Here is a 144,179-nt window from a genome sequence, read left to right as displayed (position 1 = left end):
AATGTCAACAGGATATGTGAAGTCGGCGATGAAATCTGCTACTGCTTGACCTTTTTCGGCTGGTTTTGGTTGGTAGGAGATGTCAAACTCACCCAATGCTATCGCCCATTTGATCATTCGTCCAGACGTGTCAGGACTCTAGAGTATCTGTCGAAGAGGGTGATTGGTAAGCACGATGATGGCGTGTGCTTGGAAATAAGGGCGAAGTTTCCAAGCAGACATGACCAATGCTAGAGCTAATTTCTCAATGTTGGAGTATCGTGTCTCCGCATCTTGTAGGGCCTTGCTAGCGTAGTAGACGGGCCGTTCGACACCACTGTCCATTCGAATAAGAACAGAACTGACTGCTGAAGCCGAAACCGATAGATAGATGATGAGAGTGTCACCAACTTCTGGTTTGGAGAGCAGAGGGGCTTTACTCATGTACTCTTTGAGGTTCCTGAATGCCTTGGCACATTCCTCCGTCCATGTAATGTACTTCTTATTTCCCTTGAGTGCTTTGAAGAAAGGAGCACATCTGTCTGTGGCCTTAGAGATGAATCTGGTTAAGGCTGCCACCTTGCCAGTAAGGCTTTGGATGTCTTTTGAAGTTATTGGCTCTTTCATGTCGAGGATTGCTTTGATCTTTTCAGGGTTAGCTTCAATGCCTCGTTGGCTAATCATGAAGCCTAAGAATTTGCCAGAGCCCACGCCGAAGGCACATTTGTTGGGGTTCAACCTCATTCGATACCTCTTTAGAATGGTGAAAGTTTCAGATAGGTTGGTGATGTGTTGGTCAGCATGTTTGCTTTTGACTAGCATATCATCAACGTAAACTTCCATGTTCTTCCCAATTTGTTCGGCGAACATTGAATTGACCAGTCTCTGATAAGTTGCTCCTGCATTCTTTAGGCCGAAAGGCATGACTTTATAGCAATATAGTCCCCTGTCAGTAGTGAAGGCCGTGTGTTCTTGGTCTGAGGGGTTCATGAGGATCTGGTTGTATCCTGAATAAGCGTCCATAAAGCTCAAGAGCTCACACCCTGCCGTAGAGTCTATAAGCCTGTCAATAAGAGGAAGAGGGAAACTATCTTTCGGACACCCTTTGTTTAGGTCGGTGTAGTCAACACACATCCTCCACAAGACCTTTTGAAGCGAAAGACTTTCTTTGGTCGGATTTTTCCTAACAAGGACCACATTTGCTACCCATGTCGGGTAATTGACTTCGCGGACAAAGCCTATGCCTTTGAGTTTTTCAACTTCTGCTTTCATTGCCTCGTATCGTTCAGCGTCATAAGATCTTCGCTTCTGTCTCACCGGCTTGATCTTGGGGTCAATACTCAAACGATGACAGATGACATCGGGAGAGATGCCTGGCATGTCCTCGTATGACCAGGCGAAGACTTCAGTGTTCTCTTTCAAAAAAGATATCAATGCTAACCGAAGGGGTGGTGACAATGTGGTGCCAATATTCACCATGCGGTCTGGATGATCTCTTGAGATAGGTACCTTTTCCAACTCTTCAGCAGGTTGGGCTTGCTGGGTGAAAGAGTCATCTCGAGGATCATCGGGTTGATTGTTGCTATCAGGAAGATCCAAGTTCGCTTCATCTAGGCTGGTCTTTGTGACTTGGTCATGTACAGACAGGGTTTCCTTGGGTCCGGGCAAGTGTTGTTGCTTAACTGAAGTGTTGTAACATGATCGTGCACTAAGCTGATCTCCTCTGATGTAGCCGTTGCCATGGGGGGTTGGAAATTTCATCAATAGCATATGCGTGGATACCATAGCCTTGAGATCATTGATGCCTGTGCGCCCAAAGATGACATTGTATGCCGTTGGGCAGTCAACCACTAGGAAGTTAGTGGTAATGGTAGCCGTGTAAGGGCCTGTACCAATAGTAAAGGGTAAATGTATGCTCCCTAAGGGTTGCACGATATCACCGGAGAAGCTTATCAGAGGAGAAATCGAGCGATCGAGCAAGTGTTCAGCTACACTGAGTGCCCTGAAAGCTTCGGCAAACATGATATTGACCGAAGCCCCTGTGTCTACGAGGATTCATCGAACATCAAAGTTGGCTATGTGAGCCTCCACGATCAATGGGTCGTTATGAGGGTAGATGATGCCTCTTTCTTCCTCAGGGTAGAAACATATCGGATCCCAGTTAGGCTTTTGATACTTCCCTCCCCTGATGTCTTCCACGTGAAACACTTGGTGACCAGGCCTCAGAATTCGTTCACTGTTTTTCATGGCCCTATTGGAAGATTCAGATATGGGTGTGCCGCCGCTTATGGAATATATGACATTCACCTGGCGTTGGTTACGGTTATCCCTTTGAGGGTGAAGAAGGAATTGATCAATTTTTCCTTCTCGTGCCAAAGCTTCAATACGATCACGGAGGATGATACATTTCTCGCTATCATGGCCGTTATGCTCATGGTAGCAACAAAACATGCCCGCGTTATTCGGGGGCGTGTAATCTGGGTGCCTCGGCTTTGGCTTTGGTATCAGGTGAGCTATGCTGGGGTAAATGGCCGCGCATGTGGTATTCAAGGGCGTGTATGTCTCATACCTTGGGGTAGGGGGTATCTTGATGCGGGTTTGACCCACTGCATTGACTGCCTGGGGGCGAGCGTTATTGTGGCGATACCCTTGGTTATCGGGATAGTGTCCCTTACTCTTTTTACTGAAAGGAGAGTGGTGAGGATGGAAATCCTTCCTCTTGCCTTGAAATTGATATGTCTGTTGATTCGGTGAAGCATTATGCAAGGCATGGGGAGGTGCCACTGCTGTTTGGAAAGTCGAGGTCTTCTCATTTAGGTGAGTCTGGCTTCCACCTCCCACTTGTTGATAAAGGATGGTTGTAGGGGGTTTCTCCTGATATGTCTTTGCCTCGGCGGAGGCATGGTTATAAGCCTGCGCCATCACCTCAGAGTAAGTCTTCCAAGTATTGGCATTGATCATGTATTTAAAGAAACAATCACGTAGGCCTGCCGTGAAGGCTTTGAGGGCAGTCTTGTCGTCTGCCTCGGCACACCGGGAGTATTCATGGCTGAAGCGGCCAGCATACATACGTAATGACTCGTCTGCCTTCTGGCGGATAGTGTACAAGTCATCTGCAGAGTGCAAGCGATCGGTTTGGAAAATGTGTTGGGAAACAAATAGTTTCCTCAATTCCTCAAATGAGTCTACCGTCTCAGGTGTAAGACGACAATACCAATTTAGAGCTCCACTAGAGAGGGTGGAGGGGAAGAGAAGACATCGCTCTTCGTCGGTGTGCATCCGGTATGCCATGGTGGACTCAAAGAGGTTAAGGTGCTCAATCGGGTCCTCTTTTCCAGTATAAAGTTGCAAGCCAAGCTTTTGCTTTGTCTTTGCTTGAAGGGGGGTGTTGAGGATCCTCCTTGTAAGAGGGCCAGGCCTGGGTTGGTTCCAGTCAGGTATTTCAGCCTGACGTTCAGCCTTCAACTTATTTACTTCCTCAAGAAGTTGTAGGACAAGGGGGTCCTGAGCGGAGTTATGTGTCACTGGAGCTTTCTTTCGTAAATCTCCATCTCCTATTGGAATTAAGAAGGTTTGATCAAGGGCATGTGATTTTTCCCTGGACTCGCTGTACTGGCTTCCAGGGTATGTCTGTCGGAACACCTCTGAGTCCCCTGTACCCTCATGTCTCTCTAGGACTTGTTGCCCCTTCCCCAAATTGGTGGCCGGCTTGGGCCGTGGCAGGGGACCGAGTCTCTCAGAAATCCTTGGGTCATTAATCTTTGAGCTTATATGGATGGAATTCTCTCGACGTTGCTTCAGGAAATCCCGACAATCGCGAAAGACGGCTTTCGATCCTTCTGCCCCTTCAGCAAAGAGGTGTCTCCTTCCACTTCTCATGGTTCGGGTCGAAGCAACTGGGTTAAGAGAAGCCTCATGTTGATTATCAAATCGAGGGGTAATCTGTTCCCTATCAGGGATATCTATGTCGAATGCATGTGACCCTCCATGTTGGAGGGCACCCAGTTGATGGTTGACTTCCACGGGGGCAACAAGCTCGCGTGTCTGAGCTTGCCTAGCTTCGTGGAGTGTCTCGAAGAGCTTCTCATATTGCTCCTGGAGGACCTCATTCCTCATTGCTATCTTGTTGTTCTGAGCTTCCAACTCATCGACTTTAGCTTGAAGAAGAACTCGTTTTCCTTCCTTCTTTCGTTGTTTCGCACTATGTGCAAGGGGGGTGTCATTCTGTGTGCTGTGGCTTCCTTCGCTTCCCATGTTGGAGAGGGATGCCTGATCAAAAGAAAGTGTACGAATGATAGAAACCAGCTTGACACAGCTGAAGAGAGTAGGAATAAGTGTCGTTTCCCACAGACGGCGCCAAATGTTGATGCACAAAATCAGCGAAGACTTTGGTACAACAGAAAGTGTCAGGTTTTGTGACCTTCGCTTGGTTGCTTCGGTCACTAGTGAGGATAAGTACGTAAATGAATAGAGACAGAGAAGCAAACACAGGATGTACGTGGTTCACCCAGATTGGCTACGTCCACGGAGTAGAGGAGTTCTTATTAGTAGTGAAGGGCTTACACAAGTACAAAGGATCAAGCTCTCAATTTAGTGAGTTCTTGTGAATGATTTAACACAAATGGCATTAGGCCATATTGTGGGGGAATGACCCCTATTTATAGAAAAACTTGTAGCTTTGTCACATTGACATGTGTCATGTTATGATTGGTTCTTGATGTCGACACGTGCTGCGCTCTGATTGGCTTCTAATCTTGACACGTGTCGAGTAGTGATTGGCCTCCTGGTCGGAGGGGAACTCTTCTGGGTCCTTGACAGTATAGCGTTGGCCGGTGCTCGGTAGTTTCGGGATTGGTCAAGTATGGTACAAACAAAATGCATTTTCAAGATTAACCAAGCTTTTAATAATCCATTGACCTTAAGAGACAACACTTCCTACATAATATGGAGAATAGACAAGACTCGCAAAAAGTACGGCATAAGCCTTGAAGGAAAAGCCAACTTTGGTGTGGAACTTTGAGTGAGGCACCAATTTGAGAAATGCCAAGGTCATTTGAATGAAGGTGAAATTTTGATGAATCACCATTGATATTTTAAGAGAATTTGATACATGACCTACAAAGGGGGATCTTGAAGTGCTACATATGACATTGCATTGAAGGCTAAAATGAAGGGATTTTCCCATTTGATCATATATACTTTCTTTGAAGACATCCCTTTCACAAGACACTCTCCCATTTGAATTTTTGTTTTGATTTGGAGAGAGGACAAAAGAAGAGAATTGGCACATGGTCCAGATTATAGAGAAAGTAAAGTCACTACCACTTAATTAGGACCAAAGCAACATTAAATTAAAAAACACCACTAGATTTGGATAATTGGAAAAATGATTTTTTAGAGGCCATAAGAAAGAATTGAAAGAACCTTTGACATCACAATGAAAGATTATCCAAGGCTAATCCATATAAACTAACAATGTATGACAGATAAGAGATGCATACAAAGAGGAAAAAAAGGTTATCTAATGAGATAAATGTCTATACAAAACATGCACAGAGACTAGACAAAATATTCAACTCTTGAAAGCAAGGCTATACAACCTATTCAAATCATATCACAAAGACTAATAAACCGTCGAAGATCCTCGTACTTTTGATTATCTAGGGCTTTAGTGAATATTTCAGCTAGCAGTTTTTTAGTTGGCACAAAGGTTAAGGTAAGAATTTTACCTTTCACAATATCTCTAATGAAATGATGCCTTATATCAATATGTTTGGTTCTTGAATGTTGGACAGGATTCTTGGAAATATCAATAGAACTCATACTGTCACAATAAATAAGAAAGGTGGATTGAGAGATACCATAATCACTGAGCATTTACTTCATCCACATTAATTGAGTGCAACAGCTCTTGGTAGCCACATACTCTGCCTTGGCAGTAGACAAAGAGACACAATTTTGCTTTTTTGTTGTGCTAAGCAACCAAATTTTTCCCAATAGAGAAAGCTCCTCCAAAAGTACTCTTTCGATCATCAATGCATCTAGGCAATTGACATCTTCAATATTCTTAGGCACAATCTGGGAGACAAAGCAAACATTTGCAACTTCATCAACTAGTTGTCTTCGAGTTTTAACGCATTGGTCAACGAGACCCACAATTTCCTCAACTTGATGACCTCAACCCACTTTGGTTTATCCCTAAACACGATGCAAGAATCTTGATTTAAGCTAGATTGACTTTCTGCGTCACTTTCTAATTGCTCTCCTGACTGACCATAAACACCACCATTATCGTTCGAGGAAGGAGGGAAGAAATCAACATATTCAACATCAAGAGCAGAAGGAATAACAGAGTCATCAACTTTAACATTTATAGACTCCATGATGGTTTTTGTTCGTAGGTAGACCTTATATGCCCTGCTAGTGTAAGAGTACCCCAAGAAGATTTCTTCATCACAGTTAGTATCACACTTGGCTAGGTGTTCTCGATCTCTCATAATATAGCAAACACTTCCAAACATTCTGAAATACTTCAATATTGGCTTTTTACCTCTCCAGATTTCATAAGGAGTCGCATCAGTGCCTGGCTTGAGAAACAAACGATTTGAAATGTAGCATGCAGTATTTATGGCTTTAGCCCAAAAGTGTTTTGCCATATTCTTGCAATTTAACATCACCCTAGTCATCTCAATCAGAACACGATTTATCCTTTCAACAACCCCATTTTGTTAAGGAGTGGTATGTGTTAAAGATTCATGTTTGATGCCGTTGGTTAAGGTGAGTTCATCAAACAGACATTCTCAAATTGAGTGCCATGATTAGTTCTGATTCTGACAAGAGAATGACGATTGGTCAGAGATTCATTTAGCATTACCTTGTACACGGGGAAGAACTGTTGAAAAGTATCTTATTTTTCCCTCAAGAAACACACCCATGTATATCTGGAGTAGTCATCCACAATTACCAGAATATATTTCTTCCATCCAATAGACAATGTTTAAATTAGACCAATAAGATCCATATGCATTAATTGTAAAGGCTTGGTTGTTGCAATATCATTTAGTCTTTTGTGAGTCACTTTGATCTGCTTTCCCAATTAACAAGATCCACAAACATATGAGTCAGAAATTGAAAGATGAGGTAAGCCTTTAACAATATCACGATTAGACAATTTTTGAAGATCTTTGAAGTTAACATGACCAAGTCTTCTATGCCAAAACACACTAACATCATCAAAAGCTTTGTTGCACTTTCGGGAATAACCAACCTTTGAAGCATTAAGAATGTAACAATTGTCTCCAGATCTAGGAAGAACTAGAATATTCTTTCCATATTTGTCCATAATTCGACACATTTTCTTGGAAAAACAAACTTCATTCGCCACTTCATCACATAACTGGCTAATGCTAATGACACTCGACTTCAACCCTTCTACATAACTAAAATTCATGAGCAGAGGAAGACCTGGAATATTAACAATACCCTTTCAAGTGATTTTGGACTTATCTCCACTACCAAAAACAACGCCACCACCATTGAAGGTGAAAAAGATAGGAAGGCATCCTTGTCCCTATACATGTGACGAGAGCACCCACTGTCAAGATACCATATATTTAGTTTGGTGGCAGATAGAGCATGAAGAACAACAAGGCACCTGTTGGAGACTTTCTGAACCTAGTTGGAGTGAGGCTTCACACTTTCCATACTGGATAACCGCACAAGTTGAGCAATTCTGTTGACTTCATTGACTAGTCGATCCACTTGATTCTTCAAAGCATCATTCTTTCTAGAGTGAAGTTTCCTACACTTAGGACGAATGTGGCCCAATTCACCACAATAATGACATGTGGGAATAAATCTAGACTTCGAGCTTGGATTGACTTTAGGTGCTATAGGAAAAGATTCTCTCACAAATCTTGATTTCGTACTCGTTGAGCTTGAGCCATTTTCCACGTAACCAATGCCATTTTTGTCACCATAAAGTTTCCTAATACTTAGCATCTTGTCAATTTTTTCAGCCTCAATGGTAAGACGAATAACCCTTGTCATTTGCCTTATTTAGCTCAAGTAGCTGTTTCTGATTAGCCTCAAAATATTATTTTCTTTCAAAATATGAATTTATATCATACTTAATGCATAACTCATCATAAATCATCTCCTCATTGTCATTCAACATAAGATTATCATCACTTGGAGACATTTCCTCCATTAGAGCAACAAAAACAACAAATTTTTTCTTTATCATTTGACGACTTATCAGAATGCATAGACCCTTCACCTTCACTTTCACTCCAAGTAGCCATCATTGTTTTGTCCATTTTCTGACTTAATTCCCAGTTGTTTGGACACTCAGTAGCACGATGTCGACTACCATCACAAGAAAAGCAGAGGCCAGATTCTCTTGAGGGAGATTTGTCCTTTCTACTTGTAAATTTTCCTTGTTTTCTACCAAAAGTGAACTTTCTATGTGATTGATTTGAGTTTCTAGAGGACTTCCCATTCTTTTTTAACTCTCTTCCTTTATTGTTGAGAATCCTTCTAAATTGTTTGACAAGTAGGGCAAGATCATCTTTTGAGGTTTGTCCTCACAAGTCACTTAAACCATCATTGTTCACAACAATTTGAAGGGCCACTTCTTTTCTCTTCTTGGAGTCATTTTCATCCATATCAAGCTCCATCTCATAGGTGATGAGTTTCTTGACCAATTTTCCAAGCTTGATCTCATTTAGGTCTTGAAACTCTTGAATGGCAGCATTCTTTGCTTGAAATTTCTTGGGTAAAGATCTCAAAATATTTTGAACAATGGTTGTTTCATAAAAAAGTTTCCCTAACCCGGAGGCTTCATTTGTCAACATTTCAACATTCTCATAGAAGGCAGAGAAGGTTTAGGACTCGAGCATTCTCAAATCTTCAAATTTTGAAAGAGTTATTCCTACCATCAAAGAATGGAGGAGAGTTGCAAGATCCCGCAACATGATCATGATCCATGGTGAGATTCCACCCACTACTAGTAGCTCCCAGAGACCACTCTATGTATATCTAGAGCAAAGTTCTAATACCAATTGAAATTGGTATCAGGTGGAATAACCTGTAATTTAAAATCTATATACGTGATTGTCTGACTAGTCAACAACACTCATCAACTAAGATCATATATGTTATTTTACTCACATTAGAAATGTGTCAGTCAGCCCATATGGGCTATCTTAATCCGTGTGCCTAGATAGCTAAAAGTTAGCGTGCAAAACTGACTAGATAATTAACTTAGACAGAATGCAACACAAATAGAGATATGAGATGCACATGCATGAACAAACCTTTGATGTGAGATGAGTCACGTCCTTGAACGTTTAATTCTAGTAACAGCATCCCATAATCAGATAATGTAGTCTAGAACTAAAATGACCATGTGGTGCACAAATACAATATTTGACAAGGAAAGCCAAACACTTAAAACTAGACTTTACAACATAACATGCTAAACCTGCTTCATGGGAAACTCATTATTCAACCTTCCTACAATAAGATCCATTTGGATCTTCCTACTTTTCTACAAAAGGATCTAGGAGGACATTTGTGGATCGATTCAACCACCATGTGGACAATTTAGTTACTTTATGGTATTAGTTGACACTTCTACACGTTGGTTACACATGTGTTTGTTGTCCACGCGAAATGCTACATTATCCCAATTTTTGCATGTCGGTTGTGATTAAAGTTGAACATCCAGTATCCCATGTTCATACCCAGAAAAGTTTGGCAGAAGCATTCATTAAGGCCTTCAAATGGTTGTTATATCATTAGCCATACGTGCCAAGCTCCCGATCGCTGCTTAGGTTATGCAATATTATACCCAACTATGTTGGTCCACCTAAAGCCCGTTGCAACCAAACCTTATTCAACCCTTTAGTTGGTTACCGAATATGAGCCTTAGTTGTACAGTCTATGTGTTAATTGCACTGCCCTTACATACACAAATGGGTCCTCAAAGAATGATGGGAGTCTGTGTTAGTTATGATTCTCCTTTTATCATTCGTTACTCAAAACCTTTGACAGACAATCTCTTTACCGCTCATTTCATGGATTGTCATTTCTATGAAATAGTCTTTTCGTCGTTGGGGGAGATAAGAACGTCAATGTTCCAGAAAAATGACTCGAATTATTGTGGATGACTCTTCCTTTGTCTCATTTAGATCCACGCACCACCCAGTTTGAGACTAAAGTACGAAGTATCCTAAATCTTCAGACGTTGCTCAGAGTATATGCCATATGCTTTCACTAATCTAGCAAAAGTGAAAATATCATATATACCAGTTGCAAACGTGCCTGTAAAGATGGATGAACCAAATGTACGACGCACCTTCATCCTAGAAGGCCAGGATGCCACTGCGGCTGAACCCCGTATATTGGTAGCTAGCCAATCATCTACTCCTACCCAGATGCATGGCAGACTTATAGATTAAAGAATTCACAACCTTAGAAGAGGAAAACCACAACATATGCTAGTGAGCCTACCATGAAACCGATCATCGCCTACTCATTCTATCCAATGCATGAGGAAATTCTAGACCATAGAAGTGTCCTGAAAGAGACGAATCCACCTCCCAAGAATCGAGAGACTTCGGTATATTATGCTAGTTTGGATGATGTTTGGAATAGAAATGAGATGATAATGAACTATGTGTTTGCACGTGCAGTAGCCACTGAGATCATGTTGAGCGATGACATTGAACCACGTTCAGTTAATGAATGTAGACGAAGAATCGATTGCCTAAACTCCAAACAAGCAATCCACGTCGAACTTGAATCTCTTGCGAAACACTAGATGTTTAGGCACATAGTTCTTACATCGTCGCATGTGAAGCCCGTCGCATCGTGGAATTTTTTAAGGAAGCATAATGAGAGGAAAGAACAAGTGTGACATGAGGCATGTCTTGTGATGCAAGGCTTCTCTCAACGCCCTGGGATTGATTACGATGAAACGTATTCTCCCGTAATGGATGTGATTACGTTCCGCTACCTTATGAATTTGGTAGTTTCTTAAAAATTGGATATGCAACTAATGGACGTGGTAACTGCATATCTCTATAGGGATCTTGATATGGATATCTATTTATTACACACAAAGGTCGTTTGGTGGATATTTATTACATGTCATTATTGGTTTTTTGACACCGATAGCATATTTAGCAGACAAACTCTTTTGTTGGAGAGATTTTTCAACGTGATCGGAACACGGGGTGGTACATCATGTGTCATTATACAAATGATGAAATATGTGTGTTAAAAAGTTAATAACTTCAATATTATAAATTTCCACCACTTATATAAAAATACGTGGTGTACCACTCGTGTTCCGGTCACAATACAAAATTTCTCCTTTTGTTAGGCAATATTTCCTAGTCGACGAATACCTAATTTTTTGGGCAAACCGTCTTCAGTTGTGCGCCATTTTTTTTCCAATTCCAAACAAGATATGGTCTTGCTATCAGTCTTTTTCTCTCATCTGTGAGAGACCTTCCCTCTTTTTGAGGGCGATTCTCACCCTTTCGTGTGAGTGGTTCTCCATTGTGTTCCCGTTTGCTGTGGCTGGGATCGGTGGGTGTTCTTTTGTTTTTGCCTTGGTCTCCTTCTGTTCTCCCATCCGCTACTTCTTCCCCCTGCTTCCTGGTTTGATTTACCCTCTTCTCCTCCCACTGCTATCTCTCATCTTCCTTCCTCTAATTTCCGATCTTTGGTTAAGTTTCGCCGCGAGATGCGACTTGTTAAGTCGGTGAGCTCTGATCTGGTGCTTCCACTAGGTTGGGTGTTCCAAACACCCCCATATTCTCTTTGCTGTCTACCTTGGTTGGTAGTGTTGCTCATGGATTTCCACTCGCTTCTTTATCTTTGCTGCAAGTTCTTGGTGATCTGTGGCTGCGTTTGGACTGAAGATTGGAATTGGTTGATGGGTTTGCTGAGGTACGGCTTGGTTGGGAGATGGGCTTTGGGCGGATCGACAAGCACTGTTGTGGCAGTGTTGGTTGCGGCAATGGTTGCAGCGGTGTTTCTAGTTTTCTATTTTCTTTGGTTCAAACTTTGGGTTGGGCTTGTTTTGGTGTGTTTGGTTGGCCGTGTTTTGCTTTGTGTATCTGTTTTGGGCCTTGGTTGTAAGTTTGTGTTGTTGCAATAAATGATTCACCGTGTTTTGACATGGTGTTTTTCCCAAAAAAAAGAAAAAGAAAAAAAAAGAAAAAAGATATGTATGGTCTTAAGACCATATGCCATAAATAAAGGATAAGATAAAAGTGATATTTCGTTGTCACGTAATTCATGTATGATACGTCTCTTCTTCGTCCACAGTTTGCAGACTTGAAATAGCATATATATGAATCATTGGGTCAATGTGATCCTTGAGCTGGCGTATATATAACTTCCATAATCATTTATATCATGAATTTAAAGCTAGACTTCCATTTCTAATGAGTATCTCTAGAAAAGAAAAAGAAAAAAAAATGTAATTGAGTGAAATTTGAATGACATGTTTCAACAAGTACTCCTGTTGTTATTTATAGGGGTGGGTTCAAAAAACCGAAAACCGAAAAAAACCGAAAACCAAACCGGACCGAGGCCGAAAAAACCGAACCAAAAAAAAAACCGAACCGAAACTGTCAAACCGAACCGAACCGATATAAATATTTATTTATTTATTTTCAATATTATAAATATTTTAGTCATACAATCATAACAAAACATAACTCGTTGCCAAGTTGGTTTCTGTGAAGCTTTTCAAACTGCAAGGCATGGGTTCGAACCCTCATGCCTTTAGTATTTTAGAGAATTTTTTAAATTTTTTTTGAGAAATCTACAAAACCCTTTTAACCCTAGCCAGCCACAGCAGCCACACCTTTTATTTTTTTTCATTCTTCTCTTCTCTCTCTCGTGTTAAATTCTTTAACCCTAGGCAGCCACAGCCGCCGCAACACCCTTTAACCCAGTAACCCTCTCTCTCGGTCTTCAACTTCAATCACTCTCTGTGAGAAAATCTTCAAGACCAAGTGCGCTCAGTGCCATACCGTCGACTCGTCGAGAAAGGCACCGGTCACAAGCAGGGTAATTTCATCTTCTCTCCCTTCACTGAACCTTGTTTTTCCTTTTATTTTTTAGCTTTTGATTTCGATGATTTATTGATTTTTGTTTGGATCTGACAATTATAATCCCTTTTTTGCATTTGGTTTTTGGATTTGTGTATTTGGATATTTGTTTCAATTGTTATTTGGATTACTGATTCGATCTCTGCTACGTGTCTCTTTCGAGGTCGTTCCCGTCATCTCACGTCGTCTCGCCCCCAGCTCCGTCTACCGCAGCCCCCAACTCTACCGGAAACTAGTTGAATAATAAGTGTTTCCGTTTACTGAAGATATTGTGTAACGCAGAGTGCAAAGACGAATCTTAATGTGGAGCAAGTTTTCTTTTCGATAGCAAGAGACATAAAGCAACGGCTTGCAGATACCGACACTAGGGCTGAGGTATTTCATTTGCTTTCCTGGTTTTGTATTAAAAAGATACAATCTAAATTTATTTTTTCGAAACTCGCTTGTTCAAGGATTTGAATGACTTTGGTTTTGTTCCGGCGTTGTAGGTTTGGCTGAGTCAAATGGTTATATATACATTGAGGCAAATGGTGGTCTAAATTAGCAGAGGACTTCAGTAAGTTTGACTCCTCGTCTTGTTGATCAGTGGATGAATTTCTATATGACACAGTTATACATACAAATGTCCTTGGCCTTTTGTTTAAGTTCTAAAAGGGTAGGTGGGGGTGAAGTTGGTTGGTTCTATTATATGTTTCAGTCTGTTTGAACACTGGAAATAATGTTTTTATTGTCATAAAGGTGCAAAATTTGTGATTGTTAATTCATAAGCTGAAGGAAAATTATGTTTGTTTGTGCTCAGGGGTCGTCAAAGGCAGGAAATCGTGATTGGATATCGCGATTCATGGTCTTCACCTCTGGTGTTTGTTGGATTGCTGGTTCATGGTCGCCGGAGCTTGCTTCGAAGGCAGCAAGGGAACTAAGCAGCTAGGCAGCTAGGCTTTCAGTTTTTTTCTTTCTTTTTCGGGCTTAACCCTTGGGTTGGGTTGTTGTGCTGGCCCATTTTTTTGTTTGTGTTTAGTTGTGGGCTTTTGATATGTATGTAAGTTTAATGAAAGTTTACATTTTATAAAAAAAATAAAAAATAAAAAATAACCGAACCGGACCGAAACCGAACCGAAAAAAACCGAACCGAAAAAAAACCGAACCGAAAAAAACCGAAAAAAAATTGAACCGAACCGAACCGAACCGAAATTTCGGTTCGGTTTCGGTTTTGGCAAAAAACCGAACCGTTTCAAACCGAACCCAGCCCTAGTTATTTATGTCGAGAAATAAATTAAGAAAATCAAATAGGAGAACTGCACTTGGACTTTTAGCTCAATATCATAGATTTATTCTTTACGTTTTGAGCAGACAACCAGATCTTGAGGGGCTAAGCATCTGCCTGATGTATAGCTTATAGGCCTTTGGGCACATTCACATAAAGGAGTTCTTTAGGCACATGATATCTAACTCCTGCCACCGTGTCTTTCTCGTCTTAAGAAGGCAGGTGTCGACACTTCAGAGTCTCTTGGATGTCCCCAGGCCTTCCACCAGGGACTTTTCGTAGCTACTTGCGAAGTGTAATCTTCACCACATTGGTATATAGAACATAGTGGTCTGCCTAGTATGGCCTACGGCCTCACCTGTTAGCAACTTGCAAGGGGTAATAGCTAAGTCGAACAAGGAGATCTGGCCGCTTACTACTCAGAACTCTCGTTGTTGTAGTTTCTCTCAAACTATTTCTAACTTAGGCATCATAAACCCTTTGGCGGACACCCTCCTTTTTTCTCAAGTGTTCATCTATTAGATTAACAATGTTGCTTGTTTTATAGGTGTTATTTCGTTAATCCTGGAATTTGCATCCACAATATACATATACACTATTAATTGAAAATTGAAACTAAAACCAGATATGCTGGTCATCATATTGTTATAGCTGCTGTATTCCACAATCGGCATGCTCACATATTCAAAGGAACCCGTACACATATATGTAGTCATACAACACTATGGTTGTGATGATCACATAAAGGTTCTTTGGCATTAGTAAAAAAGGTGTATTCAATTTACCGACTATTGCCCTCATGAAAGGTGTTATAGGGTGCTCACAAGCATGTCATAACAACACTTCATAATTGTTATTTAATCATTAAAAGAAGTGATTAGTGTAATTAAGTATACTTTACCTAGGTAAAGACAATATCAAATGCACATGAAGTACGAGTTACATAAACTTGAATTTGGTCAATGGAAATTGCTCACCCACATTAATTGTGGTGTATACTCGTCACACATCTCTAAGCCTACCAAGTGTCTTCTGACTTGACTTTAGTTAAATTGCTCTTTATTAATTTTTAAAAGAATTGAAAAAGAAACTAAATATTCACAAAATCCAAAATACCCAACAGCCACCGCATCCACCCAAACCCATCTCGCCGCACCACCTATTCGCCTCCGGCCAACCCTTACTTTAGCGTTCTCTATCTCCTTCTTCCCCCCCTCCCATCTCTATCTCCTCTCATTATTTACCAAGACTCGTTTCTAATAATACTATGACCATATATTTATGACTAGTGGCACTCTAAATGACAAAGTTTATCGAACTCTCTACAATATGCGAACACTCAAACACTTTCTAAGATGCAAAATGACTCACGTTATGTCTTGTATTAACTAATTGAATAAGATCTATAACCTACCCTTTAAAACTATATCCCTTCAGCCCACCCTTCAAACTTTCTCACAACTTATTTTTTAGTAGAGCGATAGCGTTAGAAGGTTAGATAATTAGTTGTTAGGAGAAGAAAAATTGGTGAAAATTTGAACCTGCACTAGGTGCATATATAGGTATGGTTACTTTCTGCCACTGGGGTAAAACACGATCTGCCACTCTTAAAATATTATTAGTGTTGTTACTTAACTTTTATCTTTTGGGCTTATATAATTTTTTAATAATAATATATTTGTCACATAGTATTATAGTTTAGTAGTATTTATCTTGACTTGTATATGACACAACATAGGTTTGAATGTCGTGAATGACAAGTTCTATACCAATTTATTCACTCCACCACTTGGTGTAAATATATCGTTATAAAAAATATAATAAATTTACCCTAAGAGGTGGGAGATTTGGGTTACGCCACATAAATGAATTAGCCATATAATTTGGTATTGAACTTAAAATTTAAGAGACGAACTCAAAAACTCTTACATACAAATAAAAAGAAATATCACATAGACCGTAACACTTGATACTTTCAAATAAACAATACTTTCAGATAAAATATGTAAGAGGACACTTTCTTTATTATAACTCATCTTATATAAATCTGCTCATTTTCTTGAAGTTGCAAGTTGCAACTAGGATTATTTGAGAGGGAGTTTTATTCTAGATGACATTCTTGAAGATGCTGTTATGACTTTTGAATATATATTATTTTTTAATTAAGGAAACTTTCAAATAAGCTTATTTACAGATGTAGACCTATATAAATATATATAGCACGTACCCACTTTACTTACTAGTAGTACGTTACAACTACAAATAATGATTCATGTGAAGAACCTGATCGTTGATCCGTACTAAACCAATGTACCCCACATTCTCTGACAAGTTACTCAGTTTTAACATGATTTTGGGAAATCGATCTTCTTCTGATCCCTTCTATTAAATTCATCTTAACAATTAATTCGAATATTTGAAATTTAATTTAATGACTAAAAATATAGAGTCTTTTTAAAAATTATAATAACTTTAACAGTTTAATTAAATTTTAAAGATCCGAATTAATTGATTTGATGAATTTGATGGAATGAATCGGAGAGGAACCCTTTCCATGTTTTTGGGTACTACTTTCTTTTACCTAATGATGCTCCTCTATGTGATTTGACTCAATGTTTTGTATTTAAACGTAGCTAAGCTACCTGCAGCTTCAAGCCATGCACAGATCTCAATGTTTTCTATATGTGTGTGTGTGTGTGTGGGTGTCTAGAGAGAGAGAGAGAGAGAGAGAGAGAGAGAGGCTTAATTTATAAGGCAAACAGTCAATTAAGCTGTTCTTAATTCCTTAAAAACAGTAGTAATTGTCTCACAGGGAACATAACAATCTACCTCTGAGAGAGAGAGAGAGAAGCTTAATTTATAAGGCAAACAGTCAATTAAGCTGTCCTTAATTCCTTAAAAACAGTAGTAATTGTCTCACAGGGAACATAACAATCTACCTCTGTGAGTAAAATGGATCTCAAACTTAACAATGTAACCAAACCCATTTTATGTTAATGGGTTTCAAGTTAGGGTCAATAATCAAACATCTCAAAAGGGTTGAAAACAAACCTCCATTCACAACCCCCAAAAGAAAAAAAGTATAAAAAAAACCCCAACAAATTAAGGTCAAGATTGATGAAAAATGAAGAAAAAGATGTTAAAAAAAAGAGAAGCTGTAGCTATCTATAGCTAAGCTTCATCTTGGTCATCTCTTCTCCAAGAAAATCCCATACACAAATCTCTTGACCTTAAAAATATGCAGTGATATCATCTCATGAGCATCGACGATAGGGATCGAAAAACGACTTCTTCGCAAGGGATTGTGAGGCCCATGTCGTGATCGAAACCGAATTCCTCTTCGGCTTGGTGGAGGAGGCATTGGAACTGAGGATGTGTCAAAAACGAGATGGGAACAATGTACCTTGTTCTGTTCTTGCCAACGTAAACTGGGAAATGGCCTTTTGGGACATCGATGGGAAGACCATCTTCGTCGTAGCCATGTTTCTTTCCCAAGCTTGAGCATCTTTTCAGGATTTGCTTGAGCACTGCGGTTTGAGCCAGTTTGTTCGGTTTTCTGAAGCCCATTTCCTTTTTCTTTGTTTTGTGTTTTTGGTTTGTGGTGTTTGTTTTGGGTAAAGGAAATGGGGAAAAGGAAGGATAAGAGAGTGGAGTAGTCGAGAGCTGTTGGTGGTGAAGTGAGTGAAGGGTGACCGGGGTATTTATGGAGAGGGAGAGAGAGAGAGAGTGCTAGGTCATGTGGAGGGGGGAGGAAAGGACATACCACGGGTGTTTTGCGGTGTGTATGTGTGCAAGGACATGGTGGGAGCCAAGCCCATTGGGTTTGCTCTTGCATGTTGACCCTCCATATGACAACATGGACCCTCTCTTTCTCTCTCTTTCCTGATGGAAAAAATTTATATTTTGGACGAAGATATGCCATTCTCATTATGTTATAATTCTGATTTTGAGGCGAACCAATTGCAGTTGTATTATAATGTTTGAATATTAAGAACTGATGGCAAATATTAAAGAGGTTAATTTGGAATAAATTCAAGAGATCCCCAATTAAAAGAGACGTAAACAAAATATGAATAGCCAACGTAATTCGGTTAGTTGTTACTGTATTAGTGGATGAGACATATCTTAAACTAAGCAAATGAATGCATCCAAATATTAAAATCATCCACACCAAAACTCAATAGATTGAGATGGCACTCCAAAGCCAAAGAAACTCAATTCCTAATGAAAAACTTAAACACTTTGCAGTTTAGAACTTGAAAGATTCTACGGAAAAAAATTCAATATAACGAACACGAGGACAATTTTTGACAACGATCAATGCCAACTCTCAAGAGAAACTGACAAGGAATCAACTAGTGTATATCCCATGAATTTTGTGCTCATCATCATCAAAATACTCATCAGGAAAGACCTACAAATAACCTCACTAGGAAGACACTTATGGACGAGAAATATTAATTGAGTAATAGATTTGCAACAATTCATATGAAGACAAAAGAACAAGGCTAAGAAAATGGGGAGAGAGGTTGTCATCAGCCCCAATCCAGAGCTTGAGGCCGGCGACTATGAATTTTTTAGATCTAGGATTTTAATTAAGGAAGGAAAGTTCGGCTATTGGAGAGTTATAGACAAATTTTCTAAATACTAAATAATAGGAATTTACAAATGGTATGTAAATTTTCCATGAGAGTTTAAAGCTAGGAAGGTAATCCATTTTTCCTAGCCTTCAAAATAGATCAACAAAGAATCAACCGACAAAGATGTGGGTTTTTTTTTCCCTCAGTCCTTTTGCTTTCCTTTCTCTATTTTCTCTTGTGCTCAGTTGGGTGCTTCTCTTTTAAGCCTCAATGTTGAAACCCTAAATCTCCATCTCTCTCCCTCCTCTCTTTTTCTCCACCCACCAAAACCATTTCTCAGCCTCCATCTCTCTCTCCTTATCTTGGGCTGCCTTTGTTAGGCATTCCTCACTTTGTAGTGTCTTTCTATTTCAATGTATTCTGTTGAGATTTTCTATCCTTTTCTCTTTACCTAAACCCACGGACCGATAATTAGGGTACTATTCAGTACAGTCCCGTGGATGGTTTGGCCTTTTCTGATTGTTCCACAACCTTGGCTGGTGGTTCCAGATAAAACAACTCTCTCTGTCTCTCTCTCTCTCTCTCTCTCTCTCTCTCTCTCACACACACACACACAGCGAACATAGCAAACTAACATTTTTACAGAAACCCATGTGTAATTTACTGCTACTTATGCATCCTTCCATCATACTTTGGTGCCCATGCTTCCTGAGGAAGCTGATACCAAAAATCAAACAAACTCACGCCTCAAACATTTCCTTACTTTCATGATTACAATATTTAACCTTTCTTTCACGATTGTTTAATTAACTTAAACTCAACCCAGATACGTATACGTACATAAAAGTGTAGGATTGGTAATCTAACACCAGCACAAAATGACACTGATAATCCGTTAATACGATTCAAGTGGATACGTATATGTATTTGTTTATCACAGATATCAAGTAAACTCCATGTACTTATATATAGTTTCGTGTCCTACGTCCTGAACACAGATGTCTTTCTCATAAATCACAATTCAACGCCCTCTTCTAAATTGGTAGAAAGTGTTGAAGAAGACAAAGAAGGTTGAAGGCATTGATCAACATTGGTTGTAACTGAAAAGAAAAGAAGCATTGCTTTTTTGTTAAAAGTTTTTTATGTTTCCAGTTTAAACAAACTTCTAAAGTTGTACCAGCCATCTTATCTTACCTATGGTGAATATTCATTCTATCTTCTCAGATCAAGACCTTTGCCTATCGTATAGGCGTTTACCTATTTTTTCGTTGCGTTATACTCTTGACACGCTTACGAACTCATAATTGAGTTATAAAATTAATCATTGCATGGAGTTATACAAGTCACCCAACCGGCTCACTGACTCAACAAATTGCGCGTTATACAACTAAGACCATCTTCAAAGGAATGTCAAATTATAAAAATCAAATTACAATTGATGACTGATGTGGCAATCTGGAGTCTTATGTCAAATTTTGTATTTCTCTAACCGAATTGTCAAATATTATTTTATTATTTAAATAGAGCTTTAAATGATTGTAATTATTAAAAAAATGTTGAAACAAAATTTTTATTGGTTGAAATGTTAGTGGAATAAGGGACCCGCTATTAAAATGAATTAAAAATAAATTTGACATTGATGTCAAATTTGACATTAAATCACTAAACCTTCAAATCCAGTCAGCAAATAACATTTTGGTTGGAGAGACTTTTGATGTCAAATATGTACAATAAAATTTCACCTAAGATTTTGACATCTCCTTTGAAGATGCTCTAACAGATCCAAAACCTGACGAGTCATTGGCAATGGACCTAATGGTTAACATAACAGTGAAGTGCAGTGTCTTAATAACGTAGAGCTTTCTTTCTGTGGTCCTGATGAAACTAGTCCCACCAGAAAAGAAGATTTGCAATGAGACATAAATCTATTGCAAATGTACACCACTTATGCCTTCCTAGAGTCTGCATCCATTTCAGCAAAGGAACCCCTCCATGTTCGAATTCATACAGTGGTCCACAAGCTATGATTTAGTGGCCGATACGGTCATGTCCTGCATTTCTGTCTCTTCTTTTTGTGTTTTTCTCAACCCCAAACAAGTACATAATCCTTACGATCATAATTAATTATCACACTCACAAGCACCACAAAAAATGTAGGTTTACAGGGTGTAATTTTCTACCAACATAGAGCCGGTCATTAGATTTTTGAGGCTGGGGCAGCTCCAAAAAATATGCACTACATAACTCTCCAAATAACTAAAAGTATTTGTGCCAAAGACCATAAGAAAGCGGTTTTAGTTGACTAGAGACGGTGCACTCTTTGATAAGCCAACTAGTCCTTAGCTACGGTGTTTCTAGCAGACCTAGCCGAAACTCTTGGCTGAAACCGCGTTGGTGTTGTTAAGTGAATGTCGCCAAGAACGTCCTCAAACAGCTGGGTTCTTGATTTTAGAACTATTGTGGCTAAGTAAGTCGACCTGGCAATGGTGTGGCTAAGTCGACCTGTCAAAGAAAGTAACTATATATGGGGGCCAAGGTTGGAGGGTAAAATCTGTTGCAACAGGCAGCCCCAGATACAAAACATACACAGGTATCAAATTACCTACATACATGTCACCGTCTTTTGAAGAACCCCTCCCATCCCATGTTCTGTGAATGAGATTGATTGGGGGAAAAAAGAACAAACAAAAACACAGGAGAGGGACTGTAAAGGCCCGCCACCATAGACCCACCAAAAATACGGTGCCCTGCAAAGCCAATAGACATTTTATTCAAATTTTGGGGGTATATATTTTTTTCTTCTCATTTTTTCACTGATTGTGACTGTGGCTTGGTTTTGCACATGATGGCCATGTTACTCTTGTCCCCAAACTCTCCTGTAAAGACAACAATGTAAGGACCTGATGATGATCACTGAGATGAGATCATTTTCAACTGCTTCAAACAGCCCTCTCTCTCTCTCTCTCTCTCTCTCTCTCTCTCTCTCTCTTCAATTATCCAAAAAAGATTACTTCAACTGTTAACTGTATATAGTTGGAATATCTTATGAGGTATTGTCTTTTTCCACTGGCTCTCTTGCTGAAAACTTGGTAACAAAATGAGGTCATCTTGAATATTTACCAAAAGATCCCAACTATTATTCTTTTATAGGTATGGGTAGAACAAGAGGAACTAAACCAATAATGAAAATGCAGACTTCAAACGTAGCTCAGTTGGCTAAAGTAATGTGTTTCTGCTTTTGTAATTAAGTTGAATCATGTTCAGAGTAGTTTGGATCAGGTAAAAATATTGTTCGAATGGAAAAAACATAATGAACAAAGGCATTCACACCCATGTGGGTTGTAAGCAATTGCTTTGACAATGAAGCCTGAAGAGGCTACATAATGGATTTTGATGGTGGTGATGTCAGAATATATGGTCCCATGGGTTGTTCAATAAGAAGTTTAAAAATCATAAACATACTAAATAAACACATAGAAACATGATTGGTCAAAGGATATATATGAAATATGGTGTTATCCATATCCTTGTGTATTTTCAAAGTAAGGATAGGATCAGAACACTAAGCACCTGATGGTTATGCCATCAAGATTTGTAAATTGGTGATATGAATTCAATCCCATGTGCATTGCAAGGGAAATAGTAAATGGCAAACAATATAGAGATAACTGACCACATCGTTTGTAGGGCACCTCTTACATAAGATCACTATGTATTTAGCCACCACATAATCCCACGTGATGTGAGAGCTACCCTTGTTAGTCAGCCATATTGAATATCTTCTCTAGTAGAGGACAACAAAAACTTCAATATAGCTTCTGCACTATGACAATCGATACAAATAGGTGAGTGAAACCAAATCAATGTATTAAAAGGCGAATGCGTAGACAAGGTGTCCCATGGATAGCCCCACCTAGGTGTGAGGCGAAGCCTCACAGGACCTAAATTTTTTAATATATATGTTTTATATATTATATATAATTATACAGAAAATAATACTTCGTAAAATTTTAAATGGTAATATCATCCAAATCCATTATAAAATTAACCAAGCATTACAATTAATCAGTGGAACTATATATTATGTAATTAAAATGCATGGCAATATTGGTTATAATACACAAGTGAACACAACATAGAAACATTAATCACACACTGAGCATACACATATATTATATTAAAAAAAAGGAGTATTAATCAATAATTGTTGAATTATAAGTGTTGAGCTGAAAAGTTTAGAATAAGATTGTTTAAATTGGTGTATTCACTTGTGCAAAATAATGCCAAGTGTAAAGTTCTGTTTTGTAAAAGGCCATGAGTGCCATGTGTTGGTTGATCCATGTAATTAGATGGATGAGTGACTAAGATGAAATGTAGTGTATGTGTGGTCCCAAGTTTAAGGCCATCTGTTATGTAAAAAGCATGTGCTTCGTGCTCTTTCAAATACACAGAAAATATTCCTCTGCAACTTGACAGAGAGAAAAGAAACCATTCAGCTTCCTCTGTGTCTCTCTGTGTTTCTTGTTTGTTCTTCGTCCAGCTTTCTTTCTTCAGATCAAGATCTGTGAATTCATATACACTAACATGGCCTCAAAGCCAAGTTGGATTTAACCATCTGGGCGTAAATCTGTGAAGTTATTGAGCTAAATCGAAGCTCTCTTGAAGCTCCGTGAAGGTTGTGGAAAACATGTCTGGATCTGGAAGCTCGGAAGTGAGGACTCCAATTTTCTCCGGTGAGAACTACGAGTTCTGGAGAATTAAAATGGCAACAATATTCAAATCTCTTGGGTTATGGAATCTAGTAGAGAAGGGGATTACAGCCTCCAATCCGAAGAAGAAGGAAGTTGGAGAAGCATCGACGGATGATGAAGAAATGGTAGCTGCTTTGATGAAAGACGCAAAGGCTTTGGGAATCATTCAGAATGCAGTCTCGGATAAAATCTTCCCACGAATCGCCAATGCCGAGTCAGCTAAGATGGCATGGGATTTGTTGTACGGAGAATATCATGGCGGTGATCAGGTACGATCTGTGAAATTGCAGAATCTTAGAAGAGAATTTGAATATGCTAGGATGCGAGATGATGAGTCTTTATCTAGCTATCTTACACGGTTGAATGAACTAATTAATCAGATGAGAACATTTGGTGAATCTCTGTCGAATGAGAGACTTGTGCAGAAGGTTCTGATTAGTCTTAGTAAACCTTATGATTCTATCTGTTTGGTTATAGAAAACACAAAGTGTCTAGAGACTGTAGAATTGCAGGAGGTAGTTGCAATCTTGAAGAGTCAAGAACAACGGTTCGATCTACATACTGTTGATACTACTGGGAAAGCATTCTCATCTTTCTCATCTTTCTCAGTGAGTTCAAATGAGCAAAATAGGAGCGAAAGTCAATCTGGTTCATCTCAGTTCCAGAAGAATTGGAATAATAAAGGCAAGAAATGGGGTTCAAAACCCAAGTTTCAGCAGAAATTTCCTACTAATTCTGCACATAATGCACAATCAATGGGTCAGATAGGTACAAAACCACAGTGCAGGGTATGCTCTAAGTTTCACTTTGGAGAATGTAGGTATAAAGGGAAACCCAAATGCTATAACTGTGAAAAGTTTGGACACTGGGCTAGAGAGTGCACAGTAGGTAAATCAGTGCAAAAGGCAAACAGTGCTAATCAAGTTGAGGTGACAGGGAATTTGTTTTATGCAAATAGCACAATCACTGAATCAAAAGTGAATGGAGAATGGTATGTTGACAGTGGTTGTAGCAACCATATGACAGGGGATTCAAAGTTGTTGATAGACATGAAGACAAATGTGGTTGGCAAGGTTCAAATGCCCACAGGAGAACTTATGAATGTGGCAGGTTTTGGTACACTTGTGATAGACACAAGCAAAGGCAGAAAATATGTCAAGGAAGTAATGTACCTACCTGGTTTGAAGGAAAACTTGTTAAGTGTGGGTCAGATGGATGAACATGGTTACTACCTGGTATTTAGGGGAAAGATGTGTAGTATATTTGATGGTCCTTCATTGGATTGTCTGGTACTTAAAGTTGAAATGAAAAAGAACAGGTGTTATCCTTTGACACTGATACCAAATGATCAGGTTGTACTAAGAGCAAGTATTTCTAAGTCTACGTGGATATGGCACAAGAGACTAGGCCATCTGCATTTTAGAGGTCTTCAACAGCTTAAGAACAAAGAAATGGTGCATGGTCTTCCAGTTTTAGAAGAAGTGGATGAAGTTTGTGAAGGCTGTCAGTTTGGGAAACAACATAGAGAATGGTTTCCAAAGAATCAGGCATGGAGAGCAAGCAAACCTCTAGAGCTAGTGCATGTAGATCTTTGTGGTCCTATGCAAAATGATTCTCTTGCGGGTAACAAATATTTTATGCTTCTTGTAGATGACTGTACAAGAATGATGTGGGTTTATTTTCTGAAATACAAGTCAGATGCATTGATCTATTTTAGAAAATTCAAATCCATGGTGGAGTTGCAAAGTGGTTTTAAAGTAAAATGTCTGAGAAGTGACAGAGGAGGTGAATTCACATCTTGTGGATTTAACAAAATGTGTGAAAATGCAGGGATTCAAAGACAGTTTTCTATGGCTTATACTCCACAACAGAATGGAGTGGTAGAAAGGAAGAACAGAGATGTAGTTGAAATGGCAAAAGCTATGCTTCATGACAAGGGACTACCTTACTATTTATGGGCAGAATCTGTACTCACAGCTGTCTACATACTGAATAGGTGTCCTACAAGAGCTCTTGGAGAAGTAACTCCATTTGAAGCATTCAGTGGTCGAAAACCTGGAATTGCACATCTTAGAATCTTTGGATGTTTATGTTATGTACATACACTAAGTGAGTTGAGACAAAAACTAGATGCAAAGAGTGTCAAGGGCATATTTGTAGATTATGCAACCTGTGAAAAGGGGTACAGAGTGTATGAACCTCTTAGTAAAAAGCTTATACTCTCAAGGGATGTAGTGTTTGAAGAAAATGCAGCCTGGGAATGGAAGAAAACTTCTGAGAATTATGTCACTGTGTTGAATCATAATGAGTTATCTGAGATGCCTAAATGTATTTCATCAGAGACAACTCCAGCAGGAAATGACTATGCTCTGTCACCAAGTCTGGTATCTTCTCATGAATCTGTAAGTGATGTGAACAGCAGCATGAGAAAGACTCAAGCCTTTGATCACACTTCATTGAGATGGAAGAATCTAGATGATGTTCTAGCACAATGCAATCTTTGCATTATGGAACCTGAAAAATTTGAAGAGGCAGCTAAAGATGAATCATGAATGAAAGCTATGAAAGATGAATTGTCAATGATTGAGAAGAATGCAACATGGGATCTAGTGAACAGACCATGTGATAAACCTATAATTGGGGTTAAGTGGGTATTCAAGACCAAGCTTAATCTTGATGGGACAGTGCAAAAGCATAAGGCAAGGTTGGTAGCCAAGGGATATGCACAGAAACCAGGTGTGGATTACAATGAAACGTTTGCCCCTGTAGCTAGACTTGATACAATTCGGACCCTAATTGCCTTGGCAACTCAGAAAAGTTGGAAATTATATCAACTAGATGTGAAATCTGCTTTTCTGAATGGAGTACTTGAAGAAGAGGTTTATGTAGAACAACCAGATGGGTTTGTGATCAAGGGGAGTGAAGACAAGGTGTACAAGCTTCATAAAGCTTTGTATGGTCTAAAGCAGGCACCAAGGGCCTGGTATAGTGAAATTGATACATACTTTGCTCACTGTGGGTTTGTGAAAAGTCAAAGTGAAGCTACTCTTTACATCAAAGCAAGGGGAGGAGAAATTCTAATTGTTTCAATCTATGTGGATGACATAGTGTATACTGGAAATAGCACTGAGATGTTGAAGGAATTCAAGGAAGACATGATGATAAAATATGAGATGACAGATTTGGGACTTCTTCACCATTTTCTTGGTATGGGAGTTATTCAAACTCACACAAGCATCTTTATCCATCAAAGAAAATATGTTGCTTCCTTGTTGGATAAGTTTGGATTGAATGAGTGTAAATCTGTGTTCACACCTCTTGTTTCATCAGAGAAGTTATGCAAAGATGATGGTAGTGGTTCAACAAGTGAGGAACAGTATCAAAGAATTGTGGGCAGTTTGTTGTATCTCACAGCTACTCGACCAGATATAATGTATGCTGCAAGCCTTCTAGCTCGATTCATGCACTGTCCTACAAACAAACATTTTGGAACAGCCAAAAGAGTGCTTAGATACATCAAGGGAACATTAGACTATGGTCTGGAGTATGTAAAAGGAAAGAATGCAATGTTAATCGGATTTTGTGATAGTGATTGGGGAGGATCTGTTGATGACAGCAAAAGCACTTCTGGTTATGCATTTTCTTTTGACAGTGGAGTGTTCTCGTGGGCCTCTGTGAAGCAGAATTGTGTAGCACTCTCTACTGCAGAAGCAGAGTACATCAGTGCCTCTGAAGCAACTGCTCAAGCCATTTGGCTTAGATTTGTACTTGAAGATTTTGGTGAGATGCAAACTGAAGCAACTCCAGTGCACTGTGACAATACAGCTGCAATTGCAATCACTAAGAATCCATTTTTTCATCAAAAAACCAAGCACATTGACAGAAGGTATCACTTCATCAAGAATGCACTCCAGGAAGGGATAATTGATTTGGTGTACTGTCCAACAAATGAGCAGGTGGCAAACATATTCACCAAGGCTTTAACAAAGGATCGGTTCAACTATCTCAGGGAAATGCTTGGAGTGAAATCAGCTCAAAACTTAAAGGGGAGTGTTGAATTATAAGTGTTGAGCTGAAAAGTTTAGAATAAGATTGTTTAAATTGGTGTATTCACTTGTGCAAAATAATGCCAAGTGTAAAGTTCTGTTTTGTAAAAGGCCATGAGTGCCATGTGTTGGTTGATCCATGTAATTAGATGGATGAGCGACTAAGATGAAATGTAGTGTATGTGTGGTCCCAAGTTTAAGGCCATCTGTTATGTAAAAAGCATGTGGTTCGTGCTCTTTCAAATACACAGAAAATATTCCTCTGCAACTTGACAGAGAGAAAAGAAACCATTCAGCTTCCTCTGTGTCTCTCTGTGTTTCTTGTTTGTTCTTCGTCCAGCTTTCTTTCTTCAGATCAAGATCTGTGAATTCATATACACTAACAATAATCACCCTTAGCACATACGTATATTATAAATACACACACAACGTATATTATAAATACACACACACCACACACACACACACATATATATATATATTATATAATAGGATGAAAAGAAAAGAGTACAAGTATAACAATGCACGCAGACAACATACACATACAATATATATATATATATATATAAATCAGAAACTCTAGCCATAAAAATTGGGTATTTGTGGGAGTGTTGGCGACGGCGCAGTCTCTGGGTGTTGCGATGCTGTCGCTGGGGGGCTACAGCGGTGCTGTTGAAGGCTGGCGACAAGTGCTACAGAAGGCTGTCAAAGATTGGTGTCGCGGCTGTTGCCAAAGCGACTATCTGTGCCTGCACCGAAGTTTTTCTCGTAGAAACACTGTAAAGTATGGGAAATGACATTGAAGTTGACATATAGCTAGAAATGAGGTGTGCCCTATCTATGAGAAAATGAGCACTACCTACTCTATAAGAAGCCTAGATTCAGCCGGGCATATGCAACTATGAAGATAATGATTAGTTTGGACCTACCTCAGCAAACTTTGACAAGAACTCTGTGAGGGAGTGAGAGTTAAGAATGGCTCCTCATAGAACACTTAGAATTGAAAAATAAAATTGATTCAGATGATATCGTAGTTCCGAATGCACCTCAAATTTCATACCTACTATATTCTCTTCATATGTACTTTCAGATTACTAGCACAGACAAGTTGAACAATCAATAATAAGTGTCAAAGTAAACCAAAATTCTCTCTTTTCTTGGCATAAAATATATTAAAAGATACACCTTTTACGTTCCTCCTTTAAATCGTTTACCGATGGATGCCTCATTGCAAATGAACAAGACAACAAATTTACGTAAAAGAGAGATAAACAAAAAAGAAAATGAGAAGGTACAATAACTCGCCATAGCTGAGAATATACATGTAGGCACTACATTTGTGTGCCATCATGTGCATCTGCTGCGAGTAATTCGAATGTATCTACCACGGAACCAATTTGGAACTGGAATCTTCATAAATCTGCAGGATAATGTACAGTCACTGGTCGGAGACAGAATTCACTTGTTTATTCTTACCCTCTAGAAGAGTCATCTCTCTTCGGAATTTAGCAATATGAGCTTGAACCTAATACAATGGCATTTGAAACCTGAGGTTAATATAGTTCCTTGAGCATTTTCTATCACGATAAGTAATTTTGTTATCTCAACTAGAGTAACCAAGCTTATGGTATACATTACTGCCTACTAATGCATAAACATCAAATATGTTCAGATCTCTACAACATGTGATTCATCTTAATAAATCCTTACTAGTTTCAGGATTAATAACCTACTCAATTCCAACTTATTTCAGATTTCAATGGTTAATAACAATGAAATCACAAAGAAATTTGATTGTGATGAGTCAATGAACATAAAGAAACAAAATTAGGTATTTATCACAGATGCTTAGGCTGGTTCACGAATTTCAGAATAATTTAAACAACCACTATAGCAGTCGTGAGAATTACCAGTAAGAACTCATACAATTATGCAGAACTCAACAAATTAGTCTGCCCAAGGAGAATTTAAAGAAAACATATTCATTCCATTGAACGCCATACAGATATGTTTCATGGAAGATGGTTGGCTCCATTTCTAGCTGAGAGATTTGTCCCCGAGGGGGGGGGGGGGGCTTTTAACTCAATATGGCATGTTCGCACTTCAAAAAGAAACTTTGGTGGAAATTTGGCGACCGACGAGACTATTAGTCTTCTGATTAGACCAAGGGTTACAAAAAAGCAGTGCGTACTTGCCTGCCATAATTGCCAGCCTGTTTTTTTACTCTCCCTAGTAGTGTACATAAACATAGAACGATACCATGATCGAATGACTACAGATCTTTGCATACATTTTGCTCTGTTTGGAAACATGTTATCAGAATTCATTGGAAGAAGAAAGGTAGTCCTCCCTTAACTCATTTGAGAACCCAGTCAATCCATTCAACACATACTTAGGATGTGTTTGGGAAACTAAAGAATTAGTTTATAGTTAAAACAACTTAAATATGAACTAGTTTTGAATGTTATTTTAGGTCTGCCTTGGCTCTAAAGTACAATTTTGGTTCACCATTTTCTACATCTGAACCCATGGACATTACAATCCATTAACGCAAAAAGCATGCTGATTTGTTATTCATTCTGGCTGTGTTCTCAATGCATTATCAGTTCCACAGACCAGCTTACAGCATTTGAGTACCAAAGACTGTTCAATTTAAACACAGACCTACTAAACATGGCTGGCTGGTCTTTGGGGTTTACAGAGCACGCCCTAGGATTCAAACATCATACCCCTATATCTCTTGGGATATTTAAACATCTGTTAGATTAGACATTATTACACTAGTTTACACACTACATGATTGACCAGATTGAGAGCTACCGTCTATCGGCTAAATGTTTTTGATTGACGCACAACAATATCATACTCACAATTTTTCTACGAAATCGCTTTACAGCTCTTAGAACATGAAGCCGCCCTATTCATTTTCTCTAAGCATACTGGGCTCATGTTTGATGTTTTCTACACTAACGTATAATGATGATTTTAGAGTTCATAATTCTCAAATATACATCTAAAGTTGCGCTAAAGACATGACTGCAAAATATGGATAGAATTCCATTCAATACATAAATGAGAAGGGTGAAATACTTCTAATAATAATAATTATATTTATCTTTGGAGTTTGAGTGCACATAAGATTTTAGAATCCTAGACACTAATATATGCAATAAATTGCAAAAGGATTCAGCACAAAGAAATTAACTGGACAAATACATCAGTACATAATCTAAGAAACCACAGATGGTAAATTTTTTTCCACAAATACAGACTTATTGACAGCTCTTCATGATCACAAAGTTTCAAGTTCCATAAATTATATCTAGAAAATATGAGATAAAGTAATGCATACCTGCTGACGAGCTGCTGCAAGTTGTAGCAGCTCATCTGCTTCTGAAAAGTTTGTGAACCACTGGCATAGGGGATGATCTTTAGTGTCCCCTCTCTTTCTCTTACTTGCATCCTCAACTGGCACTACAAGCAATGAAAAGGAATACTTTACAATCCACAAAATGATAAAAAGAAATTACAGACACAACAGCATAAATAATTTATACCAGGTGGAGGCAAAGCAACGCCAGCAGGTAGTCTGGGAAAGACAACAGCTGGCTCATTCTGCACACGAGCTAAGAAAGCCTCTGAAGGCTCAGGGAACACAATCTCATCATATGATTCCACAACAACAGGCTTTTTAGTCGACATAGGACCGGACTCATCCTCTGGGTACAACTTCAAATGATGAAATCTGTGAAAAAGTTCAAGATCAAATTCTCCTTGCAAAGATGGGCAGGCATAGTACCAAATGTACGTTAAAATGAAAAACAGGTTGTTGGTTTTTTCTAATCAAATGTGAAATTATACCAATGCACGTAATAAATAATCAAACTCATTGTTTGAAAAATTCATCTCCCAATTAAGCATACTAGAAGGTTAAGTAAAATCTTATTTCCCCATTTCATAACTATATGGTACATTAAAGCAGGATGTGTCGCTGCAAGGGTTCTGGTGAATACTCAGATAGACAATGAACATATCGACGTTGGAAATTAAAAGACAAAGTTGCTTCGGTCAAACTAGGTTTAAATCTACTATTCCATTGTCGAGGACTTGGTACAAATGCAAAGAACATAGACAGCATCAAACACAAAATTGGATAGCCAAGTACCAAGTAAATCACGTAATTTATTATTCAAAGCAACTCACAAGTTTAATGGCTTATCACAAACATCACCGTGGAAGAAAAGCGTAATGGCAATTTCAAATTCACCCCAGCCACATTCTGACAATTCAAATGGTGGTGACTCAACCACCCTTGTGGGATTACTGAAACTGGAATGCAACTGAAAAACAGCACGTTTTATCACCACTCCAAGATCCTCATTGGTTGCCCCACGAACGTACACAGACCACTTGTGTGATTGGTACCTGGTTAAATGTCACGAACTTAACTATCATATTCCATTCCTCATGTAAGTAATTCAACAAGACAATAAAGCAATACTTACTCGTTCGCCTTCTTACCGAGCCAGAATGCAATATTGCCATACACTATCGGAACACTAATCTCAACATCTTTGGGATTCTTAAGAAAAATCTACACAAAGTTACATGAAAAGCAAAACAATGAAAAAAAAAACTACAATTTAAGTTCTAAACATAGACTCATAGTATTAGCATATGCTCAAAGCTTTTTTGACAATTTTCCGGTGATCAGAATGATGGGCAACAATCCAAAATCAAAAAACAATTTTGAAACGATTTTTTTGAATTTTTTTTTTTAAACAATGCCGACTCTCATGATCCATAACAGGGCAATCAACACATTATACAAATGAAACAATATGTGGGAAAATCAAATCAAATCAATCTCAAAACAGAGTCTTGAAGTTGAGGATCAGAACTATTTCCAAAAGCACTTCTGGGTATCTGGGTAACCTTGTTTTGGTGAATTATGAAGTGGGTGATTGTAAAATTTTGAAATTGAACAAGAAAGTTACCTTCTTTTCACTGTCTTCCGGTTTGCCCATTTTGGTGCGCAGGGATTTGGGGGAGGACCCACTTATTTCAGGTTGATCAGGACCGTGCATTTTGGCAGAGGAACCATTGTTCATGTCCTTGTAAGAATCTCTTCCTTCTGTGGTGCAATCGAGAAGGGTTTCTTCCCGCTAAGTTGCAGAGTACCCTAGCTTTTCCAGGAGGGAGTTATCCTGTACAGCGTGCATTCCAGTTATTCCGCTCTTTCACCCAATGAAGCTGGGCCGTGTGGCGCGTAGTAAGGGCATTTCAGTCGGTCCACCAATAAAAGGTTCTCCTCAAATGACGAAAATGACCATATTGAACTCACCGTAATGAGTATGTCATTTTAATCTCCATCCTCCTTTAGTAATTTTCTTCCGGCCCCGGTCCATTTAAAGTCGATTCATGTGGACCTGCCCACTTTATGTATTTATTTAATTTTTTTTTTTTAAATAACGTTTGTACAGAAGATGAATAGAGTGATTCACCACGCTCGTGTTACTTGAATCTCTAGAAAAAATTCTCTATCATTTGTCTGTTTATAATATGTTATTAGCATGATGATCTTTGCATTTTATTTTCTTTACTTTGAAATATTTCATGTAAGGATTTCACTATTCCTTCTTTGTCTCTTCATCAACTGTTGTATGCTCCCACAATGTATGTGTGGGAACATAAAAATATCCCGATCAATAAAAACACCCGATGGTACCACTTAGAAAAAATAACTACTCTATCATTGATGGAATACACAGACTGTTAGTCAAACCTTAACGCGTTAATGGGCCACATTCTCTATGAAGGCCTTAAGAGCCCACAATCAACATGCCCCAAGCTCAATTCATCACATACATTTAAAGTTGATCGCCATGTGACTATGCAGATTACCCTGATATGTAATGAGTTTACCTGTCAGTCTCTTAGCATGACAAGACTTTCCAAAACATATTCCTTGAATCTTAGAGGAACACTTTTCCATTGGTGTGCAGACCAGGTAACACTTTGCTAACAAGTTCAACGAACTTGGATGCTAGGGTTAACTCCTCAATTCTCTATAAATAGCCAAGCTAGCCACTTTATCCCAGTAATCAAGAACTCTCACCACACTCTTATCACTTCCTATAGCCTTTCTGACTTAGGCATCAAATACCCTTTGTCTAAACCTACACTAGTGTTAGCCTGACTTCGTTTTTCTCTTGTCCTCATTTGTGTAAGTTTTCAGCAATTCAATTTGCAACGAAAGTGTGCTCCCAAAACTTGGTGCTTTCATTGAGAGTTCTTGAAAAACAATTGCAAAAACAAAATTCTAAACATAAAACTTCATTCATCAGTATCTTCTTTAATTCAAAATTGGTGGAAACACGAAGATTATCGAGTAGGAACATCAAAATGGTGGTGGCACCACCACCAAGTTCGGCTCTCTATATTGCAAGGTTGGACCAATTCCATTGGCCCCACCTACGACACCTACTGTAACATCCCAAAATTTTCAATTTAGAAACCAAACACACAGGTAGGCCACAATAAAAATAATGGTTAATTATAATTCTAACTAACCACACTAAAATAAATAATCATTTTGTTTAGTTTATGGATGCATCTAACCTCCTCGTTAGACTGCTTACGTACCCTATGAATGGATCAAGTCATTTGTAGTTCACAAATTCAATTTCTAACTCATTTTTGAAAAAAATTCAAGTGACTAATAATCACTAACTAGGTTCAAACAAATGAATCACACCAAATGCATTTCAAATATGGATTCAGAATATCAAAATTAGTTTAAAAAAGCAGCATCGGCCCTCTGGCCATGCGTCGCTGTACGTGGCGGTTTCCAGCGAACGGAAACCCCAAATTCCGACGAACTTTAAAAATTACCAAATTTTAGAGGGTTGTAGATAGGGATGGGCAAATACCCATTGGTTATGGGTAACCGAGGTTATCCGCCCATTTAAATTTCATGGTTACGGTTATGGGTAATCGTTTAGATAAATAAACAATTATGGGTATAACCGTTTACCTTTGAAATTTAAATGGGTGGTTATGAGTATTAACCGCGGTTATAAACTTAAACGGTTATTAACACAAACTATGTTCCTTATCAGACAAAACTTAAATCAATGCTATTGACTATAATGCATGGTTTCTATAGTTAATATAATATAGACTCAGCACAGTTTGAGGGACTTGTAGCCGTTGGATCAAATTTTAAGAGTTCGGATCTCCGGATCCTTAGGACTTGGTGTGGGAGATCCGGCTGCGATCTTTGTCCCAGTTTGAGAATATATCATCTCACTGCATGTGTTTGGATATATGCTAGTGCAATGCAATTGAAAATTTTTAATTTGGAGAAAAGATGAACCTACTCTTGCTTTTCATCTTCTCTCTCATCAACTCCTTCGGATTATCATGTAAGCAACAAGCTATCTCTCCCTCTCTCTCTCTCTCTCTCTCTCTCTAAGATTTTTGTTTAATTCAGTTGTTCAAATTTTGGTGACAATTAATATATGATGCAGATGGGTATGATCCATTAGATCCATATGCCAACATAACATTTAGATGAGATTTTCTGCAGCAAAGTGGAACAAATATAAACATATTATATTTGTGTTGAAAAAATATGTAGACTCCTCGATTGTCAAATGACAAATTTTTCTTTTTTAATTTTCAAGTTGTTAAAAAAATATGTAGACAGATAAAAAATGGGTAAATGGTAAAAAAGAAAGGATAAACGGGTTAAAAATGGTAAATGGGTAAATGGGTACTAAACGGTTACATTTAAATGGGTACATGGTTATGGGCATGGTTAACCATTTATAAATGGTTATGGGTATGAGTATAACTGTTTAGGCAAATACTCAACGGGTAAACGGTTATGCAAATATGAGCATAAACGATTATGGATAAATAACCACGGTTAACCGCCCACCATAATCGTTGCCCATCCCTAGTTGTAAAGTTCAATGAGAGGAACAACTTTCATACCTGGGTTGAAGTCCAATTCGGCCGGGTAGTGGCCGAAAAATCCCTTGAACTGCTGGAACCCTTGATTTGGGTAGTTGTCGATTTGCCTCCAAAATAAACTTTGACGCCTCATCCAAGGCTTGGGCCTTGCTCCCAGGGTTGAAAGGAGTCTTTTGGTGGTGGTCATCGATTTGTGAATTTGGGTTAGAAAATTTGGGTTAAAAAGAGCCACCGGAAAAAGGTTAAAGCTACCGGATGCACCCGTGGGTGTATGGCTTTGATTTGTGAATTTGGGTTAGAAAATTTGAAATTTAACCCACCATAGGGATGTTGGGTTCGACGAGAGCTTTCCATAGACACCGGAATCACCTCGAATGGACGTCAGACGGAGAAGTTAGAGCCGGGTCAAGGAACGGGGTCAGGTCGGGTTGTACGGATCCAAAAGGATCTGGTGCTCCCTCACCTCCCTCCTTTCTCTCCCTTCTTCCTCTGCCAATTGGTCCTCTCCCTTCCTCCTTTTCTCTCCCACATCCTTCATTTCCCCTCTTTCTTGCTGCCACCTAGCAGGGTTCAACCCCAATTTTTTTTTTCCACAACGAAAACATCTCTAATTTCTTCGTTATAATTCTGTTTCACGAACGGTTTTCGCCTACGCACTCGTAGGATCGAACTTTATCCAAATATTACAAGAAACATGACAAAATATACGAAGGTAAAATACTTCCTCGTAAAATTACGTTTAGCCCCTAGGGCATTTTCGTCATTTCCACTTATCGATAAAATCTTCCACATAACCATATATGTTAAATTATTCAGGTTGTTACACCTACGACTCTACGTCATGCTACAAGGAACGACAAAACTCGAGCCACCGACACTGTGAAAGGAGGAGCGACTCGAGCCACCATCGTTGTTATGGTGCCATCTATCACCACCATGATACCAGTCCCATCCCCCATGAGACTAACGACAATGCCCACCGAAGCCACCTCAGCTTCCATTTTCCCCAAGGTGCGGCTCTCCTAAACATGGCTAAGGGTTTGCAAGCCCTAGCACGCTAAACCCTAGGCTTTCTTGCCCACAAGATCAAGCCCTAGTCCACGAGGAAACCCTAACCAATGCATGCCACACCTCGCTCATCCTGGTTGACCACAAAACGCTCACTAATCGACCAATCATGCAAGGATAAACCTCACGACAATCGACTGCCTCTAGGCCTCGTGATTTAACAAGACACACCAAGATTTTTGACCTCTAGGTCCAGCTAGAGAACATTCATAGCTTGACAATTCCATGCATAAGTACAAAGAAAGATTAAACTATTATCTGCACTAAGTAACCTTCTCTATATTCTAGAATGGTGTTGTTTTAATTAATTTATTTATGTATTCTTAAAAAAAGTAACGATATAAACTGACATATGTTCTGCTTGTAGAACTCCTGGATGCTTAAAGCATTTGCGAGTATAATTGTAAATTTGGATGAACCATTAATTTAGGCTTGTGTGGGCATATATCTAGTGAGGGGATGTGATCATTTGTAATGGGTGTATCTTTTATAATAAAATTTTATTCTTGGTGTTGTTGATCCTTTTTTTTCCTCTCACTTATAAAATCTTAATATATGGATTCACTATGTTTGAAACAGGAATCTAAGCACCTAACAAATTTATTTCCAATTTTGTAAATGTCACATCTCATTAGAACCCGGAGGGCTATGACTTTTATACCTAGTCTGACAACTACCTACTACTGCCGCCACTGCTCCAGCAGAGATGAACCATAGGCAGGTGAATCCGATTGACCCAGTTGGTCCTTTAGTCCCACAGGTGCAGGCATCGTCTACTTCTTCGGTGGCGCTACCTGTTAGCACCCGGCGTACTCACCAGCGTCCCCGCACTCTAGACCAGATGTCGCCATCGGGATCCATAACCGATGCCTCGGGTACACGACCAAGTATACAATCCTAATTCAATCCCTCATTCCCATGTTAACTGAATTGGGTTATTTTAGGTTCAATTTGTTAAGTTATGTCATGTAAGGATTAAAACATTGTCATCTTTCTGAACCTTTTATTAAACTGTATGTGATCATTGTGTTGGATACATATATTGTTTATGTTATTTTTAGGGTTTTGGGAAGTGTTTTAATTATAGGGGAGGTTATGCCAAAATTTTAGTAGGATTTGTTATTAGTTTTGGGTTAATGTTTTTTTTTTTTTTGTCATTTCTTTGCAGCAAGAGAAACACGCGAGGACCTTGTCGGCAATTGAAGACGGTGAATGTCACCTAGGTGACCAACGGTCGTATCACAATCGGATACACCAACGGTGGAGCAGCCTAGTACATTGGCCCCCAACATTGGGCATGTCGTGCGGACCTTTTGCCCTATGCGGTGGAAGTCTTGGAAGGCGATGCTAGAGGAGACGAAGAACATGGTGTGCAATCAATTGTTCGTAAGTAGCATCGCCTTTTTAATGCTTTTTCATGTAAAATTTATATATTTATATTTAATACTGTTTTTTATTACTAATACTTTCATATTATTTGTTACATTGCAGACAAACTACAATTTGGAGGATATGAACGAGGACATGTTGGCGCACCTCAATTGGCTCTTCTCTAAAAGCTACAAGCAGTGGAAGAGTGACCTGCACCAATATTTCCAGCAGTTTGATGGTCCGCAGGTAGCTCTCGCGGAGGGTTGCCTGAAAAAGTTCGAGGACCGACAAGAGACTTACTTTCTTGTTGCAAACCTGCAAGCTCCCTTTTTAGTTGAAAAATCTGGGCAACATTGTTTTGATTCCCATACATCTCGCAAACATTGTTCCAAAGATGGAAGGAAGACTCTAAATAGCTGAATATCTCAGCTAGCTTCCTCTCCATGGAGTTGAGAAGCCACGACATGACAAGTTAATCCTTGCATAGCCATGTCCCATATAAAGGTGATGAAATTTCAGGTGCCTAAATGATTCTATTTACATAGCCAAGCTTTGATCTTCCACCGAGAGCAAGTGAAACTGCTCGAGACCATGGAAGATAGTTGAACTCATTCAGCAAAACTGAACTGAGTCTTTGATTTGGATTAACTTCTACTTCGGTAAAATTTGAAGTGGGTGAAACACTAAAGCTTGCAGTATCAAGACTAAGAGGATTTTCCTCAACCATTTGAAACAGCAATGGAAAAACAAAGAGGTTAAAGAAGACGATATGCAGAGACAGGCCACTGTGGTCACTGCTCTGATACCATATTGATTTTCAAGGTTTGTATATTTCTCATAAACTTTACAAGAGAGAGAACAAAGCTCTTATAAAGAGCCAGAGAACATATTACAAGATAGAGGAATTTTACCACTATCCACCACATGGTTTCTGCCCTAAGAAACCGTACACACCAAGGATTGAACAAATAACAATAAACAATTAAGCAAATCCTAGATTTTAGGGAGAAATATTGACAAAAAGAAAAGTATGCTTGAACAAGAAGTGAGATGACAAGTTGGAAAGTTGTAGCCATCACTTTAACCCTTGTAGCCATCACTTTAACCTTGTAGCCATCACTTTAACCCATAACTTAGCTATAGTGATGATTACAACCCATACTTGTGACTTTGATCTATTTCAACAATCTTCTACCGTGTGACTTGACTATATACGTTTAATGTAATGTGAAAGCCGAATGTTGATATGATTATCATTATTTAAATTTAAATTAATCAGTAAATTAATTTTGTTTCAGAAAAGTGCTATATGTTCTTCAACTTCATGGATGTTGATACTGAAGATATTACTACAGGTCCAGCAAATTAAGTAGATAAATATGTCATTAGGACGTGATTTGCTGCACTACACGAATCACTCTTCCTTTGTCTATACTGTTGTATTGTATTCTAAATACTTGCCTTCTATGTCTTTACAAAGTCAATTGGTGTAATGTATATATACATACAATATGTGATAATGCAAATCATAAAGGAAATCAATCACAAATCACTACTAATAAAACAGTTTGTGCGACAAGGAAGACTTTGTCGCGCAAAGCAATTTTAGGTCGCACAAAAATTTTGGCGACGCACCAATCGTCGCTCATAATTTGTCGCACAAAGGCCATGAAAAAAAACTTGCGTGACGAATAAGTACAAATTCGCCGCGCTTATAAACAATCACTCGACGCTTTGATATTCGTCGCGCTAAAGTTATACAGACAAAGGCTTTCGTCGTACGATATAAAAGGGTACAAGTGTGCTTTGTGACAACAAATTTCTGGGGATGTCAGAAATTTGTCTCTAAAAAATTTGCGCAACGAAACTTGTAAGACGCGCGTAATTTTGCACGACAACCAATAGGCGTCGCCCAAGTGGAATTTAAAATAAATAAATAAATAAATAGAATAAAAGGAATATTAAAAGAATAATATTTCATACAAATGACAAAAAAAAAAGAAGGATTTTAATAAATAAAAAATGTACATACAAATACAAAGTTTTAAAAGAAAGCGGGAACAAAACTATGAAAAAAAAAAAGCAGAATAATCAATAGGCAAGTCGTTCTGAGGTGCTTGGTAATCTTGCTACTGGTAGGGGGTGGGGTTGGGGACGAGGTTGGAGGTCGACGGGCTTGATTGTTGTGCATGCTCGGTGTGGAAGGGCTTTGAGGGCGATGGTGCAGAAAAACTAAGGAGATGTATTCCGGAGGAACTAAGGGCTTGTACAAGCATTGACATTTGAGACTTGTATGATGTGAGCTCACTCCTCAGGCCAGCGACTTTCTGCGTCAAATTCGTAACCTGGCCCTTTAACTGTGAGGATGATGAGGCTCCACTCCCCTGCCGCCTGGCATTTCCCATCCCCGACAATATGTCCCTGGCCTCTAACCAAAGTCTGGTCCAACATCTCTGTCAAGATGTGAAACCTTGCATCCTCAGGGGGATCCACAGACTCGATCAGCATGTCCGAGGGAAGCTGGGAGGCAGACTCCAGAAGCACCGACTGACTCTTCTCCACCATAGTCGTTTGTGAAAAAAGAAAACATGGATTTTCTATTATACAAAAAATAAATGTATTAGTTGTACTACTTAAAGAACATTAAAAAAAAAAAATAAACGTTAGCAAAAATTAAAAAATGTAAAATAAAAGAAGTCGTAATTAAAAACGCACCACATAGCCCGTCTCTTGAAAATGATGTATACAGGCCTCACACCACAGATGCTTCCGTGCTTCTGAAGAAAGCTGAGAAGATAAGATTTTTCAACTCTTGGCTAGTCTTAGCTCAGACTATGAAAATCTACATAGTCACATTTTGATGAACAGTGAGCTACCTTCCTTCTCAAGTGTATGTGCCATTATTCAACATGAAGAAACTCGAAGGAAAGTGATGAATCTTGAAACCAAAAACATATTGCCTGAGTCTAGGGCATACTTTTCAAACCACAAGTTCTCGGATGATAGAAGAGACAAGGGCAAAAGGTTTGACCTGAAGTGCAAACATTGCAACTATGGTGGACACACCATTGACAAATGTTGGATTTTACATCCTGAGCTCAAGCCAAACTTCCAAAAGAACAAGGGGCTCCAGAGAAACTCACAACCATCCTTGTACAAGGCTAATCATGCAGCTTTAGCTGCTCTTCCTTCCTCAAGTGAAAGCTTTCTTGACTTTACTTCTAATCCAGTGAACTTGATCAACGAGTTTGCTGTCTATTTACAAGGGAGACAAAGAAGTGGAGATCTAGAGAATACAACTGGAACTGAAATTGAAAGCCCTATTGCCTTGCTGAGCAAATTTGTTGGGTTTCTTGCTGATTCTGATCATGGAGGCTCAAGTAAACAAATTCCAGGTATATTGAAAGCGTTCTCCACTGCTTTAAATGCTAGTCTTGTGCATGATTATTGGATAATAGACTCAGAAGCCACGTACCATATGACAAACAAATCTTCACATTTATATGACTTCGAAAAAATGAAAAACTCTTCACATGTGTCAGTAGCAAATGGTAAGGGTGTCTCAATTGTTGGAAAAGGGAAAATTAAGTTGATCTCTGATCAAATAGAGTCATCAGCCTTGTATGTTCCTTCCTTTCCATTTCATCTTTTACCAGTAGGAAAAATCACAAGACAACTAAATTGTCATGCTATTTTTTCTTCTGATCAGGTTGTCTTTCAGGACATAGTCCCCAAGAGGAAGATTGGTGAGGGTTTCTTCCTAAATGGGTTGTACTATCTTTCAAAGAATCTTTCAAAACCTAAGAGTCTTCAAGTCAGCTCAAGCCCTTCTCAGGAATAACTAATTTGGCATCATCGTCTTGCTCATCCCTCAAACCATGTTTTGTCCGTTTTGTTTCCCACAATATGTAAAGGTAATTTGGAGTGTGATACTTGTCACTTCTCCAAATCTACTAGGTTACCTTTCAATTCCTCAAGGTCTAGAGCTAGTAAATTATTTGAACTTGTTCATTCAGATATCTGGGGACCTACAATTGAATCTTTTGATGGTTATAAATACTTTGTAACCTTTGTGGATGATTATTCAAGGATTACTTGGTTGTACCTTTTAAAGTGCAAGAGTGAAGTCATGAATGTGTTTAAAGATTTTCATAAACTTGTAACAACTCATTTTGATTGTCATATTCACACCTTAAGGTCTGATAATGGCACTGAGTACATGTCAAATAACATGTCTCAATACTTAAGTTCTCATAGGATATTCCATCAAACAAGTTGTGTTGGCAATCGTCAACAAAATAGAGTGGCCGAGAGGAAAAATAGGGATTTGCTTGAAAAGACTAGAGCCTTAATGTTACATATGAATGTTCCCAAGAAGTTTTGGTCTCAAGGGGTGCTTTCTGCTACCTATTTGATCAATAGATTGCCTAGTAGGGTGTTGGATCAAAAATCTCCCTACGAAGTCTTGAAAGGAAGAAAGATTGACTTGTCTCATTTGAAATTTTTTGGTTGTACTTGTTATGTTCATGTTGCTTCAATACACCGTGACAAGCTTGACCCAAGAGCTAGCAAATGTGTTTTCTTGGGATATTCTTCAACACAAAAAGGTTACAAGTGTTACAATCCTTCTTCAAGGAAAATCATTATCTCAAGGGATGTAAAGTTTGATGAGACTACACCTTTCTTTGAACAATCAGTGGAGGGTTTAAGTCAGGGGGAGAATGCCTTCGAAATCTTCCCTTTACCAAGACCAACAACCAATGAGGAAAATATATCCATGTCCACTGACAGAGAACATGAGAATTCTCTAAGTCATGAAGAGGAAATCTTGCTAGAACCATCAATTCAGTCACCTACATCTCACTCACCTCCTGAGAACCCAGAATCATCACCTGTCTTACCTCAAGGAAGAAAAAATCCTTCTAGTAATCGTCAACCTCCTTTAAGGCTGTGGATTATGTGACTTACAATGCAATGTATCCCGTTGCTAAGTACCTTTCATACTAAAGGGTGGCACCCAAGCATGCAGCCTTTCTCAATTCCATATCTAATGCTTCTGAACCAAGAAGTTTTCAGGAGGCAATGCAGCAAGATGGGTGGAAGAAAGCTATGAATGAAGAGTTGAAAGCCTTGGATGACAATAGAACGTGGAGTGTTATCAAGTTACCACCAGGAAAAAAAGCAGTGGGAAGTAGATGGGTGTACAAAACCAAGTTCCATTCTGATGGCACCTTGGAAAGACACAAGGCTAGACTGATAGCTCGTGGTTTTACTCAAACTTTTGGGATAGATTACAAGGAGACCTTTGCTCCTGTAGCTAAAATGAACACAATTCGAGTGTTGTTATCTGTTGCAATTAACCATGCATGACCTCTATATCAAATGGATGTCAAAAATGTATTTCTGAATGGTGAACTTGAAGAAGAAGTTTACATGAAACTCCATCCTGGTCATCCTCAATCCAGTGACCCCGAGTTAGTTTGCAAACTGCACAAATCTATTTACAGATTAAAAAAATCTCCTTGTGCTTGGTATTTAAAGTTGAGCTCAGTTATTGAAGAAGTTGGCTTAAAGAGAAGCAATGCAGATTCATCTCTCTTTGTTCGAATTTGTCCCAGTGGAACTTTAGTGGTTCTTATTTATGTGGACGATCTCATTGTCACTGGTGATAATGCCAGTGAAATTGTGTTACTAAAGAACACCCTTAAGCAGAAGTTTGCCATCAAAGATCTTGGGACACTCAAATATTTCCTTGGCATTGAAATGGCAACTTCTAAGAAGGGAATGTTTTTGAATCAACGAAAGTATATTCTCGATTTGCTTCAAGAAGCTGATATGTTGGATTGCAAGCCTGCCTTTATACCCCTTGACTGCAAACACAAAATGACCATGGATGGAGAAACACTCACTGATATCAGTTACTACCAAAGGTTAGTTAGGAGACTTATTTATCTTACAATAACAAGGCCGAACATTGCCTTTGCTGTCAGCCTTGTGAGTCAATTTATGCATTCTCCAACAATGGATCATTTGCAAGTTGTTAAGAGAATATTGCGGTACTTGAAAGGTTCTGTGGGACATGGTATTTTGATGCAAAACAATGCTCACACTCAGATTCTTGGTTACACTGACGCGGACTGGGCAGGTAACCCCTTGGATCGCAAGTCAACTACTGGTTTCTGTATTTTTGTTGGAGGTAATCTAGTAAGTTGGAAAAGCAAGAAGCAAAGTGTGATTGCTCGATCAAGTGCTGAGGCCGAGTATATGGCTATGGCAACTACTGCTTGTGAATTAATCTGGCTTAAAGGCCTTCTTTCTGAGTTAGGGTTTCCTAGCTCTCAACCAATGACTCTCATGTGTGATAACCAAGCAGCCATGCATATAGCTTCTAATCCTATTTTTCATGCGAGGACCAAGCATATCGAGGTTGACTGCCATTACATCCGTGAAAGGGTTCAATCAAATATCATACAAACTCGTTACACTTCGAGTTCTTGTCAGTTTGTTGATCTCTTCACCAAGCCATTGGCGACTGCCGTGTTTCAAGGTCTTTTGTCCAAGCTTGGATCAATCAATCTCCTCGATCCAAACTTGAGGGGGAGTGTTGAAATAGATCAAAGTCACAAGTATGAGTTGTAATCATCACTATAGCTAAGTTATGGGTTAAAGTGATGGCTACAAGGTTAAAGTGATGGCTACAAGGGTTAAAGTGATGGCTAAAACTTTCCAACTTGTCATCTCACTTCTTGTTCAATCATACTTTTCTTTTTGTCAATATTTTTCCCTAAAATCTGGGATTTACTTAATTGTATATTGTTATTTGTTCAATCCTTGGTGTGTACGGTTTCTTAGGGCAGAAACCATGTGGTGGATAGTGGTAAAAGTCCTCTATCTTGTAATATGTTCTCTGGCTCTTTATAAGAGCTTTGTTCTCTCTCTTGTAAAGTTTATGAGAAATATACAAACCTTGAAAATCAATAAAGACAACTGGACTTACCTGGACAAAGTCAAGTAAAAGTGCAAAACCTAGATTTGCAAAGAACTTACAAAGTTCTTTTCTTGGACTTGTTTAGGTTTCACTTGCTTAAGTACTATCAACTTTATATAATTTTTTACGCATGTTTTTGTGGGCTCACTTTGTAATATATTTTAACGATCCAAATCGTTCATTTTTTAGAACATCATTCATAGATCATTTTTACAAAAAAAATTAGACAAATCCAAGACCATTAAGACATTATGAACAAATACGATTCTACAAAAAAACCCTAAATCCTTAATCTAACGGTCATATGATTTCAGATTTGGATGATTTACGGTAGATATGATTTTGAGAGAAGACCTAAAAGATAGATGGTTCGGATTGTTGAAAATAGTACGACGTGAGCCCCACAAAAATGTATGTAATATATTGTGTAAAAAAGGAAGTGCTATAGATCCGCCCCATATATATTTTATCTTTGAAGTCTTACAACTCGACTGTTGTCTCATAATAAAAAATAACAAGACAAATGTTTGTGTTGGACACTCACAAGAAGGTGTAGGACTCTCATTATTTTAAGGTATGGAATGAGATTAAAAAACAATGGTGAGAGTTTAAGACAAACTTATAGTGTTTTTGTTTTATGCAATTTCTTCTCTCTATTGTGAAGATTTTTATCTTAATTTTCGCTTTGTTTTTTTATTTTTTATTTTTTATTTTTAACCCAAAACCTTGTCCAAAGAGTTTTTACAAATTAGCTGAGACTGAGGCATAGGTTGATTACTTTGATTGATGATTTCAAATTCTAGCATATTTGCGTGGGATAATTTTCTTAGGGAGTCGCAAAATATTTTTAACATTAGGATTAAGTTGATTAACGTTGTGTGCTTTTAAAGGAGAATGTTTTTCCTATCAAAGCCCCCCTCTTGATTATTAATTACATTGCAACGTCAAGCCCCAGCACCTAGTCTACGCCCAAGCCCTTTTCTCTATTCGTTTTCCAAAGGAACTAAGACTGCCTCCTCTTCTTCCTGCACATCATCAAATCATAGAATGCGTTACAGTGCAGTAAGAAAATGAAATCTACAACTTGTCCGTGTGCGAGAGAAAATACTACGAACCTTTAGAAGATAAACAGATGATAGACGTACCAAGGCAGCTTAAACATGTCTTTCCACCATCCCTGCTTTGCTTTGAGCAATTTGAAACTATCTTGTCCAACCGTACAATAATTTCCGAGAAAATTGGCCTCATAACAGGTTCTGGATTCCAACATTCCTCAATCAACCTGCATGCATATCATTTTAGCATCATCAATTAAGCATTACAGTTCCCCGTTCAGATACGACGAGAAAAAGTTACCGCATGTTAATCAGTTGACCATGCGGTGACTTGTATTGAAATCAAACTTACTCTTTTACTACAGGGGGATAACTTTTTGATTTGGTCCTCAGCTGCGGTCTTTTTCCTTCCAAACACATCAGTTTCGCAGCCTCTTCCATAGGCTTGGGATCGAATGGTTGTAATCCCTCAACCATCTATGAGAAAACAAAACCACACAAAGACCAGTTATTACTTATTTCAAAATAATAAGCAGCAACGTAATTTTTTTCCACACAAGATAAAAAGAAAAAACCATCCACAAAATTCCCCCAAGCCATCGGTGTTTTAAAATATGAATTCAAAGGTCAATGTCTGCAAGAGTGCTATGTTCACAGCAAAGTGTTTATGTGTAGTGCGTAAGCTTGAGAAAGCAATGTACTGTATATTCTAGAAACCCAGGAAAGTAAACTAATTTAGAAGTGCTGAACTGACAATGAATTATACTTGATAACACGATGAAGATAGTGAAAATGAAAGGTACCTCATATAATATAAGACCGAAAGAGTATGCATCCACACTTCTGGTGAAAATTTCATCTTTGTAGATCTCAGGTGCCACATATAAACATAGAATGAAAGAGGACAAATTATAATTCTAGTCCTGATGACGAGTTTCAGATGAGTAGATATAGTATTCTTTTTGCAAAAAACAGAAATATACAATGTTTTGAGAGCAACAAGCACATCCTGTATACACTAATACGCATGTAGTACTTGTGTAGATTGATCAGCTTTTGTCTAATTAAATGATTCAAAAAGGATTCTTCTAGATTTTCCCAGAAATTAAGAACTTGCGCTCCTATAGAGTCGAAGAGAAAATTTCCTTCCCAAAGAGCATAAGTTAAGCAACAATCAGAATCCAAAAATTTTAATTATGAATATATTTCTACTCGTAAAGACCGAATAATTTTATCATAGAGTGCAGATCGTGAGAGATGAATCCAAGGCAAGAAAGTGATTCAGTTGTACAAGAGCTTACTTGAAAGGTCAGTGTCAGCCCAAGGCCGTGCTAGTTTTGCTTTGTCAGGTGAGATTTTTGACAATCTTAACAAGCCAAATCCAGCTACTTTCAGTTGACCTCCATTATCGAGCAAAATATTTCTGGCACCTCACCAAAATTTCAAATATTAATTAACCGTACATCCCAACTAGAACCATAAAAAAATATTAATAGGCAATTATTATACCAATTACATCAACTTGTGCATTTGGTTGTTTGGCTTTAAATCAGTGGATTACTGGGTCTGGTTTACATTCATGAAGATAATTCACGCCCCTGGTAACAAGAATAAGAAAAGAAAAATGTCATAAATGTGAATTGGCTGAACCTAGCTAGACAGTTAGAAGGAAGAACATGCTTGAGGTACTCATAGATATATAAACCATATGATACAATTTATGTGCTTGTCATCTGAACATAAAACTTTTATTTATTTATTTATTTTTTGCATGCTGAATTTATATTTGAATGAGGAAGTTTTTAAAAGAATAATTGGCAGAAAAACATATACATGCTTTGCAATGCCAAGAGCAAATCTTAGGGCTTTTGATAGAGATAAGCGCCCTTTCTTTTGAAGATAGCTTCCCAAGTCACCCTGAAATATCACCATCAAAGCATTGCCAAGTCATGGTTAAGATATTTAAGTGCATATGAGTGCGCGCACACACATTCAATAAATATGCAGAGAGAGAGAGAGAGAGAGAGCTTACTTCGAATGATACTCTGAAACAATCATCATCGGTATATTTTGGGTAATGGCACCAACAAATTAAACAACATTAGGATGCCAAACCTTCTCTAACAACTCCAGCTCATGTTTGAAAGCATTACTGTAGGATTTAAGGAAATATGAAGAAAGAATGCAACATAAAACCATATAAGTCTATAACATAAAAATGTGCCATCCCACACTGAACTAATGGCTCTGCAAATACCTAAGGAGCAATTCAATTTCAAACAACAAGAAGATTACATAAATTGTACTACTTTAGAAATAAGGGGTAGTACAACATCACCTAAATGGTTTTCAGGGGATGAGAGTACATACATGCTTTCAGGGTCTGTATAGCAATCCTTGTCAAGTATCTTTACAGAAACCTTCGTACCATTCCATTTAGCCACTTGATACGATCCCCGTTGAGAAAAAGGGAGAAATATATCAGCACTCTGTCTTAACAAGAAAGCACACATTAATTGTCTTGCCGATCTGCAACATTATGCACATCCTGATAGGAGTTCAATAATAGGGGACTCAGACTTCCAATTTTCCTGAGTACAAAGAAACTGCTTTCAATCACCCGAAGACTTGAGACATCATAAATACTACTACTAGACCGAAGCATACATGAACATTGAAAAGTAGAGCAGAAATCTACAAATGGTGGAGAAAAGGAGAAAAGGGACAACCTTTGTGATACCGTCACTCTTTCGAACTTGAAGCTCTAACGGATTGAGCTCATACTCTGGAACTTCTCGAGGATTCACAACAGTCATTGGTGCCTTCCTGAATTTGTAGAAAATAAAAACAAAGAGAACACAACAAATGTATTAATCTCCACCTGCAGACAGGCTAAATTTTTCAATCCGAGAGGAAGAAAGAAGCTGATCGGACGACCGGAACTTTGGCTCCACGGGATTTCAGAATATTGTAAACTTCCGTATTCCCGTAAATACTTAGCATCTGCAGCTGCCTGTCCACATTCAATTTGAAATATTCAATCTCCCACATTATAATATCACAAATACGAACCTGTAAGCATATTCTATTTACAATCATAATAATCTGATTAAAATTTGATTAATTTAAACAAACAGATTAACAGAGAGAATTAATGGAAAGGATAATTAAACTGATTCATCATCCTTGATTGAGGAGGTCCTCGACGCCTTGATTGAGGAGGTTCATGGTGGAGTCGAGATTCTCGGGGACGGAGAGATCGACGTCGTCGTCATCGTCGTGGGAAGGGCTGCGGCGGACGGGGTCGAGGGAGGACTGCCTGCCGAAGCTGAAGCGCAAGTTGTTCCTCCTGGGGTCGAGCGAGGATTGGCGGGAGAACTGGCGACTGAGGTTCCGGCGCAGCGACCCCATCGAGAACTGCCGTGATATGCCCCGCTTCAGCTGCGCCGCGATGTTCTCCATTTAATATAATCCAATGGAAGAAGTACGCGCATGCACAGCAGCTGTTATACAATTACAGATACACGATCATCTCTGTCAACTCCTCCTCCTTATTTTTGTTGGGGATCAACTTGTTACCCGTAATGCTGGTGGCGGTGGTGGGGTCGGGATCGAGAGCTTCAATGCGGGGCTCTGAGAGAGAGGTTAAGCTCTCCATTCCAATCGACGCGGTGAGAGGAGGAAATGAGGTCTCGAACGAGAGAGCGAGAGGAGAGAGAGAGATAGAGGGGGAGGAATGTCAGTGATGTAATTTTATGCCTCCGGTTTCCAGTTCCACAGACTGCCGCGGAAAAGCCGGTTTGGATGTTTTTTTTTTTTTTTTTTTTTGTTGCTTTTTTGGACGTATAAAACGCGGCAAACTTCAGTTTCTGTTATTATTTGTGTCATTATTCAAGAGCAATTACCTGTGACAAAATTACACGTAATTGCTTTTTTAATTCATTTTATTTATGGTCAGGCTGAATTTGGTTTGATTTGGGTATTGTACAGGCACAGCAGCAGATGAGAATGACATGGATTAAGCCTAAAAGAGGAATTGGCTGCCTCTAACAAAACAAGGATCAAGGAAGATCATGTCAGGCAAACCTTACTGGATCAGGCAAGATCAATCCAATTTCTCTGTGTTACAGGAAAGGCCCTCAAACAAGGTAAACTTTTGCCATGGGTGAAGAAATAAGGTGATTTTTCATTCCAACTGATCAAGTGTGTGTTTCTCATCAAGACAGTCCCGGCTCTACAAACCTATCGCAAATCAAACAATTCTAAAAGGGCAATGAATTCTGAAACGTCACATACCTTGATGCGTACATGGCATGCCTATCATTTCTCAAAGCACAGGCGATAAGCCTATGTTAGAAACAAAACCAAACTAAACATCTGCGATATTTGCAAAAACAGACATCAAGGACGAAACTTCAAATATCATTGTCTATCATCAAGTCAACTCAGTACATTGGCAAAACTGTAACAAATGCAACCTGGAATTGATTCAGGTAATCAACATCAAACCCGCTCGATACCAAATCATTAACATCAGGTAAAATGCATTACAGTTAAAGCAACTAAGCTACTTACACAGCTTAATCCAGAAAACCAACACTTTCAGTAATTTGGCCAGGGAATAAGGTATGCAAACCTTGAATATCTTCTGAAGAGTTAAACATCTAAGTGCGACTTTTATTGCCATCTGAACTCATCACAAAGCTAACTTCCACACTAGTGTCAACATAAAGTGAATGATAAAACATTACTTTCTACGCTTGTTGGGACCGGTCTTGTAACCACCCTTGGTAGGCTTTCCCCAAGGTGTTCGAGAACCCTTCCCATGAGACCCACTACTCTTGCTCTTACCCTCACCTCCACCATGAGGATGATCAACTGGATTCATTGCCACTCCTCTAACCGTTGGTCTAATGCCTCGCCACCGGTTTTGCCCAGCCTTATAGAGTTTCTTGGGCTTATTTCCATCACTTGGGACTGTACCAATAGTAGCCTGGCACTTAGCATCAATCCATTTTTCAACACCTGAAGGCAGTCTCACTAAACACCTTGAAGCAGTGGGTTCTTTCAAAATCTTTGCAAAAGTGCCTGGTGCTCGAACTAACTTGCCACCTTGGCCCGGGTTCATCTCGATGCTGTGTATTTTGGCTTGAATGTGCATATCAGCAAGAGGCATGCACCTTCCGTATTGTGAATTGATATCATAGTGAAACAACTGATTACTTGAACCAGCTACATCTGTGGAAAGTATAACAATACAAGTAAAGTTCGTTTCGGCGGCAACTAGATCAAGGCAATTAAAAGGAAAGGTTTTTCCTAGTTTTCCAGATGGCTCACGGAAAGCAACACCGCAAAATGGACACAACCATTCTCAGGATCATTGCTAAAATTAATATGGGTGTAAACTGCAAAGGTAGTTTACAGTGCAGAAGAAAGAGACGACGCCAAAGAGAAGGAAATGAAATAGCATAATATCAACATAGAAGACGATTGTTCTTTTATGGATACAACGGTTATTTTCTTATCATTGTTTTGTTTAAGACAAACAGAACATCTGTATTGTCTTCTCAAGTAGAAACATCCCAGATTCCACAAACTATGGCAAAAACATCCTTTGAAATACAACTGTTCATTCATCGAACTCTAGCCACCTACTGCCTACTGGCTCTGCCATAACTTTCTGCTTAACCCTATATAGCATTGACCTTCTAGTTGTCAGGGTATTTCTCCTAATTTTATAAACTAACAAGCTTTCCTATAGAAATTATACAGACAATAACTTCACTCAAGAATTCACTTCAAATCTGAGTAACCAATAACTGAAATCCACATTTCTTCCCCCTTTAATTTCTCAGAAACCAAACAGCAATTTGGCTTAAACCTCCAACCCAATGAACTTAACATGCAAGCTTAAACATCTTTACCAGCTCCAATCAGCTAATTTAATAGCAATTTGGCTTAAACATCCTACCCAATGAGCTTAACATGCAAGCTTAAACATCTTTACAGCTCCAATCAGCTAATTTAAAATGATCTGAAATGTGGAATAGGAAATGCAGAAATGGCATGAAAGGAAATACCGGTGGAGAGAGTGCGAGTAGGGGCGGTGACGTTGATGACGTTGGAGTGTCGTAGGAGCCTACTCAACAGGGAAGACGAAGCTGCTCCAGCTCTCCACACCGCCATTCAATACACTTCTAGGGTTTCCTCCTCGTTTCTTGTTTGTTCGCGCTGCCGAATTCAATCGGTGCTCTACGTTTTGGTTCCTGCCCAACTAAAGGGAGAGTGAGTTAAAGGTTTAGGTTATGACTAGTATGCCACTTTGTGGCACCATTGATCTTGAGAATTTTTATTTTTAATTTTCTCCAATATCTTAACACAACTATTTCAGCAAACAATATTGATCTTTGTGGCACCTTCTTACATTGCATCCTCTATGTGACAAATGTTTCTGATAGACATGCTTGCATGCATAAACATCAAAGGATAATTAAACTAAATATCAGATAACCCATCACAACTGGTTCATACTCGCAGGAAAGAAATGAAATTGCAAATCGGACAGAAGAAACAGAAAACACAAACATCCACCATAGATTTGAGCTTATAACAACACAAGAAAGTATCAAATCTATGCCTTAGCTTAACAAGATTTAATAGACAAAGCATACGACAAGCAGATTCAAACATGTTCAATTTGTAGAGGAGGATGTTGTCTTCCTAATGATATCTCTCAACTAGTATTACATGCACACTACGCAGAAAAATATCTTTAAAAGAACAAGTTAAAATGCATACCATGCTTAATCAAGACTAATACTATTGGAGCATTATCCCGAATTTTCATAAACCAATAAATGGAATAGTCATTCTACTGTTCATGGAAGTAAGATGTTTCCAGTTTTCATAATCCTGCTAAGATGTTTCTAGTTTTCTTATTAAGTAATTACTTCTACCTTTTTTATAGTGGTAAACTTATTAATCTGTAATTGCAATTGATTTGAGTTCCTTTTTATAGTGGGGATGTTATTAATCTGTTAGTATACGGGATGCACCTTGATTATGGGATTTAATAGTATACGGGATGTACAAATCCCAAATCTTTCAAGCATTTTATCAGAAAACTTTGCACACAATTCACAACAAATTGCAAATTGAATCCGAAAAATTGGAGATACACATATGAATACTAAAACATATGAATACTAACAAGCTGAGATGCAATTTGAGAGCAAAAAAGAAAACACTACTATACTCAAAGAGAGATCCTGATACATGTCAATACACCATGCCAAAAAACAAAAAGAAGAATACAAGAATCTTGATGATGAAAACATTAATGGTCTGTATGGAAATGGTATGCTATCAGTTGATGTAGAATGCATTTTTTCAATCAATTTCTACGACTCAAGTTCTACTCCTTTCGCTTATCTAGTTCCAGCCCAAACTAAAGATTTAACGGTTCAAAAACCCGAAGAATCAAAAGCTACAAAATACAGTAGAAAATTCCGTTGTGACAGTACATACTAAAACTAACTACTATATATATTTTTCCTAAAGCAGGTCATGTCCTCTGAAATTCTGAATTCAAAAGTGAAGTGCTTTTGCTCAGGACCTTTCCTTTTACTCTCCCCCTACACTACATTAGCCTAACGCCTCCTTTTTTAATACCAACAGTCTGCCAAAATCCAAAAACAACAGCATCCTCTGTCCTGCGATTTGTTAGACATAATGCAGAGACCTAATCAATGCCTGTTCTTTCTCTCGGTGACAATCGACATTAGCCTCAAAACTAAAGATTTAACCTAAGACCTAATCAATGCAAAAACAACAGACATAATCCAAGTGACAACCTAAGACCTAATCAAGCATTGTATATGTCCTAGCAAATAACAGCTGACCACAAGTCAACATATTTCACTATCAATTTAAAACAGGAAACGAAATATAATTTAAAAACAAAAAGAGAAGGAAACAACAACAACAACCCAATTCCAATCCAAAAACCAACCCAAACAAAGCAAACTCAATACTTTTAATTTCATGAGGGTAAATTAACGGCTCCAAATTACCCAAAAATGGAAATTTTAATTGGAGAATATACAAATGAACAAATGAACAAATTTTACACAAAACCCATGAACAAAAAGCAAAACCCATTATCCAAAACACAACCAAAAAAAAAAAAACCGAAAAGGGTCGGAAATAAAAAGCAGCATTAGATTACCAAAACGAAATTGTTCTCACACCCGGCCTTCTTTGGAGATGAGCCTCCATAGTCTCCCACAATACATTCACAAGTGGCTTACATCATTAAAACCCAGTTAACCGAATCGTATAAACAATCCAATTAACGAGAAAAAAACACAATATATGCCAATTAAGTCACGTAATTTAATGATCATCAAGAAATAAAGTAAGAAAATTGAGATTTGAGAGAGCAGCAGGAAAAGGGGAAAAAAAAAAAAAAAAACTAGAAACCCAAAATCTCCAATCCAATCACACCGAGAAAGCATAATTTGCACAACAAAAGCACAATCGCAGTTGAAATTATCAAACAAAAATCAACTAATTCCGAATTAATTCGAAGCTGTTCTGAAGAGACCACCTAAAATCAAGCTCAAGTAAAATCTGAGAAAAAATAGACGAATCTAATCTGCAGAAACGAAAAGTAATCGAAATGAAAGAAGAGGTGGAAGGGAATCGGAGCTTACCAGAGAGAGTGGTGGAGTTCAGTTTGAGGGAAGAAGATGAGGGAGATAACCGGGGCCAGAACGAAGGAGCACAGCGATCTCTCAGTCTCACAGAGCAACGGCGTGCTAGAGAGAGTGAGTTGCGAGCAACCTGAGGGTTTTGGATTAGGACTACTGAAATTACACAAAAGTCCTTACTAAGGGCTGTTAACGAGTTTCGCGGATTCATCCAAACTGACCCGTTAAGGCGCAGAAAGTTCCAACCAGCTGTAAGTTTATACATGAGTGTACAATGGGTTGATCCAACTCAACCCGACTTAATGAGTGTACAACGAGCCATGTTAGCTCAAATATATACATGATGTACAACAGGTTGATAAGTGAAATAAATAAATGAGGGTACAAAGGGTTGACCCAACTTATCAGGACTCGTTTAAAACCAACTCATCAAGCGCTTTCAGTTATTTGAAAACAATTCAAATTCACACGTAGCCGTTCTTGAAATTGTACAAGGCATGGAATGGAATCTTATGATATCATATGCATGTAGAGACAAATAACCTTCCGAGTATTAATGCAACCATTTCTCAACAAAATTTAACATCTGACCAAGGATAAAGGAAAATACAACAAAATCCCACAAATCTTGTAATCATGGTGGTTGCTCATCACACCACTTATGTCCTCTCGCTGATCAATCAGATCGGAGGGGAAAAAAATATGGAATTATAACAAAACGTGGAAAGAATTTACGTGTTTCTTCCTAGCATAAGAGGACGACTCAAGATTACATGACTACACTACATCTCCTTCGATTCTTCAACTCAACATCCTCAACTCTAGATATTGCTCAGCCACTCCACAGATTAGGCATCTAATCGGCGTAACAAACAGTCTGCCAGATTGAAAGTAAAAGAGAGGTGAGCAGGGATAATCTTAGAGCACAAGCATTTTGAATCTGATCAAACTCAGTGTGAAGCAACATCCAATAAATGCCATAGTTTAACAGCAGTCATTACCTCTATGTTACGGATTTAGCTGGCCTTGCCTTTGTACTCGTATTATCCAATCAACATAACCTCTGCTTCCACCCATCTGCTCCTCAAGCAAGGGCTTCCACCCATCTGCTCCTCAAGCAAGATTGGCAAGCATAAGATGCCCTTCTCGGGGCTGCTCACCTTGTCTTACAGAAACTAAAACAAAAAGCTGATACGACCATACAACTACAACACAGCTTTTGGCCAAATACTAGAAGTAACAGATTTTCTTGCAGTCTTCAAAACCACTCTACCATGCATTTCGGGTAGAAACCAGTTTCCGCTGCAACAGAAGCAAGCCCTTGTAATTCTTTCCAAACCTTACACTGCTCATAAAACACCGAGCATGCAAGAGAAGTGCATTTGATGCCGCTTTCTACAACCCAGTCGCCACCACCACAATGTCGACAGATCTGCCAGAGAGAAGTGATATCCGTAAATGCAAATTTCAATCATATATCAAACAATGTAATAATTCTATTGAAGGATACAAAAAGCAAAGGTTCTAAGAAAGAACGAAAAATTGGAGAGGTTAAGTGTCGTAAATGAAAAAAAAAAAAAAAAAAAAAAAAAAAAAAAAAAAAACTGATCAGAGCACTTACAGCATCAAGCTGATGCATCTCTCTCTCCAGTTTCAAAGTTCTTCCAATCACAGCTACAGTAGCACAACTTTTGTTTTCAGAACATTAATTGCATAGATGGGCTGATCCCTGGACCAACTCACCGCACAAGATACAATGCCTCGAAAGATAGTAATAATCAATTCTGGTTCAGTGTGGATTGGAAGCATAAAAGGGGCGTTTACCAAAGGCTTCTCCGGCTGGCCGGGGCATATCTGAAAACCACTCGTTCAAGTCAGCCCCAAGAAGCCCAAACACTCGCTGCAAAGCTGGGATTATCTGTTTATGGATGTAATAAAGATCATTTAATCTGTATGGTGAATCAATAGCCAAGAGATTCAATGGATCCACGACCACGTCAACCAGACGAACCCCAGGCTCCCCATGGATCACAATGTAAGGTATTCGCTCTGTATAATGGGGTTCTGCCCTAGGGTCAGTTTTCATAGCTTTTGTGGCAACAACTGCAGCTGGTGGAAGTGACGAAATAGAACTTGCCCGACAGGTGCCTAGGCAAACTTCCTTTGCAAATACAAAATCCTGAAGAGACACCCTTCCTGATATGATTCGCTTCCACTGACGCTGTAAGTATGTTTTGACCTACGCACAAAAACAACAGTGATCACCACCCAACCATGAAAAATAAAGTCAGCAAAACAATATTTCAGGCAAAATGCTCCAGCAAATACAAGATAGCCATGAAACTAAAGAAGTAACATGGGAGCATGGATTGACTTGCAATCAATGGATATCTCACCACAAAGAATATTTCTATTTTATTAGGCATCTTGTTCTTTTTCCTTTTTGGCCTTGATTCTTATCAAACCAGTTGAAATATAATAAGAAAAGAAATTCATGACGCATGCGCTTGTACCTCATACATGTCCCGATGTTCAAAGAAAAGTCTCAAAGACTGCTCTATTGTCTTGGCAACAGCCGCACATGTATCCCTACGGACTGTCTCAATACCTTTAGCATCAAAAATAGGTTCGATCTGTTCAGGGCTTTCATAACTATAACCAACATAACACTTCTTAGTAAGGAGGAAGTACTGGCTGTAAACTTTTTCCATCTTCAAAGCAACTGGATTTGGATTCATAGCACTAATTTCAGATACAATCTCGCGTCCAATCTTAAAAGAATCTTCAATAGTGCGTCCTTTTAGGAGGACAAACATGGTACAAACATAAGGCCAGTTAATTTTCCCATCTCAGCACACATAAAAGAGAAAGAACTGGTACAAAAATCTCCATTGACCCAGAAGCAATCACACAAATAGACCAAATCACACCAAACTAAACTCATGATGTGTCATGATGCATAATCAAGAAAAATTGATTGTAATTTTCATCTAATTCATCATAAGAAATTGACTGATACCTGTCTGTGTTGCCATAAATAACTTTTTCCTTCCACTTGTCATGTGCATTTACGTATGAAATAGCCTTTTCCAGTGTACTACGGCCACATTAAACAATAATGTCTGCAATCTCGGCACAAGGCATGCGGCCACTAAACCCAGCAGCAGTATAGCCATACACGTTTGATATCAACTTCAGAGCAAGTTGTGTTGCATTAAAAATCTGGAAAAGAATGTGATGCCTTGTAAAAATGATAAATTCAACCTTTACGAACTTAAAAGAGCACAATCCATGGAAAAAAGGAATTCCAAAATGTCACAACTTGCTGTATCTTTGAGAATCCATTCTTTCAAAAAGCACTAATGAAGTTGTAAATTTGCATCATATTTTGAGGCTCCCTTGATAAATTATGGACCCACAACATGTTCAACCGAAAGACATTTGTCGCTTCTCATTCAACAACACATTTCAACTGAACCACATCCACACCAGACATGCATTCCAAGGAAGGATGACAAAATTAATAACAGAATATAAATCAAAGCTTTGAAACTTTGCCGATTGAATAAAACTTCTTTCGTTTATCTTGGTATAGGTCACAAGATCAAACATTGGAATTCAGAAGATACGAATCAGTTAACAATTGAAGCATACACATACATTGTAAGGGACAATATCCATATATCAAACAACTAGTGCGGAGAACTAAGAGGAACCACACAAACTTTGTATTCTATAACGTAATGTACCCTGTGAAGAACTTGCTGTGAAGCAGACAGCTTTTTCATAGCTTGTTTAACCATTATTCTCGTTGACAATATTTCATCTAACAAACGGGGTAATACACCTTTGCGAACCTGTATCACATGATTCACAGCAAGAACTGGAAGTTACTCTCTCCTCCCTCTTCTGAGTGCATGATCAACTCGTAATGCATGCTCCATATGATTGCATTAAATCTGTAAAACAGAAACAAATACGAAAAGAATACCTTCTTGGGGACATACATGACACCATTTGGAGTAAGCAGAATCTGATCTTTTAAAATATGAAGGTCATGGGGATCTGGTGAAAACGAACTGACTCCTAGTGTATTTGCCTCTGAAGGTACAACTTTTCCAAGGCGTGTAGAATAGCAAAGGTTGTATGCAATAATCATTGACGGATAAAGAGACTGAAAAAATCCAATACGACAACTGCATCTGCATAAAGACCAGACTCTGGTTCCATGACAAGAGGTAAGTACTCCATCGCTGGTTGAGAAGCAACCTACATAAGATCAATCATCACAGTCATCAAATGGTCTAATATATCATCCACGGCTACATGAGAATCTAATGCAACGATAGAAAAATGCAATCCACCAGCAGGCATCATTAGGAGGGAAATGAAAGAGTAAAAGATAACTTGTAAGAACCTGTTTACTGCCAGGGGATATGGCAACATAGTTTTGTGCATGGGCTAGTCTCAGAAACATGGATTCAACACGGTATTGTGAACCTCTAGAGAGAACTGAAAAAAAAGTCAATGCCAAAGACACGTGCAAGTTCTGATGTTCGATTTATCTGCAAAAGCAGTGATGATGAACTTAATAAAAAGGCAGTGGAATAGAAAAATATAAAAGAGAGTAAACATTACTCTGACGAATTATCAGCTCAACAAAGCTAATCAGATACACATTTATTAAGAAGACTAATCAGGTAAGCATAAAATAAAAAGTTTAATCTCAAAAGACCAAATGGAAGAACTATTGGGACGATTGAAATACTTTAATCATGCCCAAATGGAAAGAAAGGACAGAGAAATTATATAAGAATAGGCTAATCTAACCAATGAAATGCAGGCTTCAAAAAAAAGGCACCTATAAAGCAACCTCTTAATATCATTACTCAATTCTCATAGATATGAAACACACATACAAGCGCACAGAGAGGAAGCAAGCTAGAAATTAATTACCAAAGCAAGAGGTTACCATACCATGTCTAACTGATTCATTATTTCAAGGCTCAGCTTCGCTCTCTCATTTACATATTCAATACATCGATATCTGGCTTGTCCAGGGCCACTTGAAAACCATTTTGCCAGTACTTTATTAGAAATATATGGGACTTTTCGCCTCAACACAGCTAGAGCAACAGCCTCAACTGTGTACATATTGAGCTTGACTTCACCACAGATCAGCCGCCATATATTAAGGATAATTCTGCCACAAACATTGACACCGCTGGCATGAGTTCTTCCCCATTCATCCTCAATTACTGGATCTTCTCTTACAACTGAATTGGCAATGACTGCCTCAGGAATTATTTTATCTTGTATTGCCTTCTCCAAAATTTCTAAATCTTCAGCCTCCATCTTGGATTCGGATGGTGCCCGAGATATTTTGTTGAGTAAACCTATACCAAGATGTGGAGCCCTTTCTGCCAAAAAGCCAAGAGAACCACTTTGTATATCTCAACCCATCAAAACATCTGGGTCCAATGAGCACACAATTTTCGTAAAATGATCAAATAAGTACTTCTCCTCATAAAAAAATAACACCTTGCAGCCAGAAATTCCATCAAGACTCCTGCAAAAGAAACACACAATAAGCTACTATAAAATGCCAGCCAACGCTACCTAGAAAATGGCATTGATATGTATATCTTCATTGTTCTTAAATATTACAAAAGATTTTATAATGTTCCAGTTATTTAAGCATATTGCCCGAAAAATTTAAGGCCACAAATTCCACCATATATAAAACATCCAAATTGTAACTATCAAATGAAACAACCATTACAAATATCCCAACCAGGAAGATGCACCATCATACTCATTGTCGGAGAAAGATCCGGAGAAAGATAAGGTTATTTAAATTTCAGTATAAATATAAGATTTTACCTCTGAGAACCTTCAGCTTTACTGAGCAAAAGCACATGAACTTCAACAATAGGATCGCTATCATTCTGAATAGCGAGAGAGATAAAATTGATGGCATCAAACCGAGGATCAGGTCGAAGATCTCCTCTTGATTCTGCTTGAACCTGTCACCAATGTTGCATTCAAGTTGTATCAATGCAAATGCTAATAAATATTTGAGCAAGTGAAAGTTTCAAGAAAACTTAATATACAAAATTTAATCACAACATTGTTATGAACGTTTATACTTAAAGCAACAAAAATTATTGTTGACAATAGTACAACCCACTAAACCTAAAACATTGAAACAAATCATTCCAAAAAAATCATCGTGATTTTCTAAATCCAATAGAGCAAGAAAAATAAAAGTAGACACAAATACTGCTATCTGTTTTGATAAGATGAGACTACTACTTTGTATACCTCTATGCTTAACAATGTCAGCTGTTGGCCTCCGCCAACACTTGCAGGGTCCCTGAATCCAATTTGATTTAAGAGGAGTGGGCTTTGATCTCCCATCTGGGCCAGAAATCTGAGAATTATCTTGTGCGCATTCGGAGTTTAGTTGAACTTTAACAGCATCTCCTTCTCTTTGACCTATTCCCGTCCTGTCAGTGCAGAAATGGTTCCTTTCTTCTTCATGATTTTCATGATTCTCTTGAGGTCCTTGGGGCAGAGTAGGTGGAACATCATCTACAACCACATCCAGGTGAACTTTAGTCCCAATCATTAAGCAAAGAACTCTGTAAACTAGTAAGACTCCCAGAAGACTGTAGAAAATGTTTACACATGAGAAAACATTTGTACTTTCTAAAGTCTAATATCTTTCAAGAAAAGAAATAATTTATCATTTTCAGATTCACAGATTGATAATGGCACATTGCTATCAAAAGTAGCACCTAGAAGTCCATAATCATAATTTAGAGCTAAAAAGTTCCAATATGTAATAGCCTCGATCTACAAAATTCTAGCAAATACCTTTTTCATCACTTGACAACCATCTATTCACCTTTTCGGCAGACGGGGGTGAAGTTGCAGGTGTTAACAAATACAAGTAATAGTCATCGGTTTGATAGTGAGTAGGGACACCCATAACAGATTCTTCATGAGAGCTAGATTCACTTCTAACACACTTGTTCTGAATTTCTGTCTCGTCTGGGAAATCTCCCACAAAGAAGGGGAAATAGTCATCCGTAGCTCTTCCTTGAATAGAAAACATAGGCTGGTCAGCAATAATTTCTAGCAAGCACTACAATATGACATCAGAACCAAACCAAATCAACAGAATAATTCCTAAAACCTAAGCATGATGAATAAACCAACTTAATGTCAGAGACAGAATCAATGGTAACAATATTAAAGGATGCAAAGCACAAGGCATTTATGCAAATATCATAAGTCAATATTTAAAAGTTTTCAACTTCAACTCTTTGAAAAACATATTTCTTAACCAAATGCTAGTAATACCATCATATAAAGATGAAGCGTCTTTAGATGCCCTGTCCTTCCAATGGAACAGGAGGTTTCTTGTGGAATGTCATTCCAATTACGTCCTCATCATCTGGACAGATGAACTCAGGCGGTGAGTGCCTGAGCTCAGATGAAACAGAGTCCCTACCCAGTTTTTGGACACCAGACCTCTCATTGTTTAGAACAGCACTGACAGTTGTGGCATTTGCACCCATGGGATTCTCAAAAGACATTTCATATACTCCAACCTTGGAAGATAAGCTTTCAAAGCCACTTTCAACGTAACCATCTCCATCAGCCACTTCATGTTCAGCAGACCAAATCTTACTGTTCAATCACCCACTTCCCACACGCAACAATAGCTCATGGGTACCACAGATAACTTTGCCAAAGTTCTCTGCCAAAGTTGAGCACGTGAAGCTTGCAGCTCCCACTACATCGCTCTGACCAAGAAGGGTAAAAGAATAGCAAAGAAACAGCACTAACAAAGTTTAGACCCATAAATTTTGAAGGTCTAGCTACCATATTATTACCCACAAGGGTAAAGGAACAGTACCACTGCTGGATAATTGGAAAGTCCATGTATGTCAACCTCTGTGCTTCGTGGCAAGGTAGACTAGCAAACATGCCCAACCTTTACTCACATTCGAGAAAACACTCCCAATAAGATTGCTTGCTCCAAAATCGAAGAGGCACCGTCCTCCGAATCTAAAGAGCCAGACTCCTAACATGACTACTTTCTTAAAAATCGAAGAGCGGGTAAAGGAACAGTACCATTGCTGGATAATTGGAAAGTCCCTGTGTGTCAACCTCTGTGCTTCGTGGCAAGGTAGACTAGCAAACATGCCCAACCTTTACTCACATTCGAGAAAACACTCCCAACAAGATTGCTTGCTCCAAAATCGAAGAGGCACCACCCTCCGAATCTCAAGAGCCACTCTCCCAACATGATTACTTTCTCAAAAATCGAAGAGACACTGCTCCCCGAATCTCGAGAGCCAGACCCCCAGCATGATTGCTTTCTCAAAAATCGGTGAGGCACCGTTCTCCGAATCAATCGAAGAGGCGCTCGCTTTCTCAAAAGCTGGGCTGCTCAGAGACCACGAGGGCCGATCTCAGAAATCGAAGAGGCACCTACTTTTCTAGCCTTGTCAGCACCTGTCACACGCACACTCAGCTTTGCAGAAATTATGGGCATTTTGTCGAAGACTTCTGGTGAAGTAGAAAGCACATGAATCTTACTGTTCAATCACCCACTTCCCACACGCAACAATAACTCATGGGTACCACAGATCACTTTGCCAAAGTTCTCTGCCAAAGTTGAGCACGTGAAGCTTGCAGCTCCCACTACATCGCTCTGACCAAGAAAGGTAAAAGAATAGCAAAGAAACAGCACTAACAAAGTTTAGACACATAAATTTTGAAGGTCTAGCTACCATATTATTACCCACAAGGGTAAAGGAACAGTACCACTGCTGGATAATTGGAAAGTCCCTGTGTGTCAACCTCTGTGCTTCGTGGCAAGGTAGACTAGCAAACATGCCCAACCTTTACTCACATTCGAGAAAACAGTCCCAACAAGATTGCTTGCTCCAAAATCGAAGAGGCACCGTCTTCCGAATCTCGAGAGCCAGACTCCCAACATGACTACTTTCTCAAAATCGAAGAGAGGGTAAAGGAACAGTACCATTGCTGGATAATTGGAAAGTCCCTGTGTGTCAACCTTTGTGCTTCGTGGCAAGGTAGACTAGCAAACATGTCCAACCTTTACTCACATTCGAGACAACACTCCCAACAAGATTGCTTGCTCCAAAATCGAAGAGGCACCGCCTTCCGAATCTCGAGAGCCAGACTCCCAACATGATTACTTCCTCAAAAATCGAAGAGACACTGCTCTCCGAATCTCGAGAGTCAGACCCCCAGCATGATTGCTTTCTCAAAAATCGAAGAGGCATCGTTCTCCGAATCTCGAGAGCCAGATACCACAGACCACTTTTTCAAAGTGCTCTGACAGAGTTAAAACATGTGAAACTGGCAGCTCCCACTACCGTGCTATGACCAAGCAGGGTAAAGGAATAGCATTACTACTTGTTGTTAGGGAGACTCCTATATATGTCGACCTCCATCCCCAACGGACAGGCAGACCTGCAAAAATGCTCAACCCTTCATCATATCTGAGAGGGCACTCCCAACAAAGCCTTTCGAAATATTCAGCTTTCTTTCCCCCCGATAATACCTCTGCAAACAAGCTATACTAGAGCAAGAATATCTCATATCATCAGGGTTAAAAGCAAGAGTATCTCATATCATGCTTTTTCCCTGTTTTTTCTTTTGGCCTTGTTTTTACCTGCAAGACAAGGAGAAAGAGAGCAATCAGTCAGTACTTGGAATCAAGCTTCCAGCCAGGAATTGACTGCCTGGAACCCCTTACCTGATTACTTACCTGGCATTGCTCTCGAGTACTCATCTTCATCATCTTATGTTTCCAGGGAAGATTCCGCATATGCTTGAGGAACAGATAGGGCAAGTGCGAAGGATACAAGGAAGCATGTGGAGACAAGCGTAACAGCACACGTGCCGATACATCCATTACTTTGTCAAAAGCAAAAGTATCCCATATCAGCAGGGTGGAACGTACTCTAGATTTGATGGACTTGTTTTGACCCTCAAATTCTTCAGTCGGCCTTATACTCTGGAGGAAACCAGAAAACCCTCCAGCTCAGTTCAAGAATAAGCCTGTGGAAAGTTACTTCTTCAAAAGCAAAAGTATCTCATATCATCTCTTCTCATTTTTCTTCTCTTTATCCTTCATGCTGCTGCAAGATGGGGAGAAGGTGAACAATCAGTCGGAGCTCTGATTGCTTACCTTGTCTGTCACCTCTTTCAGCAGACCCCCTAGCTCGGCGACTTGGGGGACTCCTACTACATGGTTTGTATCGCGCTTGACCAAGCCTGAAACTACAAGTAAGCTTCAAGTGAAATTGATACATTACCTTGTGCATCTCCACCAGTTAAAGATACCACCCCTGGATGGAGGAAGAGTACTTCCAGAGAAGATGCCACATCTACCTATGAGACAGATAAGGCAAGTCAAGACGACACCACACTCCGATACTTAGAAGTTTCGTGATTACGAGATCATTATCCCACAATATTTCCTAATGTCATTTGTACTAAATCATTCACTCGTACTCACTAAAGGAGAGCTTGAACCTATGTACTTGTGTAAACCCTTCACAATTAATGAGAACTCTTCTATTCCGTGGGCGTAGCCAATCTGGGTGAACCACGTACATCTTGTGTTTGCTTTCCTATCTCTATCCATTTATATACTTATCCACACTAATGACCGGAGCAATCTAGCGAAGATCACAAAAAGCGACCGTTTTCGTTACCTAGGATCTATCTTGCAAGAGAACGGAGAATTAGATGGAGATCTCAACCATAGAATACGAGCTGGATGGAAAGAGTGCATCCGGCGTGTTGTGTGACCGTCGTAGGCCACTGAAGCTCAAGGGAAAATTTTATAGGACGGCAATAAGGCCAGCGATGTTGTATGGCAGAGAATGTTGGGTGGTGAAGCATCAACACGTACACAAAATGGGTGTAGCGGAGATGAGGATGCTTCGTGGGATGTGTGGGCACACGAGAAAGGATAAGATTGGGAATGAGGATATCCGAGGTAAAGTAGGAGTAGCCGAAATTGTAGGAAAGATGAGAGAAAATCGGCTCTGGTGATTTGGACATGTGCAAAGAAGGCCGACTGACGCTCCGGTTCGAAGATGTGACTACGGGACAGAGGTTCAGGGCTGAAGGGGTAGAGGAAGACTTAGGAAAACTTTGGAAGAGACTCTAAGAAAAGACTTAGAGTACTTGGATCTAACCGAGGGCATGACACAAAACCGAGCGCAATGGCGTTCTAGGATTCATATAGCCGACCCCACTTAGTGGGAAAAGGCTTTGTTGTTGTTGTTGTTGTTGTTGTATAGCTTCCTGACTGTTGGTCAGCTAATGATAGCCTGAAGTTAGAAGACTCTTGAGGCTTCCTGTCAAGCTCATCAGCACCTGACACTTGAAAATCTAAACGCTTTGCACAGAGAAGTGTGCCTTCGTTTTCCTCCCTCCGACTAGTTTCAGGTGGCTCAACCCGGTAAAATCACTTTCTCCTCATCAAGTCCCTCACAGAGCATCTTGTCAACTTACCGCTGTCTTTTGCATCACAAGCTCCAGTGCCTGCACGTTTTCCCACTTCATTTTCAGAAGAAGAACTTGTACCATTAGGGTCCTTTGTTTCTATGCGTAAACTGGCATGTTCCCCTTCTGTCTTCATCTTTGAGGTCTCAGAGAAAGGTAAAGAGCCCCATAATTTTTTCCTTTTGTGCTTATGATTGAAGCTGGAGCTAGCATCTTGCACCTGATGGCTGGAGGTCCTAAATTCACTCTTCCCCTCTATTTCAGAAAAGCTTCCAACTGATCCATCAAAAGGAGTTGAGAAATCGTCATCCCCACAACCATCCACCTGAGGAATCACATGCTCAGATGAACTTTTTGAAGAATTCTTTTGATCTGAAGGGCAAGAAGCTCTTTCTTGTGATCTCTCAAAGTCAACCATATCACCAACCGAATCAAGTACGTCCTGACACTCCTTTAGGGATTCAGTCTCATAATCCACATTAGCTTTGTTCAGAACATTGTCAATGGTTGTTGCCAGCAACAAGGGACTAAGAATTGTTTCACAAACAAATTCATCATCAGAGTTTATATCATCACCGGCCTGAGAAGTGGCAAGCCATCTAAGAAGACCCAGTGCTTCACTATCTGCAACTTGAGAGAAAACATATGATTCCTATCAATGCCAAGACACAAAATATATCAGTAATAGGTTCCATAAAAGGAAAAGCAATAAACTAGCCAAGCCCCTGTAAATTCACAGGGCCAAGAAAAGAATTTCCCAAGAGTGAAAAATCTGCATCTGCGATGAAAGAGATAAATAATCAGGATTTTTATACCTTCATGTTTATTGTCTGGATTACCTGTGATGCTGGAAGTTCCTTATTCGATAGTAGTTTGGCATTTCGAACACTATCTTTAATAGAATCTTGTGTTGGCAGAGATCCAATTATTTCCCAATCAATAAGATTATCAGTTTGGGGTCCAGCAAAATTTCCTTCATCTTTTCGAGATGCCATCTGCTCCACAGACCTTACATCTTTCCTTAATTGATTTCGACACAGAGAACTTTCAGCTTCACTGTGAACTTTCACAAGCTTGTTATCAAATCCAAGACCAACTAAGAGAGTTTTCAAAGCATCTTCAGGAAGTGGTTTGGCAGGATCAGGTGGTATTGCTGCCTCATGTATTCCAGTCCTTTCACACTCCTAAGGACCAAAAAGAAAGGAACAAATGTAAGATGCATAACGATAAATTAAATATAGCAACTGACTGAGACGAAGGCAAACCTCCAAAATTGGTATAAGTGACTGAACCATCTTCACATTTGAACAGGCTTGTGAGAGGGAAGTTTACATCTTAAGCTGCTGATTAAGAGGCAAACCTTCAAAATTGGTAGAAGTGACTGAACCATCTTCACATCTGAACAGGTTTGTGAGAGGGAAGTATACATCTTAAGCTGCTGATTAAGAATCTCTGTGAAACCATCAAGTGGTAAAGATTTGACCAGCTAAAGAGAAGTGATGAAGAAAGATAACGCAATCTCTGTGGCATAACTGAGAATAAAAAACGAACCATCTACAGTAGAATCGCCCTCAAGTTCACAAATACTTTGACGTTTAATGCAGTTAATGCCTGGATCTGAGGAACCTTCAAATTCAACAGGAGAATTCCATGTCCAGTCAACTGGAATTGTGGAAGATATCCAAACGGGTGAACCCAAAGACAGATGGCCATGTATGTCTGCCACATATGAAAATCCAAAACATCATACAAGAACATTATTCAACCAAAGTTACAATCATGCTCATCAAATCCTGGCCAAAAGCATAAACACCAACAATGTCAATTCAAACATATGAAATGCAGAAAAGAGATAAAGTTGACCTGCAAAACAGCAGACGTGCAAGTCGTTTTATCTATGACCTGACTAGGCTGTCCATTGTAAACAGACCTTCTATGGACAAAAACATCTGGTATTGGATGATGGAATTTAATCTTTGATACATGTAGATGACCCATCCCATACAAGTTGTAGTCAACCTACCAAAAAGGATATCAATTTATCAGTGAGGATGCAAGGACAGTGGCACATTTTGTGTGGTTACATATGTTAAACTTTGGGAGCACTTAGTCCTCTAGCAACCAAATGCTAACATGTACAATTTTATGAACTGAAAATCAAAGCTAAATTAATAAGCAGGAAGTTATATACCATAAATTGAAGAATGAAGGGAATGTGAGATTCATGAGGCTGTAAGCATTTATCAAAAACTGAGCTTCCCTGAAAACTGATGATAAGAATGATAAATCATGCATTCACTCAGTCAACTTTATAATACAAGCTAAATCAAGACCAAAAAATAATGTGATTCACAAACAAACATCCATGATCATCAAATTTCATTTAAATCTAAAGAAGGTCAATAAAAGCTCATCGAAAATCTGATTGAGAAATTTGCACAAGGGTTATGATCAGAAGTAAGAGGCTCATTTCCATACAGAATGTGAAATCTTGCAAGAATCAGTTTTAAGGCCCACAAGAAATCAATATCTTCGGTTGACAAAAGATTTTACAGAAGTGCACATGCTACAAAAGAAATAGTTTGAACAAGTTTAACACTTGGAAATATAAAACAAATAAAAAGACAGAATCAGAAGTATCTAATCAATAACAACTACAATAAGAATGCACAACCCCCAATGAAATGCTTCCACTTAAAAAATGTCCAGGATAATAAAAAACCGCAATGTTTACTACTTTATAAACTATAAAATTAGAATTGATAGCACTTAAAGAGAACTTCACATCAAAGAATCAATAACCACAACGAATGGGGAAGAAATCTCTAACACATCAGCCGTCAAAATACATCTCAAACAGACAAGAGACATCATGAAGATAGTACCAGAAGAAGACTTGCAGCACGAGAGACATCATGGGGATAGTAGCTTAGTTTCTTGTTAAGGTGTTCAATTGTAAACTCCTAGACTACTAAGGATATATATCCATAGAAACAAGATTAGGATACAGGTATATCTTCAAAAACATCTCCGATGAGTGGTAACCATAAAGCTTCCTGCCTGGACAAGGCTGCAACCATGTACATGTTGTCGCCTTGAACCAGCATTGCCTTTGAGCTGTAAGTGTTCACACCAAACACATTAAAACTGTATTTTCAGTACCACACATGTGAAGCAAGGGAACCGTAAACCAGATAACACGCACTGCATAAAAGTGTACTTGATTTGATTCAATGAGGCATACCTTCAAAGCTTTCTTTATAGCAAGAGCTACATCATGTGCGTATGAATCACCTGTGACGTCAAACAAACGAGAAAATAATATATTTCTGTATCAAATCAGGCTTCAAACGACATGCTAAAAGCATAACTACAGAGGAGGTCAAACTTAACAAACCCTAAACTTCACATAAGAATAGATACAAATGTATATTCTCCTAAAAAATGAGCTTTATAAAAAAAACCTCCAGCAGGGCATCTCATATCTTCTTAATAACAGAAGGTAGCATAACACAGTAAGTAAAAATAATACCGACCCAGAAAAGCATTCTACTTTTTGGTGCTGGCCTAGTTCTAAACACACTATACACCTTTCTGGTGCAGCTGAATCGGGATATCAGCGCATGGCACATATAAGTACGGTAGTGCCTGCACATTATAAAAGATATTAATTTGCCCGAAGAAATAAGCGTCAAAAAGGCAAAGTAGCAGCACAACTATATGGTAACATGTATCCCGTCGAACAATATGCAAAATTAACGTGGCAATTTATGATCTGAAGATAATAAATAAAGCTATCCAAACTCTTCAATTTGCGTACCCGAAATCAGGGAAAGAAACACCAAAAAAATTATACTTAAAAATAAAGAAATAAGCAACAATCTTACTGTATGAATGTACAAGCAAGTCTTCTGACCAGCCGGCGTGGCGCCGAATATTCTTATAACTGGCACCTCTTTCACCTTCCCACCTTCAAAAATAATTGAATTGAACCACAATTAACAACGAATTCACACAAAGATTGCAATATTCAATGAACTACCAATTTCTCTAATTTGAAGATTAAACCCTTAATCATCAGTTTTTTTTGCACAAATTGTTAACGAAAAGCAGTGAAATTGAAATCTATTTTCCAAAAATTGAAGAAATTGAAGTCCAAGTTCAATGAAACTCAGAGTGAAAGAGGCTATGAGCTTAACCAAGCAAACGGCGTCGTTTCTGCTGGGAAAATCATACCTTGAAAGCTACTGTAAGAGATATCGAGACCTGGGATCGGCGGCGCCATGTAGTAGTCGACGGAGACGATCCGTACGCTGAAAACGTCAGCCGCCACCGGATTTCTTCAAAATTACGGAAATAAACCCGCCAGCAGAAGCGCAAGGAATCAGGAAGGATGGTTATTTAGTGATTTCGTGGAGTTTTTGACTGAGGATTTAGAAATTGGGGAGCTTTCATTCCTGAAATGCGAAGAGGAAGAAGAAGCATCAATTTTTGGCGCAGGAAGTCGGCGGTTATGTTTGAAAATCAACTGTTTTTGTAGTTCTGTTATCCGACATGGTTTTTTGGCTAGGGGTCTGCTATCTACTCCGACACGACACACGGAAACAACAATTTCGGATCAATACGATAACTTATCGGATCATTATTAAGTGATTCGTTAAGAACCCATTAATAACGGGTTCTTAACAGGTATACACGCAAGTAACAAGTGGGTAACTCATTTCGACCCGTTAAAAAAAATTATTTTGATAATTTAAAGTTTAAATACTAAAAGATTTATTATAAAATACAATAGTCATATTAATATATACAATATATTCTATATTAAATATATAGTTTTGTATTATTATTCTATATAAGTTTTAAAAAAATTTAGTAATTATTTATTTTTATTATGAGAGTTACTTAGGATAAATTTTACTTAACATGTTGTTGTCCAAAATTAAAATAAACTAATATAGTATTTGTATAGGCAAGAACTAAGAAGACATACATACAAATATGAAAAATGTGAAAGAATATATAAACACTCGTGAATCATCATTATTCTTCCATGAGTAGATAATGGTCACACTTACATTATTGTTTAGATTTTTAAAATCCTCCAAAACTTCATGAATTATGTTTTTTATTTGAGGGAAAAATTAATAATAATTATTGTAGAAGTATAAAAAAATGTAAAAAAAATATACAATCACTCATAGTGACAAACTTTACAACTTTCATGAAGAGGTCAGCTTCGAAATTCAACACTATAATTCATAAACCTTAAATTTATATTTAACCGTCGATTACCATTTACGCTTAATTCTTCTTATTGAATTTCATTTAAATTTTTTTTTTTTAAACATGATCATCTGGCGGATGTAAGAAGATGAACGGTTCAGATCTTTGATATCACGTTTCGATATTTACGATTAACTGAAATATGAGTCGATGTCATATAGTTTGTAGAAACTTTATAAACTTCAAGCAATATTTTCACTAACTGTAAAACTCTGAATATAATATCAACGATCCAAACCGTTCATCTTCCTGCATCCTCTAATAGATCAAGTTTTCAAAATGGAAAATCTGGAAAAAAAAAAAAAAAAAACAAAACAAAATTTGATGAGAACAATGAAGTGTAAATGTAAACAACAACCAACGGTTAAATTTTGATCTATGATTTATATGATTATAGTTGAGAATTTCAAAGTTAAGCTCTTCATGAAAGTTGTAAAGTTTGTCATTACAAGCATTTATATATTTTTTTCTATATTCTTTTACACTTCTACATTAATTAAAAAACTATTAAAGACTTTTGGTAAGTGAAACTATACTTAAAAGAAAATTGCGTTTTTATGTTTTGGATATGACAATATGGTATGTATATACTTATTTAGTATTATGTTTTTCAATTGATTATTTTATTGGTTTAAAATATATTTTCCTTAATGAGTAACGGGTCGGGTCATATTATCTGTTAATATTATCGGGTCGATTTCGGGTCGGGTCATTTTACCCGTTTATTTTAACAGGTGTTACACGACATGACTCGTTAAGATATCGAGTATAACACGAAAACGACACGAACACGGAAAAATGACACGAATGTCAGGTCTACTATCCACACACCATTTTTTACTTCTCACACACCCTTGTTAATTTCTGTCTGCTGATCTTCTTCAATTCATCTGATCCGACGATCAAAAACAAAAAAAGTGTGGAAGAAGTAAAAAGGGTGTGGAAGAAGTAAAAAGGGGTGTATGGATATCACACCCCTTTTGGCTAAAGATAACGCTACCAAATTTTTTCAATCAAATGATATAGTTGCTTATTTTTTATGAAAAATATATGATTTTGTTATAACATTATGAGCCATTCAATGTGTGGATGGCCAACCTACTACATCTCATTCATCCCACTCTACATGTCATTCCACTAGGAGCTGTCACTGCTTACTTTTGGTGCTCCTGCTTTGCCTATAAATCAAAAGAGATACAAAGAGAATAAAGAGAATAAAAGAACATAAGAGAAAAGCCAGAAGGCTCATGTCAAAGAGAGGAAAAAGAGGAGAGAATAGAGAGATTTATATTTGTAATCTTATTATTCAAGATTATAAATAAAAGCATCACTATTGCTCCGAGGACGTACTCCAGTCACACTAACTGTAGAGGAACCTCGTAAATTTTGTGCCTTGTTTATTTATTCCATTACACACACCGCTGATTTTACAACACGTTATTAGCACAAGAAGCTCTCGTGTCAGTGGAAAGCACAACGCCACAAATCATGTTCACACCTATCACCTGGAATATCACAGATAAGAAAATCTTTTCATTTCATCTTAAAATCTTTGTACTACTGATTTTCCTGAAGCAAATATATATATGTTGTTGTATAACTGTATATCATTCTTTGTAGAAGTAAAAGAGTACATACTCAAAATTCGTAGAGAATCTGACAGCCATGTAAACAACCTAAGAACTTCAACTTGCAGAACTCGGATTGAAATATTTTCTTCTTCAAAGTTATTCGTCCACCCAGTACCTACAACATATCAAATTTTCAGAAAATTCCAAAGGTGAAATCATCGTAGATGCCTGAAATGCCAAACCAGTTTCCAATTTCGGCAGAAAATTGGACAAGCACCTTATGAGTACCAAAACTCTATATCAGTAGCTCAGATCGAAATTGTTTCTTCACGAAAGTTGTTCGGTATCCTCTTATCCATATCATATTAAAATTTGAGCTAAATCTAACGGTTTGATCTTCTCATAAGTTGCAGACTCTCTTGACTCCAAAACTTATGGAAACCGTTTTGACTTTTTCAAAACTCACGGAGGAGGAACACCAATTGGAACTTATTGTTACTATTATTTCTTGAGTAACCAAAATGACTTCAGAACTGTGAAATAAAAATAAAAATAAAAGGAATCAAACAAAAGAAAGTGGTAGACCAAGAAAAAGGAAAAAACAAAAGATGAAGACTTAATCATTGCATTTTCTGTTTTGGCATATTTATGTGCATGATGTTGGTTTAAAGCCCTATCACAAGTTCTGTTTATTTACAATGGGTAGAATTATTACCCTTTGCTTTAAAACTTTGATATTTATGTGAATGGTGCTGAATCAAAGCCCTTATCACAAGCTTTATTTACTTAAAAACAATTTATTTACCATGGTTGGAATTACTGCCTATTGCTTTAATTTATTTATTGTACTTCTTTTGTTACGATGAGTACATACTTGACCCAAAATTTCTTGATCAGATCAGAACCTGAAGTTTCTTGATCCTCATCACATAAAATGATTAGACCCGAAGTTCCATCATGCAAAAAGATTAGGAATGAAGTCCCTATATCCTCAAGATTGGACATGAAGTTCCTTGATGAATACCTTAAGTTTGAAGAGCCGAAGTGCCACAACTTAATTGTAATAAAGACCATGAGAATCCTAATCCATAGGCTATTAAATAAGGACTAGAAGTTCATTGATTTATGTAAATGATGATATAATGCATATTTGTTGGAGAGTTTACATCTCAAAGTTTTGATGATTATTGCATGTCATTGGGCATTGATGTTGAACACCATGTTCCTCATGTTCAGACTTAAAATGATTTAGCAGAAGCATTTATTAAGCAGATGAAATTGATTACCCGCACCCTGCTCATGAAAAAGAAATTGCAAAATGGGGACATATCATTTTACATAATTCATTATTAAGTTCGGTTGAGACCAGTTGCCAACCATTAATATTTCTCAGTACAACTTGTGTTTAGGCACCAGCCAAACATTACACATTTACGAGTTTTTTGTTATGTTATCTATGTGCCTATTGCACTGTCATAACATACTAAAATAAGACATCGATACAAATTGGGAATTTATGTTGAATTTGATTCACCATCTATCATTCAATATTTAGAACCCTTGACTGAGGATATACTTACCGCATGATTTGCAGATTATGATTTTGATAAATGAGTTATCTGTTGCACGCCTGAAGCGTGGCAAACTTTCAAACTCAAAATGTTCAGTCATTCGAAAGAAGAATATGGCACTACAGAATTATTGCATTCCCGAAGCATAACTGTTGCATGTCAGAAACATGACAGTCGCCGCATGGATACAGTCTTAGAAAAGACAATCCGCGGACATGGGAATGTTGATGTCTCATGCATGAAGCATGATAGACGTATAGGTTCCAAATAACTCAACTCCCAAAAGTGGAGATTAAAATCCAAGCTTTATAACGCTCCAGAGGAGATTATGATCCACATTCTCTAAATTATGACTATCCTGGAAGAGATAGTATAATGCCTTTGAAGAGGCAATGGATATCCAAAGAAATGAAAAGTTTTTATGCATGCGCATGCACATGAGAATATGGGATCACTGATTGATGATAACCAATGGTAATTTTGATTTTTACAAGTAACTACTAAATTCATCAATGAGCTGTATTGATATTGAGTCACGTTCTTTTGTTCGTCGACGAAAGGAAATATTATTTGCCAAAAATAGAGAAAGACAATTCCATTACAATCTTGTAAGAACGTGGAAAAATGGACCTATATATATGTATATAATACAAATATCCAAAAGATGTTGAACCAAATGAGGTTACATATAGGTATTTGTAATACAGTGAAATACACTCACATGATATGACACAAGGTTACTAATTGAAACTTGAAATTATACTCTTGTAAATAAGTTCATATGAATGGAGAATTATATACGAAGGGTTGTGAGTCGCCCACATCATATCTCCATAAGTAAATCCCTCAAGTATACATGGGAGCAAATTGCTTTATATAAATTCCAAAGGAAAATGTGTCATGAAGTGTAGAAAATCCCTGAAGGATTCAAATTGCTTAAAGAAAGCCCTGGAAAGGTAAAACATAAAATATGTACTCAATACCAATGGATGGTATAAATTGCCTTAGTGAGTACTATCATTATGATATTGTTGTAACATACTAAAATCTCTTGCAAGAGTTGATAATATTAGGTTGAGACTCTTGAAGAATCTAAAAAGTTTATAAAGTGTTGAGAGAAATATTGTCTCGAGCTGTAGATCGAATAATATGCCAATACGAATTTTATCCATGATGTTTATGATATTAAAGAATCTTATGGATTGAAGATCATGAGTTGAACACTCAAGTGGTTATTAATATTTACACACTAAGAAAAATCATTCATCCTCGTGAGGGAGAAGATGAATTGATATTTGGTTCAGAAGTACCACATCTTAGTGAAGTATATGCTTTATTGTATTTGACACAATACATTGAATGAAATAAAGCTTATCGATTAATATCTCCGAGAAATTATAGACATGTACATGAGTTAAAATGAACAAACAGGAGGGAACCTTCACAAAGGTTGCTCCTGTGAAGCCTCAGTACTCGGAAGTACCCCAGAAAGGAGAGGCACCAGAGGTTGATTATTTGGAGCCTCAGTACTTGGTGAAGCTCTAGACGGTTGAAACAATAGGTGTCTTTGGAATAAAGACTTGAACCCCTGATTGTCATTTTGAGTCCGACCTTCGGATTCTAGTAGTTGGTCGAGCTTTCTTTTCATGCTCGTTGAGTAATTATTTGCAAGCATGTGTAACACTCTATTCTCGTGCTTGAGACCTCTAATCTCTTGTTTAAGACTTGCCACCTCAGCCATCAATGATTCAACTTGGTGAGTTCGAGCAAGTAGGCGTTGGCCTATATTAGAAACAAAGCCCGCACACTGAATACTGAGAGCCAAGGAGTTTTGAACGGCCAACTCATCAGACCGGTTTGAAAGGATTCTGTTAGCCTTGGGAGTGAAGATTCCTAGCTACCAATATAGCGGTTAGGTCATTCTTCATCACAGAGTCCCCAACTATAAGAGGACCATTTGAAGATAAGAAAGATGGGCACCATATATTATCCTGATGCGGCTCGCCTGCATTAGTCCTAAGGCTCAAATCTAAGTAATTGTTAGATGGGCAAGCCATTTTCAGAAATTGATGAAAGAAAAAGGTTGGATATAGTGAAATCTTAGAAATACAGCAGAGACAATTTTCACAAGTGGGAAATCTTCAACGTGTGCAAATTTGAATACAATCAATACCTCTATGAAAGAAGAGGCAACAGAGCCACTTGTTCAAAGATCAAGAGATGCACAACTCTCTGAATTTCAAAAGCCAGATTTTCCTGAATAAAGTTTGTTGACATTTTTCAAACGCAATCTCAGCTTTTTTGGATATCGCATGCAACTTTGTCAAAGATCTCTGACAAGGTTGAAAACTTGTAAATCTTACTATTCCAATGGATATCGCGTGCAACTTTGTCAAAGATCTCTGACAAGGTTGAAAACGTGTAAATCTTACTATTCCAACTACAACACTATTGCTGACAAGCGTGGATGACAAAGCCACATCCACACCACTACCTGCTATTGGGGAAATCCCTATATATGTCGACCTTCTTCCTCCATGGCAAGGCACACATCCAAAACTCCTAACTCTCTCTCATTGCGCGAAAATGCATCTGCAACCAAACCTCTCAACATACTCAGTTTTCTTTCTCTTCGAGAATACCTCTTCAAAACAAGTCATACCAAAGCAAGAGTATCTCATATCATCAGGGACGAGAGTAAGAGTATCTCATATCATGCAATCTCCCTGTCCTTTCCTTTGTCCTTGTTCTTACCTGTCAGACAAGGATAAAGAAAGCAATCAGTCAGAACCTGCAATCAACCTTCTGGTAAGGAACCTATTGCCTGGAAACTTTCTTGATTGCTTACCTAGTATTGCTCTCGAGTAACCATCTTCAACTGTTGATGGAGCTGGGTCTCCAGTCACCAAGAAGTGATGAACCATTCAAATGCAAGGGTTGCATTCCACTCATGCATCAGGGGACAAATACTACAAGAGAAGATGCCACACATGCATGGGGGAAAACCAGGGAAAATACCACTTATGCAAGGGGAACAGATAAGGCAAGTGAAAATGATTCATTGAAGCATGTGGAGATAAGCGCAACAAACACGTGCTGATTCATCCCCGACAAAGCCGAATATCACTTGTCACGTGAAGCTCCTCATAGTCCAATTTCATTCAAGATCAAGCCTTGAAGGTCTTTGAAGAAATCATAAGTCCAATTCAAGATCAAGTGTCCACCACCCTTAAATCAAATTCCACTCCATATAAAATGAGTAAATTCAGACCTTTGATGCAAGTCTAGCAGAAAGCCCTCCAGCCCAGTTCAAGAAATAGCCTGTGGAAAGTCAACAAGTATAACAGATGTGTTACTACTTATCAGGAGGAGCATCCAAAAACAGATCAAGGTTTTAACGAGTCAATCGAAGACTTATGGCCATCCAAGGGAGAGTGTGATATTTTGAGCCATTCAATGTGTGGATGGCCAAACCACTACATCCCACTCATCCCACTCTACATGTCCTTCCACTAGGAGTCGCCACTGCTTGCTTTTGGTGCTCTTGCTTTGCCTATAAATCAAAGGAGATAAGAAGAGAATAAAGAGAAGAAAAGAACGGAAGAGAGAAGCCAGAAGGCTCATGGCAGAGAGAGGAAAAACAGAGGAGAGAATAGAGAGTTATCTTTGTAATCTTATTATTCCAGATTATAAATAAAAGCATCACTACTGCCCCAAGGATGTACTCCATTCACACTGATTGTAGAGGAACTTCGTAAATTTTGTGTCTTGTTTATTTATTCCACTGCACATACCGCCAATTTTACAATAGATTTCTTATTCATTATTAGTGACATTATTTGGTTTACAAATTAGTTTAAAATTTCGCTCTTCATTACTCTTTTGCAATAAAATGAATTGAATTTTTTTTTTCTTCATTTGGTAAAGAAATTGATTTTCATGGTTATGGCGTTTATGGCTCGTTTAAAAGTATTTTTAAAATTACTGAAAACTCTTTTGGTGAAATTATATTGATATCAATCATTAACAAAGATGCAAAATAACTGGTAGGTTTGGACACGCAGTGGACTGCTAGAACTGTTTGTTCATATCCTCGAATGGATTCAGTAAGTATTACTCCTACTACTGCCGACCACAATTTCTTGAATTCTTTCCTAGATCCCCATCAACGTAGCATCATTTTGTAACTGAAACCATTTACTTTAGAAAAAATCATTTGATTTGGAAACATTTAGATATCTATATTTGTCGAACAAATGGACAATTGATGTAACAAGTGATACACTATTATTTTTTTTCATTGATTCATATATGACTTAATGATCTTAGAATTGCATTAGCTTTAGATGATGATAAAGAAAATCAACGAATCCGATTACAACGTAATCCTAGAGATATTTAAGTAAAGATTTATGCCTTGGCATACAAGTAAGCTAACTTATCGTACGTGTAACAATCACAACTAGGACTAGAAAAAAAAGAAAAAGAAACTAGGACTAGAAAACCTAACCCTAGAGGGAAAGAGAATCCTAACCGGATTCACTCCCTTTAATCAGAGCAGTATTGTCCGAAAAGGAGGTCATATGACACAGTTTCTGAAACCCTTTTCGTCTATTGAAAATTCAAAAAACGGCTTGTAGCTGAAGTTAAGAGTACCGAATTCAATATTCGTATTTCTAAACTTATTCTTACAAACAAAAAGAATTACATATAAGATGAGTAAAATACAATATAGAAAAAAAAAAGAAGAGAAGATTTAAATGTTGATACTGGTGGGAATTCCCTTGTTAGTAAGTCCAGGTTCACTAGAGGGATACAGCAAAGTGCAAGGGATCTTCGCCGGTCCTAACCGGTTTTTCAATCTCTCATCCTTATTCATCTTTTCAATTTTGGCCTCAATTGCTTCCAACTTCTTTTTAAAATCCTCAGAAGCCTGCCGTATGTCTGCATCCGTTGTCCACTCCGCGGCGCACACTGTCTGAGATAGAGCTCATCAGCCGGGTGCCTTGACAAGATTTCCATCGTGGCCATTCCAAGAAGTGTCGGCAGCTGAGGTGCAAACGTTTTCAAGAATGCCTTGTCAGGGTTTGTTCTCAGCTCCTCATATATACTCTGGAGTGCCTTGTTCTGGCATGAACCGCCGGCTTATGGTTGGGCGATTTGGGACGAATCCACCAATCGAGTATTGACCGTAGTTGATTGTTGCACGATGGGCTGAAGCATTATGTATGATAGTTGTGCATGATTCTATCAGCTCGTCACGAGTCTGCATTTTAGGCCACCAGGGTTCATCTTTCTTGTCTCCGTGGCCTACCTTGCGGAGTTCCTTCCATCAGGATTGGAGCCGTTTGATCATTTTTGTAATAGAAGGAGCAATAGTCTTTAACCCATGTTTTAATTGCAAACCATAATTCTAATAACTGATATAACAGAAAGGGGTATTATTCTAATTAGGGTATTATTGTAATTAGGTTATATGACTATATAAGGGATTGTTTAGCTATCATTTCTTTAAGTTCTTTTATATACATTTTCTCCATTTTAATCAATACAATCTTTCTGGTTTTTCTCTCTATCATCTTCATCTTTCTTTGTACCAATTCTTCATCTTTTACAATGTAGTTAATATGGTATCAGAGCCACCAAGGCTCACGCCGGATCTTGGTGGTCGATTCCTCTTTTCTCATTACTTTCTATCTTTCTTCCTTATTTTTTTTTGTTTACGCTTATTTGATTAGTGTTTAGTGTTTAGTTTTTGGGGTTTTTCCTCTAGGTTTCAAGCGCCTTCATTTCATCGCCGAGAGGAGCCAGAGCAGCCAGGCATGGAGTTGGAGGCTCTCCGCATGGCCTATGACGAAATCAAGAAGGGGGAGAACATCCAGTTGCACAGAGAGGTCGTGCAGAAGATCTCTGAGACTAATCTTGAAGAACTTCAAGAAATTCCCAATTCTGGGAATGAAAAGCTCGTATCTTTGGATTTCATTTCTGGGATCTTGATCCAAGCATTTCCATAGAGAACATGAATCAAGAACCTAATTTTTCATCTGGGTTTCCCTGGAAGTGACACAGAGCTGCTTGATCTCCGACTCGGAGAGCTGAACCTGCTTTCCCAAAGCCCAGAACATGCGTCGTTTTAGGCGGCCGAGGCTCCTCGGGCGATCGCTCGTCCTCCGGCTCTTAAATATCGGAAAGCGGATCGTTCGCATTGCCGATTCGACTCAGTCTCTTCGGAAAGTGGATCGTTCGCGTTGCCGATTTGACTCCCTCCTCTCGCAAGCTCTCTCCTCTGGCCGCGCTTCCTTACACGTCGTCGATACCTGTGACAGCATCCATACCTCATGCAAGCTCCCCCATCTTCTCTATGACCAAGATATTGACGATGATAGCTACCGACCTTCGAAGAGGGCAAGGGCAGATTTCAGAATGTCAATTAGAGTGTTGGATTCTTCAGGTGTTGTTATTTCTTTAATTTGAAGATTATAGTCAATTTTTGATATCTGGGTTGCTAAATTCTCAAGATATTGAAGTGGGATATTTCTGATTGATCTGGGATATATGTGTTGATTTGGGTGTTTGTGTTCATCTGCATATATTGTATTGGATATGTTGATGTGAAGAAATACGAAGTTTTGTAGTCAAGAAAGTGTCAATCTTTCAAGACAGTGTTATTCTTTCTACATCAACAATGTGTGGGAGTTTCTGCGATTCTGATGATCTGGTGAAGACATTGGGTGTTTGGTGATCTGAAACGCTGATTTCTTGAAGTTGTGGTCTTTGATGTACTTTCAAGGTTTAATTAAAGTGAAGCTGTGGTCTTGATGTGTTGATCTCTGCAAGTATTAGTTTTCTTGTCAATTTAAAGAAGAAAGTGTCATTCTTTCTATGAATCTTGGAGTTTCATTCTCCTAAGTTGCAGTATGATTTGTGTTCATGGAGTGTCAGTCTCCTTATTTGGTATTTTTAGTAGAAGTGTGAGATTTGTGTTGTGCTTTGGAGTGTCATTCTCCTTAGCTGATTTGGTTTCTTGGAGTGTCATTCTCCTTTGTAGATTTAGTTTGTTGGAGTGTCATTCTCCGTGGTAGTTTAGTTTCTTGGGAGTGTCATTCTCCTTGGTAGATTTAGTTTCTTGGCAGTGTCAACTATGGATTCTCAGTTCCCCGTCGAAAACTTGTTGGATATGTTCAGACCAAGACCAGATTAATATGACAGTTTGGGACTTCATTCTTCCTGCACTTCCTACTGTTTGTGGCATATCTGATATTGTAATTGAAGATCGTTGTGGTGTTGAACATGGCACTGATGAGTGGTATGAGACACTGGATCAGCATTTTAAGTGGCTTCTTCAATACAAAATCAGTTCATATTTTTGCAAATTTCAGAGATGCTCACGGAAGAATAGGGCTTCACTGGGCGTCCTATTTTGGAGGAGAGGAAACTGTCATTACGTTACTTCGATTGGGCGCCGCTGCATCTTTCCCAGATCAATCTCACGTGGCTAGTTCAAACTTCACTTGGATACTCCAGAGTTCAGTTTGAGGGGGGAGTAATAACTGATATAACAAAAAGGGGTATTATTGTAATTAGGGTATTATTTTAATTAGGTTATATGACTATATAAGGGATTGTTTAGCTATCATTTCTTTAAGTTCTTTTGTATACATTTTCTCCATTTTAATCAATACAATCTTTCTGGTTTTTCTCTCTATCATCTTCATCTTTCTTTGTACCAATTCTTCATCTTTTACAATGTAGTTAATATTCAAGCCCGTCTGCAGCATATGGATAGTCCTCCATCAGTAAACGCACGCCGTGTGACATGCTTGAATCTTCAACCGCCATTCCTCTGAACATAGAAAATGGAACATACTTTCAATTGCCATCGATCGTAGATGAAAAATGTACTTAAAAAAATGCTACTAACCAAGATATTACCTTTTGATCAGATCCATGGGGAGTGCTTGATCAGGAAAACTCCAGTCCTTGTCCATTGCTGACGACCATTCCATCGAAAACTTTGAAGCAAAGATTATTTCCTCTATTACTCTCACGAAAATGAGGATGCAGAAGTTTATTAATCGGGTGAAGCACGCTCAACTGCCTATTTGCGGCTATCACAAATGCCTCAGTCACTGCATGAGCTCTCAACCTGCAACAAACATGAACATAAATTTAAAATTTTACGAATTTATGTTGCTATTGCAAATCCTACGACTTTTGTTTTTCTGTTATTTCTTTGAAAGGGTTATACCAGTGGCTGAAAAGCTGATGACAGCCGGAGTCATTTACAAGTGCATAAGCTTTAGCAAGTTGCCAAATGGACCTCTCGATGCCTTGGCTAGACGGAGTATAGACTTTGCTAATGCAGTTAATGTTGGTTATTTATTTTATTTTCTTAAATATTTAAAACTTTATTTATTATTATTTTAAATAATGAATATGAAGAGTCATATCAATTAGAGAAGTCATGTCTTTTACCAAAGGTTATATAGAGTTTTATAAATAGGAAACCCCTCAGACGTTAATAAAATATTCAAATGTCTTCCTTCTCTTCCTACTACAGTACTCATATATAATCTTTATTATCTTCCTACTCATCTTGATCATCAATATGCAATTGATCACTACTTGGCAACCCGTCTACCGTAATCGTGCTTATGGATTAGACACTCTGTGAAATTCAAAGGTTGTATCTTGGAGTTGTAGATAGCCATTATAACCAGCATGTAGGGAGGCGTCTAGGGCTTTAGGACAGTGACAACACGCGTCTCTTGATATCACAGGCCAGATCATTCTTTACCTTTTCCTTTTTCCTGCTTTATTTATTGATATATGTGTTTGATGCATTTGGATATTATCTAATTGATTGAATTTACATGTATATTATGATCATAATCATTTATATTATCCAACAACTAAAACCGTAAAACGTATGATAATATAATTGCAAATTTACAATCCATTTCACTGTTCCATTATAGGCGTCACTGCCATTGGAGTAATTTTATTCATATCTATTTTACAATCCAAAAATCTACGCAAGGCAAAGACGTATAACAATTACTATATCAAACCCAGCCGTATAGCGTAACTTGGGTTCTTTATTCACTAATGTGGTTGCAAAGAAACAATATATAGTTAATACTGTGTATATTGCATATTTGAATCTCTACATCTTTTCTTTCTCCGTAAATGTTATCACTACAGTCGCAATTTTTTTAAAGAATGCGTTGTTAATTGGTAGACACGATTCGTTTACCTATATGCATATCTACAAACGCAGAATAATTTTATGGATTTGTTTACTGTGCATTTTATAAACACCTTACTTGTTTAATTTTCCAATTTGCATTTGTATGGCTTGAATTCTATGAGGAAATAATGTATATATTTGTATAGCACACAATAACCAATTGATGTGATTGCTTCTTCTTTCAACGATCTCCTGAAAATAGGTTTTCAATTTTAATTCTTGTTACGATTATGTGTGTTTGCAGACATTGTTTGTGCACAATCTCATTATTCTTCGAATAAAAACCGAATATGTGTGAGTCTGCATATATAATTTTGTCTTGAAACAAATTAAATGTGCATTGTGTATTGGGAAAAAAAAAAAAATAGAAACTGAACAAATGTCACTTAAATATCTCATTCTTGAAATTGCAGTATAAAACTAGACCTGTTTGCTAATGACCGAAAGTTCTGTTTTAGTTTGATTGCACCTTATCATATTCTTGCAGAGTATAATTTACAAATGCATAAAAGGGTAAATGTAGTTTGACCTAGAAACTAAATTTTGTTTTCATTTGGCAATTGAAATATCATTTCATCAATCATGTACATGCATAGCTACTTTATGCATGTTGTCTCGACATTGTTGAGGCAAAGAGAACAAATTTCATTGTTAAGTAGTTGTCAAAATTTTAAATAAGATTGTTGGCATATGAGTTGTTATGCATTTTGTGATTTAACTTATAATTCTAGATTATTGACATTGTGTTTGCATAAGAATTTCTTACTGGAAAACTAATGAATTATTTGATTATTTAATATCTGTGTGTATCGATAATTCTCTCTAGAAGAGAAGCGGCATTATTCGATTTGATCTTTTCTCTTAATGACTGTCACATTACGTTACTTGCATTTGCATATTATTTATTTTCATAGATTACATGTGAAATTATTGAGATTTTTAGCATGAGACAAAATGGTGAACACGTTAAACTTCTATGCAGGTACGTGTAGTTACTCTACGGTTGATGTTCATATTTATATATATGGCTGTGAGATTTAGCGTGAGATTGAATCTGGTGTCAATTATAAAATAGTTATGTGTGTATACTATTTTGTACTTAATGTTGAAGCATACTGTGGAAATATAGATTACTGTTTGATGCTCTCTTGGTTATTTAACAGTATTTCCTAATTTTTTTTTAAATGTCATTGCTCACTAGAACAAAGAAATAATATTGAACTTTTCTTCAATGTACGTATAATTACTCTTACTTTTAATATCTTATAAATAATGAAATTGATTTGAAATTCTCATGAAATTAATTTTCTAATATGCACCATAATGTGGGGGTATGTTTCATTGCTTGTGCCCATGTTTATTCTAGTGAAGCTATGAATGATTATGTGCCTTAAACAGTTTATGCGTGAAATTATGACTAAAATGCTTTTTAGCTTGCAGTTAGTTATAACATGCAGGTTTAAGAGCGCTGATGAGCAAATATATGACCAGAAAACTTATTTATGCCTTGTGAAGGCAATCATAATTAATAAAATGACTTGTTAGTCATTTATCTACACGCCTTGGGGAGGCTAAATGCAAAATTGTCGAGGGGGATGTGCTTAAGCCCGTAAGGGAGTCACCTAGGAAGGAAACCCAACTTCTGTGATTGGAGATCCCATGAAGGAAGTTCAATGTGGTAGAAACAATCCACATTGCATGACTCATTATAGCACTCATATTGTAATGAAGATATCCATGAGATATTCTTCCGCTCATCCCTATGACATTAGTGCAATTTTATGTGACGTTAGGAAGGGTATTAACCCTGAATGAGTTTTGAGGCGGGCAATCTCTCACAAGGTACTTGACACACCCGACCTAGATCGAGGCATGTTGGCCGTCACGTGGGAGTGACGTAACCATGTGCACAGTGCGGAAGCAATAAAGATATAAAGGAAATACGAAGGAATAAATACCAAATTACTAGCAGTACTAGCTAAGATAGAGTGTTAGTGCGAGATTAAATGTGAATTACACAACCATAGCATAAATATTCTAGATGCAGTCAAGTAGGACAAGTACTAATTATACAACACCCACGGGTGATCCTACATTTATGATGTTTTGTTAGAACCCCCGTCGAAATCCTCGTGATCCACCAAAGCACTTCTACTTAAAACCTAGAGGGGCGCAAAACAAAAAGTGTGAGTGGGCAAAAACAAAGCGTTTCAAAATCATTTCATTTCTCAAAAGTTCTAACCCCTCGCGGTGAAACCTGTATTATTTCCCAGAAAATAATAATAATAATAAGCTTTATCAGAAATCATACTCAAGATGAAAATCCATAGAAGTATACCATGCCAAAGTATCTCATTGCAATGCTATAAGTAATCTAGGCAAAATATATCAATGTCAAATATCGCATCAGCCAAATCCCTCTGACTCAATCTGCACGGCTGAGTATATAGCTCATAACCAATCTCAATCATATCAAAATCAAATCAAATCAAATCCTGCACACGAGTCGGAACCACCTAAAGTGGTATGTACGACAGGACTAGGTGTAATATAAATATGCTCTAGTGCTACGATCACGTGAAAGCTGTGCGAATAATCGCGGGTCACCTACGAGTCGAAACCACCTAAAGTGGTCTGTATGACAAGCCTGTGCACCTAACTTGGATCCAAGGTGAGCATATGGTGCGGGAGGTGAACATATGGTGCGGGAGGTGAACATCACGTGAAGGACTGTGCTCTAACTCTGGGGGGAACACTAACACCTAGGTGCAGGTTTATGAGCTCTTAATACATCACATCATATCTCACATAACTGAAGCAATCTCATACCTTTAATTATGAACTTACTTGGCACTTACCTGTGCGTCCGTAGCACCAATCATAATTATATGCAACTACTAATGCATAATAAAATAAACCGATACTTTGCATGGCATTTCAAAAACATATAATCATTTAGATTCATTTTCTGGGAAAAAATCTCAAGTATATAGGTATATACCGAAAACCAAAAGCCCACTCACTGATATGTCGAAGGGTCGTAACCCTCGAGCCTCAGTTGATGGCGTTCGTCTTCAGGATAGGTCTCACCTATATGCGAAATAACTGAATAAACGTTATTTAAAGCACATATACAAAACTAGGAAATAACTTCTCATACATTGCTCAAATGGGGTATTTGAGTATACCACCATGATCTACTCAACCTCAGGAACATCCCCAAATTTTTAGAAAAATTTTCCGACCACCCATGCGCCGGCCAAGGCACGGCCAGACACGCCCCTACACGCGGCCAAACCTTAACTGAGACTTAACTGCCGTTAGGAATATTCCGTTAAAACCTTAACAGAAATTAACAGCGTTACCTGATGCCGTTAGAATATTCCGTCAGACTTGACGGAATATTCCCCTTCTTCTTCCTTGGATCGCCGGGATCGTCGCTGGCGCTAGTTTCTGGAAAAACAATCAAACATTCATATCTTCGATTCTTAACCAAAATTCACAAAATTTATACCAATTTGAAGCTTAGGATGAGAGGAACAAAACCTTACCACTTTGGGGGACCAAAAACATCAATCACAACCATCACCACCATTCGGATCTTAAGCTTGCAAGGAGTCCAAAAACATCAATCACAACCTCGATCTATGAAGTTTGAAAGGGTTTTGAGGGTTGTCCGTACAGGTTGTATGGAAATGGCAAGAAATCCGAGAGAGGGAGGAAAGAGAGTGTACACGTGAATGGTGTGTGTATGTGTGAGGGTGTGGTCCAACTTTGGGCTACTAACAACCACAAAACCATAAATTTTAAGTTCCAAAAACTTAGGAACTAATTAGATTAGTCTAACACCCAAACTCAAACCACAACATTACACTATGTACTCAACATCCAAGGGTATTCTAGTCAATTCACACCATCGAAAAAAATATATTTCGGGATGGGTTGTCACAGTACTTGTCACATGTACTCTTGGAGAACTCACCTAAATAAGAGTAGTTGTGAGGCCGCAACTGTGAGGATTGGGTTGCTCTCTAATAACTCTCATGAGAATCAAAATTAAGCGCATGACCATAAATAGCGCTAACTCGTGCCAAGTTTTTTATTGATACCATGTATGTTACATTTAGTACTTTGGTCAAAAGGGATCTAGTTCAAGACATAGTTCACTATGATTCCTTTAGATGAAAGTTGTTAACACTAAGTGTAGGTTCAGGTCCAAAACACACCTACATCCATTGCATGGTATACAAGTTGCCCAAATTTCTTCCATTCATATATATATATATATATGTATTTACATCTTCTACACTTCTGTGGAGTTTTGAAACTTGTGGGGGATTGTTGGTTATTTATTTTATTTTTTCTTAAAGATTCAAAACATTATTTATTATTATTTTAAATAATAAATATGAAGAGTCATATTAATTAGAGAAGTCATGTCTTTTACCAAAGGTTATATAGAGTTTTATAAATAGGGAACTCCTCAAACGTTAATAAAATATTCAAATGTCTTCCTTCTCTTCCTACTACAGTACTCATCTATAATCCTTATTATCTTCTTACTCATCTTGATCATCAATAGGCAATTGATCACTATTTGGCAGCCCGTCTACCGTAATTGTGCTTATGGATTAGACACTCTGTGAGATTTAAGAGTTGTATCTTGGAGTTGTAAATAGCCATTATAACCGGCATATAGGGAGGCGTCTAGGGCTTTAGGACAGTGACAACACACGTCTCTTGATATCACAGGCCAGATCATTCTTTACCTTTTCATTTTTACTGCTTTATTTATTGATATATGTGTTTGATGCATTTGGGTATTATCTAATTGATTGAATTTACATGTGTATTATGATCATAATCATTTATATTATCCAACAGTCAAACTGATCTCCATCCGGATGTGGCAAGCTGAGTTCACTAGCTATTGGCTTCAAAGTCCCATCATTGTTCAAGAAAATGAGTGTTCTGTTTGTGTATGTTTTGGTGGAAGTTGTGTTTATCCGCCTCAGGTACGGCATCCATGCATCGTGGTGGTCTAATATGAATAGCTACTTGTTCTTGATTGCCTCACCTATGTTGAGTCCATTTAAGTTATGTTATTTATGTTCTTTGGTTATTTGACTTGTTTGATCCCCGTATGCTTTTTGGTCTAGCTTGCTAGCCGGTGGAAATTCCTGTATGCAGAAATTCTAGCGATTAGGGATGAACAATTGAGAAAAAAAAAACAAATGTATACAACATAATAGATCACGAAAGCTAAGATTACTTGGAGACGACATATTGTAATAGGATTTACTCCTGCCAGCAGTTCTCTTGCAAATTCTAGCATAGGGATAAACTGGACCCTAGAGCTAACAAATGCATTTTTCTCAGTTATTCATCTACTCAAAAAGGCTACAAGTGCTATAGTCATGAGTTAAAAAAGGTTGTAGTATCAAAGGATGTACGATTTGATGAAACTAACTCCTATTACAACAAGCTGTCTGATGATCAGTCACAGGGGGAGTTATTTCTTGAGTTTCTTCCCTTGCCAAGGGCTGAAGAACCATATCTTAAGATACAACAACTTAGTGTACCTTCTTCTGCTAATAGTGTCCCTTTCAGTGGACACAACACTGACCATCAAACACATAATTAAGAGTTTCACAAAATGAAGCCAGAAGCATCGACAGAAGAGGCTCCATAGGTTCAAGGCAAACATAATCCAGTACGTGCTAGGCACCCTCCTACAAGGCTCTAAGACTATGTGACTTATATGGCCAAGCATCCAATCAGCGGTTTCATGTCATACCAGGATGTATCACCTTTTTATGCTGCCTATTTGAATACAATCACAAGCCACTACGAGCCTCAAAGTTTTCAAGAAGCAAGCTGTCAAGAAGTGTGGGAAAATGCCATGAATGAAGAGCTTCAAGCTTTTACCAACCACAAGACTTGGAGTGTTATTAGACTTCCAGAAGGAAAAAGGGCAGTTGGTAGTAAATGGATATATAAGATCAAATTTCACTCGGATGGATCCATTGAAAGACACAAAGCTAGGTTGGTAGCTAGAGGATTCACTCAAACCTATATCGTGGATTGCAAGGAAATATTTGCACTTGTTGCAAAGATGAACACCATAAGGTTTTGTTGTCTATTGCTGTCAATAAGGAATGGCCACTATACCAAATGGATGTGAAGAATGCATTTTTGCACTGTGATCTTGACGATGAGGTTTACATGAAGTTACCACCGGGACATCCTTAAAGCCGTGAACCTAGCTTGGTTTGTAGGTTGCACAAATCCATTTATGTATTAAAGCAATCCCCCAGAGCTTGGTACGCTAAGCTTAGTTCAGTTCTTGAAGGGGCAGGATTCCAAAGAAGCAATGCAAATTCATCCATGTTTATTCGAACAGGAGTTGCTGGAAAACTTGTAGTGTTAATTTATGTTGATGATTTAATCATCACTGGAGACAATGCTGATGAAATTTCAAATCTCAAGATCTCACTTCATCATAAGTTTTCTATCAAAGATCTTGGAGTGCTGCAATATTTCCTTGGAATAGAAATGGCCTCATCAAATAAAGGGTTATTTCTCAACCTTCTCAAGGAATCAAACATGAAGGATGCCAAGCCAGTTCAAACTCCTCTCAACAGCAAGCTTAAGCTTAGCTAGGAAAGCAAGCCACTGCCCAATGTGGGTTACTATCAACGGCTTGTTGGTAAGTACATTTATTTAACTATCACAAGGCAGAATATTACATTTGCAGTGAGTCTAGCTAGCCAATTCATACACTATCCTACCATGGAACACTTTCATCTTGTCAAGAGAGTCATTCGTTATCTCAAAAGATCAATTGGAAGAGGAATTCTCATGAGGAAAAATGATCACACTCAAGTTATAGGTTATTGCGATGCTGATTGGGTAGGAAATGAAATAGATCGAAAGTCTACCACAGGCTATCGTACGTTTGTTGGAGGCAATCTTGTAACATGGAAGAGTAAGAAACAAAGTGTCATCGCAAGATCAAGTGATGAAGCTGAGTATCGATCTATGGCATCCATTGCATGTGAATTAATATGGCTTAAAGGTCTTTTGGTTGATTTGGGATTTCATACAAGGCAATCTATGTCACTGTTCTATGACAATCAAGCTGCAATGCACATAGCATCTAATCTAGTATTCCACGAAAGAACGAAGCACATCGAGGTTGATTGCCACTATGTTCGGGCTTAAGTACAAACTTAAGTGATTGAAACTCTCTACACAAGGAGTGCTGATTAGTTGGCAGACATTTCAACCAAACCCTTACCCACAAAAAAATGTTCTAATGCCTCATATCCAAGCTTGGTTCCATCAACCTTTTGGACCCAGCTTGAGGGGGAGTATTGAAAGTCCTTTGGTTAATAAGGGTTACTGGGTAAATTGGTTGTTCGACCACTTCCTGTTCTTTTTCCTTTAGATACTAAGCTCTATCCTTTTTGTTCTCTAGTGGTTATTAGCTTGTAGTTGTCTCTTGTATCTAGGTCTCTCTTATAAAGATTTTTCCATAATCTTTTCATACATGTCAACTTCTTGTTTTATGGAGCTGCACATTGTTAGGTTCCCTAGGCCTTTTAGGCGTCAATCAAGGATGATCAGTGTGTTGATCACTCATTCCTCTATATATCTTGTAACCTTGGGGCATTGTCCCTTATGAATCAATATACAAACAGTCACTTAAAAGTCAACATCCTTCTCACCCTGATTAATCAATTAGTAATCTATATATATAAAGGGAGATCCCCAATTTGGTGAAGCATTCAGAAATGCCAAGAATATCCCTATGTTTCCTTCACAATCAAAATCCAAAAAAACCTAAAAAGGAGGACAAACTGGTAAAAAACCATCACTGAAAAAAGATAAAGTATCACAACCGTAGAGGTTTGCATTAGAACCACAACGTGGGATTCAACCACCCTCCACGTTTTGCAAGATACCAACTTGATCAAAAGCGTCCACTCCCTGACCTTCCATCCTCTCATTCTCTTCCAACAAGCTCATTAGTCTCTCTCTTCACTCTCTCTCGCTCTCTCTAAAATCCAAAGTTGACAAGAAACTGACAACATGTTTGTGAATGCAGGGAAGAGGAATTCTCGGAATTTAGTTTTGCGCGGCAAAGTGTGGGCTTTGAGAGCGAGTCCTACAGTTTCGGGTTTCTGACGATTTCGGATATCCACACAATCTATTGGGAGCAGTCTGGAAATCCAGACGGCCATGTGAGTTATGATTCTTCGTCCTAATAAATGACTTAGTTTTTGCATTTGTTTACTATATAGTGTGATTCTTTAGTTATTAAAGATTCCAATTTTTAGAAAACGGGCATTTAAAATCCTATCGAAGTAGTAGGATTTGGAAGTGAACTCTACTTGAGAAGTAATTCGTTGTGTTCAAATTTCATTGGGTAAGTTCAGTTTCATATTCATTTCAATAGTTTATTTGTAACCGTGCATAAATCAAGGAGAAGAGAACGAGGGGAGGGAGAAACAGAGATACAGATTGACGAAGACTCTTCCTCTACATTGACTAATTCTTATCGCAGGTAACTTTCAATCTTGATTCTCCATTTTCTATGTATTCCTTCCAACATTTGTCCACTATTCACCAAATTCTTTTTAATTTTCTTCTGTTTTCATGCATGATTGTTGATTATTTGCTTTTGAGTGAAAAACTGGATTTGTTTCTTCTCCATGTAAGTGCCCGTTGGTGAGTTTCTTATGCTTACAAGGAAACTCTTGGCTCTGGGGAGTTTTTTTTTATATTAATCCATTTTCCGATTATTTATCGGGCTTTTTCCATTAGGTTTTCAAATCATTTGCTTTCGGTGCAGGCAGTCGAGATAAATGTGATATGGTGTATGTGTGAGTGAGACATTGTAAGGAATGATAAAAAAGTGGGAAGCAGAAAAAATGAGGAAACAAATTAGAATGTGAAGAAGGAGAAACCGTTATATGCAGTTGTCATAAGTCTCCCAGATTTCAAACTGTATCTGAAGCATATATTAAATTGACGCCATCGTGCAACTTGACACGAGGAGAAGATGAACATGGCATCAGATTTCAAACCGCTATGGGCAGTTGCCATTTGATTCCACATTTAATTGACCACCAGTCTCTCAGGTATTTGCTTCCACCCTTTTCTTCTCTTTTGTCTTTTTGGCATTTGATTTCTATCTCCCTTTTTATCCTGCGTTTTAATTTCAGATTTTTGGGATAGTTTCTATTTATCCATTATTTTCCCCAATCTTTTTCCTGTTTATTCCTGTACAAAGTCCATTGCTGGAAGGCGAATCATCATATGGCCATTTTTAAAGGTAACGCCTCAAAATCTATTGCTTAATTTATATTTTTCTTCAGGTTAAAGTTTGTTTGATCGTTTTTCTGCAGTTTTCTCTCCTTTTGCAGAAAATCGAAGCCATCGTTTACGTATTATGTTTACACTTTTGGTTTCTCCAATATTCTCTCTTATTATATCCACAAAGTGAATTGTCAGATAATTTAGAACGAAAGAACAAAGAAAGAAGGAAGACATGAAAGCCTTCATGTTAGTTTTCCTTTACAGAAAGACCCATTTCACTCGCCGTGATCAACAACTGCAGCTTCTTGAAGCAGCCCTTCACTCAGCATAAACGACAAGTGTGGCTTCTTTAGCAGTAAGTTTATTAGTCTCTTTCCAAATCAAATTCACTGCCATTAATTAACCATTTCTCATTAATCATTCATTTATGATCATATTGATGCTATTTGATTATTTATAAATCTGCCAAATACGATATATAGCATACAGTTGTGCTATGTATCTCTAATTTGGTTTCCATGCAAGAAAATAATATCATATTTGCATATCACTGTATTAGTTTACAAAGTGTTTGTGAAAACGTCTCAAAGTGATAGAACAAATTTATTAATTGGGATTAATGTCACATATTTGTATGTTTTGATTTCTGGTTTGCTTAATTATCTAATAATTTTAATTTGTATTAGATTAATTGGGTGGAACTGCAAGTTATTGTTGAGAATGAGTCTCACATTGATGGAATGAAGAACCTTGCATGGACTTATAAGAGATTGAACTACTTCTCATATTTTATAATGGAACCTATTTTCTTCAATTTACTAGGAATGAGTGCAAAGATTGACGTGGAAGGACATGAAGGCAACACCCCAATCTACATATGATTGGGTTTCTTTTTGCTATCAGCTTTGTCGGGTTGTCTTCGATTATGCCCCTCAAAATGGGATTTGGATCCTCGCTGGATCCATTTTCTGGGGATTTTAAGGATCAACATACATGGACCGTTGATAAAAAATCGTGCGGTTACCAATTTTTTCTTTTTTATATTTTTCACGTAAAACGAGATTGCTTTACTTTTAAAAATATAAAAAGTATTTAATTGTAACCGCACGATTTTTTATCAACGGTCCACGTGTGCTGATCCTTAGGATCCCTAGGGAGGGGATCCGGTGAGGATCCAAATCCCTCAAAAAGGTAATTGGAAATTACTACTAAATCCCCACACACACATATACACATGAAGATTTATTCATTTAATTCGGTTTTGGTCTAACTTTTTAAAATCCAACAGATGATGATCATGAAGTACAAGCTAACATACCCGAGTGGAACTGCAACTGCATACCTTATCAACAACTTTCACTCACCCAAAGAAGCTAAGTTGGCAAAGTAAGAACCACATTGTCTTGATTTGTTGATGTTCGTTTTCTAATTAAACCTAATCCGTCTGCTAATTGTATATATTCTTCTGATCAATGAATGTAGGAAAGAAGTTGATGTGCTCCTCAAAAGCTTCAGCTTTGTGTTTGCCTTTTACCAGTGGTTTTTTTATGCTGCTGATGGCTGCGGATTTTCTTGCATTGCTACATTTGGTCTCAAAGCCTACGCACATGACACAAGTATGTGCACAATTATATCTTAACAATATATTAGTTTCCTTGATAATAAAAAATTATTTCGTCAAGTACGGAATCTTTAATGATACATAGGGTTTAGGGGCATGTAGTGCCCATGAAAATAAAAAAGTCACTCGTAAGCACATCAACACATGTAGCAAGCGAGTATTCCACATTTTCTTAATGCTAATATACATTTTTAAGTGTCTTTGAATAAGAAATGCATCATCAATACACATTTTCTTTTTTGAGTATCTTTGATGGGTAGACAAATTAATTTGGTGTCTAATCTACAACCTAGATATTGAGTTTATATTTTCATGCCCGTGTAGAAAAACTCGAACCTTACTCTATTTTTATTTTTAGGTCAAAAAGAAAGCAAAAAGTCATACCAAACATGCAAGGGAAACAACAATTGGTAATTGAAAAAAATCAAAGGTCATAATTTTCCCTCCATTTTTCTTTATGCTAGAATGATTATATTTTATTTTTCTTTGTGTAGGAATACGGAACACCTTCAAGAGGACTTTAGCATGTCATGTATGGAGGGGAATGATCAGATGGAACACATCAAAGCTCGCCACTTTCTCTGAGGCTTTAACGAGGCCACAAATAATTCCCTCTCATTTTTTGTAAATGTTTTTAGTATGGATGAAATGTAACTAATTAGTTCAGGATACTAATGAATGTAACTTTTTGCACTTTTAGCGATTAGTATGATAGGATGACCACTTTTGTTCTGTGTTTGTAATTTGTCTAATCAGGGAAGAAAAATAATTAAAAAGTACATGTTAGTAATTTGTCTAAATGCATGTACATGTTAGTACTAAGAGATTGTCTACGATTATTGTTTTTGTATATGTACGTAGAACTATTTCAAATCTTATTACAATGCCACGTGATCTTCTCATACTTTGAAAGTTTATAATAATAGTTTGTAACACAATTGTAAAGAAAAATGTCATAGAGGGATGATTGATGATTGATTGAAAAAGTAATAATAAGAAATTATTATGACGTGCTCATGTTCGATTATGTGTGTTAATTATAAAACATTGTTATAGTAATCGTTGTAGCACAATTGTACAGAAAAAAAAAAATATCATAAGGAGATGATTGAAAAAATGAAAGAAAAGAAATTGTTATGATGTACACACATGCACAATTTATAAAATAATCACTTAAGAAATATAAAAGTATTTCAGTTACAGTTTAAGTTTTTGCCTAAATGGTTGGACGAGGCCATCTCCTTTGGCAATGAGATCCTATTTATTTTCAGTAATCACTTATGAAATATATAAGAATATCTAAAGCAACGCAACTTTGGGATGCGGAGCGCCCGTGATGCAAAAATGCCTCTCGCATGCGGGTGAGCGCGTGAGGCTAGTCACTAATTAAATTTAATTTAATCTTTTTAACCAAAACGCAAATTTACATTTATATATAACGCATGCATACTTGGAGCGAGTGGTGGAAGGAGGAGAGCCGTTGGAAGAGAAGGCGTTATCGGCGATATTCTCGTCGACGTTTCTAGCGGAGATGGCGAGTTGCTTTGGGCGGCCATGGCTGTGGCTTATTGATATCGAAGCCGAACTCGTCACAGGAAACGATAGCGTTTCAGAGAAGCTGAGGAATTGGAGGTGCTCCGAGGAGGAAGAGGAGGAGGATGAAGAGAAGTTCGGCGTGCGAATCGGAGCTGAAGAAATGGTCACCATTGGATTGAATGAGAGAGGGAGAGAGCTACTAGTGTGGCTTTGTTGTACTATTCAAAGCGGTGGATTTTATATCGAGTTAAATTCGATTGACGATAACACCTTTCAGTATCTTCGTTGCTCCCACTCTAAATCTTGGCCTGGGTGGCATTGACGTGGGACCTGGTATTATGGTCTTATCCAAAGAATTCTCACCGAATCCTCTTTTCCAATCACGTTCGTTTATTATATATCGTACGGTAAAAATTATTGTAAATTTTTTATTTAAAATTGAAAACTGTCTCTACTGTATACGATGAACGAATATAATTGAAGGATTTCCGAGATTTTCACAAAAAAGATCCGAAGAGGATCCTCATTCCTATCCAAATGAGAACGAGTTTTTTTATTAAAAAAATTATTTGACTAAACATAATTAGGGTCTAGGTTAGGATTTGGTCCCAGCTCATTGGAATTAGGGTTTTGCTTTCTTGTTTACTAAGGATTAATGATTAGTTCTCTATAGATAGCGTGTTATGTAATACAGTTAAAAATAAGCCATTCACAATTTAGTTCTTTCGGTTTTGTAACTGTTATGGTAATCTTTGTTTTAAATTAATGATAAAATTATATTTGTTTGTAGTCAGTTTATTCTCCGATTCATTCATTAGTTTGTTATTCCTTGTACATTGTCAGCTTCATTTTCAACTATCTAAACCCAAGGACATGTCAAGTGTAACTAGAAAAAGCACCATACTTTCTCCATTACAAATTCACTAAGAATACAAGGACTAAATATGTTAAGCTATTAGATTATCATGCAAGCATCATAAGGGACGGCAACATCATAAGGGACGGCAACACTTTTCTACTGATCTTGCAATCATCGATAAAAAACACATTACTACGAGTCACTTCTAGCATACCTTGAGCTTCTTCCTATAGTTCTTAGCTATGGGCACAAAACAACATACAATACGAAAAACCCACCACCTCAACAATGAATAACAAATGCTGCTCAAAGATTTAAGTTTGCACATTAAGCCATAAATGCTATAAATCTCTTTAGTAGTTCAAGAGAACAACCACAACTACAAACACTCTTGTCACTAGAAAAAAAAAAGAACGACTACAAAGGAAAATATGAGAAACATTGAGGGAAAAAGAAAGAAGAGACCGAGAGGGATTGTTGTCAATTCCAAAGCCAAAGGCAGAAAGCTCCGACAAAGTATTTTTTACACCACCTAATAAGAAGGGAGGACAATTTATAACACAAAGGAGGCTTTGACTAATTTACTCTCTAATTGTAAGTCAACCAAAATTTTTATTCTCAGCTTTTATTTTAGGCATTACCTCATAAGTTGTGAAAATTTATAAATAAACAAATTTTTTTTCAATGTTTAAGAGTTGCTTTGAGATTTTGGTGCTTTAAAAAAAAACTTATTAAAAAATCTGAAACATTAAATATATTTGGTAAAACAAACAAAAAATGCTTTTTAAAAAAAAATTAATGTCAATAACATTAGAAAGGCATAAAAAAGTAAAAGCATGGTTCTACCGTACTTCTAAAAAAGTGTAATTTTTTTTTCAAAGCATTGTAATTAGTGCTCATTTAATGAAATTTTCAAATGATAATTATACCCCCACATGTTTTACAAAATTACAATCTTTGCTACTTTTGGCGATTATTATATCATATTAAATATCATATCAAATATCATATCATTTTTAGTCATTTAACATATTCAAAACACTTTATATGAAAGTTTACCAAACATTCAGACATTACTTTTCAGTCATTTAACATATTCAAAACACTTTATATGAAAGTTTACCAAATATTCAGACATTACTTTTTTTTTTTATTAAAAACACTTTTACAAAAAAAAAAAGTTTACCAAACACTCACCAACTTTATTTTACAGCAATTTATTATCACAGCACAACATAATCAATTTTGTTTTTAAAAAGCACAACAATACCAAACTGACCCTTATAAAATTTTCATCCCTTGAATATAAAATGAATTTTCAACTCTCACTAAAAGCCACTTCTCGGTGAACCAATTATATTCTCCTTCCAAGGATCCAAGTCTTGCACGTTTGATCTACTGATTTTTATAGCAGTAGCTACTCATTCAGGTACTTGATATTCAAGCCTAATCTGTGTGTTATAATATAAGTAGAGAGATATAAAAATAAAAATAAAAACATGCGAAACAGGAGAAATAGAAAGAAGAGACGTGGTCATTTCATTTTTAAAAGGCAATATTAATTCCCCATTTCTCTTTTATTTTGTGGTCGTTCTTTTGCTCCAGCGACAAGAGTGTTTGTAGTTGTGGTTACTCTCTTGCCCTATTAAGAAGAGACCTTTGTATCAACCATAACTTAATGCACAAACTTGAATATTTGAGCAACATTTGTTGTTCATTGTTGAGGTGGTAGTGGGGTCTTGTATTGTTTGTTTTTGTGCCCATAGCTAAGAACTATAGGAAGAAGTTCAAAGATATGTTGGAAGTGACTCATATTAATGATTCTTTATTGATGGTTGCAAGATTAATGAAAGCGTATCCGTTTTATTCTCATGATGCTTATACAATAGTCTAACAACTTAATATGTTTAGTCCTTGTATACTCAACGGATTTGTAATGGAGAAAGTATGGTGCTTCTTTCAGTTACACTTGACATGTCTTCCGGTTTGCTACTCCATTGATTAAAATCCTATTCATTTTCAATTTTTGATCAAGGTCCTTGGTATTAATAACATCATTAATTATTTGAATAATAAAATATTTTTATTTTTAAATATATTCATTTAGTGTTAAAAATGTTACAATTAGTATATTTATATTTATGGCTAAATTTTTATCATATATTTTTATTTTTAGTTTGTACCTATTTTTAATTTGTACCAATTTTTTTTTCATTTTTAATTTGTACCCATATATTAGTTTCTTTTTGTACCCATATTTTTTAAAGTTTTATTTGTGTTTGTACCCATGTGTATACCGTCACGTGACATTGTATATTTAATCAATGATAGAAAAATTACATATGGTATATCTATATATATAAAGTGAGCACCCTAAAATGGTGAAAAATTCAAAATACCATAAATTGCCCTTTAAGAATTTCATAAATTACAATTAAACCAAAAGAAGCTAAAGTATTTAACAATATTTTTATTTTGAATGAATTTAATATTTAAAATTATAGAAGAAAAAAAATAAAAACAAAAACTCCCATGTTAGTTTGTAGCCAGTTTTAATTTGCAATATTTTTTTTTTAAATTTGTAGTATTTTCTTTTTAGTTTTATTTTGTACCCATATATTAATTTCTTTTAGCGCCTATATTTTAAAAAAATTCATTTGTACTCATAATTTTTTAATCTTTTATCTGTACACAAATTTATTTATAATGTTCCCATTCTTCTTTATTAATGTACCACTTTGTTATATGTGAAATGTACCAATTTTTTTAACACTATGGATACAATCTTTTGCCATTTATTATTTCTTATTTTTACATAGTTTTCATCCATTTATTCAATCAAAATGTTTGAATTTTTTTTATTGTAACCTTTTCTAATAGTATTATAATTTAAATTTATAGGATTATAAATCTCATAAAATATCAAACAATTAATGTCAAATCTATAAAAATATAAATATTAATTGTAATATAATGAGGTGTACAAAGTCAAGGGACTTTGATCAAACTTTGAATACCATTAGGGTGCGTTTGTTACACTGGACTATCTCGGACTGGACTAGCTTCAGGGACTAAGCTGGATTGGCTTAGATTAGACTAAGCTAGACTAACTTAGTGAAGCGTTTGGTGCAGTGTCGGACTAAAACGCTGGACAATAACAAATATATTTTTAATTCATATTTTATTAATATTTTATATTATTTAATACATATTTAGTAATATTTTATTACTACCACTATCCTTTTTTTCATTCTAGAAACCATCCATCCCCATTTCTTTCCAAGTTTGCTCCGTCCATCTCCCTCTGTTTCTTCCTCTTTCTTCTTCGCCCTTCCCTATCTCTCTTCATTTCCATCGTTTTCTTCCTATTTCTCTCTGCTCATCTCCCTCTGTTTCTTCCTCTTTCTTCTTCGCCCCTTCCTCTCTCTCTTCATTTCCATCTTTTTCTTCCTATTTCTCTCTGCTCATCTCCCTCTTTTCTTCCTAATTTTTTTGGGACCCAATTGGCAAATCAGAACCCATTCAGAGTCTGGGTCATCTGGGTATTAATGGGTCTGCTTCTCCAGCGTCAATAGCAAAGTTCTGCGATCAGGGAGTCTGGACTAGGTGGAGTGTGAGCACAGATGCTGAGCGTTTCAGACGCACAACGATTTTGTATTTTTTTTTTCGTTTTTTTGTTCTGAATTTTGGATTTGGATCTAGTTTTGAAAATGGAAATATTGCAGAAATTTTTGCCTTTTGTTTCCAATTTTGTGGGATCTAGGTTTGAAAATGGTAGATGATAGGGACGACGATGAGGGTGCAGGGCAAGGATGACGATGATGGAAGACGCAGAGATGAGGACGATGAGGAAAGACGTCGAAAATCTCTCGTGTTTTCTCTGGCTTACGAGTCCGCCCAAAATTGGGGATCCTCGTTAAGAACGGCTAAGCAGGTCTTTAATCCGAGCGAATCCCTGCTAAGCTCATTAAAGCTAATCCTGGTGCACACCAAACAAAGGACTATAGTCTAGTCCAGTCCAGTCCTTCTTAATCTTGTCAAACAAACGGGCCCTTAAGGTTTTAGTCAAAGAATGTTAAGGATTAGGAACCGCATCCAAAGTATCCCTTTCTAAAAACTAAGACACTGTACGGCATGGATACGGCAATTTATATAATAAATATATATTTAAAAAAAAATTTCAAATAACAATAAAAAATTTAATTACTCAAAATTTAATTTATATTATTCAAACTCTAAAAAAGAAAGGATGGTAGTGGTGAAAATTTGGTGGGCTATGTAGTTTTGGGCTTTAGTCTCATTTAAACCCTAAGAAAAAAAGAAAAAAAAAAGAAACTGTGGTGTCGTTTTTTACTACAGAAACAAACAAATGGCATGTCGACCTAGCAGTCATCTTCTTCACGAAGCCTCCTCCACTAGATCGGGTCATCTCCGTGCGACGCCTTCCTTCGTCAAATTGTGTCATCTTCTTCACGAGGCGTCCTTCCACTAGATTGCGTCATCTTTGTCATGAGGTTTTCTTCCACGAAATTGCGTCAAAGGCCATGGTGCAGATATCTGTATCCAGATAATCGGATGCTTGTATCCATCTGTCAAACACCGTATCTGTTGATCCAGATACGTATCCAATGCGTCTCCGACCGTATTATAGGCGTATCGTGTCCATTTGCATATTCAACACGTGATACGCGGCCAATGTGCCATGTCTGTGCATCATAGATTTTATTATTATGAACTTAAAACAGCGGTTCCCTCCACTTAGTGCTATGGTCTAGTGTATTTTACTTCACTTGTAAGTGAGAGGTTTTAGGTTTGTTTATTGACATATGTGACTTTAAACTCCATTATTACTAATCTATTGTAAGTGGCTTATTTTAGGCTAGGCCCAAGTTTAATCTACACTAAAACACTATTCATAAACACAATGTTCTTCCTATTTTACCCCTGCTAGGTTTGCATTATTACGTTTTTACACAGACAAAAAAGCCCTGTACTCATCTATTTCCTCCCGATTTCTTCCTGCCTGGCCATCGTGCTAACTTGGTGCGACTTTTCCTCACCAAGCAACCACTCTGCTCCAGATCTTTTAAATTGAAGTTCCTTTCCTTCAACCTTTGCATGTTGGATTTCACATCAACAACATCTCCCTATAACCTTGGAGCTGTGTTCGGATTCAAGCTTTTCGACGAACGCCATCAAGGTTAGTCTGAAATGATTCCTACCTTATTTATATTGCATGCCAAAATCGGCTTCCAATTTGTGATTTATTATAACTAGGCTTTTGAAAAAAATTTCATGATTTTGTCTAATCCAATTTAATGGTTAGAAATTTCGCCTAGGGATTGCAATTTCATCTGCTCCAAACAAATAGATTCTTTTTATTCTGAATTTAGAAAATTATATTCGAATTTGTTTTACATCTAATTCAGTTGGGTTTAGGGGTTGTGTTTTAGTGTTTCCTAGCCTGAGTTGTATATAAAGAAAAAGAGTGATTTTTTTTTTTGTATTGTAAAGAGTTTATCAGGATCATAGACACGAGTTTGATATTATCAAGTAAGATGCTGAGTCATCTTGCATTCATATAATTACATTTGTGAGTTGATTTTCTATGTTTTTGTTGATTTTGTTTGCTTATCTGGATACAAGAAGAGTGACACTGCCACCAACATTGTCAATTTATATATGAAAAATGTAACATTTGGGCCAATCTAACCATTTATTTTGAGCACATCACATCAACAAAATAATAAAACATATGACAACGAGGTTTTTTCAAGTCAAATTTTTGTTGGCATGTTGTTGTTCATGTAAGTGTTGATTGATAAATGCGAGTGCTTTTGTCATTTTATGACAAAGAAGAAGAAGAATAGTATGTATGCTATAACATTATGAGTCTGAGAATTGAGACATGTGAATTGTATGGAGGTAAGCAACAATTGAGACATGTTTTACATCTAATTCAGTTGGGTTTAGGGGTTGTGTTTTAGTGTTTCCTAGCCTGAGTTGTATATAAAGAAAAAGAGTGATTTTTTTTTTTTGTATTGTAAAGAGTTTATCAGGATCATAGACACGAGTTTGATATTATCAAGTAAGATGCTGAGTCATCTTGCATTCATATAATTACATTTGTGAGTTGATTTTCTATGTTTTTGTTGATTTTGTTTGCTTATCTGGATACAAGAAGAGTGACACTGCCACCAACATTGTCAATTTATATATGAAAAATGTAACATTTGGGCCAATCTAACCATTTATTTTGAGCACATCACATCAACAAAATAATAAAACATATGACAACGAGGTTTTTTCAAGTCAAATTTTTGTTGGCATGTTGTTGTTCATGTAAGTGTTGATTGATAAATGCGAGTGCTTTTGTCATTTTATGACAAAGAAGAAGAAGAATAGTATGTATGCTATAACATTATGAGTCTGAGAATTGAGACATGTGAATTGTATGGAGGTAAGCAACAATTATGTGATTGTTTTTTTTTTTTTGCTAAAATGAATGTGTGACTTTTTGATATATTGTTCATTACGAAACAGAAAAATGCAATGATTAAGTCCTCATCTTCTGTTTTTTTTCTTTTTCTTGGTCTGCCACTTCTTTTGTTTGATTCCTTTTATTTTTATTTCACAGTTTTGAAGTCATTTTGGTTACTCAGGAAATAATAGTAACAATAAGCTCCAATTGGTGTTCCTCCTCCGTGAGTTTTGAAAAAGTCGAAACGGTTCCCATAAGTTTTGGAGTCAAGAGTGTCTGCAACTTATGAGAAGATCAAACCGTTAGATTTAGCTCAGATTTTAGTATGATATGGATAAGGGGATACCGAACAACTTTCGTGAAGGAATAATTTTGATCTGAGCTACCGAAATGTAGTTTTGGTACTCATAAGATGCCTGTCCAATTTTCTGCCAAAATTGGAAGCTGGTTTGTCATTTCAGGCATCTGTGATGATCGTACCTTTTTTCTGAAAATTTGATATGTTGTAGGTACTGGGTGGACGAACAACTTTGAAGAAGAAAATATTCCAATCCGAGTTTTGCAAGTTGAAGTTCCGAGGCTGTTTACAAGCCTGTCAGATTCTCTATGAATTTTGAGTCTGTACTCTTTTGTTTATGCAAAGGATGATATACAGTCATACAACAATATATATATATATATATATATATATATATATATATATATATATATATATTTGCTTCAAGAAAATCAGTAGTATAAAAATTTTAGGATGCAATGAAAGGATTTTTTTATTTGTGAGATTCCAGGCGACAGAGGTGAACATGATTTGTGGCGTTGTGCTTTCCACTGACATGAGAGCTTCTCGTGCTGATAACGTGTTGTAAAATTGACGATGTGTGTAGTGGAATAAATAAACAAGACACAAAATTTACGAGGTTCCTCTACAGTCAGTGTGACTGTAGTAAGTCCTCGGGGCAGTAGTGATGCTTTCATTTATAATCTGAAATAATAAGATTACAAAGATAACTCTCTTTATTCTCTCCTCTCTTTTTCTTCTCTCTGCCATGAGCCTTGTGGCTTCTCTCTTCTTCCTCTCTTCCTTCTTTCTTTTCTCTCTTCACAGCCGTATGTCCATCTGTGTATCCTCCTTCTCATCAATTTTATAGACAAAACTTTAGACAAAGTTGCAGTGGGAGGACTGTATAGTGGGATGAGTGGGATTTTAGTGGGTTGGTCATCCACACATTGAATTGCTTATAAGATTACAACACAAATAAGCTTATTTACAGATGGAGACCTATAAAATTATATCTAACACTAAAAATAGAGGGTCTATTTAAAAATTATAATAACTTTAGCTATTCAATCAAATTTCAAGAATCTGGATTGATTGATGAGATGAATTTGGTGGAATGGATTGGAGAGGAACCCTTTCCATGTTTTTGGGTACTACTTTTTTTAGCTAATAGACGCTCCTGTATGTGATTTGACTCAAGATTTTGTATTTCACGTAGCTAAGCTACCTGCTGCTTCAAGCCATATAGAGAAAGAGAAAGAGAGAGGGGCTTAATTTATAAGGCAAACAGTCAATTAAGCTGTCCTTAATTCCTTAAAAACAGTAGTAATTGTTTCACAGGGAACATAACAATCTACCTCTGTGAGTAAAATGGATCTCAAACTTTACAAATGTAACCAAACCCATTTTATGTTAATGGGTTTCAAGTTAGGGTCAATAATCAAACATCTCAAAAGGGTTGAAAACAAACCTCCATTCACAACCCCCAAAAGAATAAAAGTATAAAAAAACACCAACAAATTAAGATCAAGATTGATGAAAAATGAAGAAAAAGATGTTAAAAAAAGAGAGAAGCTATAGCTATCTATAGCGAAGCTTCATCTTGGTCATCTCTTCTCCAAGAAAATCCCATACACAAATCTCTTGACCTTAAAAATATGCAGTGATATCATCTCATGAGCATCGACGTTAGGGATCGAAAAACGACTTCTTCGCAAGGGATGGTGAGGCCCAGGTCGTGATCGAAACCGAATTCCTCTTCGGCTTGGCGGAGGCATTGGAACTGAGGATGTGTCAAAAACGAGATGGGAACAATGTACCTTGTACTGTTCTCGCCAACGTAAACTGGGAAATGGCCTTTTGGGACATCGATGGGAAGACCATCTTTGTCATAGCCATGTTTCTTTCCCGAGCTTGAGCATCTTTTCAGGATTTGCTTGAGCACTGCGGTTTGAGCCAGTTTGTTCGGTTTTCTGATGCCCATTTCCTTTCTCTTTGTTTTGTGTTTTTGGTTTGTGGTGTTTTTTTTTTTAGGTAAAGGAAATGGGGAAAAGGAAGGATAAGAGAGTGGAGTAGTAGAGAGCTGTTGGTGGTGAAGTGAGTGAAGGGTGACCGGGGTATTTATGGAGAGAGAGAGAGAGAGAGAGTGGTAGGAAGGATAAGAGAGTGGAGTAGTAGAGAGCTGTTGGTGGTGAAGTGAGTGAAGGGTGACCGGGGTATTTATGGAGAGAGAGAGAGAGAGAGAGTGGTAGGTCATGTGGAGTGTGGAGGAAAGGACATACCACGGGTGTTTTGCAGTGTGTATGTGTGCAAGAACATGGTGGGAGCCAAGCCCATTGGGTTTACTCTTGCATGTTGACCCTCCATATGACAACATGGACCCTCTCTTTCCCGATGGAAAAAATTTGTATTTTGGACTAAGATATGCCATTCTCATTATGTTATAATTCTGATTTTGAGGCGAGACAATTGCAGTTGTATTATAATGTTTGAATATTAAGAACTGATGGCAAATATTAAAGAGGTTATTTTGGAATAGATTCAAGAGGTCCCCAATTAAAAGAGACTTAAAACAAAACAATAAATAGCCAACATGATCCAATTAGTTGTTACCGTATTAGTGGGTGAGACATGCCTTAAACGAAGCAAATAAATGCATCCAAATATAAAAATCATCCACACCAAAACTCAATAGATTGAGATGGCACTCCAAAGCCAAAGAAACTCAATTCCTAATGAAAAACTTAAACACTTTGCAGTATGAAAAAAATTTCAATATAACGAACACGAGGACAATATTTGACAACGATCAGTGCCAACTCTCAAGAGAAACTGACAAGGAATTAACTAGTGTCCATATCCCATGAATTTTAAGCATGACAATGGGAATTTGGTGCGGAGGGATTGTTCTGCCGAGTTTGAGTCTTGGAAAAAAGTCCCTGAGGAGTTGAAGAAGTCCATGCTGGGAGAGTTATCGGTAGGTTTGGTGAATAATGAACAATTATTTTTGTTAAAACATAATATTTTTTAAATTACTAATTTGTTGTTACATGCATTAATGTAGGTTCATTGGGATGTTGATGAAACTGATGAGAAGCAACGAATTTATGTGGATGGGATTTTCAAGAAAAGTTTTCGGCAGTGGAAGTTTGATGTGTTGCGGGCGGAGGATTAAAGTTGATGAGTGTTGTTTTTTTTTTAATAGGATTTTGTGGACTTTATATTTAATTTAATGAATAAATATATGTTATGTGGATGAGTATTAATATTTGCATTAATTATAATTTCTATTTGGGATAGTAAATTAGTTTTGTTAATTAATTTAATGTTTAATTAGGTTTGAGTTTTTTATTTATAATAAAATAAAATTTTACAATATATACAAATAAAAATTAAATAGAAAAAAAAAATTAAAAACTATGCATTGCGCGACGATACATTCATTCGTCGCGCAATGTGTCGAAAAGAATAAATTGTAAAGTAAAGGACATAAAATAAATAAATAGTAAACTTGCGCGACGAATACTTAATTTTTCGTCGCGCAAATGACGTAAAGGACATAAAATAAATAAATAGTAAACTTGCGCGACGAATACTTAATTTTTTGTCGCGCAAATGTCATTTGCGCGACTAACACCATCTTCGTCACACAATGGTGTTTGCGCAACGAAACAGGTATTCGTTAGCAAAATCGTTTGTCCAAAAGTGAACTTTTTAATCCAGATTCAACCATGTGTAGAGGCAAACTGCAAAAAAAATTGCAGATTGTGCCTCTGTACTCATCCCTTCGATTTTGCTCAATCCATCATCCGTCATTTTCATTTTCTCTCAATTTCATCATCTAATACTCCCTCCATTTTCTTCTTTTGGTTGATCGAGCTATCTCGGTGTGTTTGGTAAGCTTTTTTTGTCGTTACGGTAAAGTATTAATGTAAATTCATACTAACGCCATTAATTTCGTTGTCTATAGGGATATTGTGTGTGATTAGCGATTGATGGAGAACGATTGAAAATGTATTTTCTTCGTTTTATTTTTTAAAACAAAACAATAAATAGCCAACATGATCCAATTAGTTGTTACCGTATTAGTGGGTGAGACATGTCTTAAAACAAGCAAATGAAAGCATCCAAATATTAAAATCATCCACACCAAAACTCAATAGATTGAGAAGGCACTCCAAAGCCAAAGAAACTCAATTCCTAATGAAAAACTTAAACACTTTGCAGTTCAGAACTTGAAAGATTCTACAGAAAAAAAATTCAATATAACGAACACGAGGACAATCTTTGACAACGATCAGTGCCAACTCTAAAGAGAAACTGACAAGGAATTAACTAGTGTATATCCCATGTATTTTGTGCTCATCATCATCAAAATACTCATCAGGAAAGACCTACAAACTAAGAAGACACTTATGGACGAGAAATATTAATTGAGTAATAGATTTGCAACAATTCATATGAAGAGAAAAGAACAAGGCTAAGAAAATGGGGAGAGAGGCTGTCATCGGCCCCAATCCAGAGCTTGAGGCTGGCGACTATGAATTTTTTAGATCTAGGATTTTAGTAAAGGAAGGAAAGATCGGCTATTGGAGAGTTATAGACAAATTTTCTAAATACTAAATAATAGAAATTTACAAATGGTATGTAAATTTTCCATGAGAGTTAAAGCTAGGAAGGTAATCCATTTTTTCCTAGCCTTCAAAATAGATCAACAAAGAATCAACCGACATAGGTGTGGGTTTTTTTTATCCTCAATCCTTTTGCTTTCCTTTCTCTAATTTCTCTTGTGCTCAGTTGGGTTCTTCTCATTTAAGCCTCAATGTTGAAATCCTAAATCTCCATCTCTCTCCCTCCTCTCATTTTCTCTACCCACCAAAACCATTTCTTAGCCTCCATCTCTCTCTCCCTTATCTTGGGCTGCCTTTGTTAGGCATTCCTCACTTTCACTAGTAGAAAAAATAGCTTGCGTGACGAATGATATTTCGTTGTGCCAGATGTACTTGAGCTACGAAAAATAAACTTTGTCGTGCAAAATAGAGCGACGAATAGTTTCGTTGCGCAAGAACACTTCGCGAGACGAATAATCTCAAAAAATTGCGCAACGAAGAGTTTCGTCGCTCAAGGACACTTCGCGCGACGAATAATCTTTGGCGTCGCGTAAAGTGGGGAAGAAAATGTGGGGTGGCATGAAAAACTTGCGCGACGAAATGGAGAATTTGCGCGACCAATAATTCATCCTGCAAGTTCCTGTCAGTTTTGACCATTTACTACAGGTGAATCTGAGGAATTAATACCGCATTTAATACAGGTGTTTGCGTGACAAATGATTCGTCGTGGAAAGGTCCTAACCCACCTATAAATATTCATTTCTGCTATCCTAATTCTTCACAATTTTATTATCCAAATTCTTCAAAATTCTTTTCGTGCTAAGATGGCGGATAAGAACAAGGGTGAGACTGTACGTGATGCCAACCCGCATGATTTGAGGGATCATTTTGAGTTTGTGCATGCGATCACTGTAGCCATGGGGAATAATTGTCTCACTGCTGAGTGGCGTTCTTGGGAAGATGTACCTGGGAATGTGAAGAAGACTGTGATGGATGAAGTATTAGTGAGTATATTATTCTTGATGGATTAATAGTTAAGCTTATGATTGTTAATTATATGTTGAAATTAATTATTTGCATATATGTGTAACAGTGTAAGTATACTCTTGATGATGATACGAACGAACAGTTGATGAAGTTGATGGATAATGCGTTGGAGGGAGGTTACAACCGATTATGTTATCAAGTCTTGTGGAATGGACCAAGATCATCCAAATAGTAGTTTTAAATTTATGTTTTGTATGACAATATTTAAATTTAAGGTGTTTTTTTATGTTACGTATTCAGACTTAATTATGTTTCAATTATGTATTTGGACTTAATTAGGTTTCAATTTATGTTGGTTTCAATTATTCTTCACAATTTTTTTATCCTCGGTTTATATGTGTTTACAATCTTCAATGAATATCGTACTTATGCTGAAAATAATTGTATGAATTAAGTAATTAATTATATATAGACTAAATATTGAAGGCATTAATTATTTATAGAATAATATTTCAGGTATTAATTATTTATAGAATAAATATTTAAACTATTAATTATTTTTAGAATATATATTTAAGGTATTAAATATAATACCTTAAATATTTATTCTAAAAATTATTAATATTTTATTCGTCGCGCAATATTCTAAGTGACAATAGTTTCGTCGCGTAAAGAATCTTTGCGCAATGAACACATGTATTTGTCGCGCAAAGTACGGTCAGCATGCGCTCAAACCTTCCAATTAATTGCGCATTGATGACGCATCTTGCGCGACGAATATTTTCGTCGCGCAAAGGTGTCCTAGTGCTATATAAACACAGTTTCAGAGCCCTAGTTTTCAAAAACTTTTTTGTTTAAAAAATGATGATCGATTTTGGAGAAGGTTCTGGCAAAAAAAAAAAAAACTTGTAGTGCAAATAGAGAGGTATCGACGAAAGCAAGTGCCATACTTTGAAGGCAAAAATTTGGATGAGGCGTACACCGAATTTAAGCATGACATTGGGAATTTGGTGCGGAGGGATTGTTCTGCAGAGTTTGAGTCTTGGAAAAAAGTCCCTGAGGAGTTGAAGAAATCCATGCTGGGAGAGTTATCGGTAGGTTTGGTGAATAATGAACAATTATTTTTGTTAAAACATAATATTTTTTAAATTACTAATTTGTTGTTACATGCATTAATGTAGGTTCATTGGGATGTTGATGAAACTGATGTGAAGCAATGGATTTATGTGGATGGGATTTTCAAGCAAAGTTTTTGGCAGTGGAAGTTTGATGTGTTGCAGGCAGAGGATTAAAGTTGATGAGGGTTGTTTTTTTTTATTTTTTTTAATAGGATTTTGTGGACTTTATATTTAATTTAATGAATAAATATATGTTATGTGGATGAGTATTAATATTTGCATTAATTATCATTTCTATTTGGGATAGTAAATTAGTTTTGTTAATTAATTTAATGTTTAATTAGGTTTGAGTTTTTTATTTATAATAAAATAAAATTTTAGAATATATACAAATAAAAAATAAAATAGAAAAAAAATTAAAAACTATGCATCGCGTGACGATACATTCATTCATCGCGCATTGTGTTGAAAAGAATAAATTGTAAAGTGAAGGACATAAAATAAATAAATAGTAAACTTGCGCGACGAATACTTAATTTTTCATCGCGCAAATGTCATTTGTGCGACTAACACCATCTTCGTTGCGCAATGGTGTTCGCGCAACGAAACAGGTATTCGTCACGCAAAATCGTTTGTCCAAAAGTGAACTTTTTAATTTGGATTTAGCCATGTGCAGAGGCAAACTGCAAAAAAAATTGCAGATTGTGCCTCTATACTCATCCCTTCGATTTTGCTCAATCCATCATCCGTCATTTTCATTTTCTCTCAATTTTATCATCTAATACTCCCTCCATTTTCTTCTTTTGGTTGATCGAGCTATCTCGGTGTGTCTGGTAAGCTTTTTTTGTCGTTACGGTAAAGTATTAATGTAAATTCATACTAACGCCATTAATTTCGTTGTCTATATGGATATTGTGTGTGATTAGCGATTGGTGGAGAACGATTGAAAAGGTATTTTCTTCGTTTTATTTTTTAAACATATAAAACTAATTAAATGATGTTGAACTTAGTTTGTATTGTTTATATTGTGTTGTGAAATTATATTTATATTATGTTGTTAAATTTGTACGTGACGTACAAATATGTGTTTTGATGTATAGAGTTAATTGAACTTAACTTCGTACTTTTTTTTATTTTTGGTAAAACTTAGTTTCTCGTTTGAGGATTAGTTGGATTTCGCGCATGGATGCGAAAGCGTGACTGCAGTTCAATTAATTCTTGAATTGTCTCATTATTTGGACAGTTTGTGAATGCACAGTTATGACGCGCAGTTTATGGTGTAAGGATTAGGTTTTGATTGTGGAGATTTCGGTGTCATCTCTGTACGTTCTTCAGGTTGTACACCTGAAGAACTGTATCGAGATGCTGCCGAAATTCATCCACGTCGAAATCTAATCTGATGTAGCCGTAAATTACGTGACATGACTATACATTCTCGAATGGGATAGGGCCCTTACCAGAGGCATAAGGTGACATTATCATTTTGCATGAAGTTGTTGTGATTGTTGTATTGTTATTGTGGTTCCAAGAATTATGGATAGGATATGGATACAGAACCTGAATAGATGCGCGGACGAATACTTGGATGGAATCAAGGATTTTATTGACTTTGCACGTACACACAACCCGGGTGCAACTAGAATCTAGTGTCCTTGTAGGAGGTGTAACAACAAGTAAAGGAGACAATTGAAAATGTTTGATTTCATTTAGTAAGGAATTGAATGATTGAGACATATAATACTTGGAACCTTCATGGGAAACAATTGGACAATGCTTTGTCTTCAAACACCACAAGAGTGGATAATGTTGAACCTATTGTGGATCCTAATGAACAAGTCATGGATATTATAAATGATGCTTTTCCATTTGCATCGACAAACACCAATCAGGAAGGGGAAGATGACGTGCCTACGCCAATGGACAGTGCAAAGTTTGAACAATATGAAAAACTATTAAAAAATGCCAACCAAGAGTTATACCCGGGGTGCGAGAGCTTTTCCGTTCTCACGACCATTGTGGAACTAATGCATGGAAAAATAAAGTATCGTATGTCGAACTAGTGTTTTGATTACTTTTTGGGGGGTTTTCAAGAGAATGCTTCCGATGGACAATTGTCTGCTGAAACACCATAGACACGCGCAAAAGGTGTTGAATGGTCTTGGACTGGGTTATAAAAAAATTCACACTTGTAAAAACAATTGTATTTTATTCTACAAAGAGAATAAAGCATTGGATAAATGCCCTGTATGCAATGAGTAGAGGTTCAAAATGACATCTCAGAATAGAATGACTAAGATCCCACAAAAAGTTATGCGTTATCTGCCCTTGAAACCTAGGTTGCAGCGATTGTATATGTCGACGCATACTGCCACAGACATGAAATGGCTTAAGGAAAAACAGGTAGACAACGATGTGATGCGGCATCCTGCAGATAGGGAGGCCTGGAAAAAGTTTGATCGAACATTCCCTAAGCTTGCTGTTGATTCTCGTAGCGTTAGATTAGGACTTGCCACTGACAGATTTAATCTGTTTGGGGTTTTAAACCAACACCGCAGTACTTGGCTGATTTTTCGTATTTCCGTATAATTTTCCGCCATGGAAATGTATGAAAAAAGAATATATGATGATAACTCTATTGATAACTGAGGATTCTGGTAGGTCAATCGATGTATACTTATGGTCGTTGGTGGATGAGCTAAAAGATTTATTTACACACGATGTGCGCACATATGATAAATGTACTAGCATGATGTTCACTTTGCGGGCTGCAGTGATGTGGACTGTAAACGATTTTCCCGCATATGCAATGGTTTCCGGGTGGAGCACTAGGGCTTATATGGCATGCCCTGTATGTAGGGAAAACATAACATCTAGTTGGCACGCCGGAAAAGTTTGTTACCTTGGTCAGCGAAGATGGTTGCATTGGGACCATGAGTGGCGAGAGAAGGATAAAGAGTTTCACGGGGAGAAAGAGCATCGCCTCAAGCCCGGAGAATGGTCAGGTGCTCAGATTTTGGAACAGCTTAACCGTTTGGATTTTGCTCATTTCGGGACCAATGTCAGTAGGACAAGACCTTCTACACATATGAACTGGATGCACAAGTCTATGTTTTTTGAGCTCTTATGTTGGTCCAAACTAAAATTGAGACACATCCTCGATGTTATGCATGTTGAGAAAAATGTATTTGACACATTGGTCGGCACAATTCCAGATATTGATGGTAAGACAAAAGACACGATCAAAGCTTGTCTTGATTTGGAACGAATGGGAATACGATGAGGTTTATGGATGAATAGGGACAATGATAAAGCCAGAAGGGATCTTGCATTTTGTTCAGTGAAACCGAATGACAAGAAAGAATTTTTAAAGTTTTTATCGTCTGTAAAGTTTCCCGATGGGTATGCTTCAAATATCGCGTGTTACGTGAAGGTTGACAGGGGTAAATTAGCTGGCCTAAAGAGTCATGACTGCCATGTGGTTCTGCAACGCTTACTTCCCATGGGTATTCAACATCTTTTTCCAGCCGATGTGGTGAAACCAATCATGTTGTTGTCCAGTTTTTTTGCGCAATTGACGTCAAGAACGTTGCGAAAAACGAACGTTAATCAGTTGCACCATGACATTGTGTAAGTTTTATGCAAGTTTGAGATGATATTTCCTCCAGCTTTCTTCACAAGTATGATACACGTGATGGTTCACGTACCAGTGGAGGCATTGCTTACTGGACCAGTCAACTTTCGATGGATGTATCCAATAGAAAAGTATATATTCCTCATCTTTTTTATTAATCAATATTAAATATATTACGATTAGTAATATGTGTATCATATCATTTTCTTTTAGCAGGCTTCTCGGAGACATGAAGAAAAGTGTACGAAACAAAGCGAAGCCCAAATGATCCATTATACAAGCTTGGGTGGCATATGAGGCGCTTACATTTTGTGGAATGTATTTAAAGGATGTTGAGACAACTTTCAATCATCTTCCTCGCAATAATGACAGGATGTGAGAAAGGAGAAACTTTCAGTTTTTGCCCAAATTGCTCGATCATTCGAAGATCCGATTTGTGGTGAGTCATTTTCCAAGAAGGACATAGAGGTAGCACATTGGTTTGTATTCCACAATTGTGATGAGACACTGTCATACCTAGACAAGCATGAAAATATGATGAAGCAGACACATCTTTCACATTTGTATGCCAAGAAACACCGTGAATTGTTTCCACAATGGTTTGTCGAATATGTAAGTTTGAAGTGTTTTGTATTGGACATATATATTGTACCAATTAAGTTGCTTGAACTAACAAATTTAAATGTTTGTCTAATATTAGGTGAATCAACTGAAAGCATCGAATTCCCCCGTGTACACTGAAGAGTTATATAACTTCGCATTTGGACCAATTCACATTGAATTGTACTCGGGTTGCCATGTCAACGGCGTCAAGTTCTTAGCAGGTGCACAAGATGACAAGTTGTGTACGCAAAACAACGGTGTTCATGTCCTCGGGGGAGGCGAAAGTACAGACATTGAATTCTATGGTAAACTAACTAGTGTCGTGCAATTGCTTTACAAAGACCGATGACAAGTGATCCCATTTAAGTGTCGAAGGTTTGATACAAACCCAAATAGGCATGGAAGTGTGAAAAGAGATAATGGATTACTATCACTGAACACTATCAAAACTTGGTACGATGACGACCCTTACATCTTAGCAACCATGGCAAAACAAATTGTGTATCTAGATGACCCTAAAGTTGAGAAGGGTCGGAAAGTTGTTCATAAAATGGATCATAGGAATGTGTATGCTATACCAAAACAAGATCGTACTGACTATGACATCGACAATGTTGATGACCAACGTCTTGAATCTTCGATGGAAAGTGGTGCGGAAACACTTCGAGATACTAATTTTATCCAAGAACCATTTCAGATAGAAGGAGTATCTTCAATCGAAATACCGATTCAGTCGATCACAATTGACCTCAGTAATATTCCACGATACGATGGTCCAGTGAGCACAAATGACGATGGTGACGTACCTATCGATGATGAGGAATGGGACACTAAAAATGATGATAGCGATAAAAGTGAAAGTTATTATAGTTCGGATGAAGATTTAAGGCAATATATTTGTAACATTTTTTGTAAAACACATGAAATGGTTAATGCATTATATAGAGTGATGGAAAAACTGGTATGTGAATTACATTGCAAATAAATTTGGTATGTATGTATTTTATAATAAATTGTAAACAAAAGAAAAAAAATTTAAAAAACCATTTTAAAACATAATTGTGTGACACATAACAATTTTTGGTCGCGCAAGCAAAGCGTGGCAATTCCAAACACGACCCGATAACCCAACACGACAAACAAAATATTAATTTTATAATTTTATAACCCTAAAAGAAATTACTATAATTTTAATTTTTTTGTTTATCATGAAAAAGATATAAGTATTATAATGGAGTAGAATCATAAAGGCATCCTTCTCCTTCATGATAAATTCCAAACGTTAACGCGAACAAGGAAATTTACGGATTCTGTTTAGTGTGGGCGAATACATATAAACGCGACAAAGTATAAAGGCCTTCCTGTTTGTAGCTTGATTCATTCCTTGTTTTAATATAGTCATGATGATGTTTTCCTGAAGTCATCAATCGATTCCATCCCTTTATATATGCCAGAGATGAAGAAGCTAATTAATGCTAACAAAAGTAAAGAATGTAAAAGAGAAAAAAAATAACAGAAAAAAGAAAATAATATTGCAGTCTTATCGGATTAGAAATGTGATTGTGTAAATCCTAATGTATCTAGGAGTATCTTGTATATTCTCTTTAGTAGTTTAATTCCTATTAGAGATGTAATCCCATTAGGGTACGGATTCTACCGATCCTACTACTATCAATAAAGGTATAAGGGGATGATACAACATGCAACTTTGAATTACATTTCTCTTTTCTCTGTATTGCCGCCGGCCCCTCTCCCTCTCTGTCCTTTGTACAGTTCAGTAAAATAGGCCTACAACACGTTATCAGCACGCTCTTGCCAGAAGCTAAGGAAGTAAAAGATTGTGGATGAGGCTTTCTTCTACAAATTCAAAGACTTTCAATTGATTTCTGCCAATCAGGTTCTTCTAAAATAAATTAAGATATTTGAAAAAACCTTGAAGCATGAAATAGGATTTCGAGTGTCACGTGTCGGGATGTAATTAGTTGTGCAAATTTTAGATAGGATCAAGTCTTTCTTGAGGTGGATGTTGAAATAACACCCACCCTTTACAAATTTCCCAACAACCGTGATGAGTAAAGCGTTTTTTCATGTCCTCCATATACAATTCCTCCGCTTGGTGTACCTAGACAATATAATTACGAAAATTAAAGGAAATTTATTTATGAAATTAAATGTAATATAATTAAATATTTAAAATAACTTGTGAAAACACTTATTTCGTAGTAGTTTCGGGGATTCGGGGGAGTGGTGCCTCCATAGAATTCATAGTACTTTTTCGACGTACGAGTCCAAACACCTCACTTGTTTAAGAACTACCCACCTAGAGTTCGTGCTACAACTCGCTTGCACGAATACCAAGGTGTCACGAACGATCGTCGTCTAGAACAATTATCAAATAACGTCTCAGAATTCTTATCGATAGAACATGTAACTTACATAAAACACATCCCTAAGGAAATTCTAAAACGATTCGAAACCCATTGACCAAAAGTCAACTGTCGGTCAATGGTCGACGGTAGGGTCCGCAACCCTACGTAACTCGATCCAGAAGATCCGTACCTCGTATTTTTGATCCATAACTTCCAAATATCTACATTATGCTTCTAGAACATCATCCAAAAGTTTTATTATGATCCAACGGTTGGATCTCCGCCAATTGCAAATTCAAGTGGCGGTCAACGTTTTATTTTACAAATTTACAAATCTAATTTGGGAAGATCCGTACGTCGGATTCCCAATTTGTAAGTTCCTAAGGTCCTCAAATATTACGAATAATAAGCTAAAGTTTGGTGACGATTCAACAGTTGGATTGTCGATTCTTATAATGACCAAGTAACGGACCTTAGCGAAATTGTACTAAAACAATGGAATTTCGTTAATCGGACATCACATATGGCATTGGGTATGAAGTTTAGCCTAGGAAGGTCAGGGGATGCCTCGACCCACGCGTTTCTGTATCCGACGGTCGACCGCCCCAACTCGCCAGAAAAATCAACTATTTCTAAAAATTCTCAAACTTCACAAAAATGAAGATCTCAGTGAGTAAAGCAAGTCTTATACATGCGGCCAAGTCCAATTTGGCCGGGAAGAGCTTCAAATCGCCAAGAACTCGTCGGAACCCTAGAATTTGGATGTCCTTTAATTCGATCAATCCGCAACACCACGACCCCTAAAACTGTTTGGGCTTTGTTCCTGACCTCCAGAGAAGAGTTTTAGAAATGGGTGGATCGTCGCCTAGTACCCACGAAGCCGTGCGTCGGCCTTCACGAAATTGGAACCAAAACTCTTTGTTTTTGGGCTGAAATGGTGGATGGGAGGCCACATGAGTGATTTGCAGGTGATGGATGGTGGTGATCAACGAGAAAAATGGCAGAAATTTGCCGGATTTGGAACCGGGTCGAAACTGGGTTGTGCACGGGTTGAAAGGGAAGGGTTCATGATCCCGTGCCTCTCACTCCTCTCTCCTTTCTTCCCTTCTCTTCCTCCCATTGGTCCACTCACCTCCTCCTTCTCTGGTTCGTCCGCCTCCCATTAGATGGGGACTTCCTCCCCCGAACTACCTTCCTTCCATTTCTCGTCATTTTTTGATTGGTCATCTCTTTCTTTTAACTTAGCGGTCCCTTACTTCTGATTGGTTACCATTCCCACATGGTGGGAGTTCAAATAATTTATAATCTAAAATGTAAGTAACCAATTTCAAACGTCCGTAACTATACCGTTATAATCCGGACTAGCAAACGGTCTTCGCCTATGCGTTCATACCATCGAGTACTATGCAAACGCCAAAAGAATAAGTCATACGCTTCTCTAGACGATGGCTTGCCTTTAGAGTATTTTCGTCAATTCACGCTTTTAAAATTAATAAAAACGTAAAATTAGAAACGGGTTGTCACAGTATGAGTTAGTTTGCCGTGGTTTCAGAAATAGTGGGAGTTATATTAAGGGAACTTTAACGAAAAGTTTCCGGTACTATTCACTTTAACGAAAAACCACATTTTTACACTAAAAAGTCAATCATGGTACTATTCACTTTACCTTTTATTTTGTCCTTATCGTTAAAACTCTAAGTTTTCAAACCCTTTTTATTAACTTTCCTTTATTTTAATTATGTTTGAGAAATAGTGTGAATTAGTTTAGTTACGTTTCAAAAATAGCATGAATTATTTTAATTTTTGTTGTTTATCTTGAAAAAGATATAAGTATTATAATGGAGTAGAATCATAAAGGCATCCTTCTCCTTCATGAAAAATTCCAAACGTTAACGCGAACAAGGAAATTTATGGATTTTGTTTAGTGTGGGTGAATACATATAAACGCGACAAAGTATAAAGGCCTTCCTTGTAGCTTGATTCATTCCTTGTTTTAATATAGTCATGATGATGTTTTCCTCAAGTAATCCATCGATTCCATCCCTTTATATATGCTAGAGATGAAGAAGCTAATTAATGCTAACAAAAGTAAAGAATGTAAAGGAGGAAAAAAATAAGAGAAAAAAGAAAATAATATTGCAGTCTTATCGGATTAGAAATGTGATTGTGTAAATCCTAGTGTATCTAGGAGTATCTTGTATATTCCCTTTAGTAGTTTAATTCCTATTAGAGATGTAATCCCATTAGGGTACAGATTCTACCTATCATACTACTATCAATAAAGGTATAAGGGGATGATACAACATGCAACTTTGAATTACATTTCTCTTTTCTTTGTATTGCCGCCAGCCCCTCTCCCTCTCTGTCCTTTGTGCAGTTCAGTAAAATAGGCCTAGAACACGTTATCAGCACGCTCTTGCCAGAAGCTAAGGAAGTAAAAGATCGTGGATGAGGCTTTCTCTACAAATTCAAAGACTTTCAATTGATTTCTGCCAATCAGGTTCTTCTAAAATAAATTAAGATATTTGAAAAAACCTTGAAGCATGAAATAGGATTTCGAGTGCCACGTGTCGGGATGTAATTAGTTGTGCAAATTTTAGATAGGATCAAGTCTTTCTTGAGGTGGATGTTGAAATAACACCCACCCTTTACAAATTTCCCAACAACCGTGATGAGTAAAGGGTTTTTTCATGTCCTCCGTATACAATTCCTCCGCTTGGTGTATCTAGACAATATAATTACGAAAATTAAAGGAAATTTATTTATGAAATTAAATGTAATATAATTAAATATTTAAAATAACTTGTGAAAACACTTATTTCGTAGTAGTTTCGGGGATTCGGGGGAGTGGTGCCTCCATAGAACTCATAGTACTTTTTCGACGTACGAGTCCAAACACCTCACTTGTTTAAGAACTACTATTGACACTATCTTCCGAGACCCATCTATAGGCCCTGCAAATAGCTTCATCTTCTTTTCGGGTCCAAGCCTTTCCTTTCATTGCAGATGTGACCATTTGAAAATTTTTGAAAAAATTAAATGAAAGATTATTGGAAGAGGTAAGATAGTATGGAATGGTGAAAAGGATGCGAGAAATGGTGTAGGAATGACTTAGGTATTTATAGGAAAAAAAAAATTAGCATTCTTTTTTTTAAATTCGTCCAAAAAAAAAATCAAATTCTAATGGTAATCTGACGTCAACTAGCCGTTGGCTGTCAAGTGGGCTGGCTGGCTGGTTGGAAATGACCAACCCGCTGGCCTGATTTTGGTTTTATAGCCTAGTGGGGCCCAGAAACCCTTTGGCCTAGCCCTCAGTTAGAGATGGTTTTCGTGTCATTTAAAGCTATTTTTAACCCCATGGCCCTTTGACTGGGTCGGTTGGAGATGGCTAACCTCCTAAATTGTTCTCCTTTTTCTTCAAAATCTCATGTTCATCTATGTTTTGAATCATCAATGCGTAAATGTCGTGATGGGTTCTAACATGCTTTATTTCATCAAGAATGTCCTTAATTCATGTGATCGTGGAATTTAGGTGTAAAACTATGCGTGTTGTATGCGAATGCGGATTTATGGTTTGAAATGTTAATCAATACAAATGCATTACCTCACTGGTGTAACTCTAAGAAAGAATGGTGCGATGTGAGCTACATCATGAACTATTCTTGACGAATAGCCTATGGCGAGGCGTTAAGAAGATAAGTTTCTAATGAATGCGTCTATACATGTGTAGACGGCGGCGTGTATGCAAGATGAGCCTCTGTTAAGCATAGAGAAAATATGCGTATGATAGTTGTAGAGAAGATGAACAGTAGTCCTGGTAGGGAAGGTAAGCCTATCAAATTGGGAATCTTGGATAAGATATCCAATCTTCTTACGATTATGATTGCGTTATCTAATTTCTAAGATATCCTAATTTGACTTGAATTAGGGTTTTCTTACTTAGGAGACAAGTAACATCTTCAATGTGTAGTATGTCAGACTAAGGACTATGCTCATGGGTTACGAGTATTCCCGTCCCTCTTGCCACCCGAGATGCCAGAGGTTATAAGCCTAGAAAATCATATTCCCACATCCTGTATGTTATAAGGACCATTTTTTATTTTGTCCATACACAAAGAAACATCCATATATAGTTGGGATATTTATTTCACGAAAAAGGAAGAACATTCATAAAGGAATACAACTATGAAAATAGGGAAATGATATGCTTGGCATATTTATTTCACGAACAACAACCGCAGCAGGATATCTCCACCATTATCCAAGGAAACATTTGAACCAGCTTGCTGAGAGTTTTGGGTGCCTCTTAAGTCCATCATTGTAATCTATATAGACGAAACCAAATCGTAAGGTGTATCCAGAAGCCCATTCAAAATTGTCCAGCAATGACCATGCAAAGTATCCCTTCACATTTACACCATCACTGCACAAAAAAGGCGAATTTCAAATGTAAGTATGTCTAGTGTAGTGATAAGTAAAAGATATAAGTTAAACCTTATGTATCTTTTCAAAAGAACTTACTTGATTGCTTTTCGAAGATAGTCGAGGTGGTGGTAGTGGTAATCAATTCTGTGGGTATCATTGAGGGATTGCGGAAGTGACAATGTGGGGTCATCGAACTCGTCAAGGCCTGCAATATAATTAATTTTTTATTTGATGTTTTTAATTGACAAAGAGGCGAAGAATTATAGATTCATCATTTGATTCCTATCGATTCAACAGATTGCTAAATGTTTGAGAGTTCCCATCTAGTTTTATATGTAGATCACTTATAGATGTCAACTGCATTTTACACCAAATACATGTGAAGCATTAATTATTTAGTTAATTAAGGTTTAAAAATAATTACCGTTCTCAGTAATGTAAATGAGCGGATTATTATATTTGTGCTTTGCGTAGAGTAAAATCTCTCGAATGCCTTTTGGATAAACAGCTAGCCAGCTTGAAGCAGCCTGCAACCCCAATTTATGAAGGTAAGTTAACTAAATGAAAAACAACTACTCTTTGAATGCAAATAGTTTAGCTAATTGTTCGATGCGTACCAGAGGACCAATGGGGACTCCATTAAGCTCGGCTGCCACAACATTTATGAATATGAGATTTTAAATATTTTGATGAGCTTAAATTACTCAAATTAAATAATTGGTTTCTCACTTTGTACTCACTTGATTAAAAAACGCGAGCATCGGTCAGGAAGCTTTCATTTGCAGAATTATTATGAGGTTGATCGCTTGAATAGTGAGTAGTATAATAATTCATTCCAACAAAATCAAATGACCCTTTTATTAACTTGGATTCTTCTTGTGTAAATTTAGGTAATCTTTCTTTAACAAGAACTTGCATACTGTGCGGATATTGGCCGCTTGTCAATGGCTCCATAAACCTACATAATCATTGAAATTTCATCAATAAATTTTGTATTATTATCATATAAATGAACAGTTAATTGGGTTGATACATAAGTTTGGAATTAATAAACTTGCCATCCAAACATAAAATCCAAAGATCGATTTGCAGCATTCCGATGACGCGTTGCGTTAGAAACCGGCACAAACCAATTTGTCGCTAATGTTATTCCTATCACGCCTTCTTGAGATGCCTGCACATCACCACCCAAACTTGATTAGTTACGGTATGAAAAAAGGTAAATTAACCCTATCTCATTAATTTAATATTACAACATTGAGTATTAATATGACCTGATATTTAGTCTTGTACACTTTAACAGCATGTGCATGAGCGAGGAGGAAGTGGTGTGCTACTATATAGGGTTCGGTAGCCGAATCACCGCCGGTGCAGTTTGAGTTCTGCCAAGCAGAACATCGCCCGGGTGCTAATTCTCCTGATGCATAGCCAAAAGTAATAAAAGTATATGGCTCATTTAGTGTGATCCAATGCTTTACCCGATCGCCAAATAACTTAAAGCAAAGTTCTGCGTAGTCTCGAAAATGATTGCTGCAACATGGAAAATTAAAAATCAGTTGCATGCTGATTTTGAAGGTTTACGCATTATAGCAATATACATTTGAATATCTAAACGATCAATCGTCAAGATGATAAAGAATTATTATTAATTAGAGAATCAAAGTCTACTACTTACACAATTTGACGGTTTAAGAAACCACCATATTCTTCTTCTAAAGCTTGAGGAAGATCCCAATGAAAGATTGTCGCATATGGTGTTACACCTGTGCATGATCAATAAAAGCAACACGCTCGATTATATAACATGTAACTCTTAATATGTATATATGTACATGTGTGTGTGTGTGTGTGTGTGTGTGTAAGGTGGGATGATATATGAGATTAAGCAGTTGCATCACCTTTGTTTAGGAGTTCATTGATGAGATTGTTGTAGTATTGTACTCCTTCCTTGTTCACACCCCCACTTAGCTTTCCATCTAATTATATAATTAAAATTAAACCAGAACATAAGCAAATACATTCGAAAGGGGAACAAAATAGGTTAAACTACAGATATTATTGGTCATATTACTCAGAGCAAACATCATGCATGGACACACTACTTCGTCCCAACTAATTAATGCGAATGCGGATGATCAACTTACTTGGTAACAATCTGGACCATGAGATAGAGAACCTATAGGCATCCAATCCCATATCCTTCATAATCTTTACATCTTCCTATATAGAATAACGCAATATGTATTATAAGAAAATGCCTCATCTTCAACCTCCTTAATTTTCTTAAGGCCGTAAATTCTTTAATTCTCCTTATACTATTGAATAATTCAGAAGGACTGGAGAACAAAGTTAATGAAATTTTTGAACCTTATAGCGGTGGTATTGATCATCAGCCACGTCCCCATTGCTTCCATCAATGATTTTTTCTGCAATTAACCATGTAAAATTTTCATTATCTTCATAAACCTCATGGTTTAGGCCTCGTCCCCCATCAATGTCTAACCCTTGTAAAGGTTAAGAATAAATCTGTATTAATCAAGGTTCAATTCAATCTGGCACCGGTGTAGGTACCTGGATACTGGTGGGTGAAGTTATCCCATATGCTTGGTCCTTTACCACCTTCATCCCATGCGCCTTCATACTGAAATTAATTTACACATATAAGAGTACAAAATGAGCATGTTAGTATTTTCCTGCATGTATGCTAATAGGTCTGACATTAAATAAAAACCCCAACAACTTATTAAGTGCAGAAACACAAACTTGGTAAGATGCTGAAGCTGAACCAAATACAAAGCCTGATGGAAAACTGCTTCTGTTCAGGGAAGCAGTGCTATAACGACTAGGTATAACAGCACAAGTTTTACTATCTGCCGCTGCAAAGCCAGTTAGTAGTAGCACACCCAACAGCAGTGACTGTAACGTCATTGCCATTGCTAATTAGGGCTTTCGGTGAACTGGAATGGTTTTGGCCTTCCTCGCGTGGCGTTTATATAGAGAAAGTATGTATGTGGAAAACATGTAACCGTTAATATTTAATTAAGAAGGTGGATCAATACAGATAATAAATAATTAGTAAAAGTATAGTTTGTAAATAAGTACCAAAAGTCTTCGATATCAATTGGCTAGACACCTTCGTAACATTATAAATAATTTAGAATATCACGAGAATATAGCCCTATATAATCTAATCGTGATAAGGTCATGACTTGCATAGTTGCATTAAGTTGCCCTATATAATCTAATCGTGATAAGGTCATGACTTGCATTAAGTTGGGAATGTGAACATAGCGTACGTGCAACTTAATATCTTGGAGATTTCAATGAACAGATTATGGTGAGGTGAAAATTTTATTAGGGATGGGGTAAAAAAAGCAGGGGGTGAAAGTCTATTTCTTCACGTTTTTTTCCTCCAAACCTATTGAAATGTGTAACAAGTTAAGAGGTATTGTACATACAAAAACGAATTAAGTACTTGTTTGTGGGAACTGGATATACTGGTTTGTTAATATTAATGTTGTTCCATATTTTGTAATTATTTTAGAGTTAGATATGTTTACTTCCTGCTTGGAATTTGACAATTTGTTAAGGAAATTGAGCTGGTCTCAGTAACATAATAAAAGACTACAAAAGTGTGTTAGAGGGCTGACCACTACACCAAAACTGTCAAAAAGTGGATTGAAATAGAGATGTATCCCTATACTAGTTTGGAGGGTTCGCGCCTAATCCATTGCTACAGCAAAATTGTCAAAAAAAAAATAGTTATATTGTAGAAAATGTCAAAAAGTGGATTGAAATAGAGATGTATCCTTATGCTAGTTTGGAGGGTTCGCGCCTAAAGCATCACTACAGCAAAATTGTCGAAAAAATTAGTTATATTGTAGTTATGATAGTAGGCAACGGGAACAAAAAGGTTCCACAGTTCTGGTTCTAGACTTCTAAGAGAATAATTAGAAAACGAGAGTGTAAAGGGTAAAGTTTTAGTTATACTTTCTTGGGACAAAGGTCTTATGTACACGAATTTACACATCCATCTTGAATAAAACTTTTTTTATTTTTTTTTTATTTTTAAGAAACGTCTGCGATACAAGAGAATTTTATTGGTAATGAAAGAAAGTTACATCTAGTTAAAAGGGACATAAACTTTAACTCTCATAATACAAGGAAAAAAAAAAGAAGCTTTAATGAAAAGAACTTGGACCTAACTTTAATTTAACCAAATACTACCATAAACTATTATTTAACAAAAAAAACTTAAAATTTAATCTTAATGACAAACTATTCATATACTAGCCCTCCAAACATAAAAGCTCGCGACCGAACTAAAAGCTCAACACAATAATTTTTTTTTTCAAACTTGCCCCTAACGGAAAGCCTATTACCTTATTAAATATGAAGGTGATGAAATGGCGTCCACCATCCCCACTACCATTTTCCACTGCTGTCCACCATCCCACTTTCATTATTCCAACTACCACACGTGCCAAACTAATAAACAAAACCAACTGTCCTTTGTTTCACTATGGGTATGTAGAAAACTTGATTTTTAAAGTGAGCTTTAGATGATTTTTGTTTTTTTAATTCATAAAATATAGCTATTTTTGTATGTTTTTCTAATTCATAGAATATTGCTATTTTTGTATGTAAAAAGATTTCATGGTCCTGCAATTTAATTGCAGTCAAATTGTTTATTTATTTTTCGTTGCTCAACACAGTTTTGATACATTTCTCAACAGTCCTTATGTCGATTTTGTTTTTCCAGACACTGCTCCTCACAGAAGAATCCCAAAAGGGCCATGAATACAAAAAAGGAAAAACGTATTTATCAAAGTATTATATGTTTTCGAAACCCACAAAAAAAAAAAAAAAAACACCATGATTTTACATGAGAGAGAGGAGAGAGAATAGAGAAGAGGGGACTGAAAATTTCATGAAGCTGAATTCAACCTGTTGTACATAGCCAAATCAAAAGTAATCCATATATAGATTATACTATTAAATAGCAATATACAAGACTACCATTTTTTGGAGAAAGACGTGCGATCAATCAAGATTCAAGATTGTGTTATTGTGTCAAAACTTTGTCTTGATTTTGTTCATTTTCAAAAATAGTCTGTTATTTTAGTTTAATTTCTGAAATACTACAGGGTTATTTTGGTTCAGTTTCAGAAATAGTGTGGGTTATTTTGCTTTAGTTTTAGAAATAGTGTTTATTTTGTTCCCTTCCACAAATAGTGTGGGCTATTATGGCTCAGTTTTAGAAATAGTAAGTGACACACCCCGACCCGAAAAGTCCACTAGGACTCCGAATTGAGCTATGCTGGCAGACACCTGGAAGGTGACGAAGCCATAAAGTGAAGTGATGTGGAAGATGTGAATAAATTTAAACCTAAAAGTGCCTAAATACAAAGTGAGCTGTGAGTGGGAATGAACCCAATTCACACGTGATGACATAGCATAAGTACAGTACAGTAAAATAGAGTAAGAATTATACCATCGATGGTAATCGTCTACCCAAAGATTTGCCAATAATCCTCGTCCGTACGAAACTTTGCTACTAGAACCTAGGGGGGGCGAAAAACAGAAAGGTGAGTGGGCAAAAACAAAACTTTAGAAAACACAATTCTCTTTTCTGAAAGTAATAACCCCTCACTGTAAAACTCGTATAATTTCCCAGAAAATAATAATACGTAGGTACATAAGGATAATGCTTAGAAGCAGTGAAAATAGAGGTATGCTAGGTCAAGATGTTCAACCATAAAATGTGTAAGCTAGGTGATACGAATCAATGTAAAATAGTATGTCAGCCGGAGTCACCTAATGTGACATGTACAGCTGAATCTATAGCTCGTTAAGTATGCCTGCACACGAGTCCGAACCACCTATTGTGGTCTGTACGACAAGGCTAGGTGTAGATAAGTACGCTCAAGTACTACGATCACGTGAAGGCTTAGCGAATAATCGCGGGTCACCTACGAGTCGAAACCACCTATTATGGTCTGTACGACAAGGTTGTGCACCAAACTTGGATCCAAGGTGAGCGTGCGGTGCAGGAGGTGAACATAACGTGAAAGACTGTGCCCTGGCCATGGGCGGGAGCACTAACACTGAGGTGCAGGATAATGAGCTCTAAATGCATCTACGTATAATCACAACAATACATTCCACCATCATCAATATATATCACTTGAAGCTTACCTGAGCGTCTGCAGCGTCAAACTACAACATGCATATCTATTCTAATCCATATTCTAAAATGTAATGCAATTGACATGGCATTTAAAATCGTAAATCCATTTAAAAAAAATTTGGGAAAATGTAGAGCATATATATGTATATAGAAAACCAAAAGCCCACTCACCTGGACTTCGCGCTACAACTCCCTTGCACAAATATCAAGGTGTCACGAACGATCGTCGTCTAGAACAATTATCAAATAACGTCTCAGAATTCTTATCGATATAACACATTACTTACATAAAACACATCCCCAAGGACATTCTAAAATGATTCGAAACCCATTGACCAAAAGTCAACTGTCGGTCGACGGTAGGGTCCGCAACCCTACCTAACTAGATCCGGAAGATCCATACCTCAGAATTTTTATCCGTAACATCCAAAGATCTACATTATTTTTCTAGAACAATATACTAAAGTTTCATTATGATCCAACGGTTGGATCTTCGCCAATTGCAAATTCAAGTGGTGGTCAATGTTTTATTTTACAAACTTACAAATCTAATTTGGGAAGATCCGTACGTCGGATTCCCAATCTGTAAGTTCCTAAGATCCTCAAATATTACGAATAATAAGCTATTAAAGTTTGGTGATGATCCAACGGTTGGATCGTCGATTCTTATAATGACCAAGTAACGGACCTTAGCGAAATTGTACCAAAACAATGGAATTTTGTTAATCGGACATCACATATGGAATTGGGTATGAAGTTTAGCCTAGGAAGGTTAGGGGATGCCTCGACCCACACGTTTCTGTATCCGACGATCGACCGCCCCAACTCGCCAGAAAAATCAACTATTTCTAAAAATTCTCAAACTTCACAAAAATGAAGATCTCAATGAGTAAAGCAAGTCTTATACCTGTGGCCAAGTCCAATTTGGCCGGGAAGAGCTTCAAATCGCCAAGAACTCGTCGGAACCCTATAATTTGGGTGTCCTTCAATTCGATCAATCCGCAACACCACGGCCCCTAAAACTGTTTGGGCTTTGTTCCGACCTCTAGAGAAGTGTTTTAGAAATGGGTGGATCGTTTCCTAGTACCCACGAAGCCGTGTGTCGGCCTTCACGAAATTGGAACCAAAACTCTCTGTTTTTTGGCTGAAATGGTGGATGGGAGGCCACATGAGTGATTTGCAGGTGATTGATGGTGGTGATCAACAAGAAAAATGGCGGAAATTCGCCAGATTTGGAACCGAGTCGAAACTAGGTTATGCACGGGTTGAAAGGGAAGGGTTTATGATCCCGTGCCTCTCACTCCTCTCTCCTTTCTTCCCTTCTCTTCCTCCCATTGGTCCACTCACCTCCTCCTTCTCTGGTTCGTCCGCCTCCCATCAGATGGGGACTTCCTCCCCCATACCACCTTCCTTCCATTTCTCCTCATTTTTTGATTGGTCATCTCTTTCTTTTAACTTAGCGGCCCTTTATTTCCTTCCCTTACTTCTGATTGGTTACCATTCCCATATGGTGGGAGTTCAAATAATTTATAATCTAAAATGTAAGTAATCAATTTCAAACGTCCGTAACTATACCATTATAATCCGGACTAGCAAACGATCTTCGCCTATGCGTTCATACCATCGTTAAAACTCTATGTTTTCAAACCCTTTTCATTAATTTTCCTTTATTTTAATTATGTTTCAGAAATAGTGTGAATTAGTTTAGTTATGTTTCAAAAATAGTGTGAATTTTTTTTTTTGTTTATCTTGAAAAAGATATAAGTATTATAATGGAGTAGAATCACAAAGGCATCCTTCTCCTTCATGATAAATTCCAAATGTTAACGCGAACAAGGAAATTTAAGGATTCTATTTAGTGTGGGTGAATACATATAAACGCGACAAAGTATAAAGGCCTTTCTGTTTGTTCTTAAAAGTGTGCACCATGACTTATGGCACCATGCAATGCTGGAAGAATTTGGACTCAATGCAGAATAATGGTGTATGGACACTTGTTCCTTGCAGTGACAATTGCAAACCAATAGGCTGCAAATGGGTGTTTAAGACAAAAAGAGATTCCCAAGGCAACATCAAGAGGCACAAGGCTTGCTTAGTGGCAAAAGGTTTCACTCAACGTGAAGGCATCGATTACAATGAAACTTTCTCTCCAATTTCGTCCAAAGACCCCATGAGAATAGTTATGACACTCATAGCACATTATGATTTAGAGCTCTATCAAATGGATGTGAAAACTACGTTCCTTAATGGTGATTTAGAACAAGAGATCTTCATGCATCAACCTCCAGGATTTGTTGAAAGGGGGAAGGAATCTATGGTGTGCAAATTAAACAAGTCACTCTATGGATTGAAATAGGCTTCTCAGCAGTGGTATAAGAAATTTGATCAAGTTGTCACGAGCCTTGGTTTCTAGGAAAACAAGATAGATGACTGCATATATGTCAAGGTCGGTGGCTAAAAAATCATTTTTCTTGTCATATATGTTGATGATATCTTATTAGCAACCTCAGACATGTCCTTATTGCATGAGACTAAAAGAATGCCTGCTGATGCATTTGATATGAAAGACCTAGGAGAAGCTCATTTTTTCTTAGGCATTTAAATAACAAGAGATTGATCAAAGAAGATTTTAGGATTGTCTTAAAAGAACTACATTGACAGAATAATAAAGAGGTTTAATATGGTAAAGTGTTCTAGTGGAGAGCTGCCAATTGGCAAAGGGGATAAATTGAGCAAAGAGCAATGTCCCAAGAATGAACTTGAGAAGGAGACCATGAAAGATAATCCATATGCATTGTTTGTGGGCAGTTTGATGTATGCTCATATTTTTACAAGGCTAAACTTGGCATTTGGAATGAGTGTGCTAGGTAGGTTTCAATCAAATCCTGTTGAAGCTCATTGGGTTATAGCAAAGAAAGTATTAAGGTACTTGAGAATGACTAGATATTACATGCTTGTGTACAATTGTGTCTAAGACATGGAAATGATTGCTTACACATATTCAAATATGGCAGGGTGCGTGGATGATAGAAAATCAAGAAGTGGTTATATGTTTATATTGGCTGGTTTTGCAATCTCATGGAAGAGTACAAAACAAAAGGCCACTGCTTCTTCTACAATGGAGGCAGAATTCATTAGCTGTTACACTGCAAGTAAACAGGCCATTTGTATCAAGAATATGATGAAATGTCTGCGAGTGATAGATTATATAGAAAAACCTTTGAAGGTGTACTGTGATAACAAGGCTGCAGTTTTCTTCTCAAAGAATAAGCGTTGCAGACTAATAGATATAAAATATTTGCAAGTGAAGGATGAAGTGAAAAGTGGAATGGTGGAAATTGAGCACATTGGCACAACTCTTATGATAGCTGACCCTTTGACAAAGGCTTTACCAGTGGGTGTGTTCAAGAGGCATGTGTTCAATATGGGAGTTCAAGAACCATTTGATTCAGTTAATGAGTAAGAGTAGACATTCATCAATTGGTTTTGTTCTCTACTCAAACTTTTGAATAAGTTAGTTTCCCTTATGTTCATTTAATCATTGTTCTTGTAATATTGCATTGACTATTGAAGTTTGTTTGACAAAATAATTATGCGAGTAAAACTGGAGTATTACTCAGTTTTCTATTAAGAATGTTGATGAGTAATTCAACTATTTTGATTACCATGATTATGTTAACAACAAAGTGCTAACAAATTGATTGTGCATGTGATTATAGAGTGCAAGTGCAGCTAGATATATACTTGGTTTTCTGTAGTCCTGTAATCAATCTGAGAGTGACAGGTTGTTCAAAGGGAAGTTTCATACTATTGTAAGACTTTGTGATCACCATGTATTCTTTCATTATGGGGGATTATCGTTGGCAGAATGTAAGATCTCGTTGAGTAATTAGCGAGATCATATTGTGAATGTCAATGAGATTTTCTTGAGATTACTTGGTTGACAAGTAATCTTGTAATAGCCCTAATAGAGTAAGAATCGTGAAGTCTTAAACCCTAATGCAACTAACTTATGGCAAAGCCCTATTACAGTAAACATAGATTGATATCATGGTAATATTTTGATATGGTTGTGATTATATTGATATTATCTATTCTAAAATTGAGGAAAGATTTGACTGTAGCTTAGCTACAGTCAAAATTTTGTCCCTTGATTTTGCCTTATTTACACACTGCTGCCACCAAATCTGTGGCTGGGTTGGGGTTTGGGCTGCCTCAATTTTTTTCATGGGCTTCGTTGGTTTTCGGTAAAAGCCCGGCCCTCAGTTGGACCCTCAGTCGTTTGATGACAGTTCTGCCCATCAAAGCTTAAAATTTGACAGTAGGGATGATGTGTTTGGAAGGGCAATTTAGTCCTCTAATGTTTTGAGCGAATTGTGGGGTAGGTTTGGCTTCGTTGTCATTTGATGAGGATTTTGGGGGATGGACCGCCCTTGAGATTAAGAGTGTGTGTGAGAGAGAGATATGGGAGGATTTGTGGAGGGATTTTAGGGATTTTGTTAGAAAGGGAGATGAGACAGAGACAGAGAGAGAGATTTCAGCGATTTGAAAATTCATCCCTTTCACACAAGCTCTGCAAATCAGTCTTCCTTTCTTTTCTATCTACCGTTTGCATATTTCTCTCACCAATTATCAACGCCGGTTCTTGCTCAGAAACTTTTGCGCTTTTGCAAAATTCTTTTGTTTGAAAACCCTCAACCCTTACAAGTTTCTGCCTTTTTTGAATTTAGTCGGAATCCAATTTCTTGCTCACATAACGTAGCGTTTCCTGGTGAGTTTTTCGTCTTTCTCAGTGTGCTTGATTTTTACTTTTTTTTTGGGATTTGTGTGTGGTTGCCTGATTTGATTTGGTTTTTGCTTTCAGGAAAAGCTGGGTTTCGAATTTTGGGGTTTTTGCATACAAGATTGGAAGCCCTTTCTTATCAAGGTATATAATTTCTGTTGTTCATATTATATCTTTTGTTGAACAAAATTTAAATATTTTGGGGTCCTGTTCCATTTGCTGATCCATTTTCTGTAAATATTTTATTTTTTTTCATTTTTGGAGTTTTGTTCCTACGTTCGGATTTTGAGTGTGGTTGTAGTTTTTTGGGGCTTTTGTGTGCAAGTGTTTTGATACATTTTTTTTTCAGACACTGCTCCTGACGAAAGAATCCCAAAAGGGCCATGAATACAAAAAGGGAAAAAAGTATTTATCAAAGTATTATATGTTTTTGAAATCCACAAAAAAAAAAAAAAACACCATAAATTTACATGAGAGAGAGGAGAGAGACTAGAGAAGAGGGGACTGAAAATTTCATGAAGCTGAATTCAACCTGTTATACATAGCCAAATCAAAAGTAATCCATATGTAGATTATACTATGAAATAGCAATATATAAGACTACCATTTTTTGGAGAAAGACGTGCAATCAATCAAGATTCAAGATTGTGTTATTTTGTCAAAACTTTGTCTTTATTTTGTCCATTTTCAAAAATAGTCTGAGTTATTTTAGTTTAATTTCTGAAATAGTACGGGGTTATTTTGGTTCAGTTTCAGAAATAGTGTGAGTTATTTTGCTGTAGTTCCCGAAATAGAGTGGATTATTTTTGTTCAGTTTAAAAAATTGTGTGGGTTATATTGTTGTAGTTATAAAAATAGTGTATTTTGTTCCCTTCAAGAAATAGTGTGGGTTATTTTGGTTCAGTTTTCAGAAATAGTGTGTAATTTTGCTATAGTTCCAAAAATAGTATGAGTTATTTTGGTTTAGTTTTAGATATAGTGTTGGTTATTTTGCTTTAGTTTTAGAAATAGTGTTTATTTTGTTCCCTTCCACAAATAGTGTGGGCTATTATGGCTCAGTTTCATAAATAGTATGTGACACACCCCGACCCGAAATGTCCACTAGGACTCCGAACCAAGCTGTGTTGGCGAACACCTAGAAGGTGACGAAGACATAAAGTGTAGTGATCTGGAAAATGTGAATAAATTTAAACCTAAAAGTGCCCAAATACAGAGTGAGCTGTGAGCGGGAATGAACCCAATTCACACGTGATGACATAGCATAAGTACAGTACAGTAAAATAGAGTGAGAATTATACCATCGATGGTAATCGTCTACACCAAGATTTGCCAATAATCCTCGTCGGTACGAAACTTTGCTACTAGAAGCTAGGGGGCGAAAAAAAAAATGGGTGAGTGGGCAAAAACAAAACTATTGAAAACACAATTCTCTTTTCTGAAAGTAATAACCCCGCACTATAAAACTCGTATAATTTCCCAGAAAATAACAACACGTAGGTACATAAGGATAATGCTTAGAAGCAATGAAAACAGAGGTATGCCAAGTCAAGATGTTCAACCATAAAATGTGTAAGCCAGGTGATACGAATCAATGTAAAATAGTATGCTAGCCGGAGTCACCTAATGTGACATGTACGGCTGAATCTATAGCTCGTCAAGTATGTCTGCACACAAGTTCGAACCACCTATTGTGGTCTGTACGACAAGGCTGGGTGTAGATAAGTACGCTCAAGTGCCACGATCACGTGAAGGCTGTGCGAATAATCGCGGGTCACCTACGAGTGGTCTGTACGACAGGGTTGTGAACCAAACTTGGATCCAAGGTGAGCGTGCGGTGCAAGAGGTGAACATAACGTGAAATACTGTGCCTCGGCCACGGGCGGGAGCACTAACACCAGGGTACATGATAATGAGCTCTAAATGCATCTACATATAATCACAACAATACATTCCACTATCATCAATATATATCACTTTGAGCTTACCTGAGCGCCCGCAGCGTCAAACAACAACATGCATATCTATTCTAATGCATATTCTAAAATGTAATGCAATTGACATGGCATTTAAAATCGTAAATCCATTTAAAACAATTTCTGAGAAAATGTAGAGCATATATATGTATATAGAAAACCAAAAGCCCACTCACCTAGAGTTCGTGCTGCAACTCGCTTGCACGAATATCAAGGTGTCATGAACGATCGTCGTCTAGAACAATTATCAAATAACGTCTCAGAATTCTTATCGATAGAACATGTAACTTACAAAAAACACATCCCCAAGGAAATTCTAAAACGATTTGAAACCCATTGACCAAAAGTCAACTGTCGGTCAATGGTCGACGGTAGGGTCCGCAACCCTATGTAACGCGATCTGGAAGATCCGTACCTCGTATTTTTGATCTGTAACTTCCAAAGATCTACATTATGCTTCTAGAACATCATCCTAAAGTTTTATTATGATCCAACGGTTGGATCTTCGCCAATTGCAAATTCAAGTGGTGGTCAACGTTTTATTTTACAAACTTACAAACCTAATTTGGGAAGATCCGTACGTCGGATTCCCAATCTGTAAGTTCCTAAGGTCCTTAAATATTACGAACAATAACCTATTAAAGTTTGGTGACGATCCGACAGTTGGATCGTCGATTCTTATAATGACCAAGTAACGGACCTTAGCGAAATTGTACTAAAACAATGGAATTTCGTTAATCGGACATCACATATGGCATTGGGTATGAAGTTTAGCCTAGGAAGGTCAGGGGATGCCTCGACCCACTCGTTTTTGTATCCGACGGTCGACCGCCCCAACTCGCCAAAAAAATCAACTATTTCTAAAAATTCTCAAACTTCACAAAAATGAAGATCTCAGTGAGTAAAGCAAGTCTTATACATGCGGCCAAGTCCAATTTGGCCGGGAAGAGCTTCAAATCGCCAAGAACTCGTCGGAACCCTAGATTTTGGATGTCCTTTAATTCGATCAATCCGCAATACCACGGCCCCTAAAACTGTTTGGGCTTTGTTCCTGACCTCCAGAGAAGAGTTTTAGAAATGGGTGGATCATCGCCTAGTACCCACGAAGCTGTGCGTCGGCCTTCACGAAATTGGAACCAAAACTCTCTGTTTTTTGGCTGAAATGGTGGATGGGAGGCCACATGAGTGATTTGCAGGTGATGGATGGTGGTGATCAACGAGAAAAATGGCGGAAATTCGCCGGATTTGGAACCGGGTCGAAACTGGGTTGTGCACGGGTTGAAAGGGAAGGGTTCATGATCCCGTGCCTCTCACTCCTCTCTCCTTTCTTCCCTTCTCTTCCTCCCATTGGTCCACTCACCTCCTCCTTCTCTGGTTCGTCCGCCTCCCATTAGATGGGGACTTCCTCCCCCGTACCACCTTCCTTCCATTTAGCGGTCCCTTACTTCTGATTGGTTACCATTCCCACATGGTGGGAGTTCAAATAATTTATAATCTAAAATGTAAGTAACCAATTTCAAACGTCCGTAACTATACCGTTATAATCCGGACTAGCAAACGGTCTTTGCCTATGCGTTCATACCATCGAGTACTATGCAAACGCCAAAAGAATAAGTCATACGCTTCTCTAGACGATGGCTTGCCTTTAGAGCATTTTCGTCAATTCACGTTTTTAAAATTAATAAAAACGTAAAATTAGAAACGGGTTGTCACAGTATGAGTTAGTTTGCCGTGGTTTCAGAAATAGTGGGAGTTATATTAAGGGAACTTTAACGAAAAGTTTCTGGTACTATTCACTTTAACGAAAAACCACATTTTTACACTAAAAAGTCAATCATGGTACTATTCACTTTACCCTTTATTTTGTCCTTATCGTTAAAACTCTAAGTTTTCAAACCCTTTTCATTAACTTTCCTTTATTTTAATTATGTTTGAGAAATAGTGTGAATTAGTTTAGTTACGTTTCAAAAATAGCGTGAATTATTTTAATTTTTGTTGTTTATCTTGAAAAAGATATAAGTATTATAATGGAGTAGAATCATAAAGGCATCCTTCTCCTTCATGAAAAATTCCAAACGTTAACGCGAACAAAGAAATTTAAGGATTTTGTTTAGTGTGGGTGAATACATATAAACGCGACAAAGTATAAAGGCCTTCCTGTTTGTAGCTTGATTCATTCCTTGTTTTAATATAGTCATGATGATGTTTTCCTCAAGTAATCCATCGATTCCATCCCTTTATATATGCTAGAGATGAAGAAGCTAATTAATGCTAACAAAAGTAAAGAATGTAAAGGAGAAAAAAAATAAGAGAAAAAAGAAAATAATATTGCAGTCTTATCGGATTAGAAATTTGATTGTGTAAATCCTAGTGTATCTAGGAGTATCTTGTATATTCCCTTTAGTAGTTTAATTCCTATTAGAGATGCAATCCCATTAGGGTACAGATTCTACCTATCCTACTACTATCAATAAAGGTATAAGGGGATGATACAACATGCAACTTTGAATTACATTTCTCTTTTCTCTGTATTGCCGCCAGCCCCTCTCCCTCTCTGTCCTTTGTACAGTTCAGTAAAATAGGCCTACAACACGTTATCAGCACGCTCTTGCCAGAAGCTAAGGAAGTAAAAGATCGTGGATGAGGCTTTCTCTACAAATTCAAAGACTTTCAATTGATTTCTGCCAATCAGGTTCTTCTAAAATAAATTAAGATATTTGAAAAAACCTTGAAGCATGAAATAGGATTTCGAGTGCCACGTGTCGGGATGTAATCAGTTGTGCAAATTTTAGATAGGATCAAGTCTTTCTTGAGGTGGATGTTGAAATAACACCCACCCTTTACAAATTTACCAACAACCGTGATGAGTAAAGGGTTTTTTCATGTCCTCCGTATACAATTCCTCCGCTTGGTGTACCTAGACAATATAATTACGAAAATTAAAGGAAATTTATTTATGAAATTAAATGTAATATAATTAAATATTTAAAATAACTTGTGAAAACACTTATTTCGTAGTAGTTTCGGGGATTCGGGGGAGTGGTGCCTCCATAGAACTCATAGTACTTTTTCGACGTACGAGTCCAAACACCTCACTTGTTTAAGAACTACTCTTGACACTATCTTCCGAGACCCATCTATAGGCCCTGCAAAGAGCTTCATCTTCTTTTCGGTTCCAAGCCTTTCCTTTCATTGCAAATGTGGCCATTTGAAAATTATTGAAAAAATTAAATGAAAGATTATTGGAAGAGATAAGATAGTATGGAATGGTGAAAAGGATGCGAGAAATGGTGTAGGAATGACTTAGGTATTTATAGGAAAAAAAAATTAGCATTCTTTTTTTTAAATTCGTCCAAAAAAAAAAAATCAAATTCCAATGGTAATCTGACGTCAACTAGCCGTTGGCTGTCAAGTGGGCTGGCTGGCTGGCTGGTTGGAAATGACCAACCCGCTGGCCTGATTTTGGTTTTATAGCCTAGTGGGGCCCAGAAACCCTTTGGCCTAGCCCTCAGTTAGAGATGGTTTTCGTGTCATTTAAAGCTATTTTTAACCCCCTGGCCCTTTGACTGGGTCGGTTAGAGATGGCTAACCTCCTAAATTGTTCTCCTTTTTCTTCAAAATCTCATGTTCATCTATGTTTTGAATCATCAATGCGTAAATGTCGTGATGGGTTCTAACATGCTTTATTTCATCAAGAATGTCCTTAATTCATGTGATCGTGGAATTTAGGTGTAAAACTATGCGTGTTGTATGCGAATGCGGATTTATGGTTTGAAAGGTTAATCAATACAAATGCATTACCTCACTGGTGTAACTCTAAGAAAGAATGGTGCGATGTGAGCTACATCATGAACTATTCTTGACGAATAGCCTATGGCGAGGCGTTAAGAAGATAAGTTTCTAATGAACGCGTCTATACATGTGTAGACGGCGGCGTGTATGCAAGATGAGCCTCTGTTAGGCATAGAGAAAATATGCGTATGATAGTTGTAGAGAAGATGAACAGTAGTCCTGGTAGGGAAGGTAAGCCTATCAAATTGGGAATCTTGGATAAGATATCCAATCTTCTTACGATTATGATTGCGTTATCTAATTTCTAAGATATCCTAATTTGACTTGAATTAGGGTTTTCTTACTTAGGAGACAAGTAACATCTTCAATGTGTAGTATGTCAGACTAAGGACTATGCTCATGGGTTACGAGTATTCCCGTCCCTCTTGCCACCCGAGATGCCACAGGTTATAAGCCCAGAAAATCATATTCCCACATCCTGTATGTTATAAGGACCATTTTTTATTTTGTCCATACACAGAAACATCCATATATAGTTGGGATATTTATTTCACGAAAAAGGAAGAACAGTCATAAAGGAATACAACTATGAAAATAGGGAAATGATATGTTTGGCATATTTTTCACGAACAACAACCGCAGCAGGATATCTTCACCATTATCCAAGGAAACATTTGAACCAGCTTGCTGAGAGTTTTGGGTGCCTCTTAAGTCCATCATTGTAATCTATATAGACGAAACCAAATCGTAAGGTGTATCCAGAAGCCCATTCAAAATTGTCCAGCAATGACCATGCAAAGTATCCCTTCACATTTACACCATCACTGCACAAAAAAGGCGAATTTCAAATGTAAGTATGTCTAGTGTAGTGATAAGTAAAAGATATAAGTTAAACCTTATGTAACTTTTCAAAAGAACTTACTTGATTGCTTTTCGAAGATAGTCGAGGTGGTGGTAGTGGTAATCAATTCTGTGGGTATCATTGAGGGATTGCGGAAGTGACAATGTGGGGTCATCGAACTCGTCAAGGCCTGCAATATAATTAATTTTTTATTTGATGTTTTTAATTGACAAAGAGGCGAAGAATTATAGATTCATCATTTGATTCCTATCGATTCAACAGATTGCTAAATGTTTGAGAGTTCCCATCTAGTTTTATATGTAGATCACTTATAGATGTCAACTGCATTTTACACCAAATACATGTGAAGCATTAATTATTTAGTTAATTAAGGTTTAAAAATAATTACCATTCTCAGTAATGTAAATGAGCGGATTATTATATTTGTGCTTTGCGTAGAGTAAAATCTCTCGAATGCCTTTTGGATAAACAGCTAGCCAGATTGAAGCAGCCTGCAACCCCAATTTATGAAGGTAAGTTAACTAAATGAAAAACAACTACTCTTTGAATGCAAATAGTTTAGCTAATTGTTCGATGCGTACCAGAGGACCAATGGGGACTCCATTAAGCTCGGCTGCCACAACATTTATGAATATGAGATTTTATATATTTTGATGAGCTTAAATTACTCAAATTAAATAATTGGTTTCTCACTTTGTACTCACTTGATTAAAAAACGCGAGCATCGGTCAGGAAGCTTTCATTTGCAGAATTATTATGAGGTTGATCGCTTGAATAGTGAGTAGTATAATAATTCATTCCAACAAAATCAAATGACCCTTTTATTAACTTGGATTCTTCTTGTGTAAATTTAGGTAATCTTTCTTTAACAAGAACTTGCATACTGTGCGGATATTGGCCGCTTGTCAATGGCTCCATAAACCTACATAATCATTGAAATTTCATCAATAAATTTTGTATTATTATCATATAAATGAACAGTTAATTGGGTTGATACATAAGTTTGGAATTAATAAACTTGCCATCCAAACATAAAATCCAAAGATCGATTTGCAGCATTCCGATGACGCGTTGCGTTAGAAACCGGCACAAACCAATTTGTCGCTAATGTTATTCCTATCACGCCTTCTTGAGATGCCTGCACATCACCACCCAAACTTGATTAGTTACGGTATGAAAAAAGGTAAATTAACCCTATCTCATCAATTTAATATTACAACATTGAGTATTAATATGACCTGATATTTAGTCTTGTACACTTTAACAGCATGTGCATGAGCGAGGAGGAAGTGGTGTGCTACTATATAGGGTTCGGTAGCCGAATCACCGCCGGTGCAGTTTGAGTTCTGCCAAGCAGAACATCGCCCGGGTGCTAATTCTCCTGATGCATAGCCAAAAGTAATAAAAGTATATGGCTCATTTAGTGTGATCCAATGCTTTACCCGATCGCCAAATAACTTAAAGCAAAGTTCTGCGTAGTCTCGAAAATGATTGCTGCAACATGGAAAATTAAAAATCAGTTGCATGCTGATTTTGAAGGTTTACGCATTATAGCAATATACATTTGAATATCTAAACGATCAATCGTCAAGATGATAAAGAATTATTATTAATTAGAGAATCAAAGTCTACTACTTACACAATTTGACGGTTTAAGAAACCACCATATTCTTCTTCTAAAGCTTGAGGAAGATCCCAATGAAAGATTGTCGCATATGGTGTTACACCTGTGCATGATCAATAAAAGCAACACGCTCGATTATATAACATGTAACTCTTAATATGTATATATGTACATGTGTGTGTGTGTGTGTGTGTGTGTGTAAGGTGGGATGATATATGAGATTAAGCAGTTGCATCACCTTTGTTTAGGAGTTCATTGATGAGATTGTTGTAGTATTGTACTCCTTCCTTGTTCACACCCCCACTTAGCTTTCCATCTAATTATATAATTAAAATTAAACCAGAACATAAGCAAATACATTCGAAAGGGGAACAAAATAGGTTAAACTACAGATATTATTGGTCATATTACTCAGAGCAAACATCATGCATGGACACACTACTTCGTCCCAACTAATTAATGCGAATGCGGATGATCAACTTACTTGGTAACAATCTGGACCATGAGATAGAGAACCTATAGGCATCCAATCCCATATCCTTCATAATCTTTACATCTTCCTATATAGAATAACGCAATATGTATTATAAGAAAATGCCTCATCTTCAACCTCCTTAATTTTCTTAAGGCCGTAAATTCTTTAATTCTCCTTATACTATTGAATAATTCAGAAGGACTGGAGAACAAAGTTAATGAAATTTTTGAACCTTATAGCGGTGGTATTGATCATCAGCCACGTCCCCATTGCTTCCATCAATGATTTTTTCTGCAATTAACCATGTAAAATTTTCATTATCTTCATAAACCTCATGGTTTAGGCCTCGTCCCCCATCAATGTCTAACCCTTGTAAAGGTTAAGAATAAATCTGTATTAATCAAGGTTCAATTCAATCTGGCACCGGTGTAGGTACCTGGATACTGGTGGGTGAAGTTATCCCATATGCTTGGTCCTTTACCACCTTCATCCCATGCGCCTTCATACTGAAATTAATTTACACATATAAGAGTACAAAATGAGCATGTTAGTATTTTCCTGCATGTATGCTAATAGGTCTGACATTAAATAAAAACCCCAACAACTTATTAAGTGCAGAAACACAAACTTGGTAAGATGCTGAAGCTGAACCAAATACAAAGCCTGATGGAAAACTGCTTCTGTTCAGGGAAGCAGTGCTATAACGACTAGGTATAACAGCACAAGTTTTACTATCTGCCGCTGCAAAGCCAGTTAGTAGTAGCACACCCAACAGCAGTGACTGTAACGTCATTGCCATTGCTAATTAGGGCTTTCGGTGAACTGGAATGGTTTTGGCCTTCCTCGCGTGGCGTTTATATAGAGAAAGTATGTATGTGGAAAACATGTAACCGTTAATATTTAATTAAGAAGGTGGATCAATACAGATAATAAATAATTAGTAAAAGTATAGTTTGTAAATAAGTACCAAAAGTCTTCGATATCAATTGGCTAGACACCTTCGTAACATTATAAATAATTTAGAATATCACGAGAATATAGCCCTATATAATCTAATCGTGATAAGGTCATGACTTGCATAGTTGCATTAAGTTGCCCTATATAATCTAATCGTGATAAGGTCATGACTTGCATTAAGTTGGGAATGTGAACATAGCGTACGTGCAACTTAATATCTTGGAGATTTCAATGAACAGATTATGGTGAGGTGAAAATTTTATTAGGGATGGGGTAAAAAAAGCAGGGGGTGAAAGTCTATTTCTTCACGTTTTTTTCCTCCAAACCTATTGAAATGTGTAACAAGTTAAGAGGTATTGTACATACAAAAACGAATTAAGTACTTGTTTGTGGGAACTGGATATACTGGTTTGTTAATATTAATGTTGTTCCATATTTTGTAATTATTTTAGAGTTAGATATGTTTACTTCCTGCTTGGAATTTGACAATTTGTTAAGGAAATTGAGCTGGTCTCAGTAACATAATAAAAGACTACAAAAGTGTGTTAGAGGGCTGACCACTACACCAAAACTGTCAAAAAGTGGATTGAAATAGAGATGTATCCCTATACTAGTTTGGAGGGTTCGCGCCTAATCCATTGCTACAGCAAAATTGTCAAAAAAAAAATAGTTATATTGTAGAAAATGTCAAAAAGTGGATTGAAATAGAGATGTATCCTTATGCTAGTTTGGAGGGTTCGCGCCTAAAGCATCACTACAGCAAAATTGTCGAAAAAATTAGTTATATTGTAGTTATGATAGTAGGCAACGGGAACAAAAAGGTTCCACAGTTCTGGTTCTAGACTTCTAAGAGAATAATTAGAAAACGAGAGTGTAAAGGGTAAAGTTTTAGTTATACTTTCTTGGGACAAAGGTCTTATGTACACGAATTTACACATCCATCTTGAATAAAACTTTTTTTATTTTTTTTTTATTTTTAAGAAACGTCTGCGATACAAGAGAATTTTATTGGTAATGAAAGAAAGTTACATCTAGTTAAAAGGGACATAAACTTTAACTCTCATAATACAAGGAAAAAAAAAAGAAGCTTTAATGAAAAGAACTTGGACCTAACTTTAATTTAACCAAATACTACCATAAACTATTATTTAACAAAAAAAACTTAAAATTTAATCTTAATGACAAACTATTCATATACTAGCCCTCCAAACATAAAAGCTCGCGACCGAACTAAAAGCTCAACACAATAATTTTTTTTTTCAAACTTGCCCCTAACGGAAAGCCTATTACCTTATTAAATATGAAGGTGATGAAATGGCGTCCACCATCCCCACTACCATTTTCCACTGCTGTCCACCATCCCACTTTCATTATTCCAACTACCACACGTGCCAAACTAATAAACAAAACCAACTGTCCTTTGTTTCACTATGGGTATGTAGAAAACTTGATTTTTAAAGTGAGCTTTAGATGATTTTTGTTTTTTTAATTCATAAAATATAGCTATTTTTGT

General features: G+C 37.3%; 9 protein-coding genes, 2 long non-coding RNA genes and 3 pseudogenes across 13 annotated transcripts; 5 read left to right on the top strand and 9 right to left on the bottom strand.

Moving 5' to 3' along the window:
• Window positions 1-12,855: 12,855 nt before the first annotated feature.
• Window positions 12,856-14,358, top strand: LOC139195883 (uncharacterized). Of its 2 annotated transcripts, XR_011580953.1 has the most exons (4): window positions 12,856-13,071; window positions 13,276-13,487; window positions 13,601-13,668; window positions 13,912-14,358. It is a non-coding gene; the product is annotated as an uncharacterized lncRNA (long non-coding RNA). The 2 variants fall into 2 exon arrangements; XR_011580952.1 differs by having other exon boundaries at window positions 12,856-13,487.
• Window positions 14,359-17,122: 2,764 nt separating this feature from the next.
• LOC139196380 (protein SMALL AUXIN UP-REGULATED RNA 12-like) lies at window positions 17,123-18,083 on the bottom strand. Its single transcript, XM_070822238.1, has one exon. The coding sequence runs from the start codon at window positions 17,941-17,943 to the stop codon at window positions 17,626-17,628; it is 318 nt and encodes a 105-aa protein (XP_070678339.1). The 5' UTR covers window positions 17,944-18,083; the 3' UTR covers window positions 17,123-17,625.
• A 10,805-nt stretch (window positions 18,084-28,888) lies between these two features.
• LOC139196379 (transcription initiation factor TFIID subunit 14b-like) lies at window positions 28,889-32,962 on the bottom strand. 2 transcript variants are annotated; one of them, XM_070822237.1, is made up of 6 exons: window positions 32,751-32,962; window positions 32,259-32,347; window positions 31,957-32,178; window positions 31,311-31,498; window positions 31,106-31,221; window positions 28,889-29,278 (listed from the first exon to the last, which is right to left on the bottom strand). In XM_070822237.1, the coding sequence occupies exons 1-6, from the start codon at window positions 32,862-32,864 to the stop codon at window positions 29,192-29,194; spliced, it is 816 nt and encodes a 271-aa protein (XP_070678338.1). In that variant the 5' UTR covers window positions 32,865-32,962; the 3' UTR covers window positions 28,889-29,191. The 2 variants fall into 2 exon arrangements, with proteins under 2 accessions (XP_070678338.1, XP_070678337.1); XM_070822236.1 differs by having other exon boundaries at window positions 31,106-31,227; window positions 32,751-32,957.
• A 10,592-nt stretch (window positions 32,963-43,554) lies between these two features.
• On the top strand, window positions 43,555-44,811 carry LOC139196045 (uncharacterized mitochondrial protein AtMg00810-like). Its single transcript, XM_070821707.1, has one exon. The coding sequence runs from the start codon at window positions 43,555-43,557 to the stop codon at window positions 44,809-44,811; it is 1,257 nt and encodes a 418-aa protein (XP_070677808.1).
• Window positions 44,812-46,004: 1,193 nt separating this feature from the next.
• On the bottom strand, window positions 46,005-50,125 carry LOC114824765 (integrin-linked protein kinase 1-like; annotated as a pseudogene).
• Window positions 50,126-50,616: 491 nt separating this feature from the next.
• Window positions 50,617-52,439, bottom strand: LOC114824764 (large ribosomal subunit protein uL2my, C-terminal part-like). Its single transcript, XM_029101994.2, has 2 exons — window positions 52,296-52,439; window positions 50,617-51,453 (listed from the first exon to the last, which is right to left on the bottom strand). Exons 1-2 carry the CDS (start codon window positions 52,399-52,401, stop codon window positions 50,963-50,965), a joined length of 597 nt encoding a protein of 198 aa, XP_028957827.1. The 5' UTR covers window positions 52,402-52,439; the 3' UTR covers window positions 50,617-50,962.
• A 3,016-nt stretch (window positions 52,440-55,455) lies between these two features.
• LOC103450935 (DNA polymerase zeta catalytic subunit-like) lies at window positions 55,456-74,353 on the bottom strand (annotated as a pseudogene).
• A 5,237-nt stretch (window positions 74,354-79,590) lies between these two features.
• LOC114825065 (linoleate 9S-lipoxygenase 6-like) lies at window positions 79,591-89,807 on the bottom strand (annotated as a pseudogene).
• A 3,636-nt stretch (window positions 89,808-93,443) lies between these two features.
• On the top strand, window positions 93,444-94,453 carry LOC139195882 (uncharacterized). Its single transcript, XR_011580951.1, has 3 exons — window positions 93,444-93,509; window positions 93,689-93,848; window positions 94,316-94,453. It is a non-coding gene; the product is annotated as an uncharacterized lncRNA (long non-coding RNA).
• A 131-nt stretch (window positions 94,454-94,584) lies between these two features.
• LOC139195881 (probable metal-nicotianamine transporter YSL7) lies at window positions 94,585-95,898 on the top strand. The gene is made up of 5 exons (XM_070821623.1): window positions 94,585-94,684; window positions 94,782-94,879; window positions 94,976-95,109; window positions 95,473-95,524; window positions 95,609-95,898. Exons 2-5 carry the CDS (start codon window positions 94,782-94,784, stop codon window positions 95,697-95,699), a joined length of 375 nt encoding a protein of 124 aa, XP_070677724.1. The 5' UTR covers window positions 94,585-94,684; the 3' UTR covers window positions 95,700-95,898.
• Window positions 95,899-105,542: 9,644 nt separating this feature from the next.
• Window positions 105,543-106,483, bottom strand: LOC114824763 (protein SMALL AUXIN UP-REGULATED RNA 12-like). Its single transcript, XM_029101992.2, has one exon. The coding sequence runs from the start codon at window positions 106,249-106,251 to the stop codon at window positions 105,937-105,939; it is 315 nt and encodes a 104-aa protein (XP_028957825.1). The 5' UTR covers window positions 106,252-106,483; the 3' UTR covers window positions 105,543-105,936.
• A 6,851-nt stretch (window positions 106,484-113,334) lies between these two features.
• LOC139196044 (uncharacterized) lies at window positions 113,335-115,565 on the top strand. Its single transcript, XM_070821706.1, has 5 exons — window positions 113,335-113,536; window positions 113,754-114,203; window positions 114,321-114,514; window positions 114,986-115,225; window positions 115,314-115,565. Exons 1-5 carry the CDS (start codon window positions 113,335-113,337, stop codon window positions 115,563-115,565), a joined length of 1,338 nt encoding a protein of 445 aa, XP_070677807.1.
• A 6,142-nt stretch (window positions 115,566-121,707) lies between these two features.
• On the bottom strand, window positions 121,708-124,985 carry LOC114823889 (beta-glucosidase 12-like). Its single transcript, XM_070822233.1, has 13 exons — window positions 124,774-124,985; window positions 124,582-124,651; window positions 124,378-124,436; window positions 124,155-124,230; window positions 123,909-123,986; window positions 123,686-123,773; window positions 123,285-123,540; window positions 123,069-123,184; window positions 122,751-122,968; window positions 122,628-122,659; window positions 122,435-122,537; window positions 122,107-122,215; window positions 121,708-122,008 (listed from the first exon to the last, which is right to left on the bottom strand). Exons 1-9 carry the CDS (start codon window positions 124,942-124,944, stop codon window positions 122,755-122,757), a joined length of 1,128 nt encoding a protein of 375 aa, XP_070678334.1. The 5' UTR covers window positions 124,945-124,985; the 3' UTR covers window positions 121,708-122,008; window positions 122,107-122,215; window positions 122,435-122,537; window positions 122,628-122,659; window positions 122,751-122,754.
• Window positions 124,986-139,211: 14,226 nt separating this feature from the next.
• LOC139196376 (beta-glucosidase 12-like) lies at window positions 139,212-142,549 on the bottom strand. Its single transcript, XM_070822232.1, has 13 exons — window positions 142,338-142,549; window positions 142,146-142,215; window positions 141,942-142,000; window positions 141,719-141,794; window positions 141,473-141,550; window positions 141,250-141,337; window positions 140,849-141,104; window positions 140,633-140,748; window positions 140,315-140,532; window positions 140,192-140,223; window positions 139,999-140,101; window positions 139,671-139,779; window positions 139,212-139,572 (listed from the first exon to the last, which is right to left on the bottom strand). The coding sequence occupies exons 1-9, from the start codon at window positions 142,506-142,508 to the stop codon at window positions 140,319-140,321; spliced, it is 1,128 nt and encodes a 375-aa protein (XP_070678333.1). The 5' UTR covers window positions 142,509-142,549; the 3' UTR covers window positions 139,212-139,572; window positions 139,671-139,779; window positions 139,999-140,101; window positions 140,192-140,223; window positions 140,315-140,318.
• Between the last annotated feature and the right edge of the window lie 1,630 nt (window positions 142,550-144,179).

This window comes from Malus domestica, chromosome 05 (assembly GCF_042453785.1).
Source record: "Malus domestica chromosome 05, GDT2T_hap1".
In the NCBI taxonomy this organism is placed as follows: Eukaryota; Viridiplantae; Streptophyta; class Magnoliopsida; order Rosales; family Rosaceae; genus Malus; species Malus domestica.
This window is presented reverse-complemented; position numbering and strand designations above follow the sequence as displayed.

Excerpts from the sequence above, each read along its gene's own strand:
- LOC139196380 (XM_070822238.1), bottom strand. The coding sequence starts at position 17,943 with ATGGGCTTCAGAAAACCGAACAAACTGGCTCAAACCGCAGTGCTCAAG.
- LOC139196379 (XM_070822236.1), bottom strand. The coding sequence starts at position 32,864 with ATGAACAATGGTTCCTCTGCCAAAATGCACGGTCCTGATCAACCTGAA. Across the intron at positions 32,179-32,258 it reads CTCGGTAAGAAGGCGAACGA|GTACCAATCACACAAGTGGT; the intron begins GTAAGTATTGCT and ends ACATTTAACCAG. Across the intron at positions 29,279-31,105 it reads TTGCAGCAGCTCGTCAGCAG|GTTCAAGCTCATATTGCTAA; the intron begins GTATGCATTACT and ends CCATTGTATTAG.
- LOC139196045 (XM_070821707.1), top strand. The coding sequence starts at position 43,555 with ATGGATGTCAAAAATGTATTTCTGAATGGTGAACTTGAAGAAGAAGTT.
- LOC114824764 (XM_029101994.2), bottom strand. The coding sequence starts at position 52,401 with ATGGCGGTGTGGAGAGCTGGAGCAGCTTCGTCTTCCCTGTTGAGTAGG. Across the intron at positions 51,454-52,295 it reads TACTCGCACTCTCTCCACCG|ATGTAGCTGGTTCAAGTAAT; the intron begins GTATTTCCTTTC and ends TACTTTCCACAG.
- LOC139195881 (XM_070821623.1), top strand. The coding sequence starts at position 94,782 with ATGATGATCATGAAGTACAAGCTAACATACCCGAGTGGAACTGCAACT. Across the intron at positions 94,880-94,975 it reads AAAGAAGCTAAGTTGGCAAA|GAAAGAAGTTGATGTGCTCC; the intron begins GTAAGAACCACA and ends CAATGAATGTAG. Across the intron at positions 95,525-95,608 it reads TGCAAGGGAAACAACAATTG|GAATACGGAACACCTTCAAG; the intron begins GTAATTGAAAAA and ends TTCTTTGTGTAG.
- LOC114824763 (XM_029101992.2), bottom strand. The coding sequence starts at position 106,251 with ATGGGCATCAGAAAACCGAACAAACTGGCTCAAACCGCAGTGCTCAAG.
- LOC139196044 (XM_070821706.1), top strand. The coding sequence starts at position 113,335 with ATGTCGACGCATACTGCCACAGACATGAAATGGCTTAAGGAAAAACAG. Across the intron at positions 114,515-114,985 it reads ATCTTTTTCCAGCCGATGTG|GATGTGAGAAAGGAGAAACT; the intron begins GTGAAACCAATC and ends CAATAATGACAG. Across the intron at positions 115,226-115,313 it reads CACAATGGTTTGTCGAATAT|GTGAATCAACTGAAAGCATC; the intron begins GTAAGTTTGAAG and ends GTCTAATATTAG.
- LOC114823889 (XM_070822233.1), bottom strand. The coding sequence starts at position 124,944 with ATGGCAATGACGTTACAGTCACTGCTGTTGGGTGTGCTACTACTAACT. Across the intron at positions 123,987-124,154 it reads ATGGTCCAGATTGTTACCAA|ATGGAAAGCTAAGTGGGGGT; the intron begins GTAAGTTGATCA and ends TTATATAATTAG. Across the intron at positions 123,185-123,284 it reads TGTACAAGACTAAATATCAG|GCATCTCAAGAAGGCGTGAT; the intron begins GTCATATTAATA and ends GGTGATGTGCAG.
- LOC139196376 (XM_070822232.1), bottom strand. The coding sequence starts at position 142,508 with ATGGCAATGACGTTACAGTCACTGCTGTTGGGTGTGCTACTACTAACT. Across the intron at positions 142,001-142,145 it reads CTTCACCCACCAGTATCCAG|AAAAAATCATTGATGGAAGC; the intron begins GTACCTACACCG and ends GGTTAATTGCAG. Across the intron at positions 140,749-140,848 it reads TGTACAAGACTAAATATCAG|GCATCTCAAGAAGGCGTGAT; the intron begins GTCATATTAATA and ends GGTGATGTGCAG.